This window comes from Balaenoptera physalus (genome assembly GCF_965194825.1).
Source record: "Balaenoptera physalus genome assembly, chromosome: 16".
In the NCBI taxonomy this organism is placed as follows: domain Eukaryota; kingdom Metazoa; phylum Chordata; class Mammalia; order Artiodactyla; family Balaenopteridae; genus Balaenoptera; species Balaenoptera physalus.
The window spans coordinates 4,482,923-4,624,625 of NC_138898.1; the positions used below are offsets into that span (position 1 = coordinate 4,482,923).

Consider the following 141,703-nt stretch of genomic DNA (forward strand, 5'->3'; position numbering starts at 1 on the left):
ACATGGAGGCAAGCCCCGGTAGAAATTAAGAGACCTCCATTCTCTCGGAGAAAATCCAGGGACCAAATGAAAAGAAGAGAGAGAGTGAGACTCTGCCTTGCGACCCAATGTCAAGTCAAGGGCACGGCAACCCCCAGTCAACGGCCTCCGGGCTTTAGGGAGTTTCCCACTCTGTACCAAGAGCCCTTCACTGCAGCTGGCGAAACTCCAGCCACGCCGCTGACTCCCGGGCTTCGGGCCTGTTAGAGAGGGAGGAGCCCCGGGTTCTGCCCCACTGGAGCTGTCAGCGGCTTCCTCTAGTGAACGGAGGAAAAGGAGAAATGTGTTTATTTTAACTCTTGCCTCTGAGTGACATCTTCGGCTCGGCTCTCCCTCTCTCTCTTGGTTTGTCAAGAAAACACGTGAGCTCACATCTCTCATCTTTCACAAACAAGTCTGGAGCTCTGGGGCTTAATGCTGTGGCCACGGGGAGAAGGTTTCTGAACATCCCAGCGAGACTGAGGTGGAAGGTTCTCAAGCCCCTTGGATTACCTCTCCCCCCACCCCCAGGCATCAGCTCCCTGTTTACCCCGGGCTCTGCCTGAGGCGCCCCGCAAGGAACTGGGAAGGGGGTGCTGAGGCTCCAGGGAGGTGCTGGTGCAGATGGGGGGTCCTCACGTCCTGGTGAGGAGACCCAGCTCTCCCCATCCGGAGCGGCGGCCACAGCCCAGGCACTGGCCACAAGACTCCACAGGTTTCTCCTGTCTTCCATGCAGCCGTCCCCGAGGATGAAGCCTGTGAACCCCCAGAAAAGGAAGCGGGGGTCCTGTGGGATGCCATGTGTTTAACCTTCCTGCTAATCCAGCGATGGATATTCCTGAGTTATTACCACCTTTACGTGGTAGCTGATCTGGAGGCTGCCAAAGCCTTAGCGTCCAGGTACCAGGAAACCCAGGAGAAAGGCATCAGATGTCAGGGGCTCGATTAGACACGAAGGAACTTTTAGTTGAAAGATCACAACCCTTTAGAACTCTCAGAGACCTCAGGCCATCTCATCTCACCCCTCCCCTCGGCAGAGGAAGAGATGACACTCAGAGTGGGTCACCTGCCTGGGTTGTCCAGCTGGCCAGGACCAGAGCAGGACTGATGCAGCCCCTCCAACGTACGCTGCTTCCTCCCAAGTCTGGGATCCGGTCCTGGTCATTTCCTTGGGGCCTCAAATTGTGTAGGGCCGTGAGATCCTAGGAGGTACTGACTTGTAAACACAGAGGAAGGGCGAGGGCAAAGGACCAGCTTCTCTCTTCACCGACGGTAACCCCATGGCCGTGAGGGACCAGGTTCAGCTCAGAGTCGAAGGGGAGGTTGGCCGACTTCTGTGCAGAACCCTCCCGGCCCTGCAGAGGTCCGGGGCTTCGGGAACCTCTCTAGGCAGCCCTGCCCATCCCAGTCTCAGGCCTCTGTCCCTGCTTACATACCGGCTTGACCAGCTTGCCTGATGGCCCCTTCTAATGACAACTCCTGACCTGACATAAACTGATCACCCACCAGAGCCCTGGGGGCTGCTCGCCTTCCTCGATGGGAGGGTCATCTGTGCCAAAGGGAAGGGACAGGCTCAGCCCCAAGGGGTCCCACCCTCCGTTTCCCGAGTGCAGGCTAGCATTCCAGAAGGCAGATGCGCCGCTGAGCACATGGTCCCCTCAAACTCCACTGCCTCTCACCCGAAGAGCCGCCCAAGGGCGGCCAGCCTTCAGGCAAGCTGCAAGCATCCAGTCCCATAGAAAGTTTCCGCGGTTTGTTGGGTGTTCTGTCCTCAATCTGTTGAGCTAAACTTGGTCTTGATGTTCTGGAGGTTTATGCTCTTTGGGGAGAAACGAGAAAAGAATTCATTTTGAGCAGCCGGCTCGAGCTGTCTTGTTATACGAATTGCTGTGTGATTGACGCATTTCATCTTGACTTTCAGTGCAAAACCAGATAGTGATGTTTTGCCAACAGAAAGTACAAAGACTTTCCCTAGATGTTCCCTATAAGATACATATAAGACACATATGTAAGATACTTAAAATACACATAAGATGATGTCTTAAATATATTTTTTTGCCCACACCGGGGTGCTGAGCTCTTGGCACTGTCCTTGAGGGAGACATTGGAACGCCGTAAGGAAGACAAGAAAAAATAAGACAAGAAAAAATCCCGATGGGCCATCACGAAGCAGTTATGTTGGCTTTTCTTTCTTCACCCTGGAAGCATGGCTCTTCCAAAGGAGCTGCCATCTTATCACTTATTTCTTTCTTTGTTATAGACTTCCCCTTTTTCTTTCTTTTTCTTATTTTTGAATTTCACCAAGAGTAAGAGCCTCAGACTGGCAATGCGCCATTGTTCAGAGTATGGAGCGCTAACAAGCTGTGAATGTGGGTCAATCAGGGGATGGAGGTGGCAGAAATTGCAGGCTGATTCTTCCAACCCTGAAAACAAAGGCCGGGCTCTTGAGTGTGATGGGAACATGAGCTACCCCTGGAATGATTCAGCCCCTGATGTAATTCTTAGATGAGGAGGTGATGCTTTCTTTAAGCTCTTGATGACTCAGACTTTCTGCTTTGGCTAAAGTCACTGTTCCCCCAAAAGGCCATCTGCCTTCTTTGGTCTGAGCCTTGGTTCAGGCTGTCCCTGGCTAAGAGGGGCCACCCGCTACCCTACTTAGCCCGGACCATGCTGCATCTTCCAATGCACTACAATGCATGCACCCCAAGTGGTACCCAGGAAGGTTTTCAGTGGTCACGCGTGTATGAATTTTTCACTTAAAGGTTACATTATTTATCTTAATGCGCTTTGGAGGGGGGGAATATCTAGACCATCCAGTGAGTGACTTTAAGGATATTATTGCTTAGGATGAGACGAAGGTGTCAAAGTGAATGGACTGTAATCAACTTTAAAAATTAATTAACATTGGAGAAATCATGATGTGTGCATGACGAAGTTGGTGGAGCTCTGTTTTGTTGCCTGCTTAAGTCCAAATTCTCAAACTATCTGAGCCCACCGAGACCCCCAACTCCAGCCCCTCAGCTGCCCGGCCGACATCTGGGGTTAGCAAACTCCGCTTGCGAAAACACTCTGCCTTCTGAAGCAGAGAGCCATCAGCCCTCCTGCTCCTCCCACCATAGACCCCATGCACACCTGGAAGAGGAGCCCATCCACGTGGGCGCCCGAGACACTGGTTGTTGGGCGGGGGCTGGGGGGTGTCGCCCTCTTAACTAAGGGAAATGTGGGAGGGGATATCGAGGCATCTCTTCCTCTGCCTCGGGTTTAGGGGAAAAGGCAAGCACGGAAACCAGCAAAATGGCAAAGGCGTTTTGACCGCAGGAGAAGAGAATGGCTTTCTCTGTTTGTCTTCAATTGCTAGGATGGAGAAAATCAAAGCGAAGCAAAAGAAAATTGCTGCTCTGAAGTGAACCCACAGGAGTCCTGCCCACCTGGCAGTTAGCACGAGGAGCCTTCCTTGAGAGGAAGGGGCCACCGGGCCCTGCGCCCCAGGTGAGCTGCGGGATGTGACCTGCCCCAGGGCTTGAAACAGGGACAGTAAACCGAGCCCTCTGCCACCAGCACCTTCCCCCGAAGCCAACAAGAAAATGGGTCTCTCCCTTCAGAACTAGGGTATAGAGGTGTCTTTTTGTCTGATGCACCAGAAGAGTTTAGATTTAGAACAGTGCTTTGAGGTGAAATTCTGAACCCCAACTGAAGTCCCAGAAAGGACCCCTCCCCTTTTGCAAAATAAAAACACACCTTGCCCAGAAGTGTTCTATCTGATCGGGCCCTGGCTCTCTGGAAATCCGTGGACTACTTAAACAGCATTTTCTTCCTTTCAGTGTTGAGATTTTTTTCAGAAAACATGACTTCCCCAAAGGGCCAGGTGGCTAAAGATGAAAGGCGTTTCATTTTTTATTGGTCACGAAATAGATAAAATATCTTTCAAAAAGTTCTTCCTTTTCAATTGGACAGGATTTGCTCTTTCTTCCGGTTGAACAAGTTGAAGAGAATAATGTCACCCCTTGGCTACCAACCACTAAGACGATTCGGTTTTATCTGGCAATTTATATGCAGAGTGTGATCTATGGTTTAACCTTCCTAATTGGGGGACACACTGTCTGAATTAGTGACAAGACTGAATTATGGTGCTTTTAAGAAAAGAGATTCCATTTTAGTACTTTCGAGTTCCTGAAACCATTAGAACTGGTCTCCCCAAGTACCACCCAGCACAGACCTCCCTGGGAATCTCGTCAGCTTACGTGCCAGGCAGACTTGAAAACACATATTCTTATACATTTCCTTTTCAAATCTTATTTGCAGTAAATGATTTGTCCAAATGAATCATTTTGTAAGGTTGGGGATGGGGAGGAAGTTAGCAGATATTCAATGAGCTGATTTCTTCAGTAGACGATTCAGCCCTGATCCCTTTTTAGAATAATCACAACGTGGTCCAGGGTGGGAATGGCTGATAAATTTGGGTTCCATCTTTATTTCGATGATCTCAGCACGAAAGAAAATGAAGAGGAGAAAAAATAGTGGCAGCCTTGGATGAGGCATCCTTCCAGTAAGCTGGGACTGTTAACAGCTGCCTAGAGCAAGACCTTTCAGGAGACCGAGAATTGGGGGCCCACTGGAACCCTCCTCAGTTCGAGGGTTCCCTAAAATAGGCCCGTTCTCTAGGAAATGCTTGTCATTTTAGGCAGCAAGGATGTGGTAAGGAGGCAGGCAGAGGGCTTACGCCTGCTGCCCCAACAGGACACAGGAAGCCGTGTATGTGCCTTTGGGGACAGTGGAGAAGCGGGGTCCTCTCCATCTGCCAGGGCAGCATGGGGCCGCTCCGTAGGTGATACGGGACCAGGGACGTGAAGCACCTGCAGCCAAGGAAGACGGGGGTTTGGAGATTCCATGCTAACGAGGTAGATTGATAGTGAGGGGAGACGGAAATCCACAGGCATCTAATGTGAAATGTCAATACTAATACATAATTTAAATCCAGTTAGGGAACCAGGTAGACCTGTTTTGACAGAGTTCCCTTCCGTTGTAGAAGGTGCTGGAAGGGAGGAAACCCCACACATAAAATAACGTGCCCACCAGGTCGAGGCGCCCAGCGTGTCTCTGACAGGGCCAGGCTTGTCCTGAGGTCTCTGGGCAAAGGGGCGGAAGGGCATGCGTTCCGGGCTCTTTTTGTGGACGTGTTTCCCAGTGATCCAGGATGGCAGCTATGGCTTCTCTGAGACTGACGGTGAGGAAGAAGAGCCAGAAGAAGGAAGTGAAGCAGAAATAACAGATCATCAGCCAAAGCCCAGAACAGCTTTCCATGTAACTTTTCTTTGAATTGGATTTGAGCTAATGCAGGCACAGTAGATGCCTCCTGTGGGTTGAGTGGTCCTCACAGAGGATGCTCTTTCCTTAGAAGCTTCCATGTGTGCCAAAGGCATAGCTGGATCCGCCCGCAGTGGACCAGACTTTGTAGAACAATGGCCTAGAACTTAACTTGAGCCCGAGTTTGTTTGGATCCCTCTGGGGGATTTCTAATTATCAAAAGAACAACGAGTGTTCTGGAGGCCCACCTCCGTGGATGCTGGGTGCTTGTTTATGTGTGATCAGGGTGTGAATCTGAGGGTGTCTTCCCTACCGAAGGGGCTCCCTGCTGACTACTGGGGAAGAGTGGTGGAATCATGAGGAAGCCAGTTAACTAGTCCTTCTGTATCAAGTTGGTCAACTAGTCTTGGTATAAATTACTCCCATTGTCATGGGCACATGCAAAACCAAGTGGAGAGCAGGGGTGCTTATCTGGAGATGTCAACCAGTATCTTTGGGATATTTCAGGCAAAAGGATAAGTTATTTGAAGGTGTGTCTTAATCTCCTTTACCATGCCTATGCATGTGTGTCTCTGTTGCATTCTATTATTTAGGGTTTTTTCTTAAGTGTACATTTTAGTTGAAAGTAATTACTCCGAAAAATATTGAAGGAAGAGCAAACAATCCCATATATTACTTACTCTTTGCTCCTGTTTTAAGGGATCCATTTTTCAATGTTTTTGCTTTGTTTTGTTTTGTTTTGTTTTTTGGCAAAGCCAGAACTACTTACAGCAGACATGAGAGAGACCGTCACCCATTTTAGCCTTTATACCAAGCAGCACTGACTTTTCCGGGAATGAGCGAGATCATCCAGTGAAATTCCGTTTGGGTTTGACTTTGATGTTCCGATGTCTAAATGCAACTTTAAACATCTTTTAAATGCACAAACCGCTCCTAAGAGCCTTTTCTCTTCTGAAAGGAAATTACTTGGAACAAATATGACATTGATTTTCCATCTCCCTTGATTAGTCTCATTCGGTCTGATTTTTATTATTTCAGGCTTACCAACAACGAGAATATACAGTTAGTGATGGTTCTAATTAGATTTTGTGACCTTTAAGGAAGAAAAGGAGGGTCTGGGCCCGGCGATGCCTGAAATTGCCGGAGAACAGAGCCGGGTTTACGACTGTCTCCCCGCAGCTCGCACATGACGCCTGGACCAATAGAGCCACGTCTGCTCTCAGGCTGGAGGAGGGATGGGGAACCCCGGTGGGGAGGAAGAGGGGGCCCGGCAGTGCCACCCTGGAGGTACTGTCGATGGCAAAGCGGGGCTTGTGTGGTAACTTGGATCAACAGATGGTCGACTAGGAAACACTGGCGTCCATCAGTTCTGGATGGTGACTGGGTCCGTTGACAGCAGGTGGAGCGTGCAGGGAAGATGAGGACATGGGTGCGTGTAGGAAGCATAGGGGAGCTTTTATACACGCTGATGGTGGGGTTGTGGGTGCCCCATGGAGGTGCCCTTGCTGCTCGGACAATGGGATATTTGCTGATGGGCCAACTTGTTATTCTGAGATATTGGAGTGGGGGGGGAATATGCATTTTTCCAAGCCTGTTTTCCGTAATGGCTTGAACTTTGGAATGCATTGACCAGACCCAGGGAGAGAGAAATATGTGGTCTGTCAGGTGTCGAATCTTTCCTAAGTGAGGCATTCACTGGAGGTAAGCCCTGGACCCTGACAAGTGCTGGTCAGGAGCCAGTACAAATTTGAAAGGCTTTCCTCTTTAGATGGACCTGCTTTGGGGAGTGTCTGCAACGAAGATCAGGCGATTAGATATTAGTGCCTGTAGCGTACTGGCGACCCCAGTAAAGGGCCCGCAATGTTATGTATGTTTCAGGAGGACCATAATTTCCATGACCCCATCATCACGCCCGCCTTAGACACACAGACACCCCTATGGGAATGTAACGAACATTTACAAAAAAATGTCAATCGGAAACAGACGGGAATTTCCAACCGCCGTCTATTTTGTTTTTCTTTGGTGATTCAGGAGTTGAGAGACTAGCAACTCGTGAGGCCGAAGTTGAGGCCAGAGCAGAGAATTTAGATGAATCCGGTAGGTGCCTTGCCGTGTCCAAAACAGAAAAAAAAAAAAAAAACTACAGGAGGCAAACCACGTCACTGATCAGGGCAGACGTCTGACAAGCTCACTCGGAGATGAAAGTGGGTAGAGCTCAGAGATGAGAAAAAGTAAAACTTGACCTTCAAGAAGAAACTGCTGGACTTCACAAAGGCTTTTTTACAGACGTCCTGCAGTGTCACCGAAGTGAGTAGGAAAAGGGGGTTTCACTGTGGGCTCCTGCAGCCCTGGCCCTTCTCAGCATCAGGTGGAGCATTCGTTTCCATGGAGAGGTAGCATTGAGAGGCTAGAGTGGGCCCTGGTCCCCTCAAAGGGCTTCTCCCTCTTGAAAAGTCATAATGGAGAAATGTGAATAGGCCTGAATCTTTGGGCTTGGGGAAGATAGGCGCATATTCACCCCAAGGTGACACCAATAATCCCATAATCCCAACCTCGGGTGCCCACCCAGGCCCTACCATGTGCCAGGCACAACCCGAGTACCCCCAACGCCGACGGCCAGTTAAAGAGGGGGGACAGAGGGCTTCAGTGCCTGCTCGAGGCCCCTCACCTGGATCAGGGCTGGGACCACCGGGCACAAAGCCAGCCCCCCCGAGGGAATGCGCTCTTCTTCTTGCTCATCCCTACCTGTGGGCAGAGCGCCTTTTCCAGAGCCCTCCCCATCCCTCATCTCAAATGACCCTTCCTTCAGCGCAAGTCCAGGCGGCCCGCAGTCAGACCCGCTCCCATCCCCACTAGCTGGTGCGATCTGGGGCGAATCCCTTCACTTCTCTGGCCCTCGGTCTCTCCATTTGCAAAAGGAGGACAGTGAGAGGACCTGAGTGAGAGGGTTGCTGTAGGATTAAAGGGCCAAACCATAAGATGACACCAGTGCCTGGTACACAGTAAGTGCCTAATTCGTGTTAGCTATTCAGAAGGCAAACAATGACGGTGCGGTCCTCTCCTCCGAGGGGAGGAGGGGTGGAGGCCGGCTGAGGGTGCTGAGACGCAAAGGCCGTCTCCCGGGCTTGCCCCGCTGCCCGTCGGCATGACCCGGAGGCCCCGCTGCGGACAGGACCGGCGCTTCTAGGGAACTTCTTCCCACGCGGCAGCCCCTCCAGACTCGGTTGGTGGACCGGATGGAGTTCACTGTCGTGTCGTTATGAGGCAAGTTGACGAAAAGAAAGAGGGATGCTCCCGGTGGGGTTTCAGGGGCTGTTAGGTTCTCGCTGTCTCCCCGCAGGGGGCCCGGCCCAGGGGCTCGTCACCGCAGCCCGGTTGTCCTGAGCGCTGGGACAGGTGCTGCTGCACGATGTCACTGTGGCCCTGCGCGCGCTCAGCGGGGACGGCACCCCCGTGTCCGAGGCCCTGCGGGGGGGAGCGCCACGCCCGGTGGCAAGCTGTCACTCAGGCAAGCTGGCACCTCTTGCCATCTCAATTGCTTTTAATTATTCCACGCCGACAGCTCTGAAAGTCACCCCGTCTGCTGACGCGTGATTTATGCCTCGCATTAGCTCCTGGCGAGATGGCTGGAGGCCTCACTGCCCACCCCGGCCCTGCCACCCACCCTCCCTGAAGGTTCGGACTGTGACGGCCGGCAAGGGGTTGCAGGGCTTCGCCACCTGCGTCCAGAACTCCCGCAGGGGACTCGGGGCCCCAGAGGGACAGCCCCTCGGCGATCCTAGCTTGAGTCCCGAGACCCAAGTTGCGAGGCGCTGCGTTCCATCTGTTTTCTGTCACGGCAAGTAGACCCACCGGCTCTCTCCCTGCCTTCCCCGCCCTTATCCGCATCTGCTTCTCTCCCTCGCTCTTTTTTTTCTTAATGTAACGACGATCTGAAATTTCTCTGTAGGGGAAAAAGGCCACCACAGAGAACATTCTGAGACGCTGCCAGGCGCCATTGCGAGAGCCCCCACGAGCTGCCCCGGCCAGGAGGGAAGAGAGGCAAGGGGGGCATCCGGACAGCAAAGGGTTACCTGGGACACCACAGCTGCTCCAGGAAGGCATCCCATTGCCTGGTGAAAAGGCAAAGGGAACGGCCACAGAGGACCAGCGCAGAAACACCCGCAGCTCCAGGCAGGACCCCCGGAGCAGGAGCTGGCGGATCTCCCGAGGCGGGGAACAGGTCACCCTCAGCTCCCAGGAGACTCCCTGCCCCGGGACGACCTCAGGTGCCAAGGGCCCCCTGGGAAACCACAGTCTCTCTGAAGGTCAAGGCTGCGTTTTGTGGGCCAAGGACGTTTAGAGAGCTGTAAAAGGGACCATTTTTGCTAATGCCATGAAATTATACTCTGAGTCCGCATAACAGTGGCCTGCGGCAGGTAGAGATGTAATTTTTCTTGAATGCGAAATCTGGCTTTTAGAGAAGTTGGAGGCTGCCCCAGTGGGTGTTGACGGGGCCCCTTTTTCTGGGCACGTTAAGTGAGCCGCACGGGAGCTGTGACCTTGTAAATGGGTCCCGTTAAAAAAGTCACCTGGGAGGCCTGAGTGGAGCAGGTGCCACCTGCAGACGTGACGGGACAGGGGAGCGTGGGAGGGATGCTTGGCGAGGAACCCGAGGAAGCTTGTCCTCGGACCATCCAGCTACTCAGCGGTGGCTGCATGTGTCCTAGACACTGTGGGACAGAGGAGGACAGAGCCGAGATGATGCCCCGGTGGGCGGAACGGTGGCCTTTACCCGTGCTGATCCCTTGCTGGGCTGGTCCTGAGCAGTTTTGTGTCGATCAACCCCTTTAGCCAGCAAGAACCCAGGGAGGAGGGTAAGGATATTATCCGCATTTGACACAAGCGGAAACTGAGGCCAATCGGTGGCTCAAGGTCACACGGCGGCCGCATTCTGCCGTCTCGGTGCCGCCGCGGCGTGGACGTCCAGGTGCTGTGGACGCAGCCGTGACTGGTCCACCATCCCAGAAGGAACATCCCATCTTCCCTGCCTGAAATCTGCCACCTTGACCCCTCCCTGTGTCCCAGGAGCCGTGGCTTCTCTCGCCCACCTTCTCCCCTTTCTCCGTGGCTTCTGTTCCCAGCCTGTCCCCTCCACTCCCCTTAGTGACCCAGCAGCCTAGGGTCTTCTTGGGTCTGCAGAGATTGTGCCGTCCTCCCCCTCCTCTCTTCACCACCAGGCTTCTTGCAAAGGGCGGAAGGGCAGTTGGAGCCTCGTGCTTCCTCTCCACGACAGCTGCCCTATTTGTCCCTCGTGTTTTTACGGGACCTCCTGGCTTTGGCAGCCTCTGCTCTGCTGGCCCCTCCCCCGCTGCCCCCTTCCTGTCCCTTCTTGCTCTTCCCCAGCACGTGTCCTGAGCTCCAAGCCAGGGCTTCTACCCACTTAGGAGCCCTCTCTGACCTTGCAAAACCCAAGCGCATTGCTTCCCTCTCCCCACGGGCTGGTGCCCCCTGTGCTCCCAGCATGGTCTTTGTTGGCGAAAGCCCTACCCCCAAACTCAGGCAAAGGCTTCACCGGCGGTCCAGCTCCTAGAGAAGAGTCCTGGCAGGGGATGCTAGCTTCGTTCTTTTCCTTGTTCATCGCATCCGGTTGGGGGGGGGATGGGGGCGTGGCACCCAGGGCCCTATTTTGAAAATGTCTCTGGATTCCACCCCCATCCCCCCACCCTGTGCCCACTGCCCTGCTCAGACTGTCACTACTTCTCGCCTGATCTACCAGCCCGTCCTCCCTGCCACCAGCTCTTCCTCATGACTCACTCTGCACACCGACCTCAACTCACCCCAGCCTGCCCTTGTCACCCCCTTTTTTAACCCTTCCAGGTCTTTCCTGGCTCTCCAGAATGAAATCCAAACCCTCAGCCTGGCTTGCGAGGCCCCTCGTGACCTGACGGGCTCTCTATTCCCCGGGCTCCGTGTTCTTTGCGTTGCACAGGATCTAACAGTGCATGCCCGGAATGCCCATCCTCCGGGCCTCTCCGCCTGGGGGGGTTGCCATTCGTCCTTCAAGAGCCAGCCCAGCCGCCGCTCTGGGAAGCCACCTGGTTCACCGTCCTCCTCTGGACTTCCTTGCCACTTCAGAAGTGGCTCTCACCCAGACCCCGGGCCCCAGACCCGTCCTCGGGACGCCCCTGCCCCCTGCAACATGAGCCCTGTGTGGACAGGGGCCTGCTGTGTCCATCTCTGTGCCCCTGCAGCCCAGCTCAAGGTCTAGAACACAACAGCCTTTCAGTGTCTGATGGCTTGTTCGACAAAGCAATGCAGTCTTCATCAATGATGCAGGAATAAATCTCAGACCGTCCCAAGTGATTGCAAATTCCAGATGAGGGGAGTCTGGAATCAAAATTCATGAGGCTTTTTAAAAATTTTAGAATGTCCTTTGATGCAAATGTAATCGATTGGTCATCAAAGGTTTTTAAAAACGATGTCTTTGGGGTCTAGAGAGGTCACAGAGATGGTAATGCAGACTTGCTGGGGGCCAGCCGGGAGGGGGGAAGAGTGAAGGAGGAAGATGAGGGGGACACCATCCCCGGCAGGTTGTCCCTCGCAGCCAGTGGGCTGGCGAGTCCAAGAGCCGCCCCCCACCCTCGCCCAATAGCTGCCAACCTTCCTATTCTATGCCAACCATTCAGAGAATCAAACAGACCAGCAGCTCCAGCAGAAAAGCTCCTTTTAGGATGTTGCCAGCTAGGGATCTGTAACTTAAAAGGCAAGAACTATCTGTGACCCAAGTCAGGAACCAGCACGTTTTTCCCGCTCAATGCAGCAGGCCAAATTGCTGTCCAGGTTAGCAAGCTGAGCCAGAAGGTGTTACACTACACACGCTAGGAGGCAAAGCAAGTGGTTCTTTGAACTTGATTACTTGTTTGAAAATACTTTACTCAGTAGAGAAATTGTGAGCAATTTTTTGCAAATCACATATTTTTTAAAATGCATCTGGGGAGTGCCTGTTCAATAGAAAACTTTGTGGCCGAGTGCTCCAGGAAAGTGGAAAATTGCTCCCTGTGTAGAGTTTGGGGAAACGCAGTTATTTTTACCTACTGGGTTTTCTCCAGGCCAGGCCACGCCGCCCCATCCAGGGCCGTGGGCCTGTCTTTCCTGGACTTAACGGCAAGGTGTCTTCCTCCCTCCAGGCTGCCCCCCGGACAACGAGCTGGAACAGTCGGACAGGATTTCCCGGAGCCTGTGGCGCCTGGTGAAGCCAACCCTCGCCTTGCACCAGGCGGCCGCGGCCAGCTCTGAGACGCTGTGCTATTTTATGATCATTCTCAACCACACGCTCTCCGCTTCCATCCTCTCCATGGTTCTCCCCATCTTGTCTTTCTTGCGGGCCATGCTCTCTGTCCCCAGGCCCTCCAGACAATTTTGGATGGCAGCGATCTATTACACAGAGGTAGGTGCCAAGGAGGCCCCCTCGCAGACCCAGCTCCTGCCAACAGGTGGGCACCCGCCACCCGTCTCCACCCCCCCAACCCCACACACCTTCGATGCAACCTCAGGGCAACACACTGAGTGCTCGCGTCCAGTGATGATGGGGCCGGGGGACCCAGAGAACAGAACCCCTAACGTTTCCCCTCCGCACTCACGCCCTCCCAAGGGCAAGGTAGCTTTCAAGAGTCAGATACAGCGATGAACGGTGCTCCCACGGCACCTTGCACATAGTAGGTGCACGATAAACAGGAGTGGATTTATCCCACATCACCTCTGGCAAGGCATGTCTGTATTATTTTAATTTTATTTTGTTTTTTGGCATCTTGGACATAATTTACCAGCAGCCCTTGCTCTCTGCTGCTCTTTCTGACTCAGATGCAACATTTGTAAACGTGAAGACGGCCTGTCCGTGAAATTAGTTAGTGCAGAAGTTAAGTACCAGTCATTAAGTTGTTTCTCCCGTCACATCATTTGTATCAGCCTCGGGGGATGAACTACAGCTCCCCTGCCCGCCAGAGACCTGGACAGGGAGGGAGGGGACCCTCCAGGCTCTGGGTTCCCTCCTTCGGCGTCACTGGAAACACCCCCGGGGCAGCAGCCCGTCTGGGCTCTCTCTGGTCAGCCTCCTCAGGCTCTGCTATCCCAGCATTTCTGAGCTAGGAAGAAAAATTTGGTTTAAAAAAACGAATAAACACCATTATAAAGAATATTTTAATCCACTGGAAGGAATATGCCTTTAAAAATCTGTGCCACATTTTGTATATATAAGTAGATCCTCCTAATTACAAGTGAAACCGATCTCTTTTGATTTACCGCTTGTAACGGAGTCCAATAAAATTTGATTTCCCTAAAAGTCTTCCGACAATTTTGACTTTTGGTTAGTACCATCTTGCACTGGAAGGGCTTAGTCTGGATAATCCGCGTGGTTCCACTGGGGCCTCTGGATAGGCTGTTTGGAAGGCAAGCCAGGCCTTGTCTCCGATTGTAGTGAGAGGGGACACCGGGTCTAGAATGACAGGTCTGAGGTCACTGCCTGGGGTCCACCTCTCCTCCCTCCGCGTTTACGGGCATTTGCACTAGAGCAGAAAGGACCGTACTCTTTAATGTGCACGTGGCCTTTTCCTAATCCGCCGTGGGTGGGGAGGTCTCCCCCATGATACCCCGTTACTGCCCCGGAATCACCTTCACCTCCTATGAATCCAAGGTGGTTCTCACGGGGCAACCCCTCCCTTCCTGCCCCGGGTCTTTGAAGCTCCAGCTGCCACCTGCGGGGCATAGCTTTCGATGGCCTTCCAACGCAGGGCACTTAATGGAGAGACAATCACAGACGCCGGCGCCTGAACTCGTCCTCACAATGAACCGGGTTTCTTCGGCCTAGACTCGGCTGCGGCCGCCTCATGGGCACTCTTATCGACAGGGCTGATTCTGCCTCTCGGTTCGGATGGACTAACAAAAATATGTTTTTCTGCTTAGGGAATTACCGAGGGCCAAACTGGAAAGTGCCTTAAAGACGTTCTAAAGCAGCCCTTTAATTTTACAGACAAGGAAACCAAGGGGGCATTGGGTCCAAGGCAGAATTTCAGACGAGGGCTCGAGTCCATACCACGTTTTGTGCATCGAATGGCATGTCGGGGGTCCTCCATCCACGGTTCTGCCCCTGGCTGCCCGCATTCCTGGGACAGATGAGTAGCGGCCACCCCCCGCCCACCCCCAGGACAGAGGAAGCGTCCCTCCACTTCCTCCCCTTCCAGACAGAAACATCACCACCCAGCCACTCCACCAAGGGGGGGCCCCTCGAGGCACGAGGCTGTTTACCTGGCTGAAGAGCCTGACTTTTAGAAGTCTGTGAAACAGAAGCATTCAAGAAACTCTGCGTGGCATGATGGATGCTTGATAACATAGCAGCATTGAAAAGATGGGAGCTTCGGGTGACCTTTCCTTCTTGCCAAAGGAAACAAAGCCATTTTTGAGCATTTTCAGCATAAAAAAATCTCTAAAAATCACTACTCCGCTACTGGCTTGTGAGAGGGGGCAGGCTGGGAGAGCCGTCTTAATCTGCCTGCCATGCATCAAATTGATTTAGCAGGCAACAAATGTCAGGAGAAATTAGAAAGGGAGTACGAGCTCAAAGAAATTTAAAAAGGTTGACCAGCCTTCAGCAGTGTCACATGGGGCCAACTTACATATTCACGGTGGTTTCTGGTTTTGTATTTCCTTTAACCTCTAGCCTCTGCTGATGACCAGACAATTCCTTACATTTGTGAAGCCTGGCAGCCTATATAAAGAGCTTTCCTGGGCATTCACTTGTTTTAGGGGGTGTGTGTGTGTGTGTATGTGTTTTCAGGCCAGTTGCAATGACCTTGCCTCTTGCGATGACCTTGCCTCTTTTTCCTTCCCTTATTCAGGCCACTGTTGTGGTTAAATACTTTTCGCAGTTTGGACTCTTTCCCTGGACCACAAAACACTATGCTGGCATCCACAGGGAAAAGCCCTTTGCTCTGCCCAACATCGTTGGGGTTGAGGAGCAGGACGGCTCTGTGCCGTGCGACCTCCTGCAGCTGCTGGCCCTGTTATTCCATCGCTCCACCACGAAGGTGCGTCCACCTCGAGAAGGGGGCTGTGACCTTTGGCTCCACCCTCCACATTTGCTAGTCATGAGCAAGAGAGGCGGACTGGCCGAGGCCAGAGTACCTGTTCCCGCCCTCCAGACAGGGAAAGGGTGCCCCCCTGCCCCGGACATCTCAACAGCAGAGACTGATGATTAAATTTCGGAAGCCCGGCTCAGCCTCCGGTCATATGGCTGCTCTGTTCCCCGTTGGAGTGTGTTTTCTTTCCAGTGAAGTGTTAAATCATTTGGTGTGAGACTTTCCTGTTCCCGGTAACCTCCCGCAGGAGCTTGCACTGCAGCGTATGCCTGCCTCCGGGCTGCGCTCGCAGGCCCTTCTCCCCACGCCCCAGCCTCCCCGCGGCCTCAGAGCCCCTCGCCCCTGCCCCTGCTCTCCGCATCCAGCCCTACACCGTGGAGGCTTCTCCCCGACACCTCCCTGGCCTTCCCTGGAACCCTCCTTCCCCTCTTCCTGCCAGGGACTTGCTCCTTCCTCCCCACAGCAGGCTGGACGGGCGGCGAGTTAGCACTGGGAGGGCGGTCTGCTCCACAGACGGCCGTGTCCGCCGTTTCTGAAGCTGCGCTGGGAGCAGCCCCTTTGCCGCGTCCTCTTCCCTCCTGCTCCTCATCTTTGCTGCCCCCCGGGCCCCCTCGCCCGCCGGCTCCTGCGTGCGGGCCCCACCCTTGGCGCAGGGATGCTGCCCTGAGCACAGCCGGACCTCCGCTCTTCGGGGGCTGGAATCCAGACGCCGGGCCCCAGGACGGGAGTCAGGAGAGGGGGGTCGGGACTGGGGGTGATCCTGCCCATCCCATGCCCTGCTCACATCCCAGGGACCCTCCCGTGGCCCAGGTCCTCTGTGCCTTTGGAGAGGCCCCAGACCAACTGTTTTCAGGGAACTTCAAGAGCCTTTGCTGACTGCCAGACTAACTGATCGTTGGCTGAATGGGTGGCCAGAACGGAGGAGAAGACGGCCAAGCCCGTCTTCCGTCCATCCATCCATCCACCCATCCACCCATCCATCCATCCATCCATCCATCCATCCATCCACCCATCCACCCATCCATCCATCCATCCACCCATCCACCCATCCATCCATCCATCCACCCATCCATCCATCCATCCATCCATCCACCCATCCATCCATTCACCCATCCATCCATCCATCCATCCATCCATCCATCCATCCATCCACCCATCCATCCATCCACCCATCCACCCATCCACCCATCCATCCATTCACCCATCCATCCATCCACCCATCCATCCATCCATCCATCCATCCATCCACCCATCCATCCATTCACCCATCCATCCATCCATCCATCTATCCATCCATCCATCCATCCATCCACCCATCCATCCATTCACCCATCCATCCATCCTCCCACAGCCACCTGCCTGCCCTCCTCTTGCTCATCTGTAGGATTCCCTGTATATCACAGACAATCAGATGTGGCCTCTGTACTCTCTCATCCTCAGAGCTGTTTCACATTGAGTCCAACACTTTACCCTTGCAGCCACCCCATGGCATAGTCAGGCCAGGGCTCATCAGCCCCGTTTGGCTGGCGAGGAGCCTGAAGCTTGGCAACAGAGCGACTTGCCTCGTGTCACACAGAGAGGACTTGGCAGGGACAGGGTCCACCGCACCAAGCTCTTCTCCAGTCTGCATCTGACTGGCCTTTGTTTGAGACCCTCGAGAGCTTATGGTTGGGTTAGTGATTAGGTTGGACCTCAAGCAACCAGCCCTTATGGGGGTGGAGATGAAGACATCAAGAGACCGCAGCATGGCGTTCACTCGGGGGTCGGTCCCTGCACACCAGGGCAGCCTCCCCTGCGCCCTTTGAGAATACAGGTGTTAGGAGAATGAACCTATGTGTGGTCCTCAGCCTCCGCATCTGTCAGCTGCCACCTCCTCCCAGAACCTTCTGGCCGGCACTGGTTGAGATGTGGTCAACCAGGAGGGCAGCCCTCAGCATCACCCTCTCTCCCGCAGGACCCTCCAGATCTACCACTCCACCCGCCGGGTCTTCTCCAACCTCCGCCGGCCACCAGCCAGCCGGTGCGCAATGTGTACACCTTCGCCTTCCTGGTGGAGATGCTCAACTTGGCCGTTATCCTCTTTGGCTCCTGGGCCTTTGGGGTGAGCCCGCGACCCCAGGCCCGCACAGCCTTCCAGACTGCCCAGCTCAGCACTCGGCTTTCCTGGGAGCCTCCACCCGGACGTCTGGGTTCCTGGGGCTGCAGTGTCCCTCCGGAGTTGGGGGTGGGTGTGGCCGTCAGTTCCTTAATAACCAGGCAGACGACGGGCTTTCTTAATAGCAGAGGGTGGTCTGTCTCGCTCCCCACCCCGTTTCTGTCCCTCTATTTAGAATAGCAATTCCACCAACTCCATTACTGAAACGGCTCTTGCCTTCCATGCCCCGTCCAAGTTGCTATGTCGCTGTTTTATTGCTTCTCTGAAAAGCTCCTACTAATTAAGGTGAAAGCCAGATACAAATGGGGCAGGGGCTGCAGTGCGGGCATAGGGTCTCCTCCGAGCTGGCGGCATGCTTCTCTGTCCAGAGCTTCTGCCCCCGTCCCACTCTACCACCCACCTCGTGTGCTGAGAATTCATCAAGGCCCAGACCCTCACTCCAAGAACTGGGGCCGCTTGCCAGCCGGAGTGGGGCTGGAGGGAGGACAAGCCTGCCCCGTAGCTCCCTCAGAGGTGGCCTGTGCTCTGTGGTCCAAGGGGAGGGGGGTGGTGACAGTGGGAGCAGACAGAGTCCCCTCCAACTTCAGATTTTGGGGGGTGAGTCCTGCTCTGTGTCTTGGGGCTCGTGGAATTGTGAAGGGCAGCCCCAGTTCTCAAGGAACTGAGCTTTCAACTGAGGAAACAGGACACATATCTGGGAGCAGCAAACCACAGCCCAAGCTGGAGGGCATCCAGCCTCCATGAGGCCAGATGGGGTCCTGGGACTCGTAATGAACCCGCTTTGCGTGGGGATGGGACGGGATGGGGAGGGAAGGTCAGGAGGGTTTCTGGAGTCCAGCGGCATCAGAACAGGCCTTGAAGGGCAAGACAGGAATGAGAGAGAGAAGAGCAGTGCAGCCCAGGGTTTTCAGGGGCCGAGGGAGGGACCCAGGTGCAGGGAGGGACACAGTGGAGCAAAGTCGTTGTAATAGAGGACTTGGAGGCTGGCACACAGCGTGAGGGGCAGAGGGGCCCCCGAGATCCAGGCTAAGAAGGGAGATGCCTCCTAAAGCGTCTGAAGCGTGAGGATGGCGGGGACAGGGGAGGGAGGTGCTCTCGGCCACACAGCCCTCCGCCAGCCGCTTCCTAAGCCGCCTTTCTGGCTCCAGTAGAAGGACTCAGCCGCTGACCTGGCGGAGTCGCTCTTGGAGGAGACGGTGCCCAAGGCCTTCCTCGCGCTCATCCAGTTTGGCACGATGCTGGTGGAGCAGGCCCTCTACCCGCGGAAGGCCTTGCTGGGGAAGTGTGCCTTCCAGGTCTTCCTAGTCCTCGGCACCCACTTCCGGCCCTTCTTCATCCTGCCTGGTGTCACCAAGAGGTACCCTGACTGCCTTGCCGGCCCTCCTTTCTCCCTCCCCCCCCACCCCCCCCACGCCCCCGGCCAAAAGAAAAAAGGCAAAGATCCACCTGCATGGGGAGCATCTTGCAATTCCAATGGAGTGAGAAGCAGAGGGCTGAACCGCTGATGTATTCCCAAGCAGCTTTGTAAATAAGCCCGAGAAATATTTATCAGGCCTCCCCTGGCTCAGCCCAGCTGTACTTTCCTTCCCTCCCTACGAAAAAGGCCAACGCCGGGCCTGCCGGGGAGACTAGGAGACGGCCGGGTTCCAGCTGAGAAACGGCGGGGGACGCGAGGTGGCATTGACCTGCCACCCCAGGCCTGGGCTCCAAGCCCAGACTTAGAGCAGCAGAGACATAAAACCTCCCCTGGACCCCAGGGTCTGGCTCGAAACTTGTCTCCAGAAGAGACGTTTGCAGCAAACTTGCTGGGGGGCTCATTTCTCCCCGTTCTGCATGTCAAGAGTTTCCCGAGGCCCTTCTGATTAGATGATCTCCTTTGGCCCAATGAAGAAGATTTAAGGATTATCTTAATAATAAATCAGCAGCCGAGCCGCAGACAGCCCGAGAGGGGCAAGGTTCTGACACCTGCAGCTGCGGCCCTGGCTCCTTTGTTAGGAGTAGATGAGGGGAGGATAAAAACTCGCCTTTTTCAGGAAAGTAAAGGGAGTCCAGGTGTCCCCAGAGGCCACCTGCAAATCAAGTCATTTGAGGAAAAATAGTTTCATTTTTTTCTTCTTTTCTTCCCCAACTAACAATTATTGTTGAAATAATAACCCCCGTTTTCCTCCTGGCTTTGATGGGCCCAGTGCGCTGGGTTCCTGCGCCCCCTCCTATTCCTGGGCGGGGCTGTGGAGGCCCAGGTGAGACTGGGATGATCCCCTCCTCTGCGCGTTTGCAGGAGGTTTAATCTCCACCACGTGGCTCAGACCTGGTTCCTGGCGAAATGCATCTGCTTTGGCCCGTCCGCCTACCAGATCAGGTGCGGCTGCCCAAACCAGACCCTCGGAAATTTCCTGACCAAACACTTCAACCTCATCAACCTTACCTTGTTCGAAGGGTGAGTAGATAACAGAGCTTCAGATGTACCTGGCAGGGGCCCACTGGGGCTTGCAGGGCCCATCCAGGACAAATTCTGGGCCCATGTCTGGAGGGACGGAGTCTCTCCGATGGGACCGCGTCCGCGGGGTCCTGGGACCCATGTGTAGGCTGAACCAGGGCAAGAGGGAACCGGCTGTGTTTGCACATCTTCCCTGCACACTCTCTCCTCACTGCGGCGCACGAGACCCCGTGGCCCGATCCTGCCCGCATCTCCTACCTCACTCCGCATCCTTCCCCTCCGTGGGCCCCTGCAGCCACTCTGTTCCCAGACCGTGTCCAGCTCTTTCTCGCCTCTGGGGGGGGCCTGCTGTCCTGGGAATCCTCATCCCACCCCCTTCCACAGCGCTGCCTCTGTTCATCCCTTAGGTCCCGGCACAAAGACCCTCCCCAGCTACCCGATCTGGAGTGTCTCTGCCCCTCCCTTGCTGTGTCCTTTGTAGCGCTTGCCACGATCTAGAAATGTTTACCTACTTAGTATCGGTGTCCTCCAGCTAGGATGTTTTGTGGCTCTTGTTAACCCGCGTAGCCTAGATACTTAGCATGGGGCCTGGCAGAGTGTAAGATTACTTGCTGAAAGGATGGAGAATACATGGGGTGGCTGGGATGGGGTGGGATGAGATGGGAAGCGACGGGATAGGATGCATGAGATGGTGGATGGCACTGGACGGATGGATGGGGCGGGGGAAGGGCAAGGATGAGATGCAGTCCCACGGGCAGGTTGGATGGATGGATGGGCTGGACCGCTGGATGGACCAGTGCCCTCCAGCCTCCCAGTGGTCCTCTCTGCTCCCAGGTTCCGCCTGGTACCTTTCCTCCTGGAGCTGAGGGCTGTCATAGACTGGGTGTGGACTGACAGTGCCCTCAAGCTGTCCAGCTGGATATGCCTGGAGGACGTGCACGCCAACATCTTCATCATGAAGTGCTGCCAGGAGTCCGAGAAGGTGGGCACGTAGCAGCTCCTGCCTCTCGGGAGGCTTGGAGGTGGCAGCTTTCCTGGTCTCAGCCCCGTCCCCCCGGAGCAGTGAGGTTCCTGCCCTGCCCAGTGGGCCGGGGGCTCACCTCTTGGCGTGGCCCAGGCCCTGCTTCACTCGGGGCTCAGGATTTTGTAGTAAATCCTCAGTAAAATGGTAGACTTTATGTTAAGTCCTCCCACCATCCTCTCATGGATGCTCAACCCCCCTGAAGAAGCAGGTACCATTTTATTCCCATTTTACAGAGAGGCAGGCAGCTCAGCATGGCTTTGGGTTCAAGGTCACATGGCTGGGAAGACTAGGGGTCGCCACTTGGGTCCAACTCTCTCTGACCCTAGCACTTTGGACCACTAGACATTCCCTGAATTGACCACCTTCCCCCAACTTTGGGGGTCATTCACCAACCTCCCCCCCATTGAGTCTGTATCTGCCTGGCCCCGACCTGCCGCCCCTCTTCTGCAGAAATACCCCCAGCCGCCTGGGTGGCGGCAGAAGAAAGCCATGAAATACGGGGTTGGACGCAGCGCCACGTTCGCTTTGGTCTTCCTCATGCGGTTCCCCCTGGTTTTCATGGCCCTGTTGAAGACAGTGGGTGGCGTGACCAACCAGCCCCTGGATGTGTCGGTCAAGATTGCCATCAACGGTTACGAGGTGGCTGGAGAGGAGGGGGGAGGTGCCGGTACCTGCTTCCCAGACCGAAACCCCTGTTCTCCAAGTGGTCCTAGGTGTGGGTTCAGAGCTTAGACCGGCCTCTGAGTCTTCATTCTTACTGTTCTTTCCCCTACACGTACCCTTCCCATTTCCTCCTCCTGCCAGTTTCAAAAGAGAAGAGATCTGAGTCTCTTCCTCAAGCCTGGCCCCTTGGCATTTTAGCTCATTGCAGCTTGTGTGTTTGGTTCCAACGCTCATCATCCCAGAGGGAACAGAGGTTCTTTGGGCACAGCTCGGCCAGTTTTCTGAAGCCCACCTACCCCACTGTCCTCCTTCCTCCCAGACCCTGTTCTCCATGAGCGCTCAGCAGCTCGTGGAATCTGTTCGCCTTCTCGGACGCAGACTATGACCGGCTGACCCAGCAATACGCCCTCCGTCCCATGAGTGTCTCCCGAGCCCAGAGGGGCCACCGGGCACCATGCATTTCCTTCTCCCATATCCCGACCAGATATCAACACTTCATAACGCTCCAATTGTTAAAATGCAATAGACCTGGCGTGGGAAAGAGGCAAATCCATGCAACGAGCACACAGAGATGAACCCAAACGAGGACCAAAGAGGCGCATTGTGTCCTGATGCCGGTTCGCTTCTCTCCCTCTGCCCCCAGCCCGCCATACAGTTCCTAGTGGACTTCAGACCAGACAACATCGCTCTCGCCAAGGTCAGAAGTCAAGCTGTGGGACATTAGCCCCGCTGACCGAACAGCAATGGTCCAGGAGCTCGCCAACGCCACTGCCATCTACATCACCACCTCCTGGACCGTTCAGAGGTAATCTGGCACCACCCAAACCCACAGCCCCGTCTTAACTCCCCAGATCTTACAGGTCAACCATAGGAGTCCACAAATAATAATCATAATGACTGACCTTGAATGAGGACCACGTGGGTGTCAGGCAGTGTGTCCATCCTTCCTCCCTTCCTCTCTCTCTCACTTCTCTCTTTCAAAAAAAAATTTCTACTTTGAATTTATTCATCGTTTGCCAGTCTTTCACCATGGTTAACTTTTTAGGATTAATTTGTTTTTGTCTTTAATTTTATAGAAGTATAATTGAGAAACATTGAGAAAAGTGGATGCATATAGGCACATATATATACATGTGCATATACGATAAGTGCAAAGTTTGATGAACTGTCACACCCTGAACACACATGTGTAACCAGCACCCAGATCAAGAAACAGAACCTCACCACCCCTCAGAAGGCTGCCTCGTGGTTCCCTTGGTCGCTACCCACCTCTCAAGGGAAGCCACCACCCTGACTTCTAACAATACAGATTAGGTTTGCTTGGTTTAAAAAAAAAAAAATCAGTCAGTGTGTTTTGCTTTTATTTTGTGATACAGAATACTAGAATAAAACAAAAACCATTTGTTTAATTTTTAATTATATGCTTAGAAAGAAAATGTTTTTAAAATGGACTTTCTGAGGGACAAACAATATGTTACTTGTCCCCCCAATATTTTGACATTATGTTAATGGACTTTTTATTTATTATCTTTTTGCTTTAGAGTCTATTTTGTGTTTTGTGGTAGGTTTTTTGAGGAAGGAATTTGGAACTTTATGGGGTATAACGGTGCAACGATGCTAGTTGAAGGCTGAACAACAATGTGTATTCATGGTCACTTTTTTGAGGCAAAACTTACATACAGTAAATTCACAGATAAGAGTACAATTTTTGCTGAGTTTTCAGTAATGCAAGTACCCATGTCACCACCATCCCAGTCAACAGATAACATCTCTGTTGTCCCAGAAAGTTCTCTCAAGGCCCTTCTAGTCCATGCCTTCTGCAACCACTGCTCCAATTTCCATCACCATAGATTAAATTTCCCTATTCATCAACTTCGTATACACATAATCATAGAATATGTGCTCATTTGTACAACACAATGCTTTTGAGAGTCATCTGTATTGCTGCATGTACCAGTTGTTTATTCTTCTTTCATATACTGAGCAATATCTCATTGTAGGCATGTATACAACAGTCTAATTATTCACTCTTCTATTAGTAGACATTGGGTGGTACCCATTTTTACAGACACATGTTCTCTTTTCTCTTGAGCAAACACCGAGGAGGGGAATTGTTTTGTGATGGGGTGGCTGTATGTTTAACCTTCTAAGGAACTTAGGAACAGTTTCCAAAGTGGGTGTGCCGTCTTGCACTCCCACCAGCAATGCATGCGAGTTCTAGCTACACCATACCCTCACCAACAACAGATATTATCAGTCTCTTGAATTTTGACCATTCTGATTAACGTGAGTGGTATCTCATTGTGCTTTCAGCTTGTGTTTCCCTGATAACTAATGAGGTTGGGTCATTTTTCATGTTCTTATTGTCTATTTGCATATCTTGTTTTGTGAAGTGTCCACTCAAGTCTTGTTCTGTTTTTTGTTTTATTCTTGAACTGTAGGAATTCTTTAACTATTCTGGATACAAGTCCTTTGTCAGATATATGTATTTCAAATATTTTCTCTCAATCTGTGATTTGCCTTTCTGTATTCTCAATGTTGATTTTTGATGAACAGAGCTTTTCAGTTTTGAAGAAGTCCAGTGTGTCAATATTTCCTTTCATGGTTGTGTTTTGTGGGTCCTCTCTAAGAAATCTTTGCTGATCTCAAGTTCATGAAGATATTCTTATATGTATTCTGCTAGAAGCTTTATAGTTCTAGCTTTTATGTCTAGATCTACGATCTAGCTCAAATTAATTTTAATGTGCAACGTGAAGTAGAGGTCTAGGCTCATTTTTTTTTTCTATACATTTTATAGATGTTTAAGATGTATAAGATGTTTCCTTGCCTTGACACCTTTGTAAAAAATCAGTTATCTGGTTACAGATAAACCTATCCCTGGATTCTTCATTATGATGCATTGATCTATTTCTCTGTGATTCCATCAGTACAACACCATCTTGATTACTGTAGCTTTTGATAAACTTTGAAATCAGGAAGTGTGAGTTCTCCCACTTGGTTGTTTATTTTGAAGATTGTTTGCTATTCTAGGTACTTTGCGTTTCCATTTAAATTTTAGAAACAACTTGTCAATTCTACAAAAAAATCTTGTTGATATTTAGATTGGAATTGTGTTGAAACTATACACATCCATAGTTCAATCTGGAGCGAATTTGCATCTTAACTACATTGAGCCTCCAAGCCGTGAACATGGTTTATTTATTCATTTAGATCTTTAATTTCTCTTGGCATTATTTTCTGCTTTTTAAAATACAGGTCTTGCACACCTTTATTCTTAAGTATTTTATGTTTTTTGATACTATTATCAATGGAAATGCTTTAAAAATTCATTTCCAATTCTTTGCTGCTAGAATAAAAAATATAATTGATTTTATATATTAACTTTGTATTCTCCTTATTAAAAGTACTTATTAGTCCTCATAGTTATTTTCATATATTATTTAGAATTTTTCACATAAATAATCATGGCATCTGTAAGTTTAGGGAGTCTTGTTCTTTCCCATCTATGCAACTTTTCCTTTTCTTGCCCCATTACAGTAGCCAGGAATTCCAGTACAATGGTGAAGAGGAATGGTGAGAGCAGAGTTGCCTAGTTCCCAGTCTCAGGAGAAAAGCCTTCAATGTTTCAGCAATAAATATGATTAGCTAGGATTTTCATATTTCTCTTATCAGATTGAAAAAGTTCTCTTCTCATTCAAGTTTGCTGGCAGTTTTGGTCACAAATGGGCACTGAGTTTTGTCAGATACTTTTTCTCTGTCTTTTGAAATGATCATATGGTTTTACCCATTTATTTTGTCAATATGGTCAATTATATTGGTTGATTTTTAAATGTTATACATCTTTGTGTTCCTTGGGAAAACTCTACTTAATTATGACGTATTATCATTTTACATATCACTGGATTCAATTTGTTGGTAATACATTACGGATTTTTGCATTTGTTTCGTGAGGAATATTGGTCTGTACTTTTCTTAAAATGCCTCTGTCAGGTTTTGGGTATCAGGATTATGCTGACTTCCTAAGATGATTTGACAAATATTTTCTTCTCAGTTTTTGGAGTTTGTATAAGAGCTGTATTATTTCTTCTTCATGTGTTTGATAGTACCGCCCCAGGAAAGCACTCTGGGCCTGGAATTTTTTGTGGAAAGAATTCAATAACAAATTCAATTGTGTTAATAGAAATTGGACCATTCAGAGAATCTATTTAGAGTTGTATCAGTTTTTTTTTTTTTTTTTTTTACTGAGAAGATAGAGTCATTTTTATTGATTATTCACTTTTAGTTGTATCAGTTTTGACAAGTCGTGTTTTTCAAGGACTTTGTCTACCTCATATACACAGTTGAGTTTATTGGCAGAATCTCTCACACATTCCCTTATTTTTTGAGGTCTGTAGGATCTATAACAATATCCTCTCTTTCATTTCTGATACTGATTATCTGTGAGTTTCCCCTCTTTTTCCTTGATCAGCTCTGCTAGGGATTTTAAAAGAGATTTATTGAGGTTAATTGGCATATAATAAACTGCACATATTTAAAGTATACAATTGGATGAGTGCTGGCATACGTATACATCTGTGAAATCAAAACCACAATCAAGCTAATGAACATTTTCATCACTGTAATTCCTCTCTCCCTCCACCCCCACTCCAGGCAAACGTGGATTTGCTCTCTGTAACTATAGATTGGTTTGCAATTTCTAGAAGTTTATACATTTTCATACATGAGTTTTAAGAGTTCCTTACACACTTCGGAGAACAATCCTTTATCAAATAGGCCTTTTGCATATATTTTTTCTCAGTCTGTGGCTTGACTTTTTATTCTCTTGACAGTGTGTTTCACAGAGCAGAAATTTTTAATTTTAATGAAATACAGGCTGTCGGTCCTTTCTTTCCACAGATCCTGCCTTTGGCAAGCTTCGTGTACGCTCCTCTTCCCCCCCAACTCCTTAGGTGGACCAGGTTGGCTGTCATGGACTGGGGTTGGGTATTTCCCTTCCCCCAGGTCAGTTAGGCTCTGATAAAAGCCTAGCAGGTTAGGCTCTGGTTAACTAGTTTCTTCAGAGGGCACATCTTGTTACGAGCAGCATGCTCTAAAGAAGATGAGGCACGTATATACAATGGAATATTACTCAGCCATGAAAAGAAACAAAATTGAGATATTTGTAGTGAGGTGGATGGACCTAGAGTCTGTCATACAGAGTGAAGTAAGTCAGAAAGAGAAAAACAAATACCGTATGCTAACACGTATATATGGAATCTAAAAAAAAAAAAAAAAAGGTCATGAAGAACCTAGGGGCAAGACAGGAATAAAGACACAGACCTACTAGAGAATGGACTTGAGGATATGGGGAGGGGGAAGGAGAAGCCGGGACGAAGTGAGAGAGTGGCATGGACATATATACCCTACCAAACGTAAAATAGATAGCTAGTGGGAAGCAGCCGCATAGCACAGGGAGATCAGCTTGGTGCTTTGTGACCACCTAGAGGGGTGGGATAGGGAGGGTGGGAGGGAGGGAGACGCAAGAGGGAAGAGATATGGGAACATATGTATATGTATAACTGATTCACTTTGTTATAAAGCAGAAACTAACACACCATTGTAAAGCAATTATACTCTAATAAAGATGTTAAAAAAAAAAAAAGGTTCCTTCTCCCCTACGCCTGCCAGGAGTACAAGGGGATTTTTCTCCGACATTTGCTGTGAGGGCCTGGTCTACCTCCAGAAGGTAAAATCCACAAGAGCGTGGGACCCCCGATGGCCGGGTCCCCTTGGGGTCTTTATCTCTAGGACTTGTCCACCCTCAGCCTCCCACCGTTTGTCAGTTACAGTCCAGCTTTCCTAACCTTGACACTGGTTCCCACAAGGTTTGCGCTTGTGGGTTTCAGCTCCAATAAGTTGTGATTCTCTGTATCTGCCTGTTGGCCTCTCCAGTTTGGGGGGACCGTAGTTTGCCCTGTGACCTCACTTCTCTGACAGATCTAAGACGACTTGTCGGTTTTTCAGTTTGTTCATCTTTGTACTCGTTTTTAGGATAAGGGTGGCCAGTTCCAGCTTCTTACATGCCAGACTGGAAACCAGAAGTCCAGCATTGTGTTTTAAATTTTGGTTCCACACGTTCATTGCTGGCACACACAGATGTGGTCGATTTTTCTTGTTGATCTTACATCTTGCAAGATTGCTAAACTCATTTCTTACTGCTAGGCGGGGTTGTTTTATTTGAAGATGCCTTCGGATTTTATACATAGTCATGTCATGTGCAAACAGAGACAGTTTTATTTCATTCTTTCTAATCTGTATGCCTTTTCTTTTTCTTGCTTTTTTTTTGTTGTTGTTGTTTTGGGTCACACGGCTTGGCTTGCGGGATCTTAGTTCCCCCACCAGGGATTGAACCCAGGCCCTTGGCAGTGAAAATGCAGAATCCTAACCACTGGACAGCTAGGGAATTCCCTTTTTCTTGCCTTATTAAAGTAGCTGGAACTTCCAGTGCTATGAGTAAGACTGGTGAGTTGGACATCCTTGCCTTGTTCTTAATCTTAAGAAGAAACCATCCCGTCCTTTCCCATAAATTATGATGTTAGCTAAAGATTTTTGAAGTGTTTATTAATGGGTTAATATCCCTTCTATTCCTAGTTTTCTGGAGTTTTTATTGTGAATGTATATTGAATTTTGTCAAAGGCCTCTCCTGCACCTGTTGAGATGATCATATGCTTTTCTTCTGTGGTCTATAAATAGGCATTACATTGATTTATTTTCCAGTGTTAAACTAACCTGAGTTCCCAGGATAAACCCCACTTCATCATGAGGTATTACACATATAGATATAATTGGATTCAATTGGAAAGCATTCTGTTAAGGAAGTTTGCATCTATGTTTATGAGGGATACTGTGCTATAGCTTTCTGTTCCCATAATGTGTTTGTCTGGTTTTGGTCTCAGAGTAATGAGTTTGGAAGTGCACTCTCCTATTTTCTGGAAGTTTGCATAGAATTGGTATTATTTCTTCCTTAAATGTTCAGTAGAATTCACCAGCAAAGCCATTTGGGCCTGAAGTTGTCTTTGCAAGAAAGTTTTCAAATTCAAATCCAATTTCTTTGATATTTATAGAGCTATTCAGGTTATATATTTCATCTTGAGTGAGTTTTTGTAGTTTGTGTCTTTTAAGGAATTCGTCCATTTTATCTCAGTTGAATTTATTGACAAAATGTTGTTCATAATATTCACTTAGGCTCTTTAATGACGGTCTCTAATTCTGCTATTGGTAATTTATATCTTTTTTTCATTTTGCCCCCTGCTAAATCTGACCAGAAGTTTATCAATTTTATTGATATTTTCAATCAGCTTTTGCTTTTACTGATTTTACTATATTGTTTTTCAGTTTTCTCTTGTACTTTGGGCTTATTTTACCTTTTTTGTTTTGTTTTGTTTTTTATGGTAGGACTGTAGGTCATTTGAGTTTTTTCCTACTTTTCTAATATAAGCATTTAATGCTTGAAATTTCCCTTAAGCATTAACTGCATCCCACAAATTTTGAGTTATGTTCTAATTTTTACTCAGTTCACATATTTTCTCATTTCTATTGTGATTTCTTCTTCAACCCATGGATTATTTAAAAGTATGTGCTTTAGTTTCAGATATTTGTAATTTTCCAGATATTCCGATACTGATTTCTAATTTAATTCCGTTGTGGTGAGAGAATATTATCTGTAGAATTTCAGTCTTTTTAAATTTATTAAGAGTTGTTTTATGGCCCATAATACGATCCATCTTGATGAATGTTTCACGTGTCCTTGATAAGAATTATGTTCTGCCATTGTTTTTGGTAGTATTATTGTCTTCTCTATCTTTACTGATTTTCCATCTATCTATTGTATCAATTATTGAGAGAAAGCTATCAAAAACTGTAATTAACTCTGGATTTGTCTATTTCTCCTTTGAAATCTGTCAGTTTTTGCTTCATGTATTTTGAAGCTCTATTACTTGGTGTATAAATATTTAGCATGATTAGCTCTTCTTGATGAATTGTCCCCTTTATCGTTATGAAATGGTCCTCTTTATCCTTGTAATAGTGCTCGCTCTTAAATCCACTTTGACTTATTTAACATAGCAGCTCCAGATTTCTTCTGGTTAGTGTTAGTAGTGTATCTTTTTCCATCCTTTTATAAGTTTTGAAGTGGGTTTCTTACAGACAGCATAGATTTGGTTATTATTTTTATATCCAGTGTTACAATCTCTTCCTTTTAACTGGTGCATCTAGACTATTTGCATTTAACACGATCATCAATATGGTTGAGTCTGAATTATCTTGTTGCATGTTTTAATATGTACCGTTTGTTTTTCATTTCCTTTCTCCTCTTTGTGTGTGTGTGTGTGGTTGGAAAGAGTTTCAAGGCCACAGCACAGGGAGTGGGAATGCAAACAGAATCTAATGGTCCCCATGAGTTGAGCAGAGTTTGGGGTCTAGGAAGGCCACAGTGGTGAGAATTTGCAAGTCAGAGTAGGGAGGAGAGAGAGCTGAACACAGAGAAAACATTGGACATCTGTGGAGGGTTCCTCTGAGTCTGTAGCTGAGTGTTGATCATTATACATGTGCAAGGAAACTATCAAGGTGGTAAGAAAAAAAACACTGGAAAGCAACAGGAAGAAGAATACCTGGAGCTCAAACTGGCCAGGAATAATTTGTAATCCCATGAACGATAGTGGAAAGACCTCATAGGACACGGGGTATAGAGTATGGTGCTCAGGGACCACTGTCTTAGGTGTTGCTTGTTATTTCATTGGTTTCTGCTTTTATCTTTATTGTCTCCTTTATTCTCTTACTCGGGCTTAATTTGCTCTTCTTTTTCCAGCTTTTTAAAAGGTAAATTATATCATCGATTTTTAAACCTTTCTGTCTTTTCCAAAACAAATTAAAATCTATAAATATCCCTCTAAGCACTGCTTCAATTGCATCTGACAGATTTTGATTTGTTGAATTTTCCTTGTCATTCAGTTTGAAGTATTTAAATTTTTTCTTTGTGATCTCATCTTTGAGCCATGTGTTATTTAAACATGTGTTGCTTAATTTACAAATAGCTGGGAGCTTTACTATATGTCTTTTTTGATTTCTAATTTAATTCCATTGTGTTCATAGGAAAAAAAAAAAAAACAACCTTTGTAAGTTTTCAATCTTTTGAAATTTACTGAGACATTTTTTGACCCAGCATATGGTCTATCTTGATACATATTACATGTTTACGTGAAAGAATGTATATTCTGTAGTTGCTGGGTATGGTGTTCTATAAATGTCAATAAGGAAAGATGGTGATAATACCGTTGGAATCTTTTATATGTTTATTAATTTGGGGGGTCTAGTTTTACTATCAATTTCAGAGAGTGTTAAAATCCATCTATGATTATGGAATTTTCTATCCCTTTGATTCTATCATGTTTTTGCGTCATGCATTTTGAAACTTCGGTATTAAGACGCATATACATTTATGGTTGTCATGTTTTCCTGATGGATTGTGAAATGTTTTCATTATCATTATGAAATGTTTTATCATTATGAAATGTTCCTTTTTATCTCTGGCAATATTTTTCTTGTAGTCTACTTGTGTGACATTAATGTAATCATACTAACTTGTGTTTACTGTTTGCATAGCATATTTTTTCCATCCTTTTACTTTTTTTTTTTTTTTTTTTTTTATTTATTTATTCAGTTTTGGCTGTGTTGGGTCTTCGTTTCTGTGGGAGGGCTTTCTCTAGTTGCGGCAAGTGGGGGCCACTCTTCATCGCGGTGCGCGGGCCTCTCACTGTCGCGGCCTCTCGTTGCGGAACACAAGCTCCAGACGCGCAGGCTCAGTAGTTGTGGCTCACGGGCCCAGTTGCTCCGTGGCATGTGGGATCTTCCCAGACCAGGGCTCGAACCTGTGTCCCCTGCATTGGCAGGCAGATTCTCAACCACTGCGCCACCAGGGAAGCCCCATCCTTTTACTTTTAATCCTTGTCTTTGAGTTTTAATTATTTCATGAAGATTACGTGCAGTTGGATCTTGGATTTTTAAATCTAACTGGACAATATTACCTTTTAATTAGAGTGTTTGGTCCCTTTACATTTTAACATAGTGATTGATAAGGTCAAGTTTAAGCCTACCATTTTTCATGGTTTTTTTTTTTTTTTGGTTGTGCCACATGGCATGTGGGATCTTAGTTCCCTGACCAGGGATTGAACCTGTGTCCCCTTCATTGGAAGTGAGGAGTCTTAAGCACTGGGGCACCAGGGAAGTCCCTTTTGCTCTTTGTTTTTAATCTCTCTCTCTCTTTTTTGTTTTGTTTTGTTTTGCTTTTCTGTTTTTTGCCTTCTCTTGGGTTAACAGAAATGTTTCTGTATTTTTAATATTCCATTTTAATTCCTTGTTATCTTTTCAAATATGCATCTTTACATTTTGTTTTTAATGTCTGTTCCAGGGATTATAATATGCATTACTTTTCCCTCCAATTTTTCATTGTGGTAAAATAGACATAAAATTTACCATCTAATCATTTTAGCTGTTTTCAGTGGTATTAAATTTGTAATGCGCTGCCATCACCACCATCCATCTCCAGAACTGTTTCCATCTTGTAAAACTGAAACTCTGTCCCCCTTAAACATTAACTCCCTATTCTTCCCTTTCCCCAGTACCTAGCAATCATCATTCTACTTTCTGTCTCCATGACTTGGAGTACTCCAAAAACCTCATATATAAGTGGAATCATACAGTATCTTTGTGACTAGATTATTTTATTTAGCATAATGTCCTCAAGATTCATCCATGTTGCAACATGTATCAGAATTTCCTTCCTTTTTATTTTTTATTTTTTAAATTTTTATTTATTATTTAAATTTATTTATTTATTTATTTATTTTTGGCTGTGTTAGGTCTTCGTTGCTGTGCGCGGGCTTTCTCTAGTTGCGGTGAGCGGGGGATACTCTTTGTTCCAGTGCGCGGGCTTCTCATTGCAGTGGCTTCTCTTGTTGAGGAGCACGGGCTCTAGGTGCGGGGGCTTCAGTAGTTGTGGCTCACGGGCTCTAGAGCACAGGCTCAGTAGTTGTGGCGCACGGGCTTAGTTGCTCCGCGGCATGTGGGATCTTCCCGGACCAGGGCTCGAATCCATGTCCCCTGCACTGGCAGGCGGATTCTTAACCACTGCGCCACCAGGGAAGTCCTCCTTCCTTTTTAAAACTGAATAACAGTCCACTGTATGTATAGACCACATTTTGCTTCTCTGTTCATCCATTGATGGACACATGGGTTGTCTCCACATTTTGTGAATAATGCTGCTATGAACATGGTTATACCAATATCTCTGAGACACTGTTTTCAATTCTTTTGGGTGTAAACCTAGAAGTGGAATTGCTGGTTCATATGGGGATTCTATTTTTAATTTTTTTAGGAGCCACCATACTGTTTTGCACAGAGGCGGTACCATTTTACATTCCCACCAACAATGCACAAAAGTTTCAACAGTATCACCTGGTTTTTTGAGACCAGCCGCACTAATGGGTATTAGGCACCCATTGTAGTTAGTTCATTGTAGTTTTGATTGCATTTCCCAAATAATTCTTTTTTTTTTTTTAAATAAATTTATTTATTTTATGTATTTATTTTTTTGCTGCGTTGGGTCTTCGTTGCTGCGCGCGGGCTTTCTCTAGTTGCAGCGAGCGGGGGCTACTCTTTGTTGCGGTGTGCGGGCTTCTCATTGCAGTGGCTTCTCTTGTTGCTGAGCACGGGCTCTAGGTGCGCGGGCTTCAGTAGTTGCGGCACATGGGCTCAGTAGCTGTGGCTTGCAGGCTCTAGAGCGCAGGCTCAGTAGTTGTGGTGCACGGGCTCAGTTGCTCCACGACATGTGGGATCTTCCCAGACCAGGGCTCAAATCCATGTCCCCTGCATTGGCAGACGGATTCTTAACCACCGCGCCACCAGGGAAGTCCCGACTTACACTTGAAAAGAATAAGTATTCTGTTACCATTGGCTGGAGAGGTCTGTAAATGTCAACTAGGTCAAGTTGATAGTGTTGTTCAGACCTTCCATATCCTTGCTGATTTTCTGTCTACTTATTCTGTTGATTACTGAGAAAGCAGTGATGAGTCTCTAAACATAACTGTGGATTTGTCTATTTCTTCTTTCAGTTCACTCAGTTTTTGTCTTATGTAGTTTGGTCCTCTGTCATTGGGGGCACCCATATTTGGGATTGTTATATCTTCTTGGTAAATTCTTCTCTCCTTATGTAATGGCCCTGTTTATACCTGGTAGTTTTTTTTTGTACTGAAGTCTTCTTTGTCCGATTTTAATATAGCCACTTCTGCTTTATTTTGATTCGTGTTAACTGTGTATTTTTTCCATCCTTTTACTTTTAATCTGTCATTATGAGCAGCCAACAAACTTTTTCTGTAAAGGGCCAGTGCGTAAATCTCTTAGGCTTTATGACCACGTAAGGTCTCTATCTCCTATTCCTCCTCATCTTCTTCACAACCCTTAGCAATTGTAAAACCATTCTCTACAACAGTTCATGTGCTGGATTTGTCCTGTGAGCCAGTTTGCTGCTCCCTCTACAGTTAAATTTAAGATGGATTTCTTAGAGACATCATCTAATTGGGTCTTTTTTCCCCCCAGTCCAATGTGGTAATATCTGTTTTTAATTGCCGTATTTAGACCATTCAGATTTAATGCAACTATTGCTATAGTTGAATTTAGGTCTACCATTTTATTATTTTTCTGTCTTCCTCGTTTTTTCCCTCTGTTCCCTTTTCTGCCTTCTTTTGAATTATTTTAATTTTTTTTTAGTATTCTATTTATTTTGTCCATTGAATTTTTGACTCTATGTTACTTTTTAGTTGTTGCTTTAGGGATAATATATCTCTCTCCAACTTTTCACCATCTATTTAGTGCTAATATTTTACTGTATGTATGTATGTATGTATGTACTGTATGTAAAATACAGAAACCTTATAATCATATAGTTATCTTTACCATCTCTATGCTATACCCTCACCTGCTGTTATAATTGTCAAGTATCTTACATCTATATACATTGAATCTCCCCAACAATGTTACCCTGTTTGCTTTTTAAAGTTATACATATTTTAAAGTACTCAAGAGACGTAAAGTAGTCCATTATATTTGCCCAGATATTTATCTTTTCTGTTGTGCTTCCTTCATTCCTGATGTTCCAAGTTTTATTCTGGTATCATTTCCCTTTTGTCTGGAGAACATTCTTTCATATTTCTTTTCAAGCAGGTCTGCTGGTGATGAATACTTTCCATTTTTTTCTTTTTCTGACTAGGCCTCTATTTTGCCTTCATCCTTAAAAGATATTTTTGCTGGATTTAGAATTCTGAGTTGACGGTCCTTTTGTTGCAAATTTCCAAGCATGCCGTTCTTGTTTCCCTGTCTTTTGACCACCATTGTTTCTGATGAACCGTTTCCAGGCATTGCTCACCTCCATGTAAGGCATCATTTTTCTCTGTCTGCTTTCAATCTTTATCTTTGGCTTTCAGTCACTTGATTCTGATGTGTCTGGGTGTGGTTTTGTTTGAGTTTATCCTGTTTGGAGTTCTTGAAGCCTCTTGAACCTGTAAAATTTATGTCTTTTGACATATTTGGGAAGGTTTAGCCATTATTCTTTCAAAAAAAATTTTTTTTTTGTTTGGATTCTGGTGGAAACAGTGAATGTTTGGGCCATTCAAAACAAATAAGTTCTGGATATCTACTGTAAAACACAGGGCCTACGATTAACAATACTGTATTGTATACTTTAAAAAGTATACTTTAAAAAATTGCTTAGAGGGTAGATCTTATGTTAAGGGCTCTTAACCACAAAAGGAGAAGAAAAACGAAGGGGCGGGAGGAAACTTTCAGAGGTGATGGATAAGGTTATCGCATCAATAGTGATTTGATAGTGATGATGGTGTCCTGCGCTCCAAACACAATTATCTATAATTTGTAATGTAAATCATTTATTATAATTTATAATTATAAATCTATAATTTACTGCATTAGCTATCTGTAAGTTTTCTATGTCAGTCATATCTCCATAAAGTAGTTAAAAAAAATTTTTTTTTCTGCCCTCATCTCTTCCTGTTCCTCTTTTAGGAATTTCAATGACTTGTTAGATCTTACAATACTGACTAACAAATCCTGAGGCCCTCATTTTTAAAAATCCTTTCTTCCAGTTCTTCAGATTAGATCATTCCCATTGATCTGTCTTCAAGTGTACTGACTCTTTCCTCTGTCATCTTCATTCTGCTATTAGCCTATTCAGTGAAATGTTTATATCTTATACTTTGCTTCTCAGTTCTAAAATTTTTATTTCTTTTTAAGTAAACTTTTTCTTTAATAAAATTTTACATTTACAGGAGGTTGCAAAGATAATAGTGTTTCCAAATACCCCTCACCCTGTTTTCCCTAATGTTAACCTCTTTCATTGCCATGAACTATGGTATGTTTGTCACAACTAAGATAACATCGTGGGTACATTATTATTAGCTAAACTCCAGACTGTATTTGGATTTCACCAGTTTTTACACATATGTCTTTTCTTTTTTTTTTTTTGGTTCCAAAATTCAATCCAGGATACCACATCACATTTAGTGATCCTTTGTTATAGTTTGTCTCTCTTTGCCAAAACTTCTGTTTTTTCCATTCATTTTAAGACCGTACGGCTTTACCTCATGGAGGATAATTAGAACAGCTGCTTCTAAGTCCTCGTCTGATAATTCCAACATCTGGGTCATCTCGGGGTTGTCATCTTTTGATTGCCTTTTCCCTAGAGATTTGGTCAGAGTTTTCCTGGTTCTTGGTGTGCTGAGTAATGCTGGATTTTTATCCTGGACATCTTGTTTGTTTGTGTTATGTGAGAAGACTGGATCCTGTTAAAAACGCCCTGGAGAATGTGGGTTTCCTTCTCCTTTTTCCATTTCCTCCTCCCCCTTCCCTCCCCCATCCTCCTGGTTCTGTTTTAGCAGCTGGGTTCACGCTGCAAGCTCTGTCTACCTTCTGTGGGCACTGGCTCCTGTCCATTCAGCTGCCAGGCTCCGGTGGCGCTGGTTTCAAATGCCCACGTGCGTCCCACTCAGAGGTCAGCATGGACATGAGTGGTGGTGTCTCAGGTCTCAGCTCTGCTGACCTCCGCAAGCCCCTGGCCCTGGGACCGGGGCCTGTGCAGCTCTGCTCCCACAGGCACCCCATCCCCCCAGCCATGGGCTCAGCAGGACTCAGCTGGAGGCTCAGGGAACCCTCTGCCCGGCTCTGGATTTCCCTCCCTCTGGGCAGCTCTCTGCTTTCCAGGTCTCCACCCTGCAACTCCAGCTGCCTGGGCCCTTCCCAGATCCTCAGCTCTGTCCCCCCTGTCGCTCAGGAGGCTCCCTGGGCTCTGATTGGGTTCCTCTGGGCTGTGGTGCAGCCAAAAGGCCTCTGGGCCATCAGCTGGGGCAACTGGGCAGGCAGCTCATCGCATTTGCTTCCTTTCTCTCTGGGATAACCCTCTCACGCTGCCTGTTTTCTAGTGTCCGAAAAGCATTGCATTCTATGTGTTTGGTTTTCTCACTTGCTTAAGGCAGGAGGGTAACTCCAGTTCCTCCCCTCCAACCTGGCTGGAAATGGAGGTCAGACCCAGCCCTTGGGGGGTGTTAAACACTGGCTTTTTGCTTCTTTCCCGGCAGAACACCCCCTCCCCCGACCCCAGAACCACATCACCATGACCGTCACCTGCTGGGCAGCCCGGAGCTCCTCTCTCGCACACCCACCCGTAAGACTGCGGCTTTCTGGTGGAATTCCTGCCACCCCAAGGCTCCAGCAACTTTCTACTGTTGTCACTCTCCAGTTTCTTCAAATTGCTGTCTTTCCCATTTGTTAAGAGTTTAGACTTGCCCGCCATGGGTCTTTCATGACCACTGACACCGTTTTGACCCTCTCAAGGTGGCTGTTAGACCGTGTTCTTTTTAACTGATGGAGGGACTTAAGTGCAGCTGATTAGGGCACTGGGGCCAGGTCACGTGACCGGGAAATGGCAGGGGCGGTGCCGGCAGGGCCATAAAACCTGTCCCACTCGTGCCCTGTGGAGGAACAGGAACGTGGCGTCCACGACCGCAAAGGTGGCCATCAGCTTTTAGGGCCAGACACCTGGGAACCGTAGCCCCTAGGATGCTGGCTCTCACCGGCCCTCCTTAAACCTGGCCTCCACAGCAACTTGGTTGATCCCAGCCAGCACTGGGTGTTGACGTGGGTTCCCTTCCGCGCATTGGAGGCGGGTGGCAGGCCTCTGATGACCTGCAGCCAGAGGGCTCTCTTGAAGGTGTCAATTCAACCTGCCTCTCACCTGCACAAAACACCGCCATGGCTCCCCTTGCTCTTCGAATAAAAACTCCACTCCCGCCCGCGGCCCGCGAGACTGTACCTGCCCATCACACCCACCCCCCTGCCCTCGTCCCCACACCCCTCTCCCCCTTCCATCCTCGCTGGCCTCCTTCCCGCTCCTCCAGCTTGTCACGGCCTTTCCCACCCCAGGGCCTTTGCACACGTGGTTCCCTCTGCCTGAAATGATTTCTTCCATCTTCTGCATCATTTAATACTCACTCATCCTTGCAATCTCAGCTCAGATAGCACTTCCCCAACTAGCCCTCTCCCCAGGGCCCCCTCTTAGAGCTGGGCCGTCCCCTCTGCTATAACTGTCGTCTGTGGGCTGTTTATTTATAGCCCATTTCCTTGCCAGAGCCGGGGAGGAAATGGGGCTGCCTTGTCTTCCATCCACAGGAGGAAACGGCGCCTTCCTCGGGGGGGCCCAGCAGGCTGGCGGGACTGTGCTTTGCCAGGCCCTTGCAACCCTGGCTGACAACTTGCCTACACACACACAAAAGAGCCCTTGACAGGCGAGAGAGGCATGGAGGGCCCTTGCCCTGCACTCGGCACCTTCTCCAGATGGTTCCCAGGACAGCTGGCAGGAGGGAGTGCAGGGCGTTTTCGTTCTGTGCTGTCTTCTTGGCTCGGGCGCAGAGGATGGCAGCTCCCACGTGTAATGGGGTCCCTCTGCCGTGACGACTCACTCCTCGTGCAAGGCGGCCGGGCCACCTCCTGTTGTCATAACACCAGGAAACCTTGATTTCGGAGACCTGCTGTACCTCCACCTGGAGCACCGCTTCCCTCCCCACCTTCAGACGGGGAAACCGAGGCTTGGGGGCCGGTGAGGGCCCGGGACAGGCTGGCCGTGTCCACTGTCCTCCTGTGCTGAGCGCCCGCCTTGGGCATCTTCACAGCAGCCTCCGGGTGGTGGGAGCATGGAGACCCGAGCCTGATGCCCGCTGGCCTCTTAGGCCTTAAATGATGCTCAGGTGTGCGGGGCAGGTGGGAGCCGTGTGCGCCGGCGCAAGTGCAATTCCAGGGCCGAGTGAGGCCCGGATGGAGGAAGGGCGCACAGAGGGCAGAGGGCAGAGGGTGGGTGCTGCCTGGTGAAGACCCCAGACTCCTCAGTGGCAGGATCCTTTGTCACCCTTTCCTCCGGCTTCGGGGACTGAGGGGCCCCAGGTGAACACAAGGGTCATTCAGCCCATCTTAGCAGGGAGCCCTGGCAGCCAGGCGGGAGGGAAGCTGCCCCACGCCCCTGGCTGGTTTGGTTCTCAGCATCGTGTCTCCTTTCCCTCCACCCTCAGGAATGTGTCTCTGGTCAGAAACGTGGAAGCATCCGGCAAACACACGGTGTGTTACACAGACGCGGCGACACGGGGCCAGCTGGTCCAAAGGCTCAGCCTCGCCAGGAGCGAGCCAGGGTAGGTGTCCCCTCTGCGCGCCGGGCGGGGGCGGGGGCGGGGGCGGCAGTGTGCGGGCTTTTCCTTGTTTAGGCAGCACTTTCCCAGGCGCATGGTGTCCCTAGGACACAGGTAACCGGCTAACCGGCTCCAGCTCTCAAGCCACAAAACAGGCAGGGTTGGGGTTTGAACCCAGTTCTGCCGGCCCAGAGCCCGTGAGCAGCACACTCAGATCACAGGAGGCCGGAGGGTCCAGGGCCATTTGACAGATGGGGAAACCGAGGCCCAGAGCCTGGGGCCGCACACAGAGCTCCCGGGGCATTTGGCCAGTGACGGGCCCCGTGAACTGGCTGCTTCTGTCTGGCCAGCCTCGGCCTTGAGCATCTGTGGACTCGCCTCCTTCTTCCACGGACCGGTGCACACAGGCCTGATGACTGCCTACCGCGCCCTGCGCTATGGGGAGGGCTGCCAGAGGTCAGAGGGCTCTGGACGGAAGGCGGAAGTCATGCAGAGAGAGAGAGAGCCCGGCCCCCCTGGGCTTGAATCTCCCGCCTGCCCGACACACACACACACACACACACACACACACACACACACACACACACACACACACACACACACACACACACACACACACACACACACACACACACACACACACACACACACACACACACACACACACACACACACACACACGCTTCCGTGCCCCGAGGTGGGAATAAGATAATTTGCCCTGCACGAGGCAAACTGCTTACGGAATGCTAGTCTATTAGTCGCTAATGACACCTCCATGGTTGGTACAAGAAAGCGAGTGTTTGAGGTGGGCTTGAGGGCCGCTTCTGGCCTGCGAGCCACCTACAGTTCGGGTCCCCTGGATGCCGGGGGCAGCCCACCTCCAGCTTCTCACAGGCCAGCTCTGGCTCCTCAGCCAGAAGCTGGGCCCCCCCAGGGCTGCAGGCTGGAAAGGACCGCACGAGAGGAGTGCCTGTCTCAGGGGTGCATACAGGTGGCGCTTAATAAAGACTGCTGGCCGAGGAAGCGCCTTCAGGCCATCCCCAGGCTGGACCAAACACGCTCGTGGACGCCACAGAAACTCAGCCGACCCATTAGAAGAAAGGGACAGTCAGGCATTGCAAAGGAGGCCACGGTCACGGACTTGGGGAGACTTTCTAAGCTGACTTGGGGGGGGGGGTCTGAGCCCCGCGGAGTTTCTCACGCAGCCAATAGGAACCCACGGTTTCAGATCGAGGGCCCTCATGTTTGAACTACGCTAAGTGCAGGTGACTGTAAAGCGGGCCTCTGGATTTTTGTCTCTTTGTTTTCCTGACTGAAGAATGCTCCCTGAACTCACCCCCAAAGCTCTCAGGACCACGGAGAGGACCGAAGCGAAAACAGCCCACCAGCTGGAAGTTGATGAGAACCCGTCCCGCCCTCACATCCCTGCCCCCGGCCTCAGATGGCGCTGCTGGGGCAGACAGGGGGTCGGGCAGGAGGGCACGAGGCAGCCCCCCGCCCCTGGGCCCTACCCGTGGGCCTGAGCAAGGCCCCTCGAGCCTGCCTGGCTCGGGCGCAGGGCTGAGCAAGCCGCTCGCAGGTTGACACTGCCTCTCATGTGCGTGGTGCCTGGTACTTTTCCAAGGGCTTTTAAACGCATTATCTTGCTGGAGGCTCATTTGAGGCGAGGCCTCGAAGCCAACTGGAGAACAGCTAATTTACTGAATCCCGAACAGAGAGGAAGCAGAAGGCGGTGAGTGTTTTTGCTGAATCTCAAACCAAAACAACCTTTTGTTAAAGAACAAACAAATAAACAAAACTGCTGAACATCAATTCGCCAGGGAACAGTCTGAACAGAGGTTCTGGGCAGAGCATCATGCAGCAAGTTCCAACTCAACCAACGTGGATTGGGGGAAGGGGCTGGTGGGGTCGCGGATGTGCTCCTGGGGGCCCCGAGAGCTCTGAGGGGTGCGTCAGTGTGCACCAGGGGACAAGGCTGAGCCTTCCAGCGAGACCACAACTACCGGCCCACCGGGAGGTACTGCCAGGGGCCGGCTGGGGAAGGGGCCTCCGGGTGGGGGGCCCCTGAACAAGGCAGGAAAAAGGGGTGCATTTTGGGTGCAGGGCCAGGCTGCGCCCGAGTGGAGGCTGCATTGCCTATGGGGAGAGCTGGGGAGAGCGTCAGAGGTTTCGCTCCCCTGAACGTCCATCTCGGGCCCATCCGAGGCAAGTTCTCTGACGTGGTCACCTTGGGTGACACTGGGTCTTCCCGAGCCTGCAGACGTCCCCAGGGCCTGATGTTGTCTCTCCTGCACAGCCCACTCCCACGGGTCCTGGGACGTGGACCGCCTGGCCTTCTTCTGCAATGCCACAGTCCGGATGCAGCAGCTGAGGCCAGCGGAGGCCCTCACAGCCAGCCCGGCGGCCGAGTGGCGGGGTGTCCGGGAGTGGCGGCCAGGCTGTGACCAGAGCCGGGGCTGCGGCCAGGACATGCAGCTGGTCATCTTTAACGACAAAGTCAGCCCCTGGAGCCTGGGCTTCCTGGCGGGATACGGGTAAGGCTCCCCCAGCTCTAAGAACCTGGCTCATGCCTTGGGCTCTTCAGAACCTTCTGGTCCCTTCTCACTCCTGCTCCCCAGAACTGCCCCAGGAGGGGGGGGCACAAGCCCCTGTTCCCTTGGCCTCAGAAACATACCAAGACGGTGGTTTACTGTCACACAAGCCACTAGCAGAAAGGGACATTCCCACCGTCCTGTCCCTCATTCCTGTCTGCTGGGTAACGTGTGTCTGCTCCACGGGTGCCCATCACCCCGCCCTCCAACCTCAGGCGGGGGCTGGAACCCCAGACCCACTCACAGGAGGCCTCGGGGGCCTATCCAGCCGGGCTGAGTCGGGGGCTGTGACTGCTCTCCTGGGACAGTGGCGCTGACGGCCGCCCCCCACCCAGCCTCATCGGGCTCTACGTGTCGGTGGTGATGGTCGCGGCCAAGTTCATCCACGAGCACTTCCTCGGTATCGCCCGGTCCATCATGTACGACCAGCCGCCCGACGTGCGCCGCGTGCTCGGGCTCTGCGCTGCCGTCTTCCTGGTCCGCGAGCTGGGCGAGCTGCAGCTGGAGCAGGAGCTGTCGGCCAGCCTCATCTTCCTGTACCGCTCGCCCGAGACCGTGATCAAGTGGGCGCACCGGCGCCCGCCGGCCCGCAAACCACCCTGTTGCCAGGGCTCCAGAGGGGCCGTGGGAAGCAGCCGTCACGTCCTCAGGCCCTTTGGCCTCGGAGAAGCAGGGTCTTTGCCTCAGCCCTGGGTCCCCCTGATGCCAAGCCCTTGCAGCTGCTCCCCAGCTGAGTCCCCGGGCCTGAGGCCGCCTTTGTGCCCGCACAAGGGAGACTCAGTTCCTCCCCTGCTCCCTGACCCTGCATCCTGCAGCCTCTGCGGGGTGGGGGGGGGGAATGGGGGGGGAAAGGACAGTGCCAGCTGCCTGGAGAAGGCGCTGGACCACCTCGGTGACCTCTGGCTCCTCCAGGGCTTCTCAGGGGGAAGCTGGAGCGAGCTGCCTACTTCAAGGCCATTAAGCACGCTAATGACCCGTGAAGGCTCCTGGCCCCTCCGGCCCCTGCGCCTCCCTGAGCTCACAGCGCGGCCCACCGAGCGCCTTGTGACCACTATTATTGCGACTTAACACGTGGGCCACGGTTTTCCCAGATGGGGCTGGGGCCTTGGAGCCGCCGCTTGCCTTTCCCAGGCCCAGTCAGGGCTGTGCCCACAGCAGGCAGTTATTAAATACATGCTTGGGACCAAACCCAGAAAGAGTCACCTTGATTGTCAGGGCACAGCCTGGGGACCAGTGTCCTGCAGCCACGTTCTCGCCCTCCCGTCCCCAGCAGAGGAGGCGTGGGCAGCCGCCTCCATGCCGGGTGGGGCCCGAGTCCCCGATCTCCTCCGCTGGGCCCAGGTCGGGGGTCTCCCTGAAACCTGGCCAGACCGGGCCCTTCAGCACCTAGGAACATGCCCGGGGGGGGACCTTCACTTGAACCCGTACAACACTTGCCTCGTGATGTGCTCGGGGGGTCAGGACAGCCTTCCCTGCAGACTGCAGGTCGTGGGAAAGCCCTAAGAGCCCAAGGAGGCTGCACTCCGAACCCTCAGATCCAAGATGGCCCAGGCTGTGCAGGCCTGGACCCCAGGGCCCCAGGGTGCTTGCTCATCTGTAAAAACGAGGTTGACAAGCTGCATCTCAAAGCCAGATGCTGGTTTGGGAGAAGGTGGTGGCATCCCGGAGCCTCAGGCCCATGGGCAGGCGTCAGGGTTGCTTTCTAAAACGGGCTGGAGAGAGAGTGAGACGGAGGCAAAGATGTGATGTGGTTCAGCCATATTTAATTCCACCCCCAGTGAATTCTAAGGGGCCAGAGTAGAGCTTCCTCTTGCTCCATAAAATTGGGTCCCGAAGTTAGTCACCTCCATCCTTTCAAAGGGGAGGGCTGCCTGGAGGCAGCGGCAGCCCTGGCTGGAGCACGGGCCTGGGCTCTCTGTAATGTGGGTGCCACGCGCAGGGCCACGGCACCCACCGTGGATGTTGAGCAGGGGCAGGCGGCCCAAGGGCCACGCAGCCCAGAGCGCCAGGGCCGCGCATGCACCCTGGGGCCCGGGGTCGTGCGGAGGCCCCAGCAGGGAGCACGGTCTGCAGAAGCTGGCGGCGAATCAAACAGAAACAAGCCCAGTGCTGCCCGCTCGTCCCTCCCCGGGGCCCCGCCAAACCCTGAGCTGTCTCCTAAGACTTACAAGAAGGAGCCCTTTCCGTCACCACGACAACTAAAAACAAAACAAACCGAAGCTCATCTTAAGGTATAATCTTCCAATTGCTTACAATTAATCAGTGCAAAGTGAGGTAAAGAGCCCAGCGTCGCCGGGCGGGGCAGCCGCGTCACACGAGCCTGCGCTTCTTGGTGTCCCTCTCCGCGTCCCCCTCCTGGGCGTCCACCTCACAGCCTAGCGGGGACACCAGGTTCAGCAGAGGGTCCTCAGAGGCCCGGCCGAAGAGTGCCAGCAGGAGGGCCACACCGAAGCCCGTGGCCCGCTCACCCTGTGGGCAAGGGCAGTGGAAAACACGTGCGGCCGAGCCAGAGCCGCTCGGCAAACCCGCCGCCGGGGTGTGGGTGGGGACCCCTGGCTCCTGGACCAGGGCGTCTGCCCCCCACATGCCCCACGGCCCCCCTCCCTGTCCCGCTACACTCCGGGCCGGTGGGCGACGGGCTGGTCACACGGCCCTGGGCTCCCTGCCCCCAGCCCATCTCCCTGGGGTGGGAAAGGGCGAGACCGAGGGCCCTGGGCCTCCTGCCGAGGACGGGTCGGCTGGGAAGGGCTTCACGCAGCAGCCACGCTGTTCCCAGGGACGAGGAGGCCAGAGGTCAGGGGGACCACAGCTGGCCGTGTGACCCTCACACACAATGTTTCCGATGAGCTCAGCCTGCAGCTCTGGAGCCAGAGAGGGTGGGGGCAGCCAGCCTGGCGGGGAGGGGCCGGGGAGGGGAGCAGAGCGGCCGGCCGGCCAAGCGAATCCTAACGGGGGGGAGGCAGGGGCACCCCTGGGGCCCGGACTCACGGCGTGCACGGGCGCGGCGATGTCCAGGTGGACCCAGACCCCGGGCCAGTCGAAGCCAATGTGCGAGGCGATGAAAAGGCCGGCGCAGGAGCTGGGGCTGTTGTCCCGGTCCTGCGGGAGGAGGATGGCCGCGACCCTTCGGCACCCAGCGGCGGGGACGCTGAGGAGGGGCTCGCCCAGAGCGCCCTCGGGGCTGCGTCCAGCTGGGTCCTCGCTGGGCGCCCCGCACCCGCTCCACCCCACCGTGCTCAGCGACCACGTGGGGAGCAGCAGAGAGTGACCCCGAGGGCCGTGCCCGTGGGCTACGGGGTCTGCCTTCAGGCCGGGCAAGGGGGCGCCAGCGATAGAGCTGATGGGGGCGACGGAGGCAGGGCCCGGAGTGGGGAGGACACCCTGGTGCCCGCCGAGCGGACATGCCGGCAGCGAGACCGGTGAGCGGCGTGCCCCCACTTTGGACGATTTCTCCCCTCCCCCGACCAGAGCCCAGATCTGGGGCCTCGTGGGGGGACCCTGATCCGCCCTGCCGCTGTTTCTTGGGGTCGCTCTGACCCCGCTCCACCCTGCTCCACACCTACCGCCACTGAGTTCTTCATGTCGGCCACGGCCGAGGTGAACTCGCTGAAGTGCAGCTCCGGGCAGTAGACGAGCGGGTGCACCAGGTCCCCGCACTGCCGCCCGGCCTTCATGCAGGCCGCCTCCCACTCGGCACTGTTGGTGAGCACTGCCGCGTGGTACTTGCCCGTGGCGATGCCCTGGGGACGCGGGGAGAGATGGAGAGAGCCGGGGGTGGGGGGAGCGGAGGGTATCCAGGTCGGGGTGGCGGGGAACACCCAGGACAGAAGAGGGGCCGACAGAAAGCAAAGCAGCAAGACAGCGAGAGAAGCCTGAGCACGACCACCTGGGGGACGGTCCCTGTCCTGCCCTGACGTTCCCGCTGTGGTCCTCGGGCCCCACGCACCTGCACCCCCATGGAGCCCCGTGGGCCAGCTCCGACCCGTTACGAAGATGAAGGGACAGCAGACCCCGCCCCTCTCAGAGTCAAGGTGGCCTCCGGCTCCACGGGGGATGCTGCGGAGGGCCCCACCTGAGCTCCGGTCAGCGTGGCGATGTCCAGGATGATGTCGGCGCCCAGGTCCTTGCACGCGTAGGACACGCCATCTGCCAGCACCAGCCTGCCCTCGGCATCCGTGTTGTTGATTTCCACAGTCCTAGGGTGCAGCCAAGACCCCACTTAAGAGCCCCTCCTCCCTGTCCCCGACAGAAACGCAGTGCCAGCGTCACGAGCAAGGGGGTCTGGAGTGACACCCCCTCCTGCTCCCGTGCCTCAGTTTCCTCATCTGTAGGATGGGAGAACAGGGTCGCCTGGGTAAAGGAGGGGAGGCGCGCCTCTCGGGGTCACCCTGGGGACGGGCACCCGTGGGAGGGCTGGGCGGGCGAGCAGACTCTGCTATTCCGAATCCGGGGCCCCCTGCTCCTCCAGATGCTGCCTGCTGTGACTTTCGAGCGTTTCCTTCTGCAGCTGAGAAGGAGCAGCCCAAGGGCTGATCTCAGGGAGGAGATGCAGGCAGGGCCCCCCAGCTGGGGGTCTGGGGGTGCAGGCTTCAGACACCCGAAGGACAGTACGCCTAAAGGTCGGAAAGGGCTTGTCCCCCTAAGGCAGGGTGGGTCCCGAGCCCCTGCGTGGCGCCCGACACCTCGCGCAGTGACACGGCCCTGCTCGCGGCCACCCTGGGGCCAAGCGGCTGCTGCCCAGGGGCTCCTGACACAGGGCGTCCTCCCCACAGCGTCTGGTCCCGGCCGGGGTGAGCTGGGCGCGGCCAGGGCTGCCAGCAGGGCCCTGGGAAGGGCCACGAGTTCCAACAACAGAGACAACGTGAGGGGGGCAGGCACTGTGAGGTGGGCGGGCGGGGTCGGCCTTACTTTCCTGAGTACAGCAGGTGGATGTCGTCCGGCCTCGTGGCGCTGGGTCCCACCGAGTTCTCAGCCAAGCAGAACACGGCATGGAGAGTGTCTTTGAAACCCTGCAGGGACAAGGGCAGAGGCTCCAGGTACAGGCTGGGGGTGCCGGCGGCGGGAGGGGAGGATGGGCCGGAACTCTCCTCTGACACACCAGGACAGCGACAGACAGACAGACAGGAGTCCAGGGAGCAGCGAGCACAGCCGCCGGCACTCCCCGTGGTCCTGGCGGCGGGCTCTAGGCCAGGGGTCTGCCACCAAAGTCCGTGCAATGCAGCTTTGAGCCCGGAAGCGGGACTGAGCTGCCGGGTTTGAGCCCCAGCCCGGCCGCTCCCCAGGGGCCTCGCTCAGCCTCAGTCTCCCGCCCACACAGGGTGGCCAGCGGTCAAGGTCCCTCACCACACAAACCCGCAGATCTGCGAGCTTCCGAGGCTGGCCTTTTGTCTCTGGTGTTTCCTTGTGCCTGCGCTCAGGTTGTATGTGCCGTCCCTGCCCGGTGGAGTGCACGGGGACACAATGACCCCCAGCCCCATGCCCCACCACGGAAGCCCTTGCGTGGACTCGCCTCCTCGCTCCCATTCTCACCACCCTCACCTCTGATTTCAGCATCTGTTGATCATTCTCACCTGAAACAATTACTACGCTGCTGTTTGCCAAACGGTGGTTTTCTATTTCTATCACTTCTACAGCAAGCAACTGGGATTCTGCTGTGAATAAATGACTTACGCCTACCAGTATGATGTGTGGATACTTATTCTGTGGGTTACGATCTGTCACCATCGTTATGCATTCTGAGGCTCATATTGAGGCACGCTCCTTTTCTTAAACAACCAGTTACAAGCGGAGCCTCCAGGCTTTGGCCCCTGTGGGGTGGGGACCCTCAGCACCCCACGGCAGCACCCCTGGCGGTGGAGGGTCCAGAGGAGTCCCGAGACCACTCACGGCCGCCAGCTGATGAGTCAGTGTTAACTGCCAAGCAGCTCCCTGCACACAGGACGGGTCCACCTGCTGGGGCGCCTCCCAGCCGCCCTGTCTAAACGCCGGGACAGACCCTCCGCGGGCAGTCACCCGGGCCCCGCAGCAAAGACTCCGGGCAGCGCGGCCACGTGAGCTCTCCAGACACTCCCCCACGAGCTGACAACAAGCAGCGGCTGGGCCTTTCCCCTCGCATCCCTGTCGAGCTCATCCACCAAGGGGCCGGGCCCGGCTCAGCCCGCAGGGCCCCAGGCGGGCAGGTGAGCTGGGTGCTGCCCCCAGGCCGGGCCTGTGTGTGCCGAGCAGGGCGAGGGGACGAGGGCGAAGACCCCCTCCCCATCCCACACCTGGCTCCACAGAGGGGGGGTCACGCGCTGCTCCTGGGGGGCGGGTGCCGTGACCTGCAGCTCTGCCGCAGTGACCCCAGGGAGGCGCCCCGGCACCGTCGGGATGCCCCGGCCCGCAGGCCGAGCCCTCCTTCCTCCCGGACTTTCTGCTCCCCTCTCGGGGGTGCCTGGGCAGAAACTATCTGCCAAAATCTTTTCACTGAAGTTCACCCCTGGGAGCCACGCTGCTCAGGTGGCCCCTGTGGGGAAGGAAGGCTTGTGTCTGGTGACACGAAGGGCTGGGCTTCTCAGAAGCGCCCGAGGGAGCCACGCTGAGAGGTAAGTGCCCCTGGACGGCCGGTGTGCGCCCACCCCCCTTTGCTGGATAACCACCCTCTGCAGCTCCAGACGCTGGGGAGCAGCCACTGCTGCTGGCCCCTCAACAGGGCTCCCCTGGCTCAGGAACCTGGCTCCAATCGTTGGGTCCACGAGGCCTGGCGTGCCCTGGGTGGGGAGTGCGGGCCCTCCGGCTGCCCTGGACGTCTGTGCTCAAAGTGGCCACCCAGGCTACTCCAGGGCCGACCCCGGGCCCCTTCCGCCAAACAGCAGCCCGGCCCTCCCCAGACCCCGACCCTGAGCACCGGACCCCGAGTGTGAGCGGGCAGGCCGGGCGGGCAGCCTGTTCCACGGCGCCCTTCCCGTTTCGGTCCGGACGGGCGAGGCTCTCAGAACTCAGCGGGGACCCGAGAAGCCAGACGCGCAGGCGAAGGTGACACGCTCGGGTGGAGGAGCCCCAGGGGCCCAGTGCTGGGGTGCAGAGGAAAAGGGGCCAGGGGGCTGCAGAGGCTCAGGAAGGACGGGGGGAGGCTCTGGGGAGAAGGGTCGCGAGGGGAGGGCAGGGCCGCACCCACCTGCTTGACGGCGGCTCGGAAGGCCCCCAGCACGGCCGCGGCGCCTCCGCAGTCCCTCTTCATCCCCGGCATGGTGGTCTGCGGGTGGCACAGAGGGGCGAGAGAGAGGTGGGCGGATGCTGATACCAGGGCCCCCGCCCCAGCCCGTACACCAGGGCCCCGGAGGTGCAGGACCTGGCGCCCACAGAACCCAGGAAACGCCACTGGTCGCCTGGGGTCCCCTAGAGGCAACGGGAAGCAAGGGCCAAAGATGCCGGGGTGCCTCTGGCTCGAGCAGAGCTTTGGGAGTTACTGAAGGGAACTGTGCGAGGGGGGAAGGGGAGACGTCCAGAGCTGGCGGATTTGCCGTGGGCTGGCTCCTGGCTAGGCCATGACCAAGGCCCCCTACCTTGACCGCCCCGTCCGGGTTAATGGGAGCTCTTCCCAAATGTCACCGGTCACTGTGACATCACCAATCCCACCCCCACCCTGAGGATACCTGCTACCCGCCCCAGTTCGCGTCTCCGGGGTGACGGGTCTAATGGGAGGATCACTGGAGCCAGAGGCGCCCTCCGGCCACAGAGGTAACACGATTTTCTATAAGCTAGCTGAGAGCAGCTGCGCGTTTTTACATTCTATAGGTTCCCAACACTAACTGATAGGTTCGTATTTTAAATTAACAACAGGTCATCGGATGTAAGGATTTGGGATTGAAAGGTACCGAGTGACTTTTCTGAACCCTTATTGGATTATGTGAGCCTCGAGTTTTAATGGAAAGTATTTTTAGATATAAACGGAGCTGCTTTTACAATTAAGTTGAGTGAAAATGACTCAGCTAGCACTATTGAAAATAAGCCATCTATTTTGACCTAATCTGCGAGAAACCACAGGATTGTTCAAATGGAAAAACAGGGCCTCAGACCTAGAATCAAACCCCTTGCAAAGTGGCCACACAGAAAATGGCTCGAGATGGTCACTGAAACCCCGTGATCCCCTGTCATGGGCAGAACAAATGTCCCACCAAAAACGCAGCTCAACTGACTGTGTCAGCTTCTCGGACCCCACCTGTCGTTCCTGTTTTTATTAAGAGAAACGATTTCCATGGTAACGCCTTGGTCACTGGTAAGCTGACACTTGCACCAATGGGGCAGGGGTAGTGATGGCTGGAGCCGTGGCCCGGGGCCCCACGGGACCTGGCGGTCACTGGATTCACTTCCAGGCCTTCCGGGAAGTAAGGCACTGCCCATTTCACTCGAGTCTCCTTGCTGAGGCAGTAAATGATTAACTTTTCAAAATCTCAGCCGTTGAGTACAGCCGTTCCCAACACCGTCTGTGATGAGATGGAAGGTGCCGGGAAGGCCCTGCTCTCTCTCCCCGACGCCCGGCAGTCGGTCACGGTGGGTCGGCTGGAGCCCAAGTGGGAGCGGGCCCTGAGTCTTTCCTGAGCTCAGCAAGCCTCTGTTCTTGCAAACACCATTGTACTTGGAGGAACCACTGACAGATGCTGGGGACCCAGACTCAGGTATCTGCAGACATTTTCTCAAAAACTATCAAAGTGAGCCTCTCTCCTCCAGGAGGGCAGCCGGCATTGCTTGGTGCCAGTGGTAAAATCTGAGCTGTCAAGCAAAAGTCAGAATTTTGGAAAACTTGTATCTGCCTCCATGATGGCTTCCTAACACTCACCTTTTTTACATGAGATAGATGGTGATATTAACGAATGTGGTTTTTAAAAATATGACATAGTGAAATGTGTCAAAATCTGGAGGTTCCACATAACTCTGTGAACAATATTTTCCAAATGACCCATCTCATGTGTGATATGACAAAAGCATACATTCAAAGTTCAAGACAGACCTGTAGATTTCAACGTAGCAGAACACCAAAGCTCACAGGCACGGTTTCAGATTCCACATCATAACTAACCTTCCAGAAGCTCCCACCTGTCGAGTTTTGGCATAATAGCAAAGAAGAATGTCCTGAGTTACCTGAAGAGGGAACGAAAATGCTTCTCCCCTTTCTAACTACAGAAAGACTGAGGCCAGACTGTCTTTTTATATTTCAGCTGAGACAGATCACAATAGACTGAACGCAGAAGATGCGATCACAGCTGTCTTCTATTAAGGCACACATTAAAGAGCTGCAAAATGTAAAACATTGCCGCTCCTCTCAGTAATTTTTTTTCGTTTTGGAAAATACAGTTCTTTTCATAAAGCTGTATTATTTACAATGGTATGCAATGGGGTCATATTGTTATTTTTCAATGAATTAATAAATATCTTTAAAATTTCCCAGTTTTAATTTCTAGTAGGGTAAATACCAGCAGACATCGCCCTTATAAACAAAATCTCTTTGGAATCAATACTTGTTAAGACTGGAAGGGGTCCTGAGTCTAACACACTTGAGACCTGTTAACTCATGCTGATCCTGATTTGCCTTGAAAATCTCTGAAAACCGGGATTGTTCCTGCAAAACTGGGAGAGGGTGCCACCAGCAAAATGACTGATTCCCAGGAAGCCCTGCTTCTCACTCCCGCCCTCCAACAAGCCAACATCCAAATGAGCCTGAAATTCTGCCCCCCTAGAACTCAGGGCAAGAGCCCCTGTCAAGGGTGTGGGCGGGGGACCAGCACCAGGTGCAGCTGGAGGGGCACATCATCTGCAGAGAATTTAAAACGGTAATAAACCGACTAAAAGTCAGTCTGCCTGTCGTCATCAGTGGAAAAAGATTCCTCCTGTTGTTGGCTGAAGCGAGTCCTAATCACATAAATAAAAGCTTCAAATCCACCTATGTTAACTCCTACAGCATTAACTCCAGCAACACTATCCTACACGGATACTAATCACTGCCAGGGGCGCAGACTCCGCGAGGTGCCCTGGTTCTGAGTCGGGCGGGCTCGGGAGGCGGCCGGTCAGTGTGCACGGCGCCTGTGATGGTGAGTTCCTGCCTTCGGATGGTGCGCTCGGAGTGAACCCCAGGGAGCAGCGAGCCTCCTTGCTGCCCACAGTCTCGGGGAACCACTGGAGTCGTGGTGTTTAAAACGTTTTTACTCCACAGACGTCTGAAAGCTGCTGGAGTTGATCTCAAAGGACCAGAGACATGGACGCTATACCAATTTTGGGAGCTTCTTGGGAAATGGGATTCTTAGCAGTCACTGCCAAGGGACCCTACTGTTGGAGACTTCCCCTGAGTATTTGTGTATCAGTTGCTTCATGTGATAGAAACTCTTCAAAATTAAAATTAACTGTGTTGTTTTGGATCAACTATGAGTGAACACAGACTGACCGATCTGGTACCTCTGTCTAGTGAACATAAAGATGTGAAGATGACCAATGTTGATAAAGTCATTGACAAATCCGCAGAAGCTAAGGCCTGACAGCAGAGTCTGATGCTGGCGTACATCACCATGAGAGAACGACATGGAGGTATCAGTTTTTTTCTATCAAAAATGACATTAACGCTATTTTCTTTTTTTTGGCTGTACCTCACAACATGTGGAACTTCCCTGAATAGGGATCAAACCCACGTCCCCTGAAGTGGAAGGTGGAGTCTTAACCACTGGACCACCAGGGAAGCCCACATTAATGCTGTTTAAAAGTGTTAACGGATGACTGTTTTATTTGTACTATAACATTCATTTTTAATTTTTTATTGGCATGATAATATATATGGAATTCGATAAAAGGGAATTCACTATCGGGGAATTCACTACTGCTGTCTGGTTTTTTTAAACATTTATTATTTGTTTCATTTCCCGATTAGTCCTGAAAATAATTTTGTTGTTTAGAAGAGGAGGGATGTTAAAAAAAAAAGATCATCCACTCTAGGTACCAAATACAGAAGTGCAAAAAGTAGCAGCACAAGCCCTCCCCTAAATAGCAGCTGACCCTGGGGTGTGACGTCAGAGGAGCGGCAGCGGGTGGTGGGGCCGGCGGCCAACCAGAGGAAGGAGGCGCGTCCACAGGGGCAGCTGCCGCTTAGCTCCAGCACGATGCCCCCAGGTGCGAACGCAGGACCAGCGCTGCCAGGTCCTCTGAGTTTACAAAAGGTAAGAGACCCAGTCCCGTGAGAATTCTTCCTGTTTTTAAATGCTGGTACCTAATTCAGGTTTTAAAACACCATCTGGGCCAAGAGGACGCGTCTGAGAGCCACGCGGGCTGCCAGTCGTCAATGTCTTCCCTGCGCGAGCTTAGCTTGCGCTCAGCCGTCTAAAGCTCCCTCCCTGGGACGGCTGACTCCGCTCTTCCAGGTCTCCTTCCCAGTTTCCCCCTAGAGCCCAGCCCAGGCCTGGAGCACCTGCACGTGGGGTGAGCAGATGAAGACACCTCTCCTCCTCCTCCTGGTGCAGGGCAGGCCCCCGGGCGTGAGGAGGGGCCACCCTTAAGAGAGACTCTGGGACTTGCAGCCTCCCAGCAACGCTCCCAGGCGCCTGGCTTCCGGGCCCAAACTCCCCTCCCTTGAACCAGGGCGTCTGCTTTCCGAAGGTCTCGTGAGGACCACCACTAAGCATCCTCCTGGGGGACCTCAGACGGTCGTGGAGACGGTGGGCGTCTCCCCAGACCCCTTCCTTCTTCTTCTCCAGATTTTCTGTTTCCTGCCTCCTGTCTGAAGTGTGGGCGTGAAATCGTCTGCCTCTCGGGGGACTGGGCCCCACGGCCTCTGCCCTGGACGCCCCGACTCCGAGGCCCAGGAACCTTGCTCCTTCCTCCGACGCCTGAGAAGGGGCCCTCCCGCCCGGCCCCGCCCGAGCCCCAGCCCCGCACCTCACCTTCCCCTTCATGCTGAGACCCCCGGTGTCGTAGACGATGCCCTTGCCCACCCACGCGATGGTCTGGGTGGCTCCGTCTGGGGTGTGGCTGAGGACGGCTAGGGCTGGGGGGTGGAGGGCAGCCTTGCCCACACCGTAGATCCCTAGGGAAAGCACAGGACACGTCAGTGAGGCGCGGGCTGGACCCAGCGGAGGACTCCCGGAAGCCCCCCAGCAACACTGCTCTCCCCCCGAAGCAGCCACTGGCCTGTGGACGTTCCTCCCGGAGAGCTCCCTGCCCCCTCCCGCCCCCTCCCGCCCCCTGGCCGGTGTGGGATCGGGGAAGGCAAATGAGTTCACTGCCCTGGGACTGCAAATGAATTCTACACAAAGTATTGGGAGGCAAAAAAACCCGCTGAGAGAAGAAATATTGTATCATTCCCAGAAAGACGTGAACAGGATTGCAGAATGAAACGATTTCTGGATAATTCTTCAAGGCCGCTCCAGCCCCTGCTCGCCCTCCCTTCCCTGACCTCTGTGTACTCAGGATGGACCTCCCTTTCCGACCTCGCTCCCACCACTGCCTCACTGTTGGTTTCTATGCCCCACCTTCTCAAGAAAACTGTGGCTTGCTGTGGGCACAACCCATGCCTCAAGGTCCCCCAGTAATCGAACTGAACAATCGTAGCAACCAGGACAACAGGCAGTAATAGCTGCCTGACAAACTCCTACTCATCCTGCAAGACCCGCTGCAAACGTCACCTCCTCTGTGAAGCTTTCTGACTGAACTCCCTCTCCCTCCACTAACACGTGCCCACAGATTCCGCCCCTGGGCATTCATGATCGTGTGGATCCCCTCCCCGAAGTGTGGGCAGGACTGCGTGTCTCGGTTCCTCTGGGTGTGGCAGAGATGACAAGACCACTTCCAAGATTAGGTGACAAAAGAAGACCTTGCCTCTATCTTGCTTGCTCTTTCTCGTCTCTTGCTTGGAGACCTTGCTCTGAAGAGAAGTAGTTGCCACGTTGTGAGCTGCTCAAGGACAGGCCCACAAGACAAGGAACAGCCAGTGGGGCCCAGAGGCCTGCTGGCAGGGCCGTGAGTGAGCCCTGCTGGGAGCACGTGGCCAGCCCCAGTGGGGCCTTCAGATGACCGCAGCCTCGAGAGACGCTGGGCCGGACCCAGCTAAGCCACGCCCGATTCCCCACCCACAGGACTGCAAGGCAACGGACACGTGTTGCTTTCAGCTGCTACCTTCTGGGGTAATTGGCTTTGCAGCCTCAGGTAACAACGACAGTGACCTTCCCAGCCAGACAGAAAGCTCCTGTCCTAGTCGTCACCGCATCTCAGTGCCTGGGAGTTAGGGAAGGACGGGCCTGGCAATCAGGAAAGGCCCTCTGAGGAGGTGGCCAAGACGTGCAGGGTAAGGTGGCCCTATCGTGAGACTACCTCGGGGGAAAGCATCCCAGACAGAAAGGGCCGCAAGTGCAGGCCTTGATGTGGACGTGAACTTGTGTATTCGAGGAACAGAACGGCCCTGCTGGGTTAGCCAGGGAGCCAGGACGGCAGCATGTGGGAGGCTGCAGAGCGAGTGGGCGGGGGAGGCCTTGGATCCTGAGGCTTCCAGGATCTGAATCAGAATCTGAATCGCTGCCTCCTCTCTCCCCCACAGATGGTCTGCTTCCCAGGGTCTGGCCTCGGGGCTGGACGCGGGCTGGGTTCCTTCAGGGCGAAGCTTAGGGTGAAGCTTGGGACGACACACCGTGCAGCCTGGTGCCCCCCTGCCACCCAGGTACCCCCGGCTGCTCCTGAGGCCACGATCTGCGAGGACCAGCCCCAACCCACCTCCAAACCCTCTCGTCTTCAGCTCCTCGTCCCGGATAATGGTTGGGACGATCCCCAGTTCTTTTCCAACTTTCTTAATCTCCTGGATGTGTTCATGGAAAAAACAACAACACACAAACACGTGAAGACGGCTTAAATCAGGGCGAGGCCAGGGCCTGGGCCAGGGGTGAGCAGATGCTTTACGGTGGGAGAGGGATGGGCCGAGATGCCGTGGCTTTGACTCTTGGCTCCGAGCATGATTGAACCCAGGAGAGGCGGCTCACCCTCCAAACTCTGCGATTTCCTGCAGCTCATGGCTGGAGTCCTGCTGAGGGGCCTTGGGGAGGAAGCTCTGTCCTCCCTCCACCCTCAGCTGAGGCCTGGGGGCCCCTCGGCTCTGGATGGACGGCAGGACTCTGTCCGCAGCAGCCCGCGGCTTCCCCAGACGAGGTGCAGAGACTGTGGACCATCCCCCTGCAGCCCTGCGTTTCCTGACTCTCCCTGAGGTCTACCGACACCATCCCAGTCCCGGCAGGACCCCAGGGCTACGAACCTCGAGGAAGGTGTCTGTGTCCATCTCGTTGCAGGGCGTGTCCACGATGCGGGCTGCCAGCCGCACGCCTTCTGTGGCGCTTGTTAAACACTAGGAGAAACAAAAGGCCGTCACTGGGGCCCTGGGACCAGGTGGAAGGCATCCCTCCTCATCCAATGGCCAGGGGCCCAGAGGTGTCAGAGGCACACGTCACCCGGGGGAGGTTGCAGGGCTCCTGCCAGGGGAGCGAGGGCAGGTGGAAGGGAAGCAGAAGTTTGCCCGTGACCCCCCAGCCGTCTACAGAAAGTCCAACGCAGCTCCAGACTCACAGAGGAACCCTTCAAGTCTGGCATCCTGCGTGGCCTACATGGGGCCCACCTTGCTTTCTAAACCTCATCTCCTGCTACGTACGCCCCTCATCCAGGTGGCAGGTGGCCCTCCTGCCTGGCTCTGAACACACACTATGTCTGGCCTCAGGAGGAGGTACTGCCCTCTGTTATGGACTGAATGTCCTGAAGCCCTGACCCTCAATGGGATGGTATTAGAAGATGATCAGGTTTCAATGAGGTCAGGAGGGTGGGGCCCCATGATGGGATGACTGCCCCTAAGAAGAGGACACAGCAGGCTTCCCTGGTGGCGCAGTGGTTAAGAATCCGCCTGCCAATGCAGCGGACATGGGTTCAAGCCCTGGTCCGGGAAGATCCCACGTGCCACGGAGCAACTAAGCCCATGAGCCACAACTACTGAGCCTGCGCGTCTGGAGCCCGCGAGGCACAACTACTGAAGCCCGCGCGCCTAGAGCCTGTGCTCCGCAACAAGAGAAGCCACCGCAACGAGAAGCCCGCGCACCGCAACCAAGAGCGGCCCCCACTCGCCGCAACTAAAGAAAGCCCGCACGCAGCAATGAAGACCCAATGCAGCCAAAAATAAATAAATAAAATAAATAAATTTATGAGAAAAAAAAGAAGAGGACACAGCAAGAAGGTGGTGGTCTGAAAGCCGGGAAGAGATCCCCTCACAGGACCCACCGTGATCCTGGACGTCCTAAACGTGTGCTGTTCAAGCCCCCCGTCTGTGGGCTGTTGTCATGGTGGCCTGAGCAGACCAAACGACTCCCCTTCTCTTGCCAAGATCCCAGCTATGCTTTGAGGTACTTCTCAGAGGCCACAGCCTCCAGGAGCTTCTCTGGATACTCCCAATGGAGAAGAGGTCCCTGGGCCCGCTGAGGAGGCGTTTTTCTCACGTGGGCCCCATGTGAGTGTCACAGACCCCCACCCTTCTTCCTGGTCGTCTGATGTGACACTGCTCTGGCCACAGGGCCAGGAGGGAAGGACACAGACAGACCGGCCTTGTGCACCGACCCAGCGCCCAAAGGGGAGCAGGAGGCTGACACCGCCCACCACGGGAGGCCCTGCAGACGGGGCACGTGCACACGCAGAGGTCTCGCTCATCCCCAAGCCGGCTGTCCCCTCTCCCCTCGCAGCTTCCGCCAAGAACTTCTGCCCACCCGCGTCAGCCCTGACGCTCGGCTTTGCCTCCTGCCCCACCTGGCCCTCCAGCACCCACCTCCAGGGCCTGGCTGCCTTTCCCAGTGCAGGGAAGAGGCAACATCAAGAGAGAGGCGCAGCGTGGGTTTGGCGGGGGTGAGGATGGCATCCCGTTTCTCGCCGCCTCTTCCAGCCCCGCGGGGGCGGGGAGGGCAGGCTCTGGGTCCACAACGCCAGCCCAGCCACCTTCCAGGCTGTCCCGAGGTAATTAAACCCTGGCGCCTCAGAGGCAGAGACTTGACAGCTCAGATGCGAGATGTGCCGTGTAGCCCGCGCTGCCTGGCAGCGGGCTCTCCCCCAGGAGGGTGAGGGTCTCTGTCTGTGGGGGGTTGCACAGACCTGTGGCCGCTGTCGGGCAGGCGCGTCAGTGCCGGCCTCACGGACCTTGTGAGCGCAGCGGAGGCTCAGGTGCGAGGGCGCACCTTTGGGGTAGGAGCCTGCACCCACTGTGCCTCAGTTTCCTCATCACGAAAGCAGGACCATCCGTTCACTCACTCATTCATTCCATCCACGTCACGTGAGCACCTACTGCGCGCCAGGCCCCACACTAGACTCTGAATTCAAAGATGCCCAAGGGACTCAAGTCCAGCAGAGAATCACAACAGATCGTTCCTCCAGATGCCACAGAGAAGGAGGGTAGGAGAGGCCACAGAGATGGGGTCTAGGCGGCCCCCGTGGTGAGGCAAAGGCCAGCCGGGGTGTCAGAGCCTCAAGCGCTCACGATCCAAGACAGAAGAGAAAGAGGGCTGACGGACGGCGGCCGCGGTTTAAGCCTGGCTCTACCCCCTGCTGGCGTGGCCCCGGTAAGTCACTTCATATCTCTGAGGCTCAGTGTGCCCCACTCTAAAGTGGGGAGAGTAACAGAACCCATCTCACTGGGCGGTTGTGAGAATTAGTGTGCGCGCACACGTGTGCTCGGAGCAGCGCCTGACACCTGACAAGCACTCGCAAAGCGCCGGCCCCTGCCTGGTTGTGAGGCAGTGGGAAGCGGAACCGGAGGGGGGCGTCTGGAGGCAGCGAGGCCAGTTAGGAGGCTGCCGCCGTGGTCCCAGAGAACAGTGGGGTGCAGGTGGGCAAAGTAGGATGGGTGGGATGTAGGGGCCAGGGAGACCCTTCATCACATACAAGGCCGGTGCGGGGATTATTATGCACAGGACCAGGACCCTGCCCTCCCAGCGTTGGGCTGGGAGACTCCGATTCCAGCGCAGGGCACAGAGGCTAAACTCAGATGCGTCATGTCCGGTGCGGACGGCTCTCGGCTGGCAGAGGGCCTGGCAGTGTGGGAGAGGCCGGGCTAGCCAGGATGGCCAGGCCTCCCCGAGGAAGGGATGTGGGCAGAAGCCGGACTGAGACCAGGCAGAACCAGAGCCGGAAGGGCCCTGGAGAGGGGCCCTGAGCAGGACCGGGCTTGGCGAGGCCAAGGGACAGCAGGAAGCCAGTCCCTGTGGCTGAGGGCAGGAGGAGAGGGGCTCGGAGTGGGCAGAGGATGCTCAGGCCTCCAGCCCCAGCCCAGAACTCAGAAGGAACTCCCTGGAGCGGGAGGGAAGGAGTGATCATTGGTGTCCAACTGCAGGGGCACTGAAACCACCCAGAGAGGAGGGAGTGAGGCCGAATGCCCCCATGGTTGGGGGGGGGGCGGCGCACAAAGGGAATGCGGAGAGGGCAGGGCAGGCGGGAAGGGTACGGGGAGGAGAGAAGGCTCAGGCTCCTGGCTGGGCGGGTGCCCTTCAAAGAGGGATGACCAGTGGTCAAGTCAGGCAGATGTGGTCCTTGGAAAACAATGTCAGGAAGGGGGTGGGCGATCTCCATGCTGGTGGGCTGAGGGGGGAAAGGGAGTTAAGACAGGCAAAGCAAGCGGACCACGGGAGGTGAAGGGAAGAAAAAAGAGGCGCCGTCTCAGGAGGGCAGAGATGAGGCACATTGTCTCCTCCTAAGGGACAGAATCCAGGTGGAGGGGGTGCAGTTACAGACCTGGGGGCACACAGCGGGTGAGGGGGTGCTCAAGGGGCCTGAGACAGAGTGACGGGTGAGGGAGGGGAGGGGAGGGGAAAGGACCACCTGAGTCTGGCAGTTGGAGTGGGGGCTGCAGGTGGGGAGGATGGGACCACAGCACCACTGGGCTGGGGGGGTCGCCACGGGAGGGAAACTGGCATTCGGCCCACACAAGGACTTCTAGGTTGGAAATCACTTCCAGCCTCGCCGTGCCTCAAAAGGATGAAACGAAGGAGGATCGAATGAAATAACACATGTAAAAGCGCACCATAAAGGGTAACGCGATATATACACGGGCAGGATTATTAGTATCGAAACATGAAAGCGCCTGGCACGGGGTAGGTGCTCGATAAACACTGGCTGAACAGAACCGAACCCTGAGAACAAGACCACCCTCGGGGGAGGGAGCCCGCTGCCTGGCTTTGGACAGGCCCCGGGGGTCTTTCTCGGGAATTCCAGCAGCCCTGTCCTGTCCTCCCAGGGAGTGGGAAAGAGAGCTCTGCCCAAGCTGGGGGGCGGCGGGGAGTGCGGCGCGGGGACCCGGTCTGAGCTTCCAGACACCCACTTGCAAAGTGGACACTTCCACTGGCCCGTTGTCTTGTCCCACCAGGAAAAACTCCACCGTGACGGTCTTCTTCTCCGGGCGCCGTGATGCCCCCGAGCGCTGGGTGAAGAGCGGGAAAGCGCGGGCCAGGGCACAGGCCGAGGCGAAGGCGTCCGACCGCTCACAGACCATCTGCAGCACAGAGAGTGGAGCTGTGGTGAGGGGGAGCGAGGCGGGGTTGGGGGTGGGGGGATGGGACCCAGGGCCCAACCCATGGGAGCCGCCATCAGGAAGCGCTAGGGCCCCAGAGCTGGGTCAGAGGCCACTGTGGAAACAATCTGGACGGAGATGCCCCAGCAAAGCCATCATCCCAGGGGCCTTCCCCGGAATCACTGTCCCACGATGTGAGAAAGAAAATGTCAGCCACCAGATGGGGTCAACTGCCTCCCGAGACAGGAAGGCAGGACGTGCAGCGATGCACAGCGGACACAGGCTCAGGAAGCCTGGGTCTGAGTCTCAGATCTGCCACCCAAACTCATCTGCGGTAGACCGTTCCGTCTCGGGGCCCTCGGTATCCCCGGCGGCGGTAAGGCCAGGGTTGCACTGCGCGGTCGCGGCGGCATCGTCCGCCTCGGGGATACCGTGGGCCGGAGTGCTCTGCGGTCCGGAGGGCTGAGCCACAGGCCCCGGCCAGCAGCCAGCACGCAGCGACCCGAAGCTCAGGGGCCCGTGCGGGGCCAGCCCCTCAGAAGCACTCACCAGAATGCACCGATGGGTTCCCGGCGGCAGGCAGGTCCGCACGAGCCGCGTGACGAAATGCGCGGCCGAGGGGCTATTGTGCCGGCTCACCCTGGAGGGCAGGGCGGCCACGGTGGCATAGTTCAGGTAGAGGGGACAGCTGTCCGTGGGGCTGGGGTTGAGCGTGCTTAGGGCAGCCTGCCAGAGCTGCATCACAAGGGGAGACACAAGACAGACACCAGCCTTTACAGGGCCGCCGGCCAGGAGCCCTGCGCGCACACGCCTGCCTCACTTGCTAAAAGGGCACTTTTGCAGCCTCCCCGCGGCACCCAGGGTCCCTAATTAAGAAGTGTCACATCTCACTAGATAAGCGCTGTGTGCGTTGGCTGGCGCGCGTCCACCCTCGTGGGATTAAACAGTGGGGACTTAAACGGCCAGGCTGGAGGCTGCTCTGCTACAAACGCTGGAAACCTGCACTGGGGTGGGACGCAGCCAGGTGCCCCTGGAGGGGGGCGGGCGGCACCACCACAAGGGTTCTGGAAGGCGGTGTCAGGGCCGCGCAGGCTGCCGGGCCCGGCCCCTCAAGGGCACTTCCTTCGCGCCTGGTCGAAGGGCAGGCCAGCTCTGCCCACGAGCCTGCGGCCCGGGTGGGTGCGGGGCGCGCGCGCGGCCTCCGGGCGGGGCTGTTGGACGGGAGCCCGCTCCTCTGGTTCCTGGGAGGCGGGCGGCCCCGGGCCTCGCCGGCCGGCCTGGCCTGCTGGGCGCGCCCGGGCCGTTGGGCCGTTGGGCCGGCGGGCTGGGGGGCGCCGGGCGGTCGAGGCGGGGCCTCCGCGGCCTCCCCGCCGGCCCGGCCCCGCCCGGCCTCCGCTCGCCGGCAGGGCGGCGCATGGCGGCCGGCGCGGCCCGCTCACCTCCTCGGTGACCCGGGGCAGCAGCTTCCCGCGGACGTGGCTCCAGGGCACGCGGTGCAGGTGGTGCAGCTGCCCGAGCAGCAGCAGCGGCCGGCTCTGCGGGTCCGCGTCCCCGGCGCTCGCCTGGAACTGCAGCCCCACGTTCGCCATCTTCGCCGGCCCGCGCCCCCGGCCCCGGCCACCGCGCCTGCCGCGCTTGGGCTCCCGCTCCGGCCGGGCCTCGGCGCCGCCCCGGCCCTGCCCGGCCGCCGGCCCCGCCTCCCCCGCCGCTCCGGGCCGCTCGCGAGACGTGCAGGGCCCGCCCGGGGCGCGAGGGGGCGCCGGGCCGGCGGGGCGGGTTGAGGGGGGGGTGGGGGCTGGCCCGGGGCGGACGGCCCGGGGCGGCCCGGACCTGCAGGCCCCGGCCCAGGGCGAGCCCCGAACTCCGCCAGGCCCCGCACCGCAGGCAGTAGGCCCAGGCCCGGCCCCACCAGGCCCCATTCCCGGCAGGCCTCTAACCGCGGCAGGCCTCTAACCGCGGCAGGCCCTGACCCTGGGGCAGGTCCCGAAGTGGGTCCTTGCGCGCAACTGAGGAAACACAGCTCTCCGGACGGCCGTTCCGGGAAGGGGCCCCCCCCAGCCCCAGCAGGCTGCCAGCGGACCCTAGTGCACCTGAGCTCCAGCAGGTCCTGAGCAGATGCAGGCCCGACCTCAAGGCCACCCCAGCCCGTCCACCAGACCACAGTCCAGGTGGGCCCTGAGCCAGCCCAGCCCCGAGGAGAGGCAGGCCTCCCAGGGGTCTCTGAGCAGCAGTGGTGGTCCAGCTGGACCCCTCCCGGACCCCCCGCCACACCCTGTCGCGTTTGGACTGGCTGGGTGATTCTTGGATTCGGGCCAGCTCCCCGTGGCACGGGGCCCCGCTGGCATGCTGGGCAGTGTGCATAGTCCCCTCGTCCTCACTTAGTGGGTTCCTGAACCTTCGTCAGACCCCCAGGATTTGCCAGGCCTGTCCTGGATGTGACGAGGGCACCGGGGACGGGGTGTCCATTCAGGCTGCTGCTTCTGGGATGGCCACTTAGGAAGCCAGGCGTCACCTCGCCAGCCCAGCCCTTTGCGAGAAGCTGTCCCTGCGGCCTCCCACCCCGCTTAGGGAGAGAGGAGGGGCAGCTAGTGGTTTACAAGACCCCTGAGCCCACCCCTCTCTGAGGAGGGAAGGCTAGTGGAGGGGCCCCCGGGGGGGGGGGCGCCCAGTGGATGGTGAGGGTGCCTGGCTCCCGCTGCGGCTCAGGTACGAGGGTCCGGGCGTGGGGACCCAGTTGAGGAAGCACTACCAGGAGTCATTTAAAAATAAACACCTGTCACTCCATCCCGTGCACATCCTGATTGCTCGAGGGCCTTTGGTGGGTACCCCTCTCTGCTACCTCAGCTAGTTCCATGCACCAGTCCTCTTATATTTGGAGTTTTCTCTTCATCACCAACCTTAAAAAGCAGCAGAGCCAACTCTCTAGTGTGGCAGCCAAGCGCCACGGCTGCTGACCTCCCAGCGTATCCCTGACTCCCTGACTCGTGACTTGCGCCACCCACGCACGAGCCACATTCCCATCTTCCCTGTCTGCTCCCTCCACGTCTGCCCCTCAGCTGGCCGTGGTCCCTGGCACAGGGCAGACGGCCCCACGCACCCCACGGACTAGAGCCTTTTTCTTCAGGGCCTGGCACAGAGCAGCCCTCAGTTTCTGACTGAGTGAAAGGAATTCCTTCGAAACCCTCAGCTTTCCCGACACAAAAGTCGGCGCTAATTGGATCTTATTTTCCTCAAAAGATTTTACAGCAGCTGAATGTTTTCACACATTTGTAAAGGGTAAGAAGAGCATGTATGAAGATCTATCACTCTTTCTTCTGTTTGCAAATATGCTGCAGACAGGCGTGTGGGGCACTTGGGGGCGGGGGGGGAGGGCTTCCCGGAAGGTGAGGGACGTTAAGCCCTGCCCCGATGGATGAACTAGGACTTGCGCAGGCTAACAGGACAGGACAGGATGGGACGGGACAGGGGAGGCACGGAGCCCGTGTCCACGGGGCTCTGAAACCAGAGTGTAAGAGCAGCGGGTTGCCAGAGACGAGGGAAGGAGCAGGGTCAGGGGGACCAGGGAGTCTTTGATTCAATCCACAGACTTTTGCAAACTGAGGGAGGATCCAAGCCGCATTTCAGAAAGCCCGATCTGGCAGTGTTTGTGTACAGGGAGTTGGGGGGAGGGAGGGGGGCAGAGAAACTGCTGGTAGACCATCTTTCCCTTTAGAATTCTTCCATATTTAAGAATAGACTGAATAAGCCCGATGGCCCCAAGAAAGGGTGAACAAGATGATTCAATGCAACCGACATTTATTGAACACTTACGTACACAAAGCAAGAGAAAATGTTAGATGCTTGTTAGAAGCAGATATTTCTGATTCTGGTCTTAAGCCACCCCTGAATCGAAGAAATCCAAACTAAACAGAACACTAAGGAATTATTCCACTTCAAACGCCTGCCAATTTCCTCAAGATGCCGCTTGTGACAGATATAACTATATTCCAGGAAAGTACTTGCCCCTTTTCGCTGCAGACTTTGCAGACTTCAACATAAATAAGACAGGCCCCACTTTGTTTAGATAAATTTTTATGAAGGTATTAATCCAGAGCTTAGTATATATTTCACTGTCAATGAAAAATTCACCTCAATTTAATTTTCTTAAAAAATGAAAATTTAAAACAACTTACCAGGCTCTTTAATGCAACCCAAGAAGTAACTCATGTTTTTGATGACTTCAAACTCGTTCCAAACTCAACTGGGTCTTCAGACTTTTAATTTAGGAGTTGAGGAAAAGACTAAAAACTTCTGGAAGAAATCAGAATAAAGTTCCCAGGACATATTAGGAAGTTTTTTGGTACAGGTCACATACTAGAACATATTTCTTAAGTCATATCATGTAAGATGGCTCTCGGTGTATGAAATGTGCATTTCTGTGTTAATTTCATGCCAGAGTTTACCTATATAAAATCAAAATATATGAGTACCAGTTCTGAAGAGTTTCAGGCCAGGTCAGGCTTTGGGGATGTGCAGCAGTGTGTGTGCGTGTGTGTGTGCACGTGCGTGTGTGCGTGTGTGTGCGCGCACGCGCCCAGGGGTGAAGGAACAAACACAGCAGTAAAACCAAGAAATCCAGTCCAGTGGGAGAAGACTGAGTTTGGATGAGATATTTGAGCTGGGTCTTGAGGGCAGGTGTGCCAGGCAGTCTGATCCCTGACAAGGGAATCGTTCACACGAAGACCCAAAGTACTACTAACCAATGGGCACGGGCCATTCTGGAACCACCGTGGCTCCCGTGGCTGCACATATAGTGTGCGTGAGATGTATGCTGAGCCCTGGCCTTTGGACTTGACCTTGCGGGCCACTGAAAGCCAGTGGACGGGCCTCAGTCAGGACCAACGTGAAATCGAGGGAGGGCTTGTTCCTGGTTGAGAATGACCTGCTGCTTCTTGTGCCCAGAGGATGCAGAGGAAGGCTCAGCTCCAGCCACCTCCCTCCATGGGGCAGCTGGCCTGGAAGTGAGCCCCCATCCAAGAAAGGTGGCGGGTGACACGTGCATGACCTCCCTGGAGGCTGCCTGTGTCCAGCATGTGCCCTCCATCACCACGCCTGGACCTCAGGGAGCCTCCCAGTTACATTTTGTAAATAACTGCGTCAGACGTGCCAACTAGAAGATTTGTACGTTCCCTCAAGGATTGAAAATTAACTAATTGCCATAAAAATCACATTTCCCTGAACACTTTTTTGAAAAAAATGCATGAACTTATGGAAAAGTTGAAAAACCAGTACAATGAATGCTTGTATGCCCTTCACCTAGGTTCATATATACGTGTGTGGATGTGTATGGGTGTATATATAGGTATTTTTCTCTGCATCATGTAAAGTTAGCTGCACACACTTAACCCTAAATGCCTCTGTGCATCTCTCTTAGGAACAGGGACACCAGCCCCCATGATGACAACAGCCATGGAAATTTAACATAGAAGCCATTCTGTCATCTAATATGCAGTTCCCATTGAAACTTCTTTAATTGTCCCCAAAATGTCCTTCATGGCCTTTTCTTTTTAAATCCAGAATCCAAGTAAGGATCAGGCGTTCTGCTTGGTTGTCAAGGCTCTTTGGTCTCCTTTAATCCAGAACAATCCCTGCCTTTGTCTTTTCTGACATTGACGCGTCTCACAGAAGGTGCCCACAGTCTGGATTCCTCTGATTGTTTCCTTATGATTAGATTCGGGTTAGACCTTTTTGGCAACAATGCACGTTGTTTCCCACTGCGCCCCATCAGGAAGCACATAACCTAGGTTGTCTCGCCTTACTGGCCAAGGTTGGTTACTTGGTTTAAGCGGGGTTGGCCAGATCTCTTCATGGTAAAGGTACACTTCCCCCTTTATACCGAATAGAATGGAAATCAGCTTCCTCTTTATAATGCTGGAGTGACACTCAGAGACTATGAGAACGTTCTGTTTCCTGACAACCTTTCCCCCATGGCTTTCAAACCCAATAATGATCTCTGCCTGCATCGAGGACTGGTTGCAGCATGGTTATTTTCCAGCTATCTCATCCCTTCTACACTTGCCGCCTGGTATTCTTGAGTAAAGAAGACCATCATCTGTGGAGGTCTAGGGCAAAAATGAAAATGCAGAGCCTCTTTTTCAAGATGGTGACAGAAGAGCATTGAACCCAAGACAGGGCCTGGGCGACTGCAGTGGCTGTAAGCCCAGGACGCTGGCCTTTCCCCCACTGAGGACGTACGTAAGTGGGTACCTTTCAGCATCTCTGCTCCAAGCGTCTCCACTTAGGCCGATGAGAACCCAGCAGGCAGGCTCCTGTGTCTCTTTCCCATGTCCCTATCGGTTTTTGCGTACTTCTGTCCTTTCTGGAACAATAAGATGACCCCTGGGCTCACAGTGTCCCTTCCTTGCCCAACATCTACAGCCAGCCACTTCTCCAAGGAACCCTGTTTCCTTTTGGTTGGGGGAATGGCTGGTAAGAAAGTAAGGGCTTCCTATTGAGAAACCCAGAACTACATTCCAGGCGTGCTCACAGCTCCTTGGGTGTCATTGCTCCCAATCCTTTTAGAGGACAGCAGTAGAATTTGTTTTATAGGGATACTCAGTTGTTCTTTCCTACAACTCTCACCAAATAGCCTCCACTCCTGACAACAAACCTACCGCATCAAGATTCCTTCCCTCCTTCCCTCCTTCCCTTCTTCCTTCATGTTCTTAGAATGTATCCCACTGATATATTCAAATTTTACTTCATGTTTGTGTGGTCTGTCTAGCTGATGTCCATCTAGATTCCTATGTTTCTGTTTGTATTCAACATAAGGGTTTGCTGGGTCAACTGAAGTAAAAATGCACAATGTGGGAGCCGTGAGTTCAGTTCTATTTGGAGACTCACTGAGGACTCTAGCCCAGGAGCTCTGAGGAACTGCTCCAAAGAGGTGGGGCAGGGGGAGGTGTCAGTATATACGTGATATTGGAGAAGGGGTAGCTGCAATCAAGCACACGTCTTGGTAGAAGGTTACTATTAGTCACAAGGAACAGATTATCTCAGTTCAAGATTTCAGCACTTTTCTAAGTATGGGAAGATACAAGAATCTAGGTTCATGAAATTTTCTCCTGAAAATATCTAACTATCTGAGGGCCTGTTCTCCTTGTTTTCCCAGAGCACAGAGGGCCTCATTCCTGCTCTCCACCCTGAATTCCTTTCAGGGTGTACGGTAGGTAGAACTGGATGATGGGTAACATTCTTTGTTTTTCAGCTGTTTTGTAGTTTTTTTTTTTTTTTTTACATTTTCAGTTTTTGAACACATAAAACATTTGTATGGTTCAAGAGATGAAGCTGTAAAAAAGAATGCTCAAGGAAATCTCCTGTTCCTTCCACCCCTTTCCACATTCTCCCACGGTAACCATTTTTATTACTTTTTAGTTTATCTTTCTTGTTTCCTTTTGAAAAAAAAAAAAAAAGCTTATATATATTCATGGATCTTACACAAAAGACAGCATATTGCACGTCATCTTTTGCGCTTTGCTTTAAAAGCACATTTTGTAGTCTCATCTCAAGTCCTGTGTTCGTTTTTACCTTCCAGGATCAGTGGGGATGACAGAATGTGTTAATAAAAATGTTACTAGTGGAATCATTTATTAACAACAAAAAGCATTCCTTCTTAACATCAGTTTTCAGGGCTTCTCGATAAAATGAGGGCTGAATGAGTTGCTCTCGGAGCTCCCTGGCCGTGCTAGCAGCCTAAATTATTCTCCCAGCAAGGGGAGAGTGTCAGATAGCAATGACCCTCATGTCTCGGGAACTAGATTTCTATTTACTTCTCAACACCAGCAAAATTATTTTTGTGGTTGTAAAAGTTTTCAAGGGCATATTGAAGACCTGGAGCCTGGAGACGGGGTGGCTGAAGGAAGTAAGAGAGAAATCATTAACAGACCAATCGTGGTTCTACATTCCTTGAAGCAAACTCAGCATATAAAATGGAGATGTATAGGAAAGCGAAATGAGGGGTCCGTGTTTATTTTGATCAAGAAATCGTTTCTTTCGGAAAAGCTTCCCTTATAGGATCCTCTGAAGTAGTAGGCTTCTCGAGTGCCTTGAAAATGACTCAGTCTTTAAAAACCTGAGTCACATTTTTTTTCCAGAAACACTCTTGTGTAAAGCAACACGTCTATCTTCGTATCTAAATGTGGATCTCTTAAAAAGCAAAAAAGAATCCCGAATCTGTTGCTGATGATTTTGGTATAGCTGAGCAGTGTGGAGGTAAGGCTGGGGGAGGGAAAAATTAACCAGAAATTGTTGGGTTTTTTTTTTTTAAGGCCCATGAGAAGGAAATTCAGTATTTTTTTCTCACTGATTCTGGAAGGCTCCATATTTTGGGCCGGTTCCTAGTCATGGATGGGAAGCACAAAGAAGGAGCAACCTTGCGTGTATTACAATGCAGGTTAAAATGCTAGGTTTGAAATCAGATCACCTATCCCTTCTCGGTGATTTATGAAACTTGAGTGACATTATAACCCAAACAGAGTAAAAAGTATTCCAATCAGGTCTGTGGTTCTCCTAACATCTTCATAAGTTCAGTAACACTTAAACATCACCTATGAGAACCCTAAAAAGACATTCTGAAGTCTTTTTCTTAAAACGTTGGGAACATGTAGTAAATACGCACTATAAAGTACTATTTTTAAAACATGATTGATTTGTTACATTATAAATTCAGCAGCACATGAAACCAAGTAGCGTATATACCAAGAGTTCCCCTCTTTCTTTTTCCTTTCCTTTAAATGACAGGCTACTCTCCATCCTCCAGTACTCCTGGGGCCATAGAACAGGAAGAGGAGAGGTGGGAGGAGTACAGTGTCAGGTGTGGGGGGCTGCGGCAGTCCGAGGGGAAGGAGTGACAGGGCTGGATGGCAGCCAGCTCTGGGACTTAGCAAGTCAGGGTGCACGATCTGCTGTGTGTCTGCACCTTCGCCGGGGACTTCCGCCTGCCGCTGTTGTGCAAAAACACACGACGGGTGCCTCCACGAGGCACGACGTAAGTGTTGAAGTCCTGTGTAAATTTAATTATTAGCATGAACTGAAGGTACTGTCATCGTTTAACTCAGCCGACCTTTTAAATGGATAACCAACCTTGAGGCTTAATTGGATTTAAAAAAATCAATTTCTAGCCACTGCCTAGCATGGAAATGAAGCGCTACATTCTCAGACAATTGTAAAATCAGTTCTGCTCGAGACTATTTTTTATTATTTACAACGTCAACATGACACGATCCATCTTGGTCAGCGTTTTATGCAGACGTACACCTTTTATACGGACAACCGCAGATGGACACGTATGCACACCGAGGCATGTCACAAAAGCAGCATTATTATCTGCTGGGCGGCAGCCTTAGTCATCGGCAGCCAGCTCTTCACACCAATTACACGAAAAACTGAGCTCGGGGTAATGACATACCGCTCTTTGCAAATCTCTCTTAGCCTCAGTCTGCTCTAATCTTTGTAGTAAGAAAAAGAAAAAATCCTTGAGGAAGCTTTTACCAAATCACATCTTGACCATTAAATCTTTCTGGAAGAAGGTCATTTAATTTTATGGAAAGAAATGAACAATGAAAAGGGCATAAGCAGAAACAGTACTGGTCTGGAAATTGGGAAGTCGAAGAGTCTAGTTCCCGCCGTGGGTTCCACTAGTCTTGTGACCTTGGCAAGCCCTCTGTCGGCTCTCAGTTTCCCCATCTGGAAAAGGGGGAGGTTTGGCGGGGAGAAGGGGGGCTGCTCTATTTCCCCGACAGCTGATGAAAATGGAGGTCTATTATGGTGCCGAGTCAGAACACCAAGTTTAAAAACAAAACAAAAACAACCATTTGATTCCCTCAGCACTTCCTCTGAGAAAGAGAGACCGAATGATGCAAACCAGAGCCCTTCTGCTTGCATTACAACAACTACAAAATGAGAGAAATAGTGATTCCTAACGGCGGAATTTGGACAATTAGCTAAAATGCAATTTTAGCATAACAGTTGACAAACAGAAATCGCTAAACCCAGTGGTCTATCTTAACTAAGCCCGATTTAAATGTGCGTTGCGTTGAGTGGAGTCTCTCTTAAATGATCCATTTTAGCCAGATTACAGAGCTGAAACGGGGGCCCACACAATTATCTTGAACATTCAGGACAGGCCAGAGCGCTCATTTGGACAATTGGACAAACGGTTATTTTCTTTTGCCTCAACTGACCAGATAATCGTACACAAGTCCCTGCCATCTTATGCTGTGGAAATGTCCCTTTGTGTTGGAAGAAGACCCAGCCACGGACCGGGAGACCGCCGTCGGGGTGGTGTGGAGTCGGGGACGGGATACACACGGCACACGGCTGAGGCCCACCGTCCAACTCCAAGTCCTGAATCGGAGGCACCTCCAGACGAGCAGAGGCTCTACACGCCCGCACCAGCACCCTCGTTAGTTCTGACACCCATCATTTCGAAGGGGGTTGTTGTCTCCCAATTTAAAAACAAAACTAAACAAAAGCATCAGGCAGCAAGGTTAGAGGTGGCGTCTGGGTGGTCAAGGGAACTTGGAGAGAGGGAACTAGTTTTTAAAGGGCTCACACACACAGGGATCTACACCTCGGGCCCCACCACGTCCACGTGTGCACAGCGCTGAGTTTCAAAGTGTAGCTAACATCAAACAAACCGAGTCTGCCCCTCTAAGTCTTAGGGGGAGGGGACACTTAGGATAAGTAGTCAGTGAATTAGCACCATCCCATCCTCCCTACACCCGACTAATGAATGTCCGACCCGCGGAGACAGGGAGCCAGTTTCTCCACGTGGTTCCCACATTTTGACTAGAACCGGGGATCCTGATGATAGGAGCTAAGCCAGCAGGTAGAGAAACGTGCCATCCAATAAAGGTAGAAACAAATGGCGGCAGGCTAGCTGAGCCGTTCTGCTGCGGCTACACAAGTACGACAGGCGAACCAGGAAGGATTCCAGGCTGCTCCAACTCCTGGTATGAACACAGTTCTGAGAAGATGTTCAGGACACTGACAGGGGCAACTGCACGCAGCCCGTCCTCCTGCCGTCAACGTGTGTCCTCGAGGGGACCTGCCCAACGGTCCACAGGCGACACGGTCACGCCTGAGGGCCAGCGCCCAAGGAGCTCTCTGGCCAGCAAGCAATGTTCCCAGTCACTGTACCCGCGCCTACCTGGAGCACCGCCTCAAGAGAAGGCCACCAAAACCGCACGAGCCACGAGGCTACCGCGCAAGGAGCACACGCGTCCGCCAGAGCCCACGCGCGCGGCCGCTTCCCCCGCGGCCCCGTCAGGATGGAGCGTTTCTTCGGTGTGTATCCTCGGGGAGTGGACTTGATCGTGGACACAGCCAATGGCTGATAAGCAAGCTGGGGGGCTGTGGTTCCAGTCCAAAGACAAGGTGAGCGCACGGGGAAGACGAGGGGCTGCTTCTTCCGTGTGGATCGGCGGGCTCCGGAGACACCGCGCTGCCTGGAGCAACAGCGACCTCCAAGGACTGAATGCCTGGCGCCCAAGGAGACCGCCCGCAGAGCCAGCGCCCGCTTCCATGTGTGTGCACCCTGGGGTGTAGCTAAGAAGACACACGCCCGGCGCGCCCCGATGGCATCTCTCACCGGGCAGACGCGGGTGAGAGTCAGCGATGAGTTAACAAGAGAACCCTCCCGGCCTTTGAGGAGCCCAGGACCTTCGAGAGGAAATACAGTCCTGGCTTTGAGTTCGACTGGCAAACACCACCCCCGAAATTTTTGGATTAATAGGATGGGAAACATTCAAAGTCATTGAGAAGTTCAAGTCTCCCGGAGCCCGTGTGTAAGAATTACTTCTCAACGAGGCACACATAACTACGGTTTTATCTGAAGATCTCCAGTGTTTCTTGGTATGTATATAAAGCATACATTTTCATAAGGAAAGTAATGATCTGCCTTTTTGTATAGTGGGTAGCAAATCGAGGTGGTCCCCTTGAAAGCATCCATTAGACAGACAGATGGACTCTCAGACACTGAGACAAAGGCCTCGGCACAAAACAAATAGTCATCAGCCCAAACGATCACAGAACAGGCCAGGCTCTCCCGAAACACAGACGCACTTGAAGAAAACATGCACCCCATCGTTAAAATTAATACTAGGATAGCAGGATGTTCTTTAATCTGCACGACTGCTTTATTGTACAAAAAGTTTCCAGTAACAGTAAATTAGTTTTAAAAAAAGGACAAAAAAAGTCATTTTAGATAGAAGCGCTTCACTAATTGCTTTATTTAAGCACACGAGAAAAAAAGTCTTATCTGACCAATTAGGTTGGAAGGGTTTTATTACCTTTAAGAAGCCATTAGCCAGGATAAAACACTGAAAGCGCTTGTGTCAAAACAAATAAATAATGCTCTCTCAATTAGCAGAGAACGCAGTAAATTCGTTAAATTAGAGACGTATGCGGCTTCGCACCCATGGCGGGCGAGCCAGCACCTCCCCCCAACCCCAAATTAATAAAACAAGAGACAGTAGCTTTCAGTTACGATCTCTCGGGAAAGATCAGGAGCTCTGGGGACCTGACAGTCAATGTCTACGTTTCCCCTCTCCAGCCCTGGTCAACAGAGCCACCCAGGGCACGCTACAGGGGGCAGGGGTCCAGGCTGAGCCCAGAGGAGCCCTCCCTGTGGGTCCTCTTCTCGGGGCGCACTCCAGGCGAGGGGAGAAACGGGACAGGCCATCACTGCCTCCAGAGCTGTGGGCAGGAAGAGGAGGGCGAGAAGGGCCCTCAGGTGCCAGGACGCTGGTTACTAACTTGCCCCTGCTCCCGCAATGCTGCGGATCTTTCCGCAAGTGAAGGCTCAACAGAACAGTACAGTGTTTTGCGGTGCATGGGCTCGGGGCCACTTCCCCGCCTTGGGACACAGTGGTGGCAGCGGACGGCTGGGCTTTAGCTGGCACTGCACTGGATCCAGTCAGCGGGGGGCAGCTGCCCGGACCCCACGCAGGATCCTTCAAACCATTCCTAGTCAGATTCATTGTTTTACCCAATGAGTTGGGTAAAAAACCCAACTCTAGTCACCCTATTCACTGAAAATAAATACAAATGAACAGTGATCCTTTCTCAATGGGTCACTTTCCTTCAAAGGTCAGTAAGACGCAGCACTTGAAAAGCTTCAGCAGTAACCCATATCACCATCGCAGACTGTCTGGGAGGGAGGCCCCTCATCTCGACAGCCCCACTGCTAGCAGCAGCTGGTCCAAGGGAGCAGCTTGACTCCATGAGGTCAGAACCGTTGAGACGAAAGACGCCTACAGCTACTCTCGAGAACCGCAGAAGCCCCCCCATTTCAGGGGCGATCGAGGAGGGGCTGGACTCTTATCCCCTGACCTTCTTTCCCAATAAATAACTGTCAGGGAATGCCGTGCTATTTCCTGAAATGCCAGGGGCACCTTTAGATCCTCCTACGGCCACATCAGTAATAAGAAAACCAGTGACTGCCCGGCGTCGTAAACCACTAGGGAAGGGAAGGCTGGGGCAGGGGTCTGGGTTTTAAGCCCATGATCTGTTTGGACAACTTGAATCTCGGGACTTGAGTTTAAATTTCTGGAAATAACTTCCAAGTCAGTTCTAGAGAAACATTCTATGTGACTGGTCCAAATAAACGGCAGCACATTTAATGAGATCATGCTCTTTTAAAACATTTTAAGAAAGGTAAAAATAATGGAAAGCCATTGAAAATGATGCAAAGACCATTAAAACAATACTGGTGTCTCAAGACCAATTAAAACATGAACAACTTCAGTTTCCAAAGTTATCACTTTCCACATTATTCCACAGGTCCAGGAATATATTCAAGCACCATATTGATAACAGGTAAGTAAACAACAAAGTCCTACTTTGGCGATCTGATTCACGCTCACACAAACGAGGGGCTTCTCTAGCCAAGATTTTCACAAATTGCAAGAATATGCCTACTTTCTGGGCATGGTAAGTGGCAAACGAAGGACCAATAAATCAAACCACTGGTGGAATATTTTACTTTGAAATGGAGTGATGTTTGGTTAATAATTTGAGACCCACTAATCCTATATGGGGTGACCCATTTAGAATGGCCTCTGTGTAAATTCACAGTTCATTAAATGGTGTCTGGTTTGAACAGGTCATTAAGTAGTGAGTACATAAGCAATGGATTGAGCAAGGATGGCTGGGGACGAGCACAGGGACACACTGGCTGCTTCTGGTGACTTTCACAACACTACGAAGCTTCCTCTCAATGTGAGGTTATTTCAAATCACCAACTTTTAAATTTAGGTGGTTTTGCTTAGTAACCCCTTTTGGTTACGGGAGAACATGCAGTGCACAAATTTTAGATGAGGAATACTCCATTTACAATTAATTTAAACTTATAAAGCTGTTTTTAACTGGCCCATCTAAATGTGTTAATTAACATCAATGATGGTTTCTTATTTTTCACACTTTGTTACTCTGATCATTAACAGTGATGGGAAAAGCTAAATTAAGTTAATGGGGAATGGATTACAAATTCTTAAAGGACTTCTCGGTTTGTTTTCAACTGGAAAATATATAGAGAAAAATGAAGAGGCATTTTTGCCTTTACTCATAAATTTTTGGCACCAAATTTCTTAGAAACCAGATGGTTTAAAAAAAATTTTTCCAAAAATTATTTTAACATGCTGCTCAGACATGACTGCTAAAAAAAATAGCATATACAGATATAATATATCGAACAGCTTGAGGAGGCCTGTAAACCTTCAACTCGTTTTCCCTTTCTAAAAAAAAATATATTATAACTGAAGGGAGAACTCATCTCTAATCTGCAGCAGTATCCAAGGTCCTTCAAGTGTTGACAGTGAAGGAAAAGCAGAAGCCCCTTCCCCTTGCGTGAGCACGACGGCGCGGAGGCGTCCACGGAAACGCTCGCCGCCCCGACTGGCCCGGGGCCGCACCTCGGCAGGAACCCACGGGCGCCGGGCCCGCGCACCCGGGTCCACGCGGGCCTCACGCCCCGGCCCAGCGCTGCTCAGTGCGACTTCACGCCGACGAGGACCACAATGAGGACAACGATGATGACAAACAATATGAGAATCACAAGCATCTTCCGATTCTTCTTCTGATCCTGCTCTGCCTACAGAAAGAGGAGGGAAAAGAGGCCGTCATTTTCCCCAAAATCCCAAATCACGGCTCGCTCATTTCCAGTCCTAGGCCTCTGGCTGCGCCCACACACCCGACACCTCTGCCACCGGCTCCAGCATCACGATCCCTGCCGTCAGCTCCCGCGAGTTCAATCCACATGAGTCCCATGACCCCGGAGCTCCCTATTTACCCGGCTTCGCTAACGCCCGCGCTGGGGACCCGCCATCACACGGAGGCCGCCGGAGAGGCCGAAGGCTCTGCTTTCAGATCCCTGTGGGCCGCTTCTCCTTACTTCTCCTTCCACTGACCGCAAGGACCCACTCTTTCAACAGAAGCCTCTCGCTTCCGGACACAGTTCTCTGGATGAACGCACAGCTCCTTCACTAAGAAATCGAACACCTGGCTACAGTTACCACAGCCAGCAGGGACGGAACCGAGGGTCCCAGAGAAGCTGGTTTTCTACCTCCTCTGCATTTGGGAACAAGAAGAAATTCAACCTTTGAAGTAGAAACAGGAAAGTTGGCCCTGTGGTGTCAAGCGCAGAAAGAGCCCACCGAGTCCAGTTCCGTGCGTCTGCGGACACACACGCCCGTGGTGCAGAACGTGACCCACAGAAAGGAGAGGGCAGAGGGGAGTCGTGAGGGTGTCCTGCCCACGTCGGGGAGCGCACGTCCTGCCCTTCCGAGGACAGCGCTGCTTCGCAGTGAAGGTGAAAGCAAGGAGACAGCCTGAGGGCCGGACCTGCTCAGGACGTCCAGCCTCCGCTGCCCTACTTCCCCGTCCCCACCAACCTTCTGACCAGGACGTCCGTTTCCTAAGCGAGCCTGCCCGCCCACCAGGGGCCACTCAGCCTCGGGAGGAAACCTCAGGGCAGACAGGTTCACCCGTCTGGAGAGCCCGGCCCGTGTGAAGCAGCTCCCAAGGCTCCATCAGCCTCAGATGAGCTGACCGCCAAGGCAACGGCCAGCCGTGCCTGGAGAAAGAGGACGGCGCGTGCTTAGTTTTCTAATAAGTAACCTGCACCACCACGGAAGCTGACACCAAATGATATACTCTGAAACCTCTCAAAATGGTTTATAAAGTAGAACCTTAAACAAAATTTTTAGTTCCCATTAGATTTGTACACTCCCGCGGAGAAAGCTTTTTCCCTTTATCTGTGTTATATCAAAAAACATCTTTCACTAGTTTTTATTTAAGAAACTTCAAAACCGATGCGTAATTCAACAGCATATGAAAGCCCGGGCATTACAGAGTGACAAACTAAAGTTAGTTTTCACTCTTTCAATACACAAAGCTTGGCAACCGAATGAACCTAATGCTTAAAAAGCCCTCTGCATGCACAAGGCAAGCCTCTTCTTTCTCAGTATATGCTGGAGCGCCATCCCCACCCGGCACGTGGTGACAAAAGCACGTGGTGACAAAAGCACGTGGAAGAGGCAGTGAAGGGCTTCTGGTCAGACCTATGCGAGGTCTTTCTGTAAACCTGACACTACTGTCAGATACGGCCATCTCTGCCACAGGAAGTGGCTGGTTTCAGAAAGGTGACAGAGAAGTACATTAGTGAATCGGAAAAATGACCATTATATACGGGTAGGAATACTGCTAGGTCTCAAAGACATGAGGAAACAGACACAATTTATTTTATTTGTGAAGTATTACATTCCTTTTAAAGAAAACATGCACCGAATTATATATGAGAGACACACAGCAGCGTATGTGTATGTTTCTCATAACTCATTACAAGATTTTAAAGATGTTTTCCATTTATTTTTAACAAATATCGTGAAAAACATTCCCGAAACAGCCACTTTATTATTAGCAAAGAATAAGAGAGCTAATACTCTCACTTCAACAAACTACTCTTTCCTCAAGGTAGTACACAGATATACTGCGGTAATTAAAAGGAAAAATTAGATTTTTATCTCCTCCAGAATGAATCCCCACCAGCAATTTATCAGGAAAGTATCACAACAAAGAGAGGCCTGAGTCAGCAGCAACAAGCAGACAGAATGCTCAACACGTATTTTAACAAATACCCACTCAAATCGATTTCCTAAAACAAGACGACCTAAACAAGGAATAAAATATTTTCTAAAAGGGAGAAAACCCCAACTCCTTCAGAATCCACTGTCACAGAAGGGGATTCTCGGCAATTTCAGACCTGCGTGTGAGGTGCACCCGGAATCATTAACTGCAGTAAAACGGCAACAGCGCACGTGGTCGGCTCTGAATAAAACGACACGGTGCATTTTTACAGTCCTATCTCGAGCCGACGGCAGACGAGAACGCCGAAGACAGTTATGATGGAAGAGAAGCCTCTCATGAATTCTTGATATCTGATAATAGTTCTTCAAATTCTCAACCACTGAAAGATAGGGCATTACCTTGTGAAGCTGTTTCAAGCCATCTTCAGTTTTGATACAGGACTGTTCAACATTATAGTCGATTCTATCAAGGACGGTACCCTGAGTAATAAATGACAGTTACAGACGATCAACAACCACAACTGGGAAAACTGAACTTCAAAAATAAGAGATGCAAATTGCAGACATCATTATCCACAGAATTATCTGTTTTACCTAACTGTGATGTAAAGGTACACACTGCCAGGTCTGGAACCCATCACCGTGCAATATTAGGCGCTCAGTGGCAGACTGCTGCACTGGTCACAATAAAGTCTAGCTCAGGAGAAAGAGATCCTGACAAATTGAGGTTTCTTTTTTGGATTTAGCCACTGCAGGATATGCCATATTCAGACTTACTGGGGCTTTAAAAAATATACGGTTCAGTGGAAATAGGCTCTGAGTGGTGAAGGGCTTGCGTCTGTGCCCGTTTGTCGCTTAAATACTTGGATTCAAGTAAGCAGAGAGGGCCAAGTTAAGCCAGGCCTGGTTTCGATGAGGTCTGGAAATTGACTATCATGTCTATAAACGTCAGTCACCATGTGGCTCCATGGGTCAGAGCAAACACGGTAAGCTCCAATCCACATGTAAAGTTACACATTCGCCTCAGGGAGAATTTTGTTTTTAATTGTTTAATCTCTTGGTTCAGACAGGAAGAAGGGACACTGGGCTCCAGGGAAGGACAGGCTGTGAACGGAAACGTGTTGTGTGAGGAGAGACAACGGCAGCAGCAGTCCCGTGGGAGCCTCGGGGGTAATTAACGTAACTAGATCTTCCACAGCCCCGCCACTCCATTCTGAGGCTGGTTTCAGGGGGATCAGGACCCAAACCCCTGCTGGCAAGATAATAAAATACCCTAATCAGATTGCAACAGCGAACACACAATTTAATTCTACTTGAGAGCTAGTGGTTCCAGTTGCCATTACACAATAACCTGCCAAAATTAGAAGGGAAACCTTATCTATTGGCAGAATCACTGCTGAGCGTGGGCAGACCAACCAGGCCCCCAGCGCGGGGTGCTGCCATGAGCACCCCTGGGGTGGAGGCAGAGAAGAGGAGAACTGTCACGGACATTTGTTTTTCATCTAAAAAACAGTTTATTAGTCTTTTTATGGGGAATGATAGCAGTATATGCATATAATTTGTACACACACATACATGCGTTCGGGGAGTAGGTTCAAATTGTGTTCCTGACGGAAGTGCAGAACCGAAAACGTCTGAAGAAGGACTAGACACTATGGCAGGAAAACCCACTGAGGAGGCAGGTGAATTCACGTACCTGCTCTACAATCATCGCCCCGAGGTCCCTAAATATCTCGTTTAGGTCAGAAATAGACTGCACGATCCGGCCAATCTCCCGCTCCCGCTCTTCCACCATCAGTGTGCTCTGCCCCACCAGCACCACCTGGTCACCTGTAAAACCCTAGCAAAACAAAAAGGACGAAATGTGTGCATTAGGTTTTATTCCCCTCAAGAAAGCTACAGTGTACCATTTTAGATGTAACTTAAAGGAAATAAATTCTGAAACTATTTCTCTAAAGCACATAAACCACAGATAAGCACTTATTCTTCCCTAACAGGAAAGATCCAAATTCCCCAAACAAGCGGGCTCTAAAGCACTGTCGGCCAAAGCAGGGGACACAGAGAACCCCGCGTCTGCAGCTACCCAAGGGCTAAGTAGCAAAACCACCGGGGAGAAGCCTGCGCACCTCTGGGTTCTTCCCAGGAGTGGGGTGGGCAGACTGCTTTCCGGAAGGTTCTGGAAGGCAGATGACAAGGTCTCCCTGCAGCCTTTGGAAAGGAAGAAACAGTATGGCCCCCATGACCGTTCTTCCGCCGGCTGCCAAAGCCACTCGATGGATGTGCACGTCACGCAGGGCTGATCCATTTGCATCGCATGGAAGTTAAAGGTCCACGAAGAGAAGGAAACAGACCGGAGCGCAAATGCACAGCAGTCAATTCTGCAGCCCCTCACGTACCCGATCATAAAGAGTATTATCGTCTCCATCGTCCATCAGTGGTACTGATGTATCAAAAAAATGCTGGGATCTTTCCTCTCGATTCTTCAGGCCTATCACGGATAGGAATTCACTTTACTTGAATACGTAAACCATCCTGGTACTGTCCCACCATTAAAAAGGGGAAATCTAGAGTAAAACTCAACAGTCAAAATGGAGACATTCTTAGCAGCTTTAAAAGGACCCTATCTCACCTCCAGCAGAGGTGGGGGGACAGTAGAGAACTACAAACATGCAACAGTATGCGAGCACCTGGGGTTATCTAAGACAAAAATCACACCGTAAATGTGTATAATTCACTGGATGCCAAGTGAATGACAAAATGACACAACCATGTGAGAATCTCTAAGAGAAGCAGAAATATTTAATCTAACTGCTGTTACAAAACATTAAAAAAAAAAAATCGATCTCTCTCCCTAAAGCCATCTCTAGTAGAATTCCAAATGGCCCCAGTCAAATTTTAGAAATAGTAAAATTAAAACACAAATATGCCAGTTGTCAGGAGGAGGGAGAACTCGTTTTGGGGGGGAGCATGTGGGGATATTATTGATTACAATGGCAATAAAGAAAAAAACAGTTTATAGGGTAATTAGAACGAGGATGTAGCTGAAGCCTGACTTGGCACTATTTAGGAAGAAAGGGAGCCCGAGTAAATCACTGTGCCAAGGGAGAAAGCGTTTGTTTAAGCTACTTCCAGGAAAGGCGTTGGGACCCTCTCTCAAATACCTGCTGTTGCACAAATACGAAGCTCTAGCAGGGTCACAACTGCTTTCTACCTACTTAGCAGCAGCTCCTCCACCCCTAACATCTAGGAAGCCACACGTTTTTAAAATGTGCGAGACTCATTTTCAAATACTTTAAACTTGACACGGCCTATGTTTCTGTTTTGTTCTTTTTCAGACGTGAACGATTTGACACCCTGTCGCCGTGGCTTCAACCTGGGCACGGTTTCCCACTGGGGGCGGAAGGGAGCTCCTTTCTGTTCCGCAAGGTGGGAATGTGCTCAAAAGCTAACAACGAAAGGCACAGGACAAAACGGAGACTAGCAGCGAAAGAGAAGGGTAAAACCACAAAGTCGTTCCAGGCTCTGACGCCGGAATTCCTGTGACTCACAAGGCCCCGCAGGGGCCGGACACTCACGCTTGAGGTAGCCCGACTGCGCACGCCGGAAGCTGGTGGACAGCTCCTGCAGAGCCTGCGCCAGGGAGGCCACCACGTTGCGAAGGAGCCGCTCCTCCTGCTCCGAGCAGGCCCTGCGGGCCCGGCTGGGCAGTGCCTGCACTGCACGCTGGCACCTGTGGAAGAGCTGGGAGAACAGGTGGCGCTCACAGCAGGGCGGCGGGTGGGGGGGGGTGGCCCAAGGTGCCCCTCGGCCTCTTCGCTCACCGGCCAGAGTGAGACACACAGCGCTCTGTCCAGACCGGCTGGTGCCGAGAACGGCCAAGAGATCAAAGCTGAACCGGACCTGAACAAATGGGGGTGTGTGTGTGTGTGTGTGTGTGTGTGTGTGTGTGCGTGCGCGTGCGTGTGCGTGTGCGCGTGCGCGCGCGCGCGCATGCTATGTGCATCACTCCTTATGGCCTTCTTCTCATTTAATCCCGACAACCACCCTAAGCGGCAGGTATTACTATTATCACTCCCATTTTACAGACGAGAACACTGGAGTCCAAGGGATTAAATGAGAATCATGCCATTGTTACGTCGCTAAAAGCCAGGATCCAAACACCCCAACACCCCAGGGCTTTCCCCACCCACCACACCGCTTCTCTGTGCATCAGCAACCCAGGAGATTTAAATAAATGAAAAATGTAAGTGCTAGTTTACACACTAGTCACATTATTTTAAAATTATTCATATTTAACATTTTACAGGAAACATTTCTAGGATGCTGAGTTTCTCTAGGATACTAATATACTCAGTCTGGGGCAATAGCTCTCCATCCTTTCAGTTACAACCACCATTTTTTTTTAACATGAAAAAATTCTGCACACTTGTAGACAACAGAACTTACACATCTTAAAACCAAATGACTGAACTCAATAATGTTCTGAATTTAATTTTCAAATCAATCCACCGTAGTATCTACGAACAAATGAAAAACAGTCCCCACTCCTCCAAGGCATGGAGCAGATGCTGACACCTGGAGCAGCGCAGGGCCTCCTAGAGTCCCTCTGTGAACCTCCGCTTGGGAAGTGAAGCTCTGGGACTAACATGCGATCTGATTTAGAGCCGGAGCGCGTTCCGGCTTTTGCGCGGGGGAGAAGGCTGGGAAGCGCAGGTCCCCACCTGCGGCCCCTCCCGCCCTCACCTGCGGCCCCTCCCGCCCTCACCTGCGGCCCCTTCCGCCCTCACCTGCGGCCCCTTCCGCCCTCACCTGCGGCCCCTTCCGCCCTCACCTGCGGCCCCTCCCGCCCTCACCTGCGTGACCTCTTGGGTGGTGATCTCGATGGCATGTTCCTGCTCACTGCTGTCATCCAGGGTGGGTCTGTTTAAGTGCTGGTCATGAAGGCTGGCTAACTCCTTCATCTTCTGTTTAATCCGGCCAACATCGTACTGTATCTAAACACATGAAATCACAGAACATCACTGCTGCCTGCCAGCTATCTGCCTGCCTCTGAGACAACTGGCTACACTCACAGTATGGAGCTCAGTCTTCAGCCAACTTGTAGCTGCCTGAGCAACTTTTAATTCAAACGACCAGACATTCAAACAGCACTCCTCCTGGTTACACAGTTCTTCAGTTTATTTCTATAATTCAGATAGTTAGTACTAAAACCAAAATCACAAGCGTGCACACACACACACACACACACACACACACCCCTTTCTTGTGGTATGTGAACAGAATAATCCTAAATGTAACGTGCTTCCAGGGACGCTCATTCGAGTCTTTATGGCAGGTATCTTAAAATACGTTAATGTCATAATTACCTCAATAAATAAGAGAGTGTGAAACTAACATTCAACTTACTTCGTCCACTCCATCCACCCATTTAGGAGGTAACCGCTTTGTCACGCCAATTGCTGCTTCTGGGTCTAAGCTAATGCCTGACACCAGAGCCATGCGATCATCCACAAGCTACAGGGAGATAAAGGGACATTAAAAAAATTACTCAAATTCAATTTAGATAAGCACAGTCTTACTACCTTTCACTGCCGCTCCCTAAGAAGATTCAGAAATGGAGGAATAAGTGCACTTCCCTGTGTTACACACTTGCTTCTGATACTGCTAGGGTATGCAATGGTTTTCCTGTCTCTTCATGCACCACTTCTTAATTTCCTTGGACATACTTGTGAACATGCATTTGACTTGCTCTGGCTATGGAAATGTAATGAAAAAGTCAACAAAAGATCCTTACAAGAAAAACCTTAGTACTATACTATGACGGGATGGCATGAACCTCAGCAATTAATTTGATCAGACAGATGCAAGTTAAAAAAAATTCTAGGCTGTAAATGGAACTAACACACAAATGTCACGGTTTACTTACATACACTTAGCTTATTTTGTAAACAGGGCTGATCTAGTTACCTTAGTCACAAGATCATCAACCACGTGTTAAAATGTGTGAAAGAACTGCCTAAAACAGTCAGCAAATTACCCACCATTTGGCAAAAGCAATCCTTAAAATTTCAAGGCACTCTTACACTGTCCTTTCCTTTCTTTGGTTAAATGTCCACAGGCAACATTTTCACTTATTTTGAAACGATCTCAACAGCTCTTGTTTACTTTACCTATATAATAGACTGCGGTAGGAAGCTTTTAAGAATGGGAGGGAAATCACGGGTTCTGCACGCTGAAGCTGCCCTCTGGCCTGGAGGCAGTGAATGCTGAAAGGGTCCCGAGGTACCCTCCGGAGCCCAGCACTTACAAATGCCAGTTTCAAAAGATGCAAATGATGATCAAAAAAGAATGGAAAACAGCACATGAAAGTCCTTTACAGGTAATGCTTTGTAAATTTTCTAAATCACACTGCAGAATTGGGTGAAGAATTTATATTGCTTTTCTCCCCACCCCTGCATTTATCTAAATTTATTGTTTTTCATTCATTCGGCAAATACTTGTTTGCTTTTCTAACAATAAAGGAACAAGGCAAAATGTTTAACATCCTCAGACGAAGGGGGAAGATAAATCACATAAGGAAAAGCCTAAATTAAAAGAATTCTTCAAGTAATAAGCCCTAAATCCTGAGCAGAGAGATTGTAGCAAAATCCCTAAAAGCAAATGAGTCTTGCGTCTGCCACCCGTCATGCCTGGTGTGGCGCTGCCCCCACTGGCTCAGGGGACCAGCAGCCCCAGAAGTGCTCCCAGAGCGTCTGAGTCGTGATCAGGGCCAGCGCATTCCGCCGCCGCGTGGACCCTGCAGGGCCGGTGTCATTTCAGGTCTTCAACAAACGGTGCGTCATCCGCCTGCACTGTCCGGGGCTCTGCGTCTGTAACGTGGTAATTCTCAGCCAGAGCCACCTTGTTTGTTTTTAAGAGTTCACGAACAGGAATTTTACATTCTCTTTATTATTTTAATCCTCACAAAAGCTAGGTGAGCTAGGAACTATTATTCCAATCTATAAATGAGGAAATTGAAACTCAGGAAAGTTAACTAGCTTGCCCAAGGTCACAGCGTATTATGTGACAGATTAAAACCTGGATCGGCTACTCCAGAAGCACCGTCCACCCGCACGCTGCCAATCACTTTGGCAGGCGCGTGAAATATAACTGTAACTTGCTAAACGCACCAGGACAACAAGCCCTCAGACTTAAACAATAACACCAGACACGGTCCTCGGACCCACTCCCTACCAGCTACACCAGGGACTCCAGGACAGGCTCTGGCTGAGCACAGAGGCATCCACAAAGCAGCCTCTCTAGAGGACCATCTGCAGATGCAGCCCCGAGGTGCAGACCTCACTCCACACAGAGCTGTGTATTCCTCAAAAGTCCTGTCCCAAAGTCACCAAGAGCTATGCAACTTTGTGTAGGGCACGATGACCAAAACAGAAGGGACAAATCACACAATCAGCACCCAGCATCTGCCAGCTATACAGCAGGCACTGCAGAGTTGCCTAACTGAGAGCAGAACTTGAACTTAAATCTCCAGCTGTTCGTACAAAGCAACACCTACGGGTCATAGAGTTTCTACTACGCCAGTTTATCATCTAACCCACTACATTTTACTATTACACCGTATCTCAATAAAGTAATAATAGTAATTTGTTTTATTTAGAGTTTTTAAACTCACGATTTTGAACTGTTGTTACGGTTTACTAATATACATTAAACTAAAAAGGATACAGAGATGGTATTTACCTAAATTTATCTGCAGAATAATTAGTATCAACTTCTCTGAAACAAATAAGAAATTATAAATCACATATGAAAAGTCAGTTGAAGTGGATTCAACTCTTTTTTAAGCAGTACTTGATCTTACACCATAGACGTGTTCCCCCAAAAAACACACGTAAAAGAGTGTGCGAACACACCCTCTTCAAGTGTCCTAAGGAAGCTTGCTAATCGAGAGATCCCCACGTGAGGGGGACAGACGCTAGCCCATCTAGCTGGCCCTAGCTTTCCCACATGCTGTATCAGGATGTTGCCAATAAGACAGAATAGCTGATTCTTTGAGACTGAAAGCCTTAAACAGGGAAGAATTTGTCCCCTTTATGGTATAATCTGTAGCGATAGCTCATCATGATAAAGAAATGCAGCCTTACTCAGAAGAAACGTGGCATTTATTTTATCAGTATGGATTTGTAATATATTTCACAGTATGTACTTTTTTTTTTTTTTAAGACTGTTTTGGGAAGGGAAAACCTAATTGAAGATAAATGTCACTTAAAAATGGGAACAAATATGAACATTAAAAAAATACATCTTAAATGCAAAACAATCACCCTTTCAACTTCAGAAACCTCACTGCCCATCTCAACACGTTTCCTCATTTTTAAGATCCAGAATACATCAGTTTTCAAGTTGCCATCCAAGTCAGTTCAGACCTTAAAAAGCTGCCAGGTTTCTCATTCTCTTTACTTGCGCCTACTCCATTCGGTGTCCCCCTAACAAACACATGATGTTGCTCATTAAAGCTTTTCTTAGTGAACTTGTGCTTCTGAAGTAAAAAAAAAAAATCTTACTTTTTAAATAAGAAAAAAATTTTTAATAAAATTGTATTTATGAGGATTAAGAATTCTTGTCTCTTTGATTTGTAACTCTTGTCCTCCAAGAACTATAGGGTGCACGACCACAACCCAGAGTCATCCAGCTCAACTGCATCAACGCAGGAAAATGCCAGCGGGTGCCCACAATGGCACACCCACAGGCTTCTTGTTCAGCTCATCAAAGTTATCTTCTGCTCTTGGTCCACTTTAGATATTGACAACCGTCCCTTTAAAGAGTACCAGACAGTATGGACGAGTGCTTGATCTATGGATGGCACACACACACACACACACACACACGAGCACAGTCTTATAAATCTTGCTGTCCCAAATATACAGCCTTCCTCCTCTTAGCAAACCCTGCCTTTACGAGAAGGCTGATTTGGTGTACCGTAAGATTAAGGAAATGGCAGGGCCCCTGCAGGGACTAGAAAAGTCAAACACAGCCCCTCCCACCCCCCCGCCATACACCCATGTAAAAAAACACACCAAGTTCAGCCATAATGCCCTGGTAATAAGAACCAGTACTGACAATTCTGGACTTTTTAAATGTTCTGTGGCAACGAACATTTAAAAAGTCCAGAAGGGACGTTGACAATTACAGCCTGGCAGCTCTGGTCTCCACCTGAGACAGTGTGGGAGTGTGTATGATGCAGTCAGACCACAAGCGTAACTCACTGGGCTCGGAAGGCTAATAGACAATTAGGCTGAAGAAATCTCAGTTCTTTGAGGGAGTGAATAAGCATGTTGTAGAAAAGAGAATCAGGGGCTGTCAGCCCTACAGTTTTGTTTTTTTTAAATCTGTGATAGTTTTAAAAGTGTTTACTTTCTCTGATTATGAAACAAAAAATGTTCAAAGTTGACACTTCTTTAAATGTGCAAAAAATATAGAAATTTAAAAAATCTGACAATCACACCACCCAGATACAATGTTACTAGTTTCGCTGATTTTCCTTTTTTTCTCAACTCTTATATACATCCTAAAAAAAAAAAAAAAGTAGGGAGCAACAATTACCTGCGCTCTGTTGGCACTGGACCCCCACTGACTTGGTCATTTTAGTCCCAACAACAAAAGTGCAGAGGGGACTGCCCCCTGTTCTACAGATACAGACACCGCGGGGCTCACAGACTTTCCTTCTCAATGCTGCCCTCCGCAGGGACACCAGTGAGCCAGCCTGTGGCCCCCCATGCCCCCGCTACTTCACCCTGCCCTTCCCAGGCTATATGGTTTGGGAGCCTGATTTTACATCTTGTAATTTTTTAATAGTTCCTCCCATGAATTTTAAAACCCAACAACTTGGGAGATGACTTTGTCCTAGGCAGGGAGTAGATGAGAGCAGAGAGCAGAGGACAGGGCCGTACACTGGGCAAAAGGGTGAACGGTGGGTGGGCTTTCTCCCTGGGCACACCTTACTTAGTATTCCTGGGGAAGAACACAGCCTGCTATCCCCAGCGTGCAGCAGATTTTCGAGTTGGCTTGAGTAGGAGAAACGACAAACCAATGTGGACACACTGCAGGACGCCACCCGTGACGCAGTCAGGACAGCGTGCTCAGGCCTCACCCACCCAGGGGTGGGCTTCCATCTGACCCACGCCAGGATCGATTCGAAGCCCTACTGCAGTCTTGGCAAGGTGAGGCTCTGGACACCGTTCCCAACACAGCCCCAGCTCCTCGGTCAGCGCCTGGCACTTCGTGGTAATAAGTACGCAATTATAATCAGTTGCATGAGTCAACAATAAATGGAATGAATGAATGAAGTAAATAAAAGACAGGTCATGTACAATTCACTTCACTGATACAGTGGTTCTGGACAAAGGACAAGAAGGGGAAGTGAGTGGCTCGGGTGGCCGAAGGGCCACGTGGCCCCGGAATGGAAAGGCTTGGAGCTCGGAGGGCCTCTTGGCACGTGAGGTGCGTGTGGCTGGGAAGGGGCTCTCCACTCGGGGTCTCTGCTAGAGATCGTGGCAGAGAGAATTTCTGCGGGGGGAGCCAGTGTCTGGAACTTGCTGCCTGAAGAGGAAGTAGGAGAGACTGGAAATAGGTTCAGACGGCGGAGCCCTCAGGAAAGACGACCCTTGACAGGCCCGGTGGGAGAAGTGTTCAAACTGAAGCTGTTCTGCTGTTTGTTTTTTCCCCACGGCCCACTTCCTTTTTGGGGCCACAAGTCCCACATTTCCAAACCGTTCAGTAAGCGGTAGCAGCCATTCTTAGATGGATGGGTTTGGTTTTAAATACTAATTGTTTTTTAATGACTCAAGTAATAGATACACATGGCTTAAAAATATATATCCAACCTACGGAAAGGGTTTGCAACAGAAAGGCAGTTTCCCTTCCATCCCAGACTTCTCCTGGAAGGTATCCACTGTTAACAGTTTCTTCTGTCTCTTTTCAGAAATCTAAGTACACACAAGCCTGAATGTTAGTTATTTTTCTTAAAAAAATAAAATAAGACATAATTTTTATTTATTTATTTATTTTTAAAGAGTAGGAATCGCGGTGTCCAGTGTTTTGCATCAGGCTTCTCCCCACTTGGCCATGTGTCTGGGAGCTCATTCCCTGCAGCCCTCAGAGACAGACTGCACTCTTTTTAACAGGTACAGTACAGGGAATGAGAGTTGCTATATAATTTATTTAACCAGTTCTCCACGAAGGATCTTTAGGTTGTTTCCCATCTGTTGTTATTATCAACTAGTAAGGGACCCCATTGGTTTTGAAGACAGTGGCCCTAACCCCACCTCACTGTTCATACTTCTAAATGAAAACAAAAACCAGTGACACCCTCCCACCCCCAATTTTAAAAGGACTCTTTTAAAAAGGTCTACCTTTAGGAAAAATATTTTCAACCCCTTCATGGCTGAAACAGATACTAGAAACACAAAACCAACAATCACAGTTCAATCCCCTTTTTCCTCAACACTTTTATTCACACGACTAGAATAAAGTGCTGTGAACACATACCCTCTCCATCTTCTGGGAGAATTGCTAATAAGTGACGAAAAGGCCAAAATCGTGCTGCTAGGAAGGGGGCCACGTAACGATTAGTCAGTCAGCACAACCGGAGGGTCACTCGCTTGGGGCCAGTGACACCTCAGCAGACATCTCAACAGGTCTGGTGGCTCCGGGTCCTGCTTCCTTAGGGCTTTTGCCAGACATCACATCCTTCTACACCTCTGAGCAACCTCACTGCACAGTCTCAGGAATCAAGGGAGCTGCATGCATAATCCTAAAAACAATGTGGCTTATTTTAAGTGCAAGAAATTTTACTGCTTCCAAAGTTGAGACACTTTCCCTACAGTAGTAAATAATGTTCCTAAGCCCTTCTCTAAATCATCAATTCATCTGGTGTGAAAATACATTAAATAAATCCTAAGTATTAAATTGTAAAACACGACAATTAGAAGTAATCAAAACAAATGCTAAAATGTACACTCTTAGCATTTTACATATGACCAAAGATTTCAGAAAAACAGGCATAATTTTATAAACGAACATACAAAAATAGTCAAAACACAATACCTCATCCAGCTCCTGAAGAGATATGTTGTTCCCATCAGCCCATCCAGTTAGGGATAGCAAAAAAAAAAGAAGGATGGGGACAGACAGACAGATAAGGGATGGTCAGTTGAGAAAACACTGAGATTTTAAGCAACTGTAAAGTTGACTAAAAATAAAGATCCACTAACCAAAGCATTTAAAAAAATCTCTCCCTTCTGATTCTTCCTTTTTTTTTTTTTTTAAAAAAAAGCTACATCAATATTTATCTTATTATGTTTTTTATTTTTATTTACCATGATTGTTGTTTTGGTAAATGAGATAGGATACAAACAATAAATAGTTGTAAAAATTAAAGTACAATAGAAACAAATAAAACACACTTGCTTTAGTTTCAATAAAATATAATGGTATCGCTTCATAAATATCAAATATCATATACAAGATTCTAAATTTCCCTGAGGAAGATAAAATCAAGAGAGCAAAGCTAAAATGTAATTTTACCATGTCAAATAAATGTAAATTTTAACATGTAAATCAGCCCTGCAAATGCAGCAAAATTAGAAAATGAAAAACCCCAAAAATTGTCTATGGCCGAATTCAGATAATATTTGAGTGACCACATATGTAAGGGCTCTACAAATTAAATCCCGCAGACACGGCTTTCTCCGTGGTAATAAGCAAGCCGAGAAACCACTCTTCCCCGGAGAGAGACACAGGTGGTAAAAGAAAAGAAAAACTCTTCCCATTTGCTTGGCATGCATTATTATTAGTCTAGAAGGCACACAGTTATTTATTAGGCTATTATAAAGGAAAGTAAAACAAAACAAAAGGTAAGGAGAGGGTTTTTTGTTGTTGTTGTTGTTTTGTTTTTTAAAGGGGGAGCAGAAAGGAAGCAGCACCGGCTGGCAGAAGATTAAGTTTCAATTTAAAACCAAAGGTTCTTTTTTCGATCAAAGTGGAACTCTATCTTCTGAACAGACATTTACTAATGAAGATAATCTGAACAACTAGGTTTTGTTTTTTTTTTTACAGTATTGATCACTGAAATAATTAGTGGTGAATTTCAATAATCAACTGTGTTGATTTTTTTTTTTATGCTGAGCAGTCAATTTAGAAAATAAAAAACCATAACTTCCTTCTTTAAAAATTAATAGTGCAAATGAAACTGGTCTATCAGGGCCAAAATATTATTAAACAATGACAGCAATAACAGTGTAACCACACAACATTCCTCCATGTAAAAATTCAATCAGCTGACATTATAGAAAGCTGAAAGCCCTCTTCATTCCTTCTACACTTTGCCATGAGAGCAAGAGAACTATATTTCTATACACACCCTGCCATAACAGTAGTACTACAAGATATTAATAGAGAAGATAGTGTCAAATGGAAATCTGATTTAATTACCTTTTACTTTAAAAAGAAAACCTCTTTATTTTTTAAAAGCTTAACATTTTCAGCAAGAAAGCACTGAAGTGGTTTTATTAATAAAACAAGACACAAGGCAAAACCCCTAATTCAGTATCTCAGTCTGCACATCTGCCTGTCCTGCAGTGCCTCCTTGGCATCCAATCTTTGGATAAAGCATTACCGCAAACCCTGGTTAAGATCTCTGCTGCACATGAGCCTGGCCTCTTGGATTATCAACCAAGCACACACCCTGATCTTCTGGTTTCTACAATTATTAGTTGACAAGAGGTGAAATCAGAATCATGGGCTAGATACGACTCTTTTTTTTTTTTTTTTTTTTAAACAAATAGGAAAATCAAGCTTCAGAATATATAAATCCATTTCCCCAAAGTCACAGGGCTGAGATGGGGACAGACCCAGGTGTTCAGGCCTCTTTCCACCCCACCTTCCAGTCTCTCTAATTTTATTAACAATTCAGGGAGTTACTAGTGATAGGCAGCTACTACCATACCACACTGGGAATTAAATTCAGGGGGTCTTCTTTTTGAAGAGCATCATCCCCTCCCATTTTGCTACTTAAAAACAGAAGGCCTTTCAAAACTCCCCCTGCCACCAATTTACCAGAAAATTTTGTCAAGACCTGAATTAAAACATTTAGAATTACCATCAGGAAAAACCAAAATATAGCCAAATGAAAACACGGCACTACACATCATCACTTTCTAAATCTTTATAACGTCTACATCTAGGTTTCTGACCTGCCAATGGCATACAATCAAGCAAATATTGAAAACTCCAAGTAGCATGTGGAATTTATTGTCTAAAGAACTTTCTACATAAAACTGAAAAATAAGTGGAAACCCATCTGTGTTTACTCAGGAAGTCTGGAAAAGTTGAGCAAAATGAGTTGGAAATACAGGTCTATGCTATAGTGATATTTACTTTATTTCCGTTACTACCAAAGTAAAAGTTTGCTTCACTTTTATCCAACAAAGTACCCTTATTCTCAAGTAAGCCTCTCTGCTCAAATGGAATCTTTAGAAGCAGAAAAGCAAATAGATCTAAAGAGAAATATACAATGATTTCATACTTGGATTCTAAAGACAGAGAACTAACTTTCCAACAGACTCAGCATGGACTAAAACACAGAACTTTCAATATGCAAGTCAAAATGGACTTGCATGGTTGTAAAATGAGATAAAGATGCAATCCCATAGTAAGAAGAAAAAGATTTTTTTTAATGGGTTCTTCCATTCTCCGGGACCTGCAGCCCAAGTCCGGGAAAAGCAGCCAGCACTCCTGTGGCCCAGCAGGTAACACAGGGCTCCGGGCCAGGTCTGCCTGAGTTCCCAATCCAGTTCCCTGGCTCACTAGATGGGCAATACTGAGCAAGTTTCCTAACTCCTCGAAGCCTCAGTTTCCAGATCTGTATCATGAGAAAACAACACCACCTATTTGATGGAGCTCTGTGAGGATGAAGTAGGGTTACACATGGAGAGGGCTAAGCCCAGTGCCAGGCACACAGTAAGCTCTCAATAAATCTTGGCTAATATTATAGTCAAGACTGAAGAAGGACCTCCGTTTTCTTATAACCACAGTTAATCCTCAATTGTTTTTCTTCCCCCAAAGCACACCATGTTTTATTAAAAATAATGTGCTACTTTCAAACTAATCTAAGACCAATTAACTCTAGCTTCCATTTATAGATTGTGCATTTTTCTGAAACAGAGAATAGATTAAGCAATAAACACTAACAAAGTAGCTCAAATCCCTCTGTAAGATCTGTATCAGGAGATCAAAGGAAATCACACAAGTCACACAGCACCTCACCAGAAGAGAACAGCAACTCAACATCTACTTGTCATTCATTCAAGACTTTACACGTTTTTTTGAATGATTATTTAATGCTGTAAATTCATTCCAGCTCCTTAAAGCTAAGCTGCCTGTAACTGCCTGAATGAGGTGCTGCCTTAAAACCTGCACTTGGCAGACAGAACGTTAAAACTACTTCTCCACAGTATTGGAGCTACTTTTGAGGATTTTTGAGGTAACATCGGGCTGATGGGCAGGGCAATGCTGTTGACTGTGATTTCCTCCTTTTCAAGTTAAAGCTAAGGCTGCAAGCCCTGGTCAGGAGAAACAATGTATGAAAACAGAATCTGAGAAAGCACGGCTGAATCCACAGGGCCACTAGAAATCACCTAACTCAAACCCTCCATTTACGATTAAGGCAAAAGATGCCAGAAGAGATTAAAAGCTTGCAGGAAGACCTACATTTGGAGTCAGCCACAGAGTGAGACTTGGCCCTAAATTCCCAGGTTTAAACTCCAGGGCTCTTCCCTGTATTTCACGCTGCCCTGAGGCCTAACCGTGATGGGGCGTCCAAAACTGAGGCCAAAACAGAATGAATGGGAAATGCCAACAGCTGCATTTTGCTGACAGTCTAAAAATCAAACCCCTGGTCTATTTTTAACAATTAGTTTTACTAATATCAACACAACCGAGAACACAATTAAGTAGAATTTTGTTGAGTTCTGGGTGCTGAACTTTAAAAAGCACACAGAAAAACTAGACTTCATTCATAGGCAAGAAAACTTAACCTCCCTGCCTGAGCCGGGACTGCTGAGCTAGAGAAAGCTCCGGGGCACCAGCAAGCTGCAGGGTTATCTATCCTGCAGGAGAAGGAAGAGGCTTCCTGTGTCAGAGACCCCGGGGGCTCCGAAGCAGAGCTAGGACCACAGGATGCAAGACACAGACAGAGACGGGGTTAATAAAGGCAAGGACTTTTTTCGCAGTGAAAGAGGTAGGGGTGACGGCTGCTGGAATTTCCTATCCCCATCACATAATGCGGTCAAGGAAGGCAGGCAGAGGGGTTATCACAGAGGGGATGTTGGGTCAAACGACCTTTAGGTCCCTCCTGGCCCTTGGGACATTCTGTTTGTTTTGTCACCGCACATCCTCCTTAAATTCCTGCTTAGCTGTGACATATTTGCCCGAATGTGGCACAAACCTGTTTTATACGCGTGTATAGGTACACACACTAACCCCACCACCACCAACCACCAACTTCTACTTTTTTCCTCCAACTAGGATGCAAAAAAATGCCTGTTTAAATTTTTTGAATGATATGGCTTTATGTGCCCTTTGTTTTGAGGTGTGTAACACACACACGCACGCACACTTTACAATCAATTTCCACAGCTTTCACCTAAAATAAAGATGTGCAGATTCAGATTTAAAACTAAAAAAAAAAAAAAAAAAAAAATTTCAGATGTGATTTATTTCTAATTGTGAGATAATTTGCACACCCCAAAATCAAGGTCTACAGCTTTTTCTTCTAACTAGGAAGTAGAAATTTCAGTTTATGATTTTTTAATTAAGTTACACTCTAGAATTTAGTTACTTCCTTTTTTAATTACCTGAGTTTTAGATAAACATATACAAATTGCCTTTTAATTGTTTTACTTGTGTTTTTAACATGCTAGGTATTTGTTAAGTTTTTATTTATGATTTTTCAAACATACAGAAAACTATGTAAAATGGCATAGCCTCCCCCCACATATTCATCAGTAGACTTAACAATTAGTAACACTCTGCCTTAACAATTAGTAACACTCTGCCTTATTTGTTTCCTTTATGGGGGGCGGGGGTTAAGCATATAAACTAGGTGATCTTTTGACATTTCAATACTAAACATTTCAGTAGACCCCTCTAATAAAGCTAACAAATTTATTTAATTAGTTTAACTAACTAATAATTTCTTAATACCACCTAAAACCCAGTCCATATTCAAATTTGATAGCATTAATTTTGTTTGATTTGCTACATGATTTTGAAATTTACAACTCAGAAATGAGGTTTAAAAAATTTTATGAGCTAGATATGCAGTGAAAAATATTACATCAGTTATTTAATAAAGTTTTAAAAATTGTGTTAGACATAGTTTTCCCCAAAATGTTTATAACATTTTTCCAACTTCCAGAAAAATTGAAAATATTGTACCCTCTATGTAGTCATGCTAACATCTTGATATATTTAATTTTGTGTGTCTGTGTGTGTGTAGAAATGGTTTCTGTAGAATCAACTGTAAGCAAGCTGAAAATATAGTAATTCACCCCTAAACACTTCGGAAATTTATGACATGCCATATGTTTTTTAATGCACACAATTAAAATATATAAACGTGTGACTTCTATTTAATTCTAACTTAGGCAAAGCATCTTTGTTTAATTGCAAAATCTATTTTTTAGATAGTCTTAATTGACTACAAGGATATATTAAATGATCTGATTGCTCATAATGATCTGAGAAAGATTTTAAATAGTCAAACCAACATATGTAACATTTTAAATGGTATAATATGTAAAAAATACTTTTTAGTGCTCTCACTTAGGCATGTATTTTTAGTCTGACTTATAAATCTATTTTCAAGAAAATGTCTGAGTTAGCTAAATATACCTGTACATTTTCTGACATATCTCTTTTTCCAAATTGTACAGTTTAGCTATATATTTTAAAATATTTGACTTAGTTTATATATATATTTAAAATTGCCTAACTTCGAAAACCATTTAAAAAATAGATTTGACTTAGAGATGCACTTTTAAAAAGCTGCCTATCTCAGACACCAGGTTTTTAAACCGTCTGACCAAATGATTTAAAAAAAAAAAAAAAAAGTCTCATGTTATCCTATGGTTCAGTGTATTCCGAACCTTACATGATTAAAAATTTTAAAGCAAACATTATGTTTTAAAATCAGTTAAAGACTGATACCTTAGAAACATTAACAGGAGTTTTAGTTCTGTTTTTTTCTCCCCACGAGGTAGCATAAAATCAAGTCATTTAAGGAACATGCAATTTTTACATCTTATTTAGCAAAACTAAAGTTCCATGGAGGATTTTTTTTTTTTTTCACTCACTTCTACTCTCTATTTCTTGGCTTATTTCAGAACATTCTTTTCAAAATTAGCGCTGGAATTAGCCCATTCCCATTTTGCACTTACTTCAGTATAATACGACTTCTTTCATTTACAAACGTAAAAAACCTTCAAATTCTTAAGTAAATGAAAAGCTAAACACACTCTGTCCCTCTGTTTTCTATGCTTTTTGACCTAAGTTTACCGTGATTTTATTCCTAAAACTGCTCACACAGTTTACAATATTTTTTCTATACAAGCAAGCTGGCCAAATACATTTTCCTCTTCCGATTTACAAAAAGGAAAAACTGTCTTTGTAGACTCTCTGTCAATAATCAAGACAGAAGGCCTGATTTTTGTGAAGCATTTAGATCAAGTCATAAAGAAAAAATGTAAAGGGAATACAGTCCCTAACAGGTGAAATAAATGTGATTCCCCAAACTGTATATGTCAAGTATAACCCCCAAGAACTTGGTCTTGGGGTGACTTTATTCTCTCCTCCTCCAATGCTGCTTCTATTCAAACCCAGCCCGTCTACAGCAAGGACCCCCCCCCCCCCCACTACAAACTAGTTTCATAACTTCACTTTTCCATTTAGGCTACCACAGAGCTCATCTTCATTCTCCTGTTTAGATCATGCACACACACCCCCTTATTCAACAGAGCAGGAAACTAAGGCTCAGGAAGAGAAAGGAGCCCCTTAAACAAACAGAAAAGCACAGCAATCCTTCCAGGCCCTCCCAGTAAAAGATTCTACGGCTGGGCTAAAGAAAGTTTCAGGTTAATTAAATCAAAAACCGTGGGCTATTTGGGGGGTTGATTTTCACATACACACCATGTTCTTTTTAAAAAGTTCGAATGGAGGGAAAAGCTTAATTTCCTGTCTGGGAAATGGAAAACGAAGAAGCTAGCACCTTACAGCCTCACAAACGAGAGCCCCCAAGAAAAACAGCGAAGCAATTATTCACAGGGAACACTAAACACAGAGGACTGCGAGGCCATTAAAAGAAAACGGACTACAAAAAACCAAAACAACAACTCCTTCCTCTTTGGGGGAAGGGCATCGTGCATTTGCAAGGATTTGGGTCTGCGAGCCTGCAACCCGACCAGCAGAACCGAAGTGAGGCTCAGCCTGCGGAGGCGGAGTGGGGGAGGGGAGCTTAAAACAAAACGGAACGAAAAGGCTTCAGAAAGGCCCAAAGCTTCCAAACCTTAGTGCTAAAACATATGTAAATTGGAGGCTGCGGGTCGCGCAGGGACGGCCGGGGGGAGGCCGGGGGTGGGGGGTGGGGGGTGGGGGTGGGGAACTGGGAGAGACGCGGAAGTGAGGAGAGAGTGCAAGGCAGAGGTGGAGCAGGGAGGGGCCTAGCACTGGTTCTTCCCCAGCCAGGGTGATCGATGCTCTCGGACCCCAGCCGAGAGACCTTGCATTTCCGTACTAGTCTTAATCTTCTTTTTTAAACAGAGAGACAGACAGAGACAGACAAACAGGCAGAGCCGCAGTGCACACGGTGCGTGTGTCGGAGAGGCCGCCGCCAGGAGACTCACCGCAGCAATACTACGTGAATGCAGAGGGCTGCAGGTGGTGTGACTACTCACTTGCTCGGCTAACAGCTGCCGGTTTTGGATGGAATTATTCCGCAACAACAAGAAAGCGTCCGTTAAACGCCTGGTGGCCATGTCTCACCCTTTGTGACCCCCCGCTCAGGGGCCCCCCGCCCACTTCGAGGCCAGGTTTATTCACTTTCTTTCTCTTGGCCTGGCCTAGTCTAGCCCACCCTTCACAGGAGCTTCTCTTGACAAGGCCTCGGGCCTTCAGCCGAGCAGGCGCTGCTCTGCGCTTCGTCTAAGCGCAAAGACCCCTCCCCAAATAACCACCTAGGCTCCGATTGTCCGACTCCCCCTACCCAAGACCTGCCTTCGATCTCTAAGCACTTAGATCCCCCCAATCCTTGCGTTGCTAGCCAACTTCCCAGAGACCCCTCCCCAATCCAACCTTGGATCTACAAGCGTCTAACTCGCCAATCCGGCTCCGGGCTGGGAGGCCCTGAAGCCCCCTACCACATTAGTCTCTGACACCCCCTAGGGCCTTAGCTGGCTCTGCCTAACTTGGCTCACAGGCGTCTGGGCCGGGCCCTCAGGCCTGTCTCCGGCTCAGTGTCCCCGCCAGAGGCTCTGGGAGGCCTGCCTGAAGTCCCCTTTGGACAACCCGAGCCAGGCCTGGGCCCTGAACTTCTGCTGCTCCCTTCTGGGGCCTGGTCTGAGCCTGCTAAGGCCGAGGCCCGACCTCCTGACCCCTTCCCTCTGTGGGCGGCCTGGTCCTCCACTGCCACCGCAGGCTGCCGGCCTCCAGGAGGGCAGCAGGGCCTGCCTCCCCGGCCTCCTCACTCCTCTTCTCCGGCTCCCTCCATCCCGGGATCTGACTGCTGCTCAGCCCCGGGCCGTTTCCGTGCTATGGTCCCGGGTTCTGGCGTCCCCCCTGGCCCTCTTCCTGTCCGTCTCTCGCGAGTGCCCCCCTGCGACGTTCATAAGCCTAGCTCCCAACGTTCCGGGCGCGGGAGATCTCTAACCCCCCCACCCCCACCCCACGCCTGCCCCGGGGCACGGGAGCGCTCCGCCCTCTCCCGGGGTGCTCCCGCGACGCTCGGTTTCCCCTTCGCAACTGGGCCCAGGCGCTGGGAGCGGGCCGCCGGGCGGGCCTGAGCCTCGAAAGCGTGGCCCCCACGTTGCAAACAACCGCCAGGGGCCTTGGCGCGCTTATTAGAGTGGAGTCGAGCGGCAGGCAAATTTGGGCTCCGGCAGAGCCGTAGTTTGAGGCGCGCGGAGTGGGGGCGGGAGAGGAAAAGTTGGAGACGACTGCCTCTGGAGGCCGAGCACGCTCCACTGCAGGCGGCGGCTCACGCTCGCTTTTTTTCTTTTTCTTTCTTTTTTTTTTTTTTTCCAATTCTGAAAAAAAAGATGTATCAGAAAAACCACCAGGAGGGGAAAAAAAAAAAAAAAAAAGCAAAAGCTGCAGCTAGAGCTCCAGGCCGCCTGGGCCGCGCCGCCGCTTGCGGTCGGGGGTCGTGGGGGGCGCCCGCCCTCCCCGGCTGCCGCTTTCTGTAGGGGGCACTGCAGGGTTGTAGAATCTCAAGTGGAAAAGTTCCCCGAAACTTTGACAGTCCCCCCCGCCCCCAGCAACTTTTCCCTGCCTAGTGGGCCCGCGCGCCGGCGTGCCAAGCCTGGCCCCGCGCCCCCCGCGCCCCCGGCCCGCTTTCCGGCGCTGGAGTCCGGTCGGGGAGCTCCTCGCGACCGCGGCTGGAGGTTGGGGACCTGGGTGGCCGGGATTCAGGCAGGGGCTCCGCCGGGGCGCGTTGAGATGGAGCCGCCCGAGCCCGAGCGCGCGAGCAGGGACTAGGCGGTCGCCCCGCGAGGTGTCCGGCCCGGGGCCACACCACGGGCCGCACGAGGCCACGCCACCGGCGGCACGAGGTCACCCCCCGGGCGCCCCGAGGCCGAAGCCCGAGCCAGAAGCGGCCTGGGCCGGGCGCGCGGGCCCGAGCGGGTCGGGGTCGCGGAGCCAGGCGGCCGCGCCTCCCCCGGGCCCGGGGCCGGGGCTGTGCGGGCTTCCCCTCCCCGGGCGAGCCGGGGCCGCCGTGCCGCACTCGCGACTGAGGTCTTAACAAAGGAAAATCGCCCCGGCACTCGGGAACGGCCCCCATCCCCGCAATTGGTCTTGCATTAAACAAACTTTACACACACGTGTGTATTTTCCGAGCGTTTCCCGCGTGCTTAGCTCCGGGTTTGCAAAAAAGAAGGAAAGCAAAACGGGAAACACAAAGCCGGTGTCGGCGCTCACAAAGGGCGGCCGCCCGGGCGGCGCGGAGACCCGCGCGCGGCTCTCAGCTGCACTCGCGGGGCGCCCGGCGGAGTCCCGCCGGGGATCCGCCGGGCAGCTGGCGACCCGCTAGATAGAAATATATCATTTTTCTTTCCTAAAGGAGAATGTTTCTGTGCATCGGTCGTGTAACTAAAAATTGTTGTGAAACATATCTTTGGGAGGGATATATCAAAATGCATAAAAGAAAAAGAACCGGGAGAGCCAGCGAGCAGGGCTGGCGCGTTCGTTTCGAGGAAGGGGCTGTGGTTTCCGGAGCCGGGCGGCGGGAGAGGGAGATGCGCGGGGAAGCGGCGCTCGTTCGCGGGCTTTCGCGGGCGGTGGGCGATGCTCGGGCGAGACAAAACCTCGCAGCCGTCTCGCCGCCGCGTGTCTCCGCGGACAGCGAGCTGCCTGCCTCTCCGAGCGGGAGGCTGCGGCGGGAGAAAGCCGCTGCTCCAAAGGCAGGGACCCCGGTTATCTCGTGGAGGGAAATTCGGGGAGCCTGTGTGCGGAACCCCGGCAAGCTCGGCACCCCGGGGGATATGTGCCTGTTTGCCGAAAGAGGGAGAGAACGGTCCCCACACCGCGTGCGATCCCCGCAGTGAGACCTGACCCGGGGCGCACGGCTAAGCCCCCTATTCCCCCCTTCGGGGGACAGATATTGAAATAACAACCGAGCCGGTGTTCGGCAAGACATCAGATTAGAAACGTGATCCGCACCCTGTTCCTTTCTCTTGAGCACTCATCACCTTGCAAAGCGGGGACATGTATTATCTCTGGCTTTCTCCCCCAGGCTAGAACGTGATCTTCCTGTGCAGGCACCGTGTTTTATTCATCTTTGTACCCTCTGCCATTTCATCTATTTGGGACTAGGCTCCAGATAAATGTTTTGTTTTGTTTTTATGCGCATGAATGAATTAGAGACCCGCGATACCCTCCACAAACTCTCTGACCTCCCTCAAGTGACTTTAAGCCTTTAGAGCCCTTATCGGTTAGGAAGGGGAAAATGTGGGGTTTTAATAATCCATGTAATCCGTGCCCTGTCTACCTCTCGGGGCTATTGTGAAGATCCAATGAGATAAGTGAAAACCTTTGTCAACTATCAGGTGCTGAGCAAATATTACATAGGATGGTTATTCATCCCCTTCACTGGGAAAGCTTAACAAAGTAATTCCTGGGCTTGTGTTTCAGCAGATGGTGGTCGCCCTTCCTGGTCAGTCTTAAATATTTATTGCAGGACAATCTAGTTCTTACATTTAGGAAATCAATCAAGCTTCCATTTCTTTGAGAGAAATGAACGGGCACTTGCCCACATAAATAATGGAAGAAAAATCCCTGTATTCCCCAAACAGCCACCTCAAGCAACCCAAGAGCCCGAGAGCAGGGAAATCATGAAGAATCCATGAGACTGGCATAGCAACCCAAAGGTGGCAGCGTGCAGTTATAACCTGGCTGCGTCCAGGCACAAGATCATGTGCGTGAAATAGTGTTAAGTGAAATGGAAGCCCTGGCCAGGACATGCACACTGGTGGAGACCGTGTCCAGTCCGTGTACGCCCTGACCCATACTGGAAGGGAGGTGGGTTGGGGGGAGAGGGAGGATGTAAATCATTACATTTGAATGTTCCTTGGCTGTTTTATTTTCCTGTCAAGTGGCTTAAGACTGATTCTTTTTTTTTCAAGCATTCCCTCATGGCCAAGTATGTGTTTCCTTGGAATTGAAATCTAGGTTGATGGTTTTATATTTTAAAAGCTTTCATTGTGACTCATTCTTGGCCTGGGATAGGATTCTGTAATACTCCCCAAGCTCAAAGAGCCTGGGTGTCCTGTTTCTTGGGCTTTGTACCCACTTTCTAACATTTTGCCAGTGGATCCAAGAAGTCACTTTGGGAGACAAGTGTTTCATTGTCTTCTTGTCATCTTAATCAGTGCGGAAGGGAACCATAAACATGGACTTTCCTGGCTGAAGCCAGACAATGGCAGGGGCAGGAGAAGGTTTTCAAGTGCAGATAGGTCAGTGGTTAGACAAAATGGGTCAGCAGCACGAGACCCACACCCTTCAGGGAAGAAGTTTAGATGAGATAGGGCTCACGGAGCCCTCATTTGGGGCCAGCGCGTACTAAGTGTTCCGAACGTGGCCACGTGTTTTATTTCAGGAGCCGTCTTGCTGACACAAAGCTCACGTAGGCTGGGCTCTCCCTGGAAGGCTTCACAGCAAACTCCAAATAGTAGGTCATGGTGGTGGGAACTGGGTACTCCCCTGAATACATTTCAAAATTCGGATTCTGTGGCTTAGGAATCCAGATGTGTCTAAGCAGGTGGAAAAGGGGTTTAAACAGTCTCAAATGGACACCTTTTACCTTCCTAGCGCCTTTTGGAAGACAGGTGGTCATTCTTTTATCAGGATGAGCAGCAGAACCCCCGAGCCTAATGAATGTCTCATTTGCACAGATTTGACATAACAGGCAGATTCTGACCAGATTTAGGAAACAGGAGCTTTGTGTTCTGTCTCCCCAAATAGCTCCTCAAAACCTTGAGTGTTTCCAACCTCTGGAAACTCCCTAGCTCTGTCTGCCTTCAGCCACAATGCCTCTCGTGAGCAGAGAGATGCCAGAGAGAGGCAAGTTTTGTTTTGTCCAGACTCCATTAGGTTTTTATAGCAGACAATTCAATTCAGGAAGCATTTCTAAAAAATCTAGCAGTGGCTCTGCCTAGCTCTTGCCAGGCACTGCTAAAACGGCTGAACCAGAGCAAAACTCTGGCCTTCAAGGAATGCAGCCTCCACTATTCTGCCCAAATGCTGGTTCTCATCATGTGTGTTTCTCCAACAGCCTAACACACGCTCTCTCTTTCCCTCCATCCATCCTCTACCCTGCAGCCGTGGTGACCTTTCCAAAGCGCGACTCTCATCATGTCACTGCCTGATTGAGGCTCTGAAACAGCTCCCTCTGGCCCACACCAGCGACACTCAGCAGAAAACAGGTGTTCTCCAAGCCAGGCCATCACTAATAGTAACTAATGATGGTCTTTTCTTGGTTGGCAGAAAAAAATTAAGCTAATTGATGGAATAGTCTCCATTTTAAGTGTTTCTCCCCTCACTGTTTCTTAAGCCTTTGTTCACTGCTACCCCTTGGCTGAATATAGCGTAAGATTATATCTGATTTATCCCAGAATCATGAATTTCACTGACACATTTTTTTCACATATCAACATTTCCTGGCGTTCTGCACATGGGTGTTCTGTATGGCGGGGGGTCCGCTGGGAGGGAGGCCAGGCATTCAAGACCCTTCCCAACAGCCCTCCACCCCAAACCGTGAGCTCTTCCCTTTCCAGGCCTTGGCTCATGTGGTTTTCTCTGCCTGAATTGTGGGTCTTTCCCCTTTTGCTTTGTGAACTCTTCCTTCAATTCTTAGTGCCACCCATTGTCTACATGTCATAAATGTTTATGGAATAGATGAATGGTTGGACTGATAGATGGAAAGATGAGAGGAAATATATTAAGGACCAGCATATACCAGAAGGTCAAGACCTCTGGTCCTCTTTCCCCACTTCCTCCTCACTGTGCTCCAGCTACACTGGCCATCTTCCTAGTTCTCAGACCGCCTTAGAACTCGCTGCTCCCGCCAACTTAGTCTATTCACACGACTGGCTCCTTCTCACGACTCAGGTCTCAGATCACCCCATGTAAAATAGTCCTCCGACCTTGTCTGTGCCATTGGGAAAGGAACGTCCTCTGCTGGGGCCCTGGGCCATCATACCATGTGGCTGTGTTTGATCAACTTCAAGACTGAAACAACATCTAACCTCATGGCTTTTGATCTTCAAGGTCCCCAAAGAAACCTCTTAAGTAACAGCTGATGCCAGCAAAGCATACATTCTGTTTTCTTCTGTGCTCTATTTTCTTCCGTGGGATGATGTTGACACATGTGTCCTCAAATAAATCAACCTTCCCATCTTAACCATCTTCCTTGGCAAGATCAATTGGTCGAAGTGCCAAGCCAGGGCTGATCTGGATGACTCAACCCTTGAAAAATATAAAGGAAATCATTGTGTTTTCACGTTAACAGGTACTGAGACACAGCCGGCACAGCCATTTCTATATATATTTTTTTCCCATGGTGGTAACCACTGGCCTGTCCATGGTATTCTGAGTGTTGTCAAGTACAGACCTGGACCCAGTCTTCTCCAGATGCCACTCTGGTGACCAGCAGCCTCTCATTAGCCACGTGGCCCTGTAAGAGTCAAGACTCCTTGGGCTGCAAGGGACAGAACCCAAATCAAATTGGTTTCAGCTTCAAAGCAAATGTATTGGCCCAAATAACTAAAAAAAAAAAAAAAAAAAGAAAGGAAAGAAAAATCTAGGCAGAGCTGGATCCAGAGGGGAAATCCACAAGAGTCTGTCTCTCAGCTCTTCCTTCCTCTGCGTGGGTTTCATGCTCGGGCTAGCTCTCCCCAGGAGGTGGCAAATTGATATCTGGAAGCCCAGCCCTGGTGTCTCATGGCATAGCAACCGCAGTAGAAAGGACGCTTCTCTTTCTCAATAACTTCAACAAAAGTCTAGAACCGACTCTCAGTGGCCTGTCTTAGTCCCATCCTCATCCCTGGACCCTAAACACCAAACTGTGGCCAGAAAGTAGTGATCATCTGATTGGTCGGGCTTAGGTCATGTGACCACTTCTGGACTCAGGAAGGTGAGGGCGGCGGGGTCTGAGCCACCCAAACAAAATGCACTGCAAGTTCGCCCTTTTTGAAGTCAGTGTGTTGGACCCAAGAAAAGGGACATTGGGTACTCCAATGCAGCAGGTTTCTGCCTCAAGCCAGTTTTCAGTCCTTACTCTGTGCCCTTCACACATGGCCATCTGCCTCTCCTTGAAACTCACTCCTTCGTAGTCTGTCTGTGGCCCAGTCCCCAGATGTTTGGTTCTTGCTTTTCTTATCTTACCCTTTACCTACCCGTGGTTTCAGGGACCACCTAGCGAAAGGTTCTCTTCACAGACTCCACCGTGTCCAACCGCACAGAGCCTCCTGGAGGTCCTCCCCGTCCCACAGTGAACCCCTGGCTTCCCTCCTAGGTATACTCCTCCTCCTGGATTCCTGATCTTCATCAGTGGCACCACCAGTCAGCCGAGCCCCTAAGCAGAGCCTTTGGCATTATCTGCCATCCTAGATCCTCCTTGCCTGAGTCAACATACCATCCACAACCAGAATGCAAAAGATTCCTCCTCCTACGTATGGGCGGTCCTTCCACCCCTCCGTGCCCACGGCCACTCCACTGGTCTTGTCCCTTTTGCCTGGAAAATCACAACAGCAGCCTCTCAGCCTTGTCTCCACGCCTCTGATGCTGGTCCCTGATGCAGGATGTTCTCTAAACCATCACCTTCCCAAAAAGATCAATCTGGTCGTGCTTCTCTCCTGGTTAGATGCCTGCTCTGTCATCCTACTGCATATGGAGAAAAAATGAACTCCTTCACTTTGCCCCTAAATGCCTGTAGTGCCCATGCCTCTCGAGCCACACCCACGGGGAATCCTATGCCTTGTGGAACATTCTCCGCACCCTCCGTGTTTACCATTTCTGTGCCTTTTGACATCTGATAGCTTCTGCCTTGAATTTTTTCCTCCACTCCCACCCCCTCCTCCTGGAAAACTCCCTCGCCTTTCAAGATCAGGTTCCAATGTCACCAGTGAGCCCGTCCCCAGCCCCACAGGCAACATCAGTCACTTCCCCTTCTTGGAGCACAAAGCACCACGTCCATTCATGGCCTGGAGGACACGCCATGCTGTCTTGTGTTGGTCTGTTTCCACATCTGCCTTCGCCACTCATCGGGGGCCATGGGGAGGGCAGGCACTGCCGGGGGAAGCACTTGCTCATTGAGCGTGACTGGATGAATGACATTTGAGCACTGCTGATGGGGGATGTGGAAGGAGGCAGGTTACAGCACATCACAGTGGGAAGATGGATCCTTGTTTTACAACCAAAGCCCAGGGTTTGGGATGTGAGGTTTGTGAGGCCAGGCCGGACCAAGCGAAGTCCAGGTAGATGTCTTTAGGGCCAGCTACCTGTGATCAGGAGGCATCCATAAGCCCAAATGGCTCAAGGTGTATTGGGGCTAATGAGAAGTTCGTACAAACTGAGGACAGAGGGAGAAAAATCCAGCTGAATTCTGCATCTCCAATTGGCAGATCTCCTTTGAAAGGCCGGCTCATCCTTAGCCACAGTCTAAACCAATTTGAGCCTCAAGGTTGGATTGTCGGGGGTAAACACATGTCTCTGGTACCCACCCTCTTTCTCTTTTTTTGCTTCCAAAGTTCAGTTACAAACTTAGTTAAGTGTTTCCTTTGGCTCTATTAGATGTGACTCAACTATTCTCCCCTGATGGGATCGACGGTGTGCTTCATGTCTTTTTGGTGGAAACAGAGGCTGAGTGAGTCAGACTGGAGTCAAATTATCTATGGAAATATGACTGGGCATGAGTCTGGGTGAAACTCATTCAATTCTCTCTAGGTGCCCTGTTTCCCCCAAGGAGCCGGGGAAGCAGGGCGTGTGCCACTTGCAACATTCAGTGGAGAGTTGTGTGCAGGCCCATGGGGACCACAGAGTGACATGACTTGATGTAACTGCGACTCACTCTTGCCAACGACCCAGTCTAAGCAGGGTGGGGTAGAGGTCTAGGGAGGAACCAAGCTCCCACAGACTTTTCTACATGGGTCACATCTCCTACTTCAAAGGTTACCAGGACTGAGATGTTTAGCACCTCCTTGGTGCTCCAAGCACCATTTCCAGCCATCGGCATTAAGATCCCACTCAGTCAATGAAGGCACCAATTGCTTTACCAATATAGAAGTATTGAACAGCTACCATGAACACGGCATCATGGAGCCGCTGGAGTCATGTAAGACGCTCTGCTCTCAAAGAACTCACAGTCTAGCTGGGGAAACAAAACCAACAGACGGGAAACAATTAGTGAGCATTGGAGCTTGAAAAAATATGCCAAAGCGACTATAAAGGCAGCAGCGGTTCAGAAAAGGGAGAGATTGATATTTCAGCGAAAGCTTCCTCATGAAGGAAGCAGAGGAGGACCCGTTCCTTGAAGGATGGGAAAGGGCTTCAGAAAGGGGAGGGCATTCCAGAGAGGGGGAAGCAGCATGGGCGAAGCTGAGGAAGCAGGGCTCAGAAGAAGGTGGGCGAGGGACCAGGAGAGAGCCCCGCTGAGCCCCGTAAACACTGGGGAGGTGACGATGCAGAAGGAGCGAGATCTGGAGTCCCCTGAAGGTCAGGGGTTTAAATGTGACATTCATTCAATTCATAAGCACTTATCTCATGCCTACTCTGTGTCAGGCACTGTGGATTGTGCTGGAGGTTCAGAGATGAACCAGACACAAGGAAAGTCAGACACTTCAATAAATATCTTCCAGTAAGTGTTACAGGGGACATACCCACCAGCTGCCTGGAAGCCAGAGAGGGGCAGCTGGCCTCACTTAATGAAGATTAATGGGGGCTTCTCAGAGGGAATCTCATAGAGCATCAGAAGTTGTCCAGGTGGGGAAGGGGCAGAAGCATGATATGGTCATGTACAAAGATGTTCACTGCAATGTTGTTTATCAGAGTGAAAACGGGCAGACAATCTGAATTCCCAGCAAAAAGCCACTGATGCAATAGGTTATGGTTCGTCCGTATGGAATCCTGTAGAGCAGTTGAAAAGGATAAAGCAGTTCAGTATATATTGATTTGGAAAGGTCTCCAAGATACAGTGTTAAGAGAAAAAAAAAAAGCAAGATCCAGAAAAAAAATACTGTATGCTCTCTTTCACATGAGGAAAAATTATATATGTGTTTTGCTGGCAAATGACTAGACATTTCTAGAAAGAGATGCAAGAAACATGGAATAATGGTGGCTTCCAGGGAGGAGAGCCAGCAGGGGAGCACAGAGGAAGGCTGTGACTCAGCCTTGGTGTAAAATTACTCCAAAAGGAGCCATCGCTTGAAGCTTGAATCTTAAAAGGTGCTGAGGGCCAGCCAGTGGATGGGTGAAGAGCTGTATTCTGGGGGACGGGACGCTCAAACGGGCCTGGGTGTTCCTAGACCCTTAAAGATGGTTGGGAGGAAGATGGGCAGGTAGAAGATGCACCATAATGAGAATGATGTTCCAGCCTAAGGAGTTCACACCTTAATCCAAAACCACTCACTTACTCCCATCAGTCAATACTGATTCAGGGTGACTCTCCAGTATGCTAACTTGGTGTCTCGGTTGCCCGGTTCAGTCCAGAGAGGCTGCTAGAACAAAATGCCACAGACTGGGTGGCTTATAAACAACAGAAATTTACTTCTCACAGTCCTGGAGGCTGGGAAGATCCAAGATCAAGGTGCCAGCAGGGTTGACCACTGGTGAGGGCCCTCTTCCTGGTGAATAACTGGTATCTCCTCACCCGGTGGAAGGGGGCGAGGGAGCTCGGCGGGTCCTCCTTTATAAGAGCACTAATCCCGGGCTTCCCTGGTGGCGCAGTGGTTGAGAGTCTGCCTGCTAATGCAAGGGACACGGGTTCGAGCCCAGGTCTGGGAAGATCCCTCATGCCGCGGAGCAACTGGGTGCGTGCGCCACAATTACTGAGCCTGTGCATCTGGAGCCTGTGCTCCGCAATGGGAGAGGCCGCGGTCGTGAAGAGGCCCGTGCACCACGATGAGGAGTGGCCCCCGCTTGCCACAACTAGAGGAAGCCCTCGCACAGAAACGAAGACCCAACACAGCCAAAAATAAATAAATAAATAAAATATTAAAAAAAAAAAAAGAGCACTAATCCCATTCATGAGGGCTCCACCCTCGTGACCCAGTCATCTCCCAAAGGCCCCACCTCCTAATACCATCACCTTGGGGGTTAGGATTTCAACACAGGAGTTTCGCGGGGCAGTGGGGGGATACAAGCATTCAGACCATAGCACTTGGCCAGGCTGAACGACATTTCCTAGAATCCCCTCTCTTCCATGTTTGTAGTCGGGATGGGCCACAAGGAGATTCTTGCAAGTTTCTGGAGGCATCGTTCCTGACTTGGGACACAGGATGGACAAACCAGTGTGCCGCCTGTCCTCCGACAGTTCCCTTGCCAGGAGGAAGAATCAGAAAATAAACAACAAATAAATAATGCGATCTCAGAAAGTAAGGATTTGCCAGCAGAAAACTAAAAAAAAAGTGGCCTGCTTTAGACCAGGGATGTTTCAGGGAAGGCCTCTCAGAACAAGCGACCTTGACCTGAAGGACTGCGGGGAAGGCCAGTCGTAGAGGCTCAGACTGAAGGTCGAGGTCAAGGGCTCCGAGGCGGGCCAAGCCAGAGCCTTTGAGGAGCAGGAAGGAGCCGACAGGCTGGCGGGTCGTGAAGGAGGGGAGAGCGTGAGGGGTGAGGTCAGAGCCGAGGGCCTCGTTGGCCTTGGAAGTCGGGCATTTGGATTTTATTCTAGAAGCATCCTGGAGTCAAGGTTTCTTTCAAAGTCGGCCACGTGAGAGGCCACACACAGCTTTTCCTTTGAAAAGTGGGGATAAACCATGGTCTTGCTGTGTGTGTGCATGCGTGTGTGTCAGAGAGGGAGGGAGAGAAATTTCACGTCTTGGTCTTTGCCTCGGGCTGACTTTCAGATCCTTCCACCCTGCGTCTGTGCTGGGAGGGCCCGGCTCCCTGCTGGTCTCACCAGAATTCCATCTTTCCAAGGAAATCAGACTTCCTCCTGCTAAGGGCTTCTTTCCAGGCCCCTGAGAAAAGCATTATGTGAAGCTGAATAACTCACACGGTTTTACGTTTCATTTCCCCGGGATGCCATTAGCAACGCAGAGCCCTTCTGCCTTTTTTCGACAGAATTTCCTACCCTGTTCTTCCTGGAACAGAAGAAAAACGAAAGGGGAGAAATGGTGTCGGGGAGTTGGGGCCCCTTTCAGCAGAGGGAGGACCTCTCAGAACACGACAGATGGCAGCTACCTTCCCAAGGGGTCATGGGTCAGCTCCACATACCCTGGCTCCTGTTCCAAGCCTCCTGGCCTCAGCATTTCTATCTAATTGATTTCGAAATAACGAATTTATTAGATAGATACTTAGAGACCACGGAGGCCGGAGGAGGGAAGCCATTTGGCCAAGGTCACATGCTGCCCAGTGGCAGGATTTGACCTTGAACCCAGCTCGACCCCCAGCGTGGCCCTTCAGCACACCAGAGTCCCTCTGAGAAGAATTAGTACCTTCCCCGGGTCCCCGACGAAGACCAGCACCTCCTCTGTGTGGGTCTCTGGGAGAGTGGGTCTCACTTCTCACTAAATCACTTAGATCATGGCCTGTTCGCGAGCAGGAAGTGGGCTGGGTGTGCAGGTCAGAGGGGACGGAAGCAGGGAACCACTCACATGCTGGGGAAAGGACTTGGACCCTTCAGCCAAGCCACACACAGGCTTAGAACACAGCCGGCTTCTCTTGGGTCAGAAGATGACTGGTCACCTCGTGGGAGGGCTGGCTGCACTCACTTCTGTCCCATCATTTAAGACCCAAAGCTCTACCTTCAAAAAGCCTTCCTGGATTGATGGAAGATGAACGGATTCTTTGGCCTCGACCAGCGTTTCTGGACTCATTGGTCATTCCAGTAAAGGTCCCAGAACTGAGCCTCATTGGCCAGATTTAGGTCACCTGCCTCTTCATCCCAGAACCAATCAGTCTTTATCCCTGGGGGAGGGAGGGTCTGTCTGGCCTGGCCTGGCTCACCCACAAGGGCTGAGGCAGGCGTGGGGAGGCCTTCCCAAGGAAAATCAGGGTGTTGTTAGTGGAAGAAGGGAAAGTCGATGCTGGGCCGGCAGAAAGAACAGCAAGCCCCAAAGACCGAAAACAAGGACTTCCTTATGTCCATTTCAGAACCACAGAGAGCTGCGGGACCACGTATTCATTTCTATATTATGCTCGGGCAGAGTGAGGGCTTTGTAAACATTTGTGGAGTGGATGAAAGAATAAACGAATAGTAAGTGAATGATGGACCTCCTGGGAGTGAGAGGCAGTCCCCACGGTGGGAATAGAGCCGCGGACAGCCCCGGACCCCATGTTTGGCTCATGGAGAGTGCACGAGGCCCCAGCAGGCTGACTGCACCCCTGCCAAAGGCGCTTGGGCTTGAAGCTAAGCCGGAGGCTGCGTGAGCTGGCATGCTGGTGGCAGGGCTACGGGCTCAGAGTGCAGCTCCGTGTGAAATGAGGGCTGTTCTTTCCCCTGTGTCAGCCCTGGCCAATGGCCCTGGTCCTGGAGGAACTTTCCAGGCAACAGATGGATCCAGAGTGATAGGAGGTAGCCCCCAGGCGTGATGATTTCCTCACACCTGGGAAGCCGAGCCGTCACCAGCCCAGAATGAAGACTCGTTGATAGGCTTGTCTCCTGAGTCGGGGGGTGGATTGCTGGGGGGTCCTGGACAACATCCAGGAGAGATGGCGGGGAAGCATCCCTTCCCCAGAGGCTGGCCTGGATGGAGCAGGGCTCCCTGGGCCCCTGACAGCAGTGCCGGGCATGGGCAACGGTGACTGAACAGACAACTCCTTTGTTTCCAGTGCAGGAGGCTCTGATGGGCCATCTTTAACACCTGGAAAGGGTAGTGGGAAGGGGCCATGCATGTCTGAATGCTAAACAAGGCTGCTTTGGGATGCTTTTCATGCAAATCCCATGATTGAGTTTCCCATGTGTGGGAGCAGTTTTTTCACAGCTCCTTGGTCTTAAAATGAGAGGCACACGGAGGCTGGAAAGATTTGGTAGCCCCCAAAGGACCTACTGGGAAAGAAACATCCCCAGGCTCTCGGCTCATAAAGAAAAAGCATCCCATTTTTCAAGAAACTCTGCCTAACCATGCTTCTCCTTGCGGAGAGGAGGTGCTGTGCTACACCTGGGCTCAGCACCTGATACGAGTCATCTCAAATAACCCTCCAAACAGTCCTAGGGGCCAGCGTTCCTGAGGTCATGGAGAGGCAGAGCCAAGATGGAACTCAGGTCCGGCTGGCTCCAGGGCCCACACCCAACCCCTCAATCATGTTGTAAATTTTGAGGGAATCTACTAATGCCACCCACGATGATCTTGGTTAAGCCCACTCAGCCAAGAGCACCTTGTAAGCAAGTCCTCCGAGGACAAACGTAGCAGAGTCCCCAGGAACAGGGGTGGGACAGATACTGAGAGTGTGCCAGGCACAGAGCCGGCTGCTGTGGATGCCGTGGCCAGCAAGACGCAAGGTCCCTGCCTCATGGCAGACAGTAGAATCACATGAAGGATGATCCAGGAAGGCCTCTAGGAGGAGGTGACACTGGAGCAGAGACACGGTCTGGGGAAGAGTGTCTCAGGGAGAGGGAACGGCAGCATCTGTGATGTTGCCCGAAGGACTTGGGGTTTGGCTGAATCGAATCAGGCTGTTGCCCATTCCTAGAGTCTTTACTTGTGGGCCACCTCCGCATCTCCCTCTCCGGTTCTGAAACGCTTTGTGCCCCTAAGGGCTGTGGTCTGAGAGCAGCAGTTCCTCTGGCCTGGAAGCCTCCATCCAGTGCCTGCAAGCTACAGCCACAGAGGGGGTTCTGAGTCGGCCTTCCCTTTCAACGTTGGGTCTGGCGGGCTTCCACCGGCTGGGTGGTCTCATTCCCCCATCCCTGTGGTCGCCTGCCCTGGCCGTCACCTGAAATGGAAGGATTCCGAGGCCCTTCTCCCAAAACTTCTCCAGAACGTCTCCATGTGACACAAGGGCCGGCCAGCACTTCCTTCTCTGCTCCAGGGAGATTCACCATTAGGAACATTTTCTTTCTTTCTGATTTGTTTTTGTCTTTTAACAACCACGGATCTCCAGCTGGCTTCACGTTCTTTCCTCTGGTGGAAAAGGTTGCGGGAATGTTTCTGGCGCTCTCTCTCTCACTTGATTTTAAAGGTGCAACAGGCCACCATCAAAGAACCGAGTAGAACAGAGTGAGGGAGGTGGGGAGGGGCGGGAACAGCTGTCCAATGACTGTCCCTGGCCTTCAAGGAGGTCACTTCCCCACCGGACTCCTCAGTTTGTCCGCTCCTCAAGTGGGCACATATATTCTTGACCCACAGGAGAGTCCTGAGAGACAGAAGGAGGAGTTTCCACGTGGCCGCGAGCGTTCGAAAGAAGGGAAGCAGGCGAGAAATCTCTCTAGATCAGGTCCCCAACCTGGGGGCTGGGTGGTTCTCCGCTGGGAGGCTGTCCTGTGCGTTTTAGGGTGTGTAACAGCTTTCCTGGTCCACACCCATGAGAGGCCAGTGGAAAACCTGAACCGTAACAACCAAAAATGTCTCCAGACACTGGCAGACATCCCCAGCTGAGGTCCACGGCTCTTTATGTCCCAAGGCCCTGGATGGTGTCCCCAAGGCTGCTGTCAGGACTTGGTGGCCTTCAAGGGGAGGGCTCTTGGTGCCTCAAGGGCTGGGGCACATTCACACTGTGGGGAACCGGGAAAGACTTGGGCCCCAAGCTGGTGCGAGGCAACCCCTCACCTGGACCGGGACACGTCATCGCCTAGGAGGCCCCTCTCTTGGGAAAAGATGTTGCCTCCTCTGAATGCTCAGAAAGGCCCGCAAGATGCAGAGAATCCTCCCAAAGCCCCCGTGCTCCTGCTCCTCTGCGACCTACAGGAACATCAGCCCCTTTTGGTGGGAGATGTGTTCCCGAGTTGCAGAGAGAGAGGGGTCTGCGGACCTCCAGCACATCAGATCCCAACAAGGAGGGCCAGTTGGGGCCTGGCGGTTCTTTGAGAACCTACACGGCTCCCCAAACTGGAGTGGGTATGGCCTAAGCTTTACTCTTCTTACACTTTCATTTTTAATTTTTTTCCCTTGGTTCTTGGCTCTGGACAAAGTGGAAAAATGTATACAGTGACCATACTGTTGATGTCTTGTTTAGAGAGGAGGAAAGATTTCACAGTTACTCAGAGAAAACACTGGCTGACGTGTGGGTTAATAAATCACGCCCACATTTATGCATTTGCGGGTGTGGGTCTCGATGGCATTTTTCCTTTCTCGAGAAGAAAATTTAAGCTCCAGACTCTGACACGGCCCCATTAAATAGGGCCTTTCTCCCGCCTGCCTGCCGAGGGCTGCTTTCATAAGAGTGTTTGTCAAACAGCCCAGATCCCCACACCCCACTCCGTAGGGAGTGCGGAGACTCCCACACCGGCCCAGCATCTCAGCCCTGAGGACCTGGCCTTGGGAGAGGCAAGCAGGGTTCCCCGGCATCGAGTTCATGAAACTAGAGACAGGAAGGTGCCTTCCTGAGTGGGGACCACGGCACTTCCAGCATCCAAGACAGTGCCAGGCACGTCGTCTGTACTTAGTAGGCGTAGAAAAATGACTTCTTTACACCCAGATTGGCAAGATCTTGGTCTTTGTCACATCCCTCCCCCCGCCCAGTCTCCTCTCCAGCAGACAGGTCCTCCCACCCCCTCACTCTCTTCTCCCCCTCACTTAATCTAGCTTGTAGTCACTAGGCTATAAAATGACTGTTGAATAAACTATCGATCAAATAACAAATATTTTTTAACATCTATCATGTATATGCCACTGGGTTAAGACCTAGAAAATATATGGGGCTTTGGGGAGGGGGAACGAGGCTCTCGGTGATGAAGGATGGCAAATACGTGGTATGCCTGCCCCCACCCTTCCCTCCCGTGCTCCTAGCAGACATTGCTGATCATTCACTGCACGTGTAGCTCCAGAATTCTGTTCGACGTAGAGATCTGGGCTGCTCCTCCTTGGGAAGGTCTCTCGGTATGTAGTTCTGGGAGATAAGGGGTCACCCACTTGGCCAGCCAGATGTGTCACATCTCTCCTGGTGATCAGTGGAGTAACAGACGTCACCCTATTCTGTGTATCTTGGGAGGATTAGACACCCACTCGTCATAAAACAAAGACCCTTAGGAGGCACAGCCACGAGTGATGATGGCCAGATGGGGCCATGGCAGAAGGCCTAGGCTTTCTGAGGGGCTACTGCTCACCTCCACCATGGCCAGCCTAAAAGACTTCCTAGAGGAGGTGGCATGCCAGTGTGTTGGCTGTCTCACTAGGGCATTTGTCTTCGATCACATGGCAATCCTGCACCCCTGCTCCCCAGTGGGACCCACTGCTGTCCAGCCATGGGAGCCTTGGATACATTCTTAGAACTGGCCAAACCTTCCCCTCCCCAGGGCCTTTGCATCTGCTGTTCTCTCTGCCTAAAATGCTCTTGTCCTAGCTCCTCCCATGGCTGGCTCCTTCCTCAACTCCAAGTCCCAGCTCAAAAGATTCCCCCTCAGAGAAGTCCTCTGGCTGCACCCTCCTGCTGGGTCTTCCTATAAGTCTCTATCTCAGCACCTTGTGTCGTCCACTAGATGTGAGCTGGCCTGCAGGATATAGAAGCAACCCAAGTGTCCATCAACAGATGAATGGATAAAGAAGATGTGGTATATATATATATAGATAGATAGATAGATAGATAGATAGATAGATATAGATATATAGAGATATACACAATGGAATATTACTCAGCCATCATAAAGAAGGAAATTTTGCCATTTACAATAACATGGATAGACTCAGAGGGTATATGCTAAGTGAAATAAGTCAGACAGAGAAAGCCAAATACTGTATGATGTCACTTATACGTGGAATCTAAAAAATACAACAAACTACTGAACATAACAAAAAAGAAGCAGACTCACAGATACAGAGAACAAACTAGTGGTTACCAGTGGGAAGAGGGAAGGGGGAAGGGTCAGTATAGGGGTAGGGGATTGAGAGGTACAAATTATTATGTATAAAATAAGCTACCAGAATATATTGTACAACACAGGGACTATAGCCAATATTCTATAATAGCTATAAATGGAGTACAGCCTTTAAAAATTGAGTCACTATTGTACACCTGTAACATGTATAATATTGTACATCAACTGTACTTCAATAAAACAAAAATAAATGAATGACTACATTGAATGCCTGCATGAATGAATAAAAAATTTTTAATGGTTAAAAAAATAAATAAAAATAAATGCTATGAAAATGGTAAAAAAAAAAAAAAAAAAATGGATCTGGGTTGGCCTGGGCAGCTCATGACTCTGGCCCTAACACAGATGGTCAGGCATACTATAGGTGCTCAATAAATATTTGTCCAAAGTAGGAAGAAGGAATGAAGCTCAAAAGGTTTCGTGGAAGGTGCAGGGGACAAGGAGGCCTTTGCAAAGCCTGTCCAGAAAGCAACAAACCACATTGCACATTTCATGGGACTCTGGTCACTACCCTGAAGTTGCCGTTAACTCTTCTGCTGCGGAAACCCGTACAGCGACCCTGTCCCCTGAAGTGAGCTCACTGGTCCTCCGTGAAGCTGGCTTTTGCACATCCTTCCCATATGAATTGCGGGTGGGGTGAGCAATGGGGGCAAGCAATGGTGCGGCCAGCCCATTGGCTGATGGAAAACAGTGGAGAAGTTGTCGCCTTAGCACGGGATAAGATGAACAGCAGCCCTAATGCCCATGCACCTGGGCCGGGCCCTGTGCTAACAGTCCCCCAGCCAAGTTCCTTTCAGTCCTCCTAACAACCTAGTACCTCCATTTTACAGATGGGGAAACTGAGGCTCAGAGAGGCTTGGCCAACATTTTAAAGAGGGGGAGAGAGGAGCTCAGAGAAGTGAAGTTGCTTGTTCAAGGCTGCACAGCTAGTAAGCAAGAGAGCCAGGGCTCAAACCTGGACAGCATGACCCTCTCAGGCCCTGGTACTCTTTATTCAGAGACCCTGCAGCAAAGGGCCTCAGAAGCGGAGGCAGGTGGGGCCTGGCCAGAGTCAAGGCACTGGTCCCCTGCATGGGCTCGGGCTGAGGGGCTCTCCCTTGGTTGGGAGGACCCCCGAGAAGGTCTGCTGCTGCTCCTGGCCACAGCCATCCCAGGGCCTCTGGTCTGAAGTGGGAAGCCATGTCGGACACACACCTGGAGCCCAGCCCACGTCTGGAGAAGGCCCGAGGGCCCTGGCCTACCATCTTGGATGGTCTCTAGGCTACCCATTTCTTCCCCCCTTGGCGAGCACGGGCTCTAGGCGAGCGGGCTTCAGTCATTGTGGCGCATGGGCTCAGTAGTTGAGGCACGCGGGCTCAGTAGTTGTGGCTCGCGGGCTCTGGAGCACAGGCTCAGTAGTTGTGGTGCATGGGCTTAGTTGCTCCACGGCATGTGGCATCTTCCTGGACCAGGGATTGAACCTGTCTCCCCTGCACTGGTAGGCGGATTCTTAACCACTGTGCCACCAGGGAAGCCCCTTCTCCTCTTCTTATAAGGACACCAGTCATTGGATTTAGGGCCCACCTGAATAATAATTTAGGGCCCACCAATAACTTCATCTCAAGATCCTTAACTAGGTACATCTGCGAAGATCTTACTTCCAAGTAAGGCCACTGAGGTTCTGGATAGATGTGAAATCTGGGGGAGACACAATTCAGTCCACGCCAGGGGTGATCAGGACAGCGGCTGGATGTGGACAGCAGCCCCCGGGCATCCAGAGCTGTCCTCAGATCCAGACGCCCCAGAGCTGAAGGCAACATTCACAGCCAGAGCTGCCTGGCTGGCTTGTTGCCCTGGTGGGTACCACCTCCCACCTCCCACCCCTCCTCAGCGCCAAGCTCCCTCAGTGGGGTCTACGCAGCCCCGTTTGCCAGGATGACTTCAGGAACGGCCTGCGTTGCCTTCTTTCTTTAGGGGCAGGATGGAGCTCAGGTCATCCTGCCCCTTGGATTCCATCATCATTGATTTTTACTTTTTTTTCTGGACTGTGTATGTTTTTAACTTGTTTTGTTTCTTAAAAAGCAAGCCAGGGCCACGGAAGAGTCTTTAAGTCCTTGTAACATCACCACAGGCTAGCAGAGGGCCCATTGTCCCCAGGGCCAGGTGCCCTCTGGGGAGATGTAGGTCTCTCTCCTCCTGGGCCTGAGGCTGGTCCCAGCCGCCCCTGAATCCCGCTTTTGCTGGAAAGCGGGCGGTAGAATGGACCCCGTGAGAGTCATGAACCCCAGGCAGGACTGAAGCGTGGCTGGAAAGGCTAGGCTTTGAATGGAATCATATACAGCCTGGGAGCTACGCCCCCTCTTATTCCAGGGCCCAGGTGCTGCAACAAAGCCCACAGATGGATTCCTGGGAGGATCTGAACCAGGAAACGAGACCTAAGGACTGGCCTGCCTGCCTTCCAGTGTTCAGAGGCAGTCAAGCCAGAGTGACTGCCCTCAGGGAGCCCCCTACTCATGGGGGAGACCAACACACAGGCAGGGTGCTGGGGGAAGGGGGAGGAAACCCAGGTGTGGGGTTCAGGAAGGCGGGCTTTGGAACACACCGGCTTCTCTCCATCTGGTCCTGCCTGGCTCCCCCGCTGCCTCCCTGCTCCGTGACATCATGACAGGCCCCCTCACTGGGATCCCGGGTTTCCCCCTGCACCCCCAAACACTCTCCACACGGGAACCAGAGGGACTTGTAAAAATCAGATGAGGGAGCTGGCGTAGGTAGAGGTAGGTAGAGCACTACTGGATGGTCCAACGATAAACATTTTATTGAAAATGACAAGGAAGTAGTTTCTATATATACCAGGGGTCCCCAGCCCCCGGGCCACGGCCTGTTAGGAACCGGGCCGCACAGCAGGAGGTGAGCGAGCGAAGCTTCATCTGCCGCTGCCCAGCGCTCCCCATCCCTCGCATGACCGCCTGAGCCATCCCCGCCACCCAGCCCCCCATCCGTGGAAAAATTGTCTTCCATGAAACCGGTCCCTGGTGCCAAAAAGGTTGGGGACCGCTGCTCTATACACACACATCCCCCCAGCCTCCTGTGCTTTTTTGCCCTCTCCCTTGGCCGGGAAGGGTTGCTGCTGGGACACGGATGATTATCTCCGACCACAGTGAGCACGAGCTTCTCTGAGCCCCTGCCACACCAGCGGTGCCCCCTATGCAGTACTTCCCCCCTTCTGGCCGTTTCCTGACTTCTCTGGGGAAGAAGTTGATGAGCATCTGCCTACAAACCCTCTATTCTTTGAAAATCACACACAGCTCTTGAGACCAAAACAACCAACTTTGCCCAGACTTGAAGGGTCCTTGACACCAACCGAGGGCCTTGGAGGAAAGACATGTTCTCACCCAGGGGATAAATGCATCCTCTCAGTAGGGAATAGTGCCTAGAGTTTCCAACTGGATTCCAGAAGGCCTCAGGGAAATCCATGGGCACCATTTTCAGGTGGTTTCAGAAGCACCTGGCATATGGTAGGTGCTGGAGGCATATCTGAGTAAACCAAATAGCAATAATACTCAGAATAATGTTAATCCAAAGGCTCTTGGGCACTTACGAGTAACCATTCTCTGTGCTAAGCGCTTGACTCTTAATGGGCAACACAGCCCGTCCCCTGATGGTGACAAACCAGGCACATCCTGGCTACGGGCAGGGGAGGGAGAGAGGTGGACGCCTGCCCAGCCCTCTGGAAGCCCACGTCTGGTTAGAAAGACAAGATATCGAAAACTTCACCACTGATAAGGGTTAAAGAGCTGTTCAATACAACAACAGAAGACATATTCAAGGCAGCACATGATTAATTGCCCCGTGAATCGTAGGGATGATAAATGTTTTAGGAACTCAGGGGAGGGAGCCATTTGTCCAAGGCTGGCAGAAGAGACAGACACCATGGGGGTGGGGGGAGGATAGTGCCCTTTTAAAGGGGGCCTGTGGGGCTACTGTCTGAGGGGGTCATTGTCTGAGGGATCCACAATGGTGGGATTTGGGGGGATAGTCTTTCTTTTTTTATTTTTAAGGAGTAGGTCTGATATTTAGCTGTCCACTTGCTCTAGTCTCCCCATGCTGGAGTCTTTAGAAAACCAGCTAGTTCAAGGAAACTGGGAGCTAATGAAAGCTTGATATTTATCTCCCTTCTATCTGTTTAAACTTCTCGAGGACAAGCCACCCATCTAAAATCTTTCCTCTAGAAACTGGTATTGGAATTTTGTGTGTGCATTATGTGAAACAAGGGTGAAGATGCTGGCTTTAAGCCCCAAAAGCAGCTGGGGCATCTCTCCCTTGGCAAATGGGTTCCACATAATATTAGAAAAACATATCATTTTCACGGTAGTGATAAGACTGACAAATGTTTGGATTTCGCCCGAAATTTCAACAGGCTACAGCTGAGGAGTTTCTCTGAAGCTCTCGGAGCTCTGCATGACGTTCAGTTTGGGTATCTCTTAAGAAAACAGCCATTTCATCACGGCTAGTACCATACATTGGTTCATGGATGCCCAAGGCTTTATCTCATTAAATCGTGTCACTCTCTGTAAATGGCATTCAGGCTGTTTCTCCGGGAGCGAGGTTATCTGACTGTTTAGAAACTCCAACCCAGGATGGTGAGATGCTGCTATCTGCAGACTTGGGTGAGACCAAGCCTCTCCCAGCGTCTCCCAAAATGCAAACCATCCAGGAGCTGCGTCGGGTCAACCTGCAGCTGCCCCCCAGCCCAGTGGGTCCCACTCTGGGCCCCCGCAGTGAGAAAGCAGATGGCTGACGATGAATCACAGGCTGTCACCTGCAGAGGTGGCTGGTGACATTACAACTGGGGAGGGGGCTTCTGGAGCCAGGAGAGGCCCGGAGGGAGGTTTGTTAGGCACTGAATTAGCCACAATGACCCCACCCTTCCCTGTCTATCTCCTTCTCTCTCCCCCCACCCCAAACCTAACTGACTTAACTCCTTCATGACAAAAGGAATCTCAGCAAAAACCCATCTTTGTCACTGATGTTAAGTAATCGGAGCGGCCCCTCCCCCAGCTGGGTCTTAAAAGGCGGCCGTGATGGACTCGACACGGGGGCCGGTCCACAGAGGAGGTAGGAGGCCCCGGCTTTGGGGTCAGAGTCCGGGTCAAGTCCCCACCGGACCACTCTGTTTTGGGCAGGCCACTCAGCTTCCCTGAGACTGGGCTTTCTTGCCTACAAAATGGGCTTTCAATGAGGACGATATCAAATAATGCATCTCGGCGGTTAGAAAGTGGCCGGCGTGGGGCAAGAGCCTAGGTAGGCGTGCCGGCTGTGGGTGGCGGGTAGCGCTGGCAGCACCGGGGCTTACTGTGGAGTGCCCAGCTCCACGAGGCTAAGTCCCCTCGGACTTTTCATGCAGACCCTCCCAAGGCTCTGTTATCCTTCTCAGACACTCTCTCAAGGGTAGGGAGAGGAGATGCTCGGGGAGAGAGCAACGCAGTTTGCTAGCCCAGAAGTCATGGGGTGACGGGGAGGTGGGAAGGCTCAAGGGTGTCTGTGGGGCTTTCCTGGTTCTTCCAGGGCCTTGGCGTGGCCCCCAAAGCCAGGGAAAGTTTGGCCAAGCCAAAGAGGGGTTGGGTGGAGAAGATTTTCCAGGCTGGACACAGTAGCAAAACCCCAGAGGTAGCAACAACCCCGTGTTTCCAGGACAGCCAGGGGCAGTGGCAGGAGTCAGGAGAGGGAGGGAAGGGAGGAGTCTTATGGTTCTCTTAAATTAAAAATAAGTTCCGTATGTTGATGGTCCCCGGAAAGGTGACCCTGGCATGGAAGGCCCTGGCAGTCACTGGAAGACAGGTCTTAGAGAGGGCATGTCACCAAATCTCTCATCAGTTGTGTAAGCTACTAGAGGGAAACAATATTCTGAGAGCCACCTCTGACCCCCACCCCGGCACACAGTGCTGTCAGGACATCAGTCTGGAAGGAAATACGAGGAGGCGAGCCTTCCAGAGACCCTAGACAGGATGCTCCCCAGCAACGAGGGTGCTGAGAGGGACATTCCCAGAAACCGGAACAGTAGCGGCTCCTCCAGAGCCCCCGAGGTCCTTCGCCCCACAGGCCACGAGGGCTGAGACTGCGCCTTGCCCAGCACAGACTTCCGGGGCTGGTGCCTCCCCCCCAATCCCGCCGGGGGAGTCCAAACCCGTAGCTTGGCCTCCGAAGCCCTCAAGAGAGAGGCGGGAAACATGCGGAAAGAACGCGTGTGTTTCTTCTTCTGCCCAGTGGGAATCACGGTGGAGGACACCTCCATCTAGCCCTCGCGTGAGGACAGAACCCTCTCGTGTGCCGGGCACTCAGTAAATGTCTCATGTCATCCCCGTGCAAGGGAAGGGGTCTCCCTTTAATTGGTCAGGAAACAGGATCCAAGAGGGGAAGGGGCTTGACCAAGACCACACGGAGCCGCACCCAAGGCCACCCCATTGCCACTTCCACCCAGCGCCATATTGGTTCCCTGCCTGGACCTGGGCTCCTCTCCTCGGCTCTTCTGCTGGCCTTGCCACCCTCTGCCTCGCACTCAGGCCAGCTGGGACCGTGCCTGGCTTCCTTCCAAGAAAGTGAGCCCCTGGCACATAGTTAGCACCCAACTACGGGGGAACTGGGAATCGAATTAGTCTTGTAACTTTGGAGGGCACCACTATGCCGTCAGGTGTGTGTATCCCACCGACTCTTCTAGAAAAGCAACTTCAGCAGATACAACAAGGAACCCAATTCTCAGTATGAGATGGGTCATCAAGGCAAGGAACCCTGACGAGCCCACTCTTGCCCTGTCCTAAAAGTTCCTTGGATTCTACTCAGAGAGGAAGGAGAAGAGGAACAGGGACGCTGTAAGAAGGAGGAGAGAGTGTGAAAGAGAGGAAGAAGAGGACGAGAAAGAAGGTGGGGAGAGGAGAAAGCAAAGGCAAAGACACAGAAGGAGAGGAGAGAACCAGAGGGTCGGAAGGAAAAGTTTGAGACACAAACAGACATGGAACCAACTTCAACAGTTTGACCTCCACCATCTTGCCAGTTCACCCAAGAAACCTGTCTCTAACTCCAAACTTGAGCCATCCCCGAGCTGGGCACTTGGGAGGCCTAGGACTGGCTGCAGAGGAGAAAATTGCTAAGGATCCCAGTCAAGGGTGGTGCCAGGCAAAGGGAAGTATGCGTGGCAGGAAGGCCCAAGGCTGTGTGTGGCTTCAGCCTACAGCCCCGCCAGGACCACACTGCACTAAGAAATAGCCAAAACCCAAATCTTGAAATCTCCCACCACTATAGCATGCTTTCTGTCATCAGTGGTAACAAACTGATCTATAAATGGTTTGAAAAGTGCTACACGTGACTTCTCCAGTCCCCGAAGTCAAGCTCACTGGGGAATGTCAAGCTGATTGCATTGCTCTCTGCAAATCTGGGTGTTTGGATGTGGTTCGTAGACTGAGCTCACCCAGGCAGCACCCAATGCTGGGTGGGCACCTCCAGGAGCGGGGTGAATGGAGAGCCCAGTGGGGGGCGTCCCTCAGGGGCTGCCTGGCCGGCCCTCCACCCCCGCCTCCTCCCCTTCTGGGTGGGCAAGGCTGGCGCAGGCAGAGGGTCCAGCCCTGACCGAGGGGTGTGTGCTCAGGACACAAATAAACGTGGACATCTCAGGTGGTCCTAACACCTACGAGGGAACACAGAGCAGCCCTCTCGCCATGCTGTCTGCTCCTTCTTACTTATCTGTCTGTCTGTCTGCCGTCCGTCTCTCCTGATGGGCAGGGGCTGCTATGACCTCGGCGGTGCCCCCTGCCTGCACGTGAGAGGCACCCGGGGGGCTGCTGAGCGGGGGCCGGTTTGGACAGCGCATCTGCCTGCCCTCTGCCCTCTGTGTCTGGCTGGGAAGAGCGTCCTCAGTCTCTGGGGGCGTCACCCTCCCATCCCAGCTCACGAAGTGGCATTTGCAAGACAATGAGGGCCAGAGGCGAGGCGCGGTGTGGGCGGACTGGCGCGGCTCAGGCTGAGAATAGGAGGCCGGTGGGGATTCGGTGCCTCACGGCCCGCACCCCTGTGGCTCTGCTGGGGAGTGACTCACCCGGAGAGCTGCTGGCGTGAGTCAGCTCGGCCAGAGATGCGCTGCGCACACTGATGAGGCCCAGCATCACAACGCACGTGGTGATGGGCAGCCGGCGGATAGCGGCGGGGACGCCACACACACACACACACACAAACAAACACACACACACACACACACGGATACACACACTCACACCCACCTGTACACACTAGCACAAACATCCCCACCTCACTCCGGCTCACAGCCACATTCACACACCCATACACACTTGCGCACAGACCCACACACTCATGCACGCTCATTTACACAACTCACACACCCACGTGCACACACCCACAGCCCCTTCCCTCCCTCCCTCCCTCCCCCCTCCTTCTTTTCTCTCTCCTTCTCCTCCTCCCCACCTTCCTTCCTGGTAAGACGTGGGCTTTGGAACCAGGGACCTCCTTCCCCCACCCATCACGTACCAGCTGCATGTGGCCATGGACGAGTCACTCCACAGCCCTTTCCCCCGTGTCCTCATCTACAAGACATGGAGACGATTAACACCACTTCCCAGGATCAAAGTCCATGGCATGTGCTTAGAATGAGGCCTGGCACGTCACAGGTGCTCTGGGTGGGTTTGGGCCCCCGGAGCTGGGACCAGTCGTTGATTCGTGCATCTAACAAGCACCCAGCGAGCAGTCGGGGCACCCCGGGCTGTCGCGCCATCCCCGTCTCTGCAGCCCAAGGTCTGGAGCAGAGACAGCAGGTAAACAACTCAGACATAAGCTTATGGGCCCTCACAATTACCCACAGAGCAGCAAGTGAGTTACAGAGCTGGGAACTAAGTGGGGTGGAGGTGAGGGGGACAGGAGGCCTGGGTTTTTAGGAAGAAAAGCGTAGCAGTGATTTGGAGGGAGGACTGAAAACAGGGAGACGGCTCCCAGATCAGTGCGGCTCGTTTTAGTTACAGTGGGGGGAGAGGGTCAGTGGGGACTCAAGAGCTGCGGAAGTGGCCAGAGGAACCCGAAGATGATCAGGGCTGTGTGAGAAGAAAACACTCTCCCTGTGCCCCTCGTTTTTGTTCATCTCTGGGAGGAGGTACAGTTTGTCTTCTTGGGTCAACAATGCTCTTTTGGTTGACAAGAGCAGAAACTCAGTTCAGTGTGGCTCAAGGAAAAACGTGGGGCTTCACTGTCTCATGAAAGTGCCTATCTGGAGGGATAGGGTGGATTGCAGGCATGGTGAGATCCAGCCACATTAAAGGTGCTGTAAGTATCTTGCTCTGCTCTGAGCTCTGGTTTCCTCCCTGTTGGCTTCTTTCTTAGGCAGTTTCTCCCCACACAGTGGCTCATGGTGGATCCCAGTTTACAGCTTCCCACCTCAGCCATCCCATAGGAAAGGCTTGCTTCTCTACAGTCCCACCCAAAGCCCATGAGTGCACCTCCTTGACCCACCAGTCATGTGCTCATCTCTAAGCGAGTGGACTGCTCTGATTAAGTCGCCCTGGGTCATGCGCCCCACGAAGACCTCATGGGTTGAAAATAGGGGAAGGATAGCCTCCCACCCCTAAAGGAAAGTCAATGCACCATTACCAGAAGAGGGGGGAATAGATGCCAGGCCATCAGAAGTAACAATGTCCATCTTCTCCAGCAGCAGAACAAGGAAGTCTGCTCTCTAGAGAACCACAGGGGGCAGAGAGATGGTGGCTGGGGGCCCAGGAGATGGGCTGGATTCACAAGTGGGGGGCACTGGGGAGACGGGAACAGGCCACATCCCCAGCTAGAGACCGGGTTTCAAGGTAGATGAGAGGTTGGGATCTATGGTGGGCTGATGGAGCTCCTTGGGGTGGGTTATTAGATCCAGTAAGGAGGGCGCATTGGTTTCCTAGGGCTGCCATAAACTACTCCAAGCTGGGAGGATTCAAACAAGAGAAATGTATGCTCTCCTGGTTCTGGAGGCCAGAAGTCTGAAGTCAAGGTGCGTTGGCAGCCCTGTTCCCTCTGAAGATTGTGGAGAAGGATCTGCCCCAGGACTCTCCCAGCTGCTGAAGGCTTCCAGCAATCCCTGGCGCGTAGACGCCTCCGTCTGCACACGACCTTCCCCTCCATGTCTGTGTCTCCTCCTCTTCTGTCTCGTATAAGGACACCTGTCATTAGATTTACGGTCCTCCCTAACTGAGGATGATCTCATCTCCAGATTTTACCTTAATTACATCTGCCAAAACCCTTATGCCAAATGGGGTCATATTCTGAAGCTCCGGGTCGGCATCTCTTTGTAGGGGACATAATTCAACCGTGTGCAGTGGCAAGGAGGCTTATTTTTGAGAGGGAATTTACGAAATTCTGCAAGAGACTGGAGCGCTGTGATCAAGTCAGAGGAGCGCATCTGTTTCCTTGCCGATCTATCCTGATGTCATCAGGCAGCGACCCAGCGCTCAGCCCAGGGATGGATGCAGCCGTGAACTCGGCAAGCTCCGCCTCCCGGTGCTGCCCGCTGGCTGGGGGCTGACGGAGGGACCGCGACAGAGCCAATTCCACGCACACGCACACCTTCCCTGGCGAGGCCAGCAAAGTCCTTGGAGGAGGTGGCGTGGCCGGGGTCAGCTGTGGAGCAAGGGAGAGAGGAAAGGCTGGTGCGTGGATTTGAAGCTGGGTGACCGGGAGAGGGGATGGTGGGAGGCTCCCTGAGAACAGGGGGGCGTGAGCAGGTCTGCAGGAGACAATGAGTCCCTCGATGGGTGGGGTGGAGTTCAGACGGTGATGGGTGGGCTTTTGGAGGAGGTGGAGGGAGAGCCAGGATGGGGAGGCTGGAGGCTGGCGTCCGGGGCTGTGATCTCCGTGGCCGCTGGAAGCATCGTGCTTAGTTCCAGGCTATGGCAGGGGCCCCCAGAGTTTCAGAAAGTGTTCACCATGGTGCACCTGAGCCAACAGAATGAAACTCTACACCGGGTCAGACCCTCGCAGGGCCCCATTCTTCATTTTCTTGGGCTCCAATCTGGTGGGTCTAGTCAGCCGTCCAAGACCACCTCATGAAACCAGAAGGCGTGACAGAGGCTTCCTGCAGGGTTCTCGGAAGCCCAGGGCCTCTGCCCCAAGCACCACCCAGCTGGCCTCCCCAGGACGAGGGAGGGAGGCCGGAAGGGGACTCCAACCAGGAGGAGAGGCGCCCAGCAAGGAGGTTCAGAGCCCCAAATCTGCCCCTGGGAGAGGGCTCCTCAAAGCATTCTTGTGTTGTCAGATTGTTCTCGCTCATGTATGCTCTGGGGCTTGGAGGGGATGGTTGCTGGGACCACCCAGGAGCGGGCCAGGTTCAGATACTACATTTATTAAACAACACACACACACACACACACACACTCACTAAGCATAATTGCTACTCGTGGAAGAAAGACAGTAAGAGGAGAGAGAAGCAGAAGGAGAAAGGAAGAGAGAGGAAGGAAAGGAGAAAAAGAGAAAAGGCAGGAAGGAGAGGAGAGGGGAGGGAGAAGTTGCCAAACCTTCAAGGTCACAAAGAGCCCGCCCCTCCACGTGGGCTTCCTGCTATTCTCGGGATCCCACTGTTCACCTCTGCCACTGACCCAGCTCAGCCCTCCCCATCCCCTGACGACGAGGAGGCTGCCTTCAAGAGTCCTGGAGCGCGTGGGTCCATCCACGCCCAACAAATGGAGGGTCCACGTGCATCCATCTGTGTCCCTCCTCCGGGCTCAGAATCCACAGAACACCCTCTGCACCCCCCCCCCCCAGAACTCCACAGCAAGACCAAAGGAGCAGATTCCTGCCAGGGCCCGCCATGGGCCGGGACCAGGGCCCGGGTGGTGCCGTGGCCTGAGCTCCTCCTCCATGTCAGACAGGGGACACAGAAGTGCCTGCACGGAGTTGGTGCTCAAGAAATAGGACTTGAGTGGATGAACCACCTGATGAGGTAGATGCACATTTTATAAATGAGGAAATCAAGGTGAGAGCGAGCTCCTTGGCCAGGGGCACGCAGATACTCAGCGCTGGAGCCAAGATACGGACCCAGTTCTGTTAACTGAAAAGCCAGTGGTGTGAGTTTCCTGTTGCTGCTGTAAAAAATACTACCACGAACTTGGTCGCTTAAACAACATGAATCTGCTGTCTCATGGTCCTGGAGGTCGGAAGACCAAGGTGGGCCTCACAGGGCGAAAGTCAAGGTGTGGGCAGAGCTGGTTCCTTCCGGAGGCTTCAGCGGACAAACCATTTCCTTGTCTTTCCAGATTCTAGCCGCCTCCCGTATTCCTCGGTTCATGGCCCCCTTTCCCCAGCTTCAAAGCCACCCATGTGCATCCCTGACCCTGCTTCTCTTGTCACATTTCTGTCTGACTCCAGCCCGGAAACGTCCCCTGTGTTTAAGGCCCATTGTGATTAGATTGGACGTAACCTGATCATCCCGGAAACTCTCCCCATCTCAAGGTCCATAACTTAATCACTTCTGTAACATCCCTTTCCACGGTTTCCAGGAATTAGGACGTGGATTCTGTCCATCACACAAGTGCTCTGAGCTGCTCCCCCACCAGCCAGGGCCTCTGGGAAGCTCCCTGCAGAGCCCAGCTCTGTTGGCAGGCGCCTTTGCCTAAAGATCCAGGTGGAATTGCCATGAATGGACCCAACGGTGCCACTGACACCCTCCCAGCAAGGCTCTGGGGGCAGGTGGACCAGGTTGAGGAGGAGCAGGGATGAAGCTGGTAAAGAGGCTTCAAACGTGCTCTGGGTGTGAGTCAGGGGGGCCTTTGGGGAGCAGGGAGATCAAGATGGTTGAAGAGTAGGATGTAGAGTTGAGAGGTAGGTGAGAGGGGGTGGCGAGGTCAGTAGAGGCTGGGCCACGAGGAGCCTCCAGAGTCCTCAGCAGGGAAAGGCGGGTTCCCAGCCACATCCCAGAAGCCTCGCAAGGCTGAGATGGGAGAGTGCAAGCCTGGGAGCTAGGACTCCTCTGGGGTAGTTGAGGGGTGACGGTGGCCCCATGTAAGCGGTAACGGTAGGGGTGGAGATGGATGAAGGCGTTCAGGAGCTACAGGGGGCGGAGAAGGGACGGGGCTTAGTGATGAATCACGCGAGAGCGTGGTCTGGGAGAGAGAGGTCAAGGACTCGGGTGGGAGCTGCCCACACAAAAATCGATTTGGGGAGAGAAGGGATGCTTCTCTCTTTTGTAAGTCAGTGAGGTGCAACCCCGCTTGCCCCGGTCCTCCAGACAAGCCACACCAGCGCCTCGGCTCCCAGAACTGGGTCTGGGGAAGCAGCTCCTCATCTGTTGGGTCACCGCTTCCCCGCTCTCTGGGCTGCGTCCATGGGAGGAGCGTTAAGAGGATACAGCCTACAACTACATTCTTAAAACTCACTTGGATGAGTGCACTGCTAGGTGAAAACGTCCTCTGGTCTTGGCTCCAATGTCACGCAGTGTCCCAGTTATTCCTAGGAAGGAGTCAGAGAAGAAGGGGGAAAGGCCAAAAGGATAGATATTTTGTTCCCCAAACTGACCCTAACTCAGCCTGAACCCCGAACGAACACTGAGTGTGATCTCAAGCCTGCTGGAAACCTCACTCCAACCAGCCAGCTCAGCCTCAGCCCCAACCCTACCCCAGCCCTAAACCCAACGCAACCCAACCCAGCCCAACCCGAGCCCCGGCTCAACCCAACCCAGCCAACTCTAACCTCAGCCCTAAACCCAACCCAATCCAACCTGACGCAACTCAGCTTTACTCCTAACTCTAAACCCAGGCTTGAACCCAACCCAATAGAACTTTAACCCCAACTCAACCCAGCCGAACTCTAATGCAAACTCTACTCCTAACCCCAAACCTAACTGCACTTCAACCCCTGCCAAACTCAAACTCAACCTGACTCTAACTCCAAGAGGAGATTCTTAGAGAGCCCTTATGGGCCTAGAAAGCAGACCCTTGCACTACGAGGTAACATGGAGAGGCACTGCTTACTGCTTGGCCCATTGTCCCAGTGGATAAACAGAAACAAAGTGGCAGTGGGTACCAGGAGCACCAGCAGAGCCAAGAGTTAAGTTCTGGTCCCCAAGACCAGCATAGGTGCCATAGCCAGGCCTCCCTGGACAGAGCTGGGAAGGGGGCGACCCCGGCGCCTATGTGTCCCTGGGCGGCCTGTGGACTCATGTCTCCGTTCACTGTCTTGTAGAGCCTTCGCTGGCCACGGCAGTTTGCCAGGCTGCCTGGGGGAAAATGGGATGCCCTTGGACCGGCCTTTGCCTGGAAAGGGAGGCGCAGAGACAAGGAGCTCTGGGAAAGAGGGAGCTAGGATGGAGGAGACGTGAGATCCCCTCCGAAAGGAAGCAAACTGGGCTGTCACCACGACGCTATTACCCCACTTCCTCCAATCTGTTTAATCCTCTGAGTGGGGAGCTGGGGGAGAGGAATTCGTCCCCAAATCAGACACCCAAACCCAGCGTACTTCCCGCTGAGGGAAGCAGACGGCGGGCTCCCGCCCACCCTCGCTCCTTCCAGGCTCTTATCTAATCTCGGCTGCCAAGTGCACACTGGTCCCCGCCCGTCCAGCCACCCCTCCCAGCTCACCCGCCCAGCAGCGCTGGCGTGGCTGCAGGGAGCCACTGCACCCACTCAGGGGCAGGATTTCTCTCCGGGGGTCGAGGCCTGGGCTCTGGGATCTGAGGCGTCCACACTTGCTTGCGGGCAGCGGCCCTGATCTATCTCATTGTTCCCAACCCCAGGGACACACGCACTGCCATCCCAGGTGTTTTGGGAGCACGGCTGTCCTAGGGTCCCCTGCAAATGTCTCAGCTTCAGTACGGAGCCTGCCCACGGCACCAGGTCCTGTGCCACCGGCTGTTCTGGCATAGGGGAGCCAGGCAGAGAACCCCACCTCTGCCACCAAGTCAGGAATGCGTGGGCCTCACCACGGACTGGCCTGGAAAGCTAGGCTTCTCCTGCCCCAACCTCACCCTGGGCAGTGATATGGGCGTGAACAGGATTGGAGCTGAGGCTCCTTTGGAGGGTCCTGTAGGCCAGGCTCTGAGGGGCCTGAGGCTTGGTCTCTGCCCTCAGGGAAGAGCTGGCATCTCTGTGCCTTCATTTCCCAGCTGAAAAGCACCGACTCAGGCGTGGCCTCTGCTTGAGAAAATGCTAATCCTGCTTCCACTCTGATGCCAGCCGTTTGTACCAACCCTGAGACCAGGGGCAAGTCTCTGGTCCTTTCCATGCCTCATTTTGCTCATCTGCAAAATGGAGATCACAACAGTACTTATTCATACAATTGTTGCCATCGTTAAATAAGTCAGTACATACAAAGACAATACAATAGAATGCTTACCACACTACCCATTAATCACTCAAAAAATTACTGATTACTGTTAACATTATTATTATTATTGTTGTGGTTACTTATCCCTTAGAGCTCGGTAAACATGTGGCCGTCTCCCACCACCTTGTCTAAAACACATAGGCTTTGTTATTATCTCTCATCACGTTCTTTTCTTCTCCTTCACGGCACATCGCACGTTTGTAATTATATGTTTATGTGGGTGGTTCTTTTGCTTCCTTTGTTTCTTCCACCAGACTGGGAGCCTCGATGGGGCGGGGCTGGGCTTTGCTCCCCGCTGCACATCGGGGGGTCCAGCACAGCCCAAGTGAGTGACAGGAGTCAATAAACATTGACTGAAAATCATCACCGGATGATTGAACAGCTGATTCAGTTTAGTAAGTGAGGGGCAGCGTGCCAAGCCGGCTCTGGCTCACCGCACAGGACGGCCCCCGGCCACCTGCTACGTGTCTGACCCTCAGAGGGAGGCCCAGGCAGGGAGCTGTGAGCACAATTACCCAGCCAGCCCCTCAGTTGAGGTGTGGGAGAGCCAGAGCTCCGGGGGCTGCAGGAAGGGCCCTGGCCAAGAGGCTGAGAGGGCTCAGGGCCGACCACGCGTGCTTCGGAAGCTCAGGACGGAGCCAGGCTCTGGGCGCCAAGGGGGCTGCTCAGCCTCGTGTTCCCTCCTGTCTGCCCTCCGAGCGGACACCAGGGAGTGTGAGCTCATCTGGGAGCTGGGGGTCGGGCCCGGTGATTTCCAAAGCTGCTTCTGCCCTGGGAGGCTGCTGACCTCTGGGATGCCCCCCAGTCCTTGCCCTGGAACCTTATACCTTTCAGGGCATCTCTCCCCCATTTCCTCTCCTTCTGCTTCTCCCCCAGTGGTACCCTGGAGCCTGGGCAGGTAGATGGGCCCCTCGGCTACTATGGCCGTGAACCCCAGCCCTGGTAGAAGCCTGACCTTGGGGAAGCTTGTCTGAAGTCCAGAGTGGACACTGCAAGTAGGGCTCGAGGAGAAAGAACTGCTCAGTCAACACCCCAGCAACCAGGGGCAGAGGGAAAGCATCCCTCAGCTTGGGGACCCCCAGGCATTGTCTCAGCTTACACAGCCAGCTTGTCGAAGGTAGGGTAGATCTTGAAATATAATTAGCGAGCTGAGCCCGCACTTCTCTCCTCCCGAGGCCTTTGGACCAGCTGCGTGGCTGCAGAGCCCCCCAAGATGGCCTTTATTTTCACATTTCCTGACGGTCACGGTCAGGGCCCTTTCCCTTGCTGACTTGTTCAAGGCACCATTTTCTAAAACACAGCCGTTGTAGTTTAAGTGAAAAGGAAAAAAAGAAAGGGCTCCTCACATCCCTAACACAAAGTAAACAAACCCACTTTTCATTGAAAAGTCCTGACAGAAATAGGGTATGTTGAATATCCGGAAAACATATAAATCATGAGCTAAGGCCTGAAAGACAGTAAGCAGATGACTGGAGATATTTGTGCAGTTATTACAGTCAGACTTTATGTGAAGCTCGGGCCCTCGCCAGGAAACCAAAGGGCGACCTCGGATGGGGGATGGGCTTTGCCCAGAGCCCTGCGCTCCCCCCTGAAGGGCAGGAATTGTACCCCAAAGTTCTATGCCCCGGCCCTAAACTGGAGTGAAGAATTGAGACCTTGAACAAATTAACTGCTGCATCCAAGACAGTTTGTCGTTAAGGAACCTGGAAACCCCATCAAATAAAAATCTAAAACTGGGGGAGGGACTTCTGTACATGGCACTGTTCTCTCAACGGCTGAGGAGCTTATATTACCAAGATGGAAAGCATCAGGATCTTAACATACTACAGAGCTTGGTGCCGCTTGGGCAGACCTAGCTGGGTCCGAAAGGGAACTTTCCATATGAGTGCAGGAGCAATTAGAAGCCCACTGCACGGGCCATTGTGTTTAATGGTTACAAAGGTGCTGGTAGCTGCTTAAGTGTGTCCTGTTGGTCACAAATGTCAGCTGTTCTCATCACTGTGATTTGCATGCAATTGTTGTAGACACAAGCTAGCCTGCAACTTAGGGACTGCTCACATAGCCGGAGGGATTGCATCAAGATGGAAAGTAAGCTTGCCTTCCCCAGGTCCCACCTTCCTCGGGGGAGGGGCAGAGAGCATGCATGGTCCCACCTCTGTGCCTCTGGCTTCTGTGTACGATGCCCAGCACACAATCGGTGATCAATAAATAGTTATTAAAAGATGAAAGGAAAAAGTGCTGAGTCTCTTATTCCCCATCCCCTTCCTATAAAAGTCTTCTTGTTCTTCAGGGCCCTCCTCAAAGGACACGACCCCATGGAGTGTTTGTGTCTCTCCCCACACACCCTGCATCACCAGAGAACAAAGCACCTGCTCTCACCTTCCACCCCCGCTACCCGAGGCAGGACCAGGCACACGCAGTCAAGACCTGTCAATTGACTATTAACAACGAAGAAGGAGACTCAGTCTGATCTGCTTGGAGATTCCACTGAAACCTCGCGAGTTCTGCTTAGTAGGGGGTCTTGTGAAGCTGCTGCAGGGAGAGGGGATTTGGAGGAGCAGGGAAAGGAAGACCACTTCTTTCGTTTGGTAGAGGAGGAAGCAGTATGCTAAAAGTGCTGAATAAATGCAAACCTAAACCACAGTGAGATACCACATCATACCCTCTAGGATGGCTAGAATCAAAAAGACAGACAATAACAAGTGTTGGCGAGGCTGCAGAGAAATCGGAACCCCCATATGTTGCTGGTGGGAATGTAAGATGGTGCATCTGCTTTGGAAAACAGTTTGGCAGTTCCTCAAAAAGTTAAACATAGAATTGCCGTACGATCCAGTGAGCCCACACCAAGGCATAGTCCCAAGAGAAATGAAATCGCACGTCCACACCAAAACTTGCACACAAATGTTCATAGCAGCATTATTCACAAGAGCCAAAATGTGGAAACAACCCAAACGCCCTTCAATTGATGAACTGATAAATAAAATGTGGTGTATCTATAATGTTATTCAGCCACAACTGGAAATGAAGTTTTGGTACATGTTATGACGTAGGTGAACCTTGAAAACGATGCTAAATGAAAGAAGCCAGGCACAAAAGACCACATATTCTATGATTCCATTTATATAAAATGGGCAGAACAGTCTATAGAGGCAGAAAATTGATTTGTGTTTGCTTAGGGCTGGAGGGGGCGTGGAAAGGGGGGTGAATGCCAATGGATGTGGGCTTTGGGGGTAATGTTCTAAAATTTAGGTTGTGGTGATGGTCGCACGACTCTGTAGACACACCCAAAGCCATGGAATTGTGCACTGCATGCGGGTGAACTGTGTGCTTTGTGAATTACATCCCGGTAAAGCTGGTAAAAAACAATGGACGTGGGTTCATACGTTGCCCCGGCCACTTTCTCGTTGCCCGTCTCTGGGCCTGGAGTTCTTCATGGTACAGCCATGGTGCCTCTTCTGTGGGGCTGTCTGCCTCTCCGGCCTCCTGGTTCCGTGGGTCGTGGAGATGGTTTCAGGCCGGTTCCTCTGAGAATGGTGTCATGGCTGGGCCCTGGCGCCCACCTTGCCTTGCTGATCTTTGTCAGAGGAAACGCGTAAAGCAGAGGAAAAGCGTGTGGACAGCTCCTGATTACTGTTTCCTGTACTTCCAGCAAACACGTCCCTCGAACCCAGCCCAGCCCTGGTGATGTCTGTGGCCTGTGGGGCATAGGAACTGCCTGCATCCTGCAGACAGGGGCATTGCCAGGCGGGGAGACGTGTGCGGGGTCCATGACCTCCAGGGAAGCAGCCCTGCATGGGCATGGGGCAAGGGGCAGTGGTGGTGGGAAGGAGACACTCTGGGAACACTAGCTGGCTGTGAGATGTCGGGTGACTTCTGGGACCACTCTCGACCTCCGTTTCCTCATCTGTGAAATGGGGACAGCTGTTGTGAGGTCACAGGGAAAAAAGCTGTGCAAAGCAGCTTCACCCAGCGCCCAGCACCCAGAGGACACTCAGTGTGACAGGTGGCACATGGCCGAGGTGGGGCACACAACCACCAGGTGGGGGTGGGGTGTCTGCGTCTCCCATTTCACAACAAACACGAGCACACACTGGGCACTGGGCAGCCCGCACCTGGGCGTCAAGGGACAGGGAGCCGGGACCAGAGGGGAGAGGCAAAGGCCAACGAGCCAGGCGCTGCTCTAAATGCTTTACACGTATTAACCCCCCAGGCCCGCCTTGGCTCCGCACGGCAGAGGCTGCCGTCAGCCCCATGTGACAGACGAGAAAACTGAGGCTCAGAAAGGTTAAGTCATGGCCCAAAGCTGCACAGCTAGGAAGTGGCAGAGAGTGATAGACACCGTCCTCAGAAGGCAGCCGCAGCGACGCAGCTCCAGGCCCGGTGGGATCACAAGCCTGACGGCTTCGAGGGTGCCGTGTGCCCTCATGTACCTCGGGCTCCTCACCGCTCCCCCCGCACCTCACTTCTGAGCCGGCCTCCAGGTGGAGGTGACACGGGGCCGCAGCGTCCTTGCTGCTCCCAGGGGCGTCTGCACACCCAGGGATGTGCAGGCGGGAGGGGTGGGCAGCCCGTGCGACCTCACCTGGGGCGGGAGGGAGGGCGTGTGCCCACCTGTGAGGCGAGGTTGGCGGGGGGCAGAGTGTGACCTCCGGGGCTGGGCATGTGGGCCCGGTGACTCGGGCCGGCCCTGGTGCCGCACGGAGAGGCCAGGAGGGTCGGCCCTGAAGACAGGGCAGCCTTGTGGGGTGACCCCAGGGCCCTGGGGATCCTCCGTGCTCGGGCTGCCAGGATGCAGCTGGCGGGGCTGAGCACCTTTCCCTGGCGGGCCGGTGAGCTCTCAGAAACGCCGGTGTGGGTGCGCGTGTGTGCGCGTGCGCGCGTGCGCGCGTGTGCGCGCGTGTTTATGGATGTGGGAGTTCAGGGGACTCAGGACAGATCTCCCCAAGCCCCTCACAAGTGGGCTGGACCACAGAGCAGCTTGTTCCGCTCCCAGGCCCTCCTTCCTGTCTATCTCCACACTGTCCCCTCTGTGCCTGCCTCACCCCTGCCTGTCCCTCTCAAGCTCACAGAGGCCTCCCCATTCCCCCAGATGATCTTAGGTGCCCCATTCTTTGTCTCCCAAGGCACACGACACTTTCTTCTGGAGCTCGCAGCCTCTTGGCGGGCCTGGGTCCCGTCTCTCTCCCCACCAGACTGTGAACTCCAGGAGGACGAAGGGCGGGGTGTCCCCATCTCCGCTGCACTCCCAACATCCAACACCCCGGGAGCAATCACAGACGAACAGGAGGCAGAGAGGAAGGTTTCCTCTCACGCCAGCCAAGGCAAGTGCCGAGGGCCCAGCAAGTGTCAATCTAGGAGTCCTCCCTGGAGGAGTGGCCAACAAGTCCTGGGTGGTCTGGGGCAGCAAGCCCCAGGACCCATTCTCTGCTGCCATTGCCCAAAAAACCCAAACAAGCCCAGAGGCTGTGGCACAGCCTCCGGCTACCGTGACCCAGGAGAACTGGGCCAGCCTTGGAGTCTCACCTCACCCGACTTATCAGGGCATTTGTGGAAGAACAAATTCCCAGGGTCTTGGGCGGCAGGCTGCTGGCAGCCGTGCATGTCCATCTGCCCAGGGGCACAGCATTCAATTTGGGGAACCTGAATTCGGTGGCGGGGCAGCATAATGGACATGAGGTCATGGCGGTGGCCGCTGCACCAGGGGACAGGTCCGTCAGGCTCCCACGTACCTGAAGCCCAGGCCTTATTTAATTTTGTCCCCTTCAATTAAAATCAGCCCTCCCGCCCTTCTGCAGGGCAGAGGGCTCAGACAAACACGGAGCAGGTTTCATTCCAAGACCTTTTCTTCCCTTCTGTTTTCCTGACTGCATATTTCAAACATTCCTCCTGAGAATTTTAGGGTCTCTGCTCCAGGAAGCTCCCACCTACCCTCCCCTTTGTTTCTCTCTTCCTTTTTCCTTTTTATTTTATTTTTTTCTAGGAAGTGACCGGTGACTGCATGAACCTCAGAGAGTAGGAAGAGGGAAGACGGTCCTGAACATAATCAATACAAGTTCATATATTTGGAGCTGCGGGAAACCAGCGCCATCCAAATGGTGTCTCGTGTTAAAGTAATAGAGGAAAAGTGAAAAAACAAAAAACCTTTCCATTTCCGCCTCCCTCCCAACCCTCCTTTAAAGGAGAAAAAAAAAAAAAAAGGTTTCTCTCCACTCAGATTCCCACGGTGATATAACATAAGTTTTTAAAACAACACGAACATTTACTTTGGCAGATGGCCCGTGGAAAGAATAGGCATTATCCACACAACGCAGTGGCTTTAAAAAGGCAAGATGCCCGAGGAAGCTCAGCGCGGGGAGGCTTTGCAAGTCTATCCACGAGGCGCCAGAGCCAACCAGCCCCAGGCCTGTGGGGCTCCTGCAGGCCCCAGCCCCCGAGGCGAGTCCCCATCTGCCCCCACCGTCCGGGTCGCAGGTGGAAGGCTGTGCGGGGCAGGCGTCGGCCAGGCCTGGGCGCCGGCTGCACTGGGGTCCCCCCAGGAATGCACAGCCTAGGGGGCGTGGGGCAGCCACTGGAAAATGTGAGCTGACCGGTTGAGTAGGAAGGAGGGATGGAGGACTCCTGGGAGCGGGATGAAGGGACCACACGAGTGGGGCGGGATGAGTGAAGAGAGGAGGGGACAGGGACCGAGGGAGGGAGGTTTCCTCTCCAGCTGCCTGGGGGTCTCAAGCCAAGAAGAATGAAGTCCGGGTGCAAAGAGCTCTGGAGTCCAGCGTGGGTCCGTATCCCGGCCCCCGCTGGCGGGGCCTCTGTTTCTACATCTGTAAAGTGAGAGCCAAGGACAGGGCCTGGTTTCTGGGGCTGCTGGGAGGCTGAAGGGGCTACTGCGTGTGAACATGTCCGCGGCTCAGTGCCAGACCCCAGGGGAGTGGGGAGAGGATGCCGGGAGGCCGTCCAGGGCAGCGGGCTCGGGGAGGCCCATCAGAGCGCTCCCGGGTGGGCAGGGCACGCAGGTGGCTCCAGGCGAGATCAGAGGGAGGACCCAGGGCCAGGGAAGAGCCCGGGCTCCAGCTTGCAGGGCGGGTGTATATTCTCTTTCAGACCCTGGGAGAGCCCCCGCCCCTGGGGTGAGACCAGGCCCGGCCAGAGCGTGGCCCCTGGGCCTGTGGCCTTCAGAGACAGGGAAACTGAGGCCCACAGAAGTTTAAATCACCTGACCAGTTCAAGCTCGTCATCCCCACGCTGGCCAGAGACAGGGCCAAGAAACGCCAGCCTGGCACTACTTTCCATCGTGGCACCTGCACCAACGGCCCAGGAGCACCCAGGGGTGGCCTCTGTGGCCCATGAGTGTCCCTCCCCCGACAGCTCCCTGGCAGGGGAGAGTGCCGGCTCGTAGCCATCCTTCCAAGCCGGGAAGAAGGAAGTTTCCATGCAGGTGCCCTGAGCTCACAAAGCCCGGGGCCCTCACAGGCCCCATCTGAGCGTCAGCTTTGATTAGTGTCACCCGTCCTGTTTGTCCGAATCTTTCTGCCTAATCGAATTCCAGGTCCCTCCACAGCCCTGCTCACGCATCCAGAGGCGACAGGAAAATTTTAGGAAAATGCTCCTTTAAGGGAAATGGAAAAGCTGGGGCCCGGATCCCATTCTTGTAGCCTCTGAAATCTCCCTTTCAGCTCACCCTTTCCCTGGGTCCTGGGCAGGGATTCCGGAAGCTTCCCTGAGATACCACACACACACACACACACACACACACACACACACACACACAAGGAGTCCCTACCTTAAGTGTTCACATCCGTAAAATGGGATGGCAACTGGAGTTAATGACCATGGCAGTGAAAGGCCTTGGTTGGCCTTTCACTGCCCACACCAAGCAGATCCTAAGGGCCTCCCAGGCCCAGCCCTGGACCATGTGCTGGGGGGAGGGTAAAGCCCCTGCCCTGTGGTGCTTGTCATCTCACACAAGGAGAAGAACAAGGAAAAAGTACACAAAGAAACAGAAGTGCTGTTCATGATTAAAAGCAATAAAAACACGAATTCAAGAAAGACTGGGGGGGCTTCCCTGGTGGCGCAGTGGTTGAGAATCTGCCTGCCAATGCAGGGGACACGGGTTCGAGGCCTGGTCTGGGAAGATCCCACATGCCGCAGAGCAACTAGGCCCGTGAGCCACAACTACTGAGCCTGCGCGTCTGGAGCCTGTGCTCCGCAACAAAAGAGGCCGTGGTAGTGAGAGGCCCGTGCACCACGATGAAGAGTGGCCCCCGCTTGCCACAACTAGAGAAAGCCCTCGCACAGAAACGAAGACCCAACATAGCAATCACTCAATCACTCACTCACTCACTCAATCAATCAATCTTTAAAAAAAAAAAAAAAAAAAGAAAGACTGGGGGTGGGCAGTGTGGGGAGTCCACTTCAGACTGGGTGGTCTGGGAAGGTCTGTCTCTCTGGGAAAGGGACTGTGGGGCAGTGACTTGGAGGCTGAGAAGGACACAGACATGGGAAGAGCGTTCCAGGCAGTAGAGCAACATGTGCAAAGGCCCTGAGGCAGGACGGGCTTGACATGTTCAGGAGCAGCAGGTGGCCAGTGGGCTGGGTCCCACTCAAGGAGGAGGGTGGGTGAGGAGGTGGGAGAGAAAGGCAGGGCTGGACCGCAGGGGGCCTTGTGAGACCTTCCTGGTATCCTACGTCAGTGAGTCTTCACCCAGCTCGGGGGTCCAGGTCAGGAAAGTGAGGGCTTACCATCCGCCTGGGAAGTCCTGTGAAGGTACAAACACCTCCCTCCCTCCCTCCTCAGCCAGGCCAAAGAATGGAGAGGGTTAGGGGGATGGGTGGGCAGTGGCCAGAAGGCTGGAGACAGTGATCCCTGGCTTCTGCATGTGACAGCTGGTTTACGCACCCAGGACCCCTTGCTCCGAGGCAGACACAGCTGTTCCCTGCATACCTGTGATGCACATCCAGGAATTGCATCAGGGTGCAAAGGGCTTCACCTTATCGACATCAGATTGGGTGCTGGGTTACTACTCCCCTTCCCCCTGTTGCCAACCAGCCCCTCCTCAGTGCCAAGGGAGGACCCTGGTGGTTGAGGCTGGAACCAGATGCCCAGGAGAAGGAGCAAGCTCTTTGGGGTCCAACCTTGAACCTCACCATCTCTTACGGTTTTCCCCCACTTAGAACCATTGGCTCCCAAGTCCCTGTGCATGTAATAATAATATTAATGATTTCAATAATAAATAATAGTAATAGCTCACATTTACTGGGTGATTACCGTTCACCAGGCACTGAACTACGTATGTTACACAAATCAGCTCAACCTACACAATAACTACTTGAAAGAGGTCTGAAAACTGAGGCACAGAGAAGTCAAGCAACTTGCCCAAGGTCACACAGCTGGAAAGTGGCAGAGCTCCCTGATTCCTCTCTGACGCCTGCTGTCAGTAATAGTCATTGTAAAGCAGCTCAAGTTTATTGAGCACATACTGTGTTCCAGGCACCACCCCCGCTTCATTCTCCACATCAGCACTTGTCAGCATCGTTCATCAGCGTCCCCCTAAGGAGCATCTTTAGACAATTTTTCCTAATCGCCCCTTCCCATGAAATTTTCATACCCCAGATAAACTGTGCATCTCTTTACGGACCTGTGCTTTATACATAAAGTTTTGCCCACCCCCCAGAAGTACGGGGTGGGGAGGGACACCACCCCTTGGAGAACGTGAGCTCTGCCTTGAACTCATGGATTCAAGGTGTGACTGTTATACCTGTTTTGCGAGGAGACTGAGGCTCTAAGATGGTCAAGACCCTGTCTCTGGTCACACGGGGGAGCCAGGGTCAAAGTCGGCCTGTGCCGATGACGACAACGGAACCATTTGCGAGACTGCAGACACCCCAGAATTGTCCCATCTGGCCCGGACCTCCCCGAAATCCAACGCATGGGCGTTTGCACATGCCTCTTCCTGAGGGAGCCGACCTCAGTGGGCCCTGACCCAGAGCACGAGCTTCGGAGAGAGCACTTGACTGGGAGTCAGGGGCTGAACATGGGGGGCTGTGAGCCCCGTTACCAGGCTCCGCCCTGGGGCAACCCTCTCGATCTGGGGTTTCCAGATACTCAGGGGTCCACTGTGGGGGGCCCTGAAATTGCAGAGATGCCCCAGAGGGGACAGGCGTGTCCGGGAACAGCAGAGGCCCCGTGGTGGCCCCTGAGGGCGGAAGGAGCAGTCACCCGAGGCCCCCCGGCCTGGCCTTGCACTGCCGCCCAGCCCTCCCTTCTTTGGAGAGGAAGCGGGAACACTGTGGGAAATTAGGCCCATGGGACTGATTTACCCCCCAGGCTGGGCCCACTGACCTTTCTCCTGAGAAAAATGCTCGCAGCAAGCAAATCCAGGCCTTCACCCGGCACCCGAAATAGCTGGCACCTCCGGCCTGGGCCCCCACGTCCTGAGGAAGCTCCTCGGAGCGGCGGGGACAATGAGGTATTGTGCGCCCAGGGCCTCCCAGACAGGAAGCCGGGCCCGCAGAGCCCTCGGCAGCGACCCCCACCGCCCCGGGCCCACACGTGCACCCAGATGCCAGGTGTGGCCTGGCGTCCTTCGGCTGGAGCAGGGGAAGGAGAGGAAGGGCAGGAAGCGCCAGATGGCCTTC

At 51.7% G+C, this 141,703-nt stretch overlaps 2 protein-coding genes and 1 long non-coding RNA gene across 18 annotated transcripts; 1 reads left to right on the forward strand and 2 right to left on the reverse strand.

Moving 5' to 3' along the window:
• Nucleotides 1-40,879: 40,879 nt before the first annotated feature.
• LOC309645141 lies at nt 40,880-42,148 on the forward strand. The gene is made up of 2 exons (XR_014254767.1): nt 40,880-41,219; nt 41,784-42,148. It is a non-coding gene; the product is annotated as an uncharacterized lncRNA (long non-coding RNA).
• A 771-nt stretch (nt 42,149-42,919) lies between these two features.
• NPEPL1 (aminopeptidase like 1) lies at nt 42,920-62,308 on the reverse strand. Of its 7 annotated transcripts, none has more exons than XR_014254765.1 (13): nt 62,044-62,308; nt 61,154-61,339; nt 60,416-60,586; nt 56,333-56,422; nt 55,801-55,882; nt 53,979-54,121; nt 49,235-49,312; nt 46,987-47,087; nt 46,151-46,274; nt 45,642-45,818; nt 45,067-45,202; nt 44,332-44,453; nt 42,920-43,790 (listed from the first exon to the last, which is right to left on the reverse strand). XR_014254765.1 is itself a non-coding variant. In XM_082429796.1 (13 exons), exons 1-12 carry the CDS (start codon nt 62,191-62,193, stop codon nt 44,334-44,336), a joined length of 1,533 nt encoding a protein of 510 aa, XP_082285922.1. In that variant the 5' UTR covers nt 62,194-62,306; the 3' UTR covers nt 43,410-43,790; nt 44,332-44,333. The 7 variants fall into 7 exon arrangements, 5 of the variants coding, with proteins under 5 accessions (XP_082285922.1, XP_082285923.1, XP_082285921.1 ...); XR_014254766.1 differs by having other exon boundaries at nt 43,410-43,790; nt 44,332-44,547; nt 45,067-45,177; nt 62,044-62,304; XM_082429796.1 differs by having other exon boundaries at nt 43,410-43,790; nt 45,067-45,177; nt 62,044-62,306.
• Nucleotides 62,309-72,756: 10,448 nt separating this feature from the next.
• On the reverse strand, nt 72,757-98,633 carry STX16 (syntaxin 16). 10 transcript variants are annotated; one of them, XM_082429880.1, is made up of 8 exons: nt 97,686-98,624; nt 83,134-83,241; nt 82,581-82,721; nt 81,303-81,468; nt 80,124-80,215; nt 79,424-79,567; nt 78,127-78,207; nt 72,757-75,734 (listed from the first exon to the last, which is right to left on the reverse strand). In XM_082429880.1, exons 1-8 carry the CDS (start codon nt 97,815-97,817, stop codon nt 75,630-75,632), a joined length of 969 nt encoding a protein of 322 aa, XP_082286006.1. In that variant the 5' UTR covers nt 97,818-98,624; the 3' UTR covers nt 72,757-75,629. The 10 variants fall into 10 exon arrangements, 9 of the variants coding, with proteins under 9 accessions (XP_082286006.1, XP_082286010.1, XP_082286007.1 ...); XM_082429884.1 differs by having other exon boundaries at nt 97,737-98,622; XR_014254780.1 differs by lacking the exon at nt 72,757-75,734 and adding an exon at nt 79,854-79,935 and having other exon boundaries at nt 97,686-98,628.
• Nucleotides 98,634-141,703: the final 43,070 nt, after the last annotated feature.

What these genes read in the sequence shown, in the direction of transcription:
- NPEPL1 (XM_082429794.1), bottom strand. Translation starts at nt 62,193, where the DNA reads ATGGCGAACGTGGGGCTGCAGTTCCAGGCGAGCGCCGGGGACGCGGAC. An exon ending in GAAGACGAGAGGGTTTGGAG is followed by an intron (nt 54,122 to 55,800) that starts GTGGGTTGGGGC and finishes TGCTTTCCCTAG; the next exon opens with GGATCTACGGTGTGGGCAAG. An exon ending in CCACGCTGACCGGAGCTCAG is followed by an intron (nt 45,819 to 46,150) that starts GTGGGGCCCTCC and finishes CCGCGTCCCCAG; the next exon opens with GGCATCGCCACGGGCAAGTA.
- STX16 (XM_082429877.1), bottom strand. Translation starts at nt 97,817, where the DNA reads ATGGCCACCAGGCGTTTAACGGACGCTTTCTTGTTGTTGCGGAATAAT. An exon ending in CCACCCAAGAGGTCACGCAG is followed by an intron (nt 81,469 to 82,580) that starts GTGAGGGCGGGA and finishes CTGTTCTCCCAG; the next exon opens with CTCTTCCACAGGTGCCAGCG. An exon ending in GGGCGATGATTGTAGAGCAG is followed by an intron (nt 78,208 to 79,423) that starts GTACGTGAATTC and finishes TTTATTACTCAG; the next exon opens with GGTACCGTCCTTGATAGAAT.